We start from the raw sequence: 144,179 nt of genomic DNA on the forward strand, positions 1-144,179 counted from the left end.
AGGTGGTGGCCCCTTGCCTGCTCTTCCCTAATAGGAGACGCTGCCTGGTTGACAGTAGCCCATAAATAACCCAGTCGGCACGTCAGTGGAAAAGAACACACTCACCTGAGCACACACTCACTCAGCAGTATCACGAGGGAGAGGTGAGACGCAGGAATATAAGGCCTTGCAGTTATAGAATGGCAAAATAAATGTGAGTAAAGGAAGGTCACACAAGCACTTTTTAAAAAATTTTTATACATTGCTCTGTAGGCGAATCAGTAATATCATAGAGAACACTGTAATATTTTTCTATACACCTTTTTTACAGAAGACATTTTGACTTGTCATAGCAGGAAAAGCACAGGTGGAGCTGATAATGTTAACGAGGGCTCAGTTTCATTCAAGTGTCCAAAGAAGCCATACTGGTGAACCATTATGCATTATGTAAAAGATAAGCTCTGTGAATCTGATGATAATGAGGACTCTGATGATGATGAATGAATGTAGAGGATTCCTTTAGAACTTCTGTGACCGAGATGGCCGGCCAGAATACTTGGAAACAGACTGAGCTGGACAGCCAGACAGACAGCAAAGTCAAACTAAAGGGCACGGCTGACCTCTACTCTTTGTTCAGAATTCCTCTTGCAGCAGAGGGACCAATCAAAGAGGCACTTGTCCACACAGTGAAGACACCGTCTCAGACAGTCAGGTCCACCTTTGTTCTGTAAGCAGCAAATTGTACCTGCTGGCCAGTAGAAATAGTGATGTGTTGATCCATCACTCTAGTTTTGGACAAAATTACAGACACCAAATGGCAACATCACTATCCTACTCTAGGGGAAAATAAAGTCAAAAATTGCTAATCATTTTGCTCAGTTATTTATTTATTTAGCCTAATGTTGGATCTGCATCCTTTTTAGAGTATGCAGGAAGTTTTGTTGGATTGAAGGCAAATGTGAGTGCACCTTTAGAGCTCCTTTAAAGAACAATGTGTAATTCAAGAACAAAGCTCTATAATATGTAATATAAAGGTTTTTTAATAAGGTGGAAGTTGATGAAGTCAACTTTTATCCAATCAGCATTCTTCAGTATGAAAAAGATCAAGTTTTTATGTCTAGTATTAAATTATTTTTTGTAGAACTACATTTTAAATGTCCAGCTGGTCTTTAAAAGGCAGATAGATAGTGTAGCAAACCAAAAAAAGTAATCATTGATTTTATGAGGAAATTATTGCAAGCATTTACAAGAACCTCCACATAACAGAAACTTTTAATGTCTTTATCAATATATAGTCTACTATATATGACTTAATTGAAACAGGTATACAGCAAGTTTACAGCATATTGTGTATACAACTTGAGCCTACAATCACAAACATGCCAGGGGGTCTAAAGGTTGTAATAAAAAAGTTAAATAAATGAATCTTACATTGGGTATATGTTTTAACAGTTTGTACATTCAGATATTTAAGAAATGTATTGCTTGATATGGACAGTCAGCTCTGAAACGTTTGGCTTTTTGATGAAGAATTTGGATTTGTGAATATGAAATAGAACTGCGAACAGATTATATTATATATAACTCATATTCAGTGAATCCAAAAAATAAATTTTATCAAAATAATAAAAAGTGGGGGTAGATAAATCATGACAATTGACTTCACAGTTGTTTTGTATGTGGGCAAAGACCAAAATAAATGTAGCAGCGTTTCTCTGAGCTCCCCACAAAAGATGCAACTTACATTGATGTCTTTTATTGAGTTTCTGCTAATAATGATTAGTTGGATAAAACATGTGAAGCATTTTAAAGGTTATCTATTTGACTTTGTTAGTGAGACAAAAACGTTATCCTCTTTGCATTTATTTAACATACGTAGACTCTTTCAAGGTCACGAGACAAGCATGCGTCATGACGTCACGCGGAAGTAAGTCCTCCAAAATGGCAGCGTCCTTGATAGGCGTGTTTTGATTCGAGTGGAGTGTCAAACATGCTTAGCTGTCGCACAATTACCTGCATTACTGACAGAAGGAGATTTTGACAGCGGAACATGGAGAGTCGAGAGTTCGTGGCGTCTCTGGTGGTAAGGTACAGATAGTTTGATGCTGAACCAGCCTCCAATTTAACCGCAGATAAAGCTGCTAAAGCTGGAGTGATGGATATGTTTGGGTCATTTGCTGCAATTCACTAAGGAATTAATTTGCTTGCAAAATATAAAATTATTCAAGCTCAAGTTAAGCCGAGACAATAAGAAACGACACTGAAGTTAGCTTCCGGTTAAGAGAAACATAAATAATGATATCTAGCAGCTGATTCTCCGATTTTGCACCACTTATGAAAGAGTGTTAGACATCATAGCAAAAGCCTGTTTAAACCACTGAAAGGTTTATTCTATTTGTGAAAACAGAAAAGGGTGATTTCACTGCTTTTTCCCCATCCAGACCACGTTAGACCAGACCCAGATCAAAAACCATTGTACTTCAACATCAAATCTGGACAAAATTATTATTGTTCTATGTCTATGACTGGTTATAGTGGTTTTTATCTGGACCTGATCAAATGTGGTCTGGATGGAGAAATATCAGTGAAATCGTCCCTTTTTTTTACATTTTAATTTTTTTTTTTTTTTTTTTTTTTAATCAGTTTTCACAAGTAGAATAAGGGGTTCACAAATCTGAAACTATGTTTTAATGACTCTGGAATCTCCTTGGTAATCTGGTCCAGATCTGACAAGTCTAAATTTACTGGTTTTGTTCTGCATCTGATCTAATGTGGTCTGGGTGGATAAATATCAGTGAAATTGTTTGTGTTTACACAAATAGAATAAAGCTTTCACAAATCTGAAAATGTGTTTTAATGACTCTCTGGAGTCTCCTTGTTAATCTAGTCCAGATTTGACAAGTCTAAGTTTAGTGGTTTTTGATCTGGATCTGGTCTAAAGTGGTCTGGATGGAGAAATATCATTGAGTTTTTTTGGTGTTTTCACAAATAGAATGAAGCTTTCAATCTGAAAGTGGGTTTGAACAGTGTTAGGGCTTTTGTAACAATATGAAAACTTTTCATTAGTGGAAGCGGTGAAAAAGCTGTTTCCTTTAACTTCAGTGTCGTCTACAAGAACCCGTGTAACCTACTGCACTGGTTAATAACACCTTAATAAAACCTCATAGAGGACAAGTCTGCTCAGCTCAGCAAATATAAAGGTTCAAAAATACAAATCAACACAAAACAAAGAGTCTGACAACAGGGGAGCTAATTCAACCAATTTAGTTTTAAAGGCTTCCACAGATTAACTGAACTAGACAGAAAGTGCTACTGTAAAGAGTTTAAGGGGTGTTTGTTTTTGGTGTAGCTGGCAGAATCAGCTCCATTAAAGCAGTTATTGTGGAAAAAAGCATCTGTGTGTGTGCATGTGTGTGTGCACGCGCGCGTGCATGCATGTGTATGTGTGTGAGTGCACGAGTTAGGGGTGGGGCACCACAGTTCTCTCACAGAATTGGCCTTTTCAAAAGACAAATCATGAATTATTGTTCTTCTAAACTGTTTTATTTTCTTGCTGAAGGAGGATTGACTAAAATTATATCAGTAAAGCAAAAAATACACTAAAATAAAATAAGAGGAGGAATGAGTCACAGATAGGCTATATTCTGCCTCAGGGCTCTGTTTACAATAGACTTATTTTAGTTTTGTTGCCCCAGAAATTGTCTGTGACTGCTACTGCCACTGTGGGAAAATGAGAACCTTATAATTAAAATGCACTACAGTGAGACATAGAGAAGAGCAAAGAAATATGGAAGGGCTGGAACTAACAATTATTTTCATTATTGATTAATCTGCTGACTATTTTCTTGACTCTTCCTTTTTTCAATAAAATGTCAGAAAATAGTGAGAAATGCCTGTTTTAATCTCAAAGCCCATGGTGACGTCTTCAAATGTCTTGTTTTGTCTGATTAACAGTCAAAAATCTAAAGATATTCTGTTCATTGTTATGTATGATGCAGAAAACCTACAAATCCTCAAATCTGAAAAGTTGCAATGAGCAAATGTTTTGACATTTCTGCTTAAAAAATGACTAAAATCATTAGTCAATGATCAAAATAGTTGCAGATTAAATTTCTGTTGATCAATTAATCAAATAATTGTTGCACAGAATGTTTCTCGTCTCACCTAGCCTCTTTAATCAGGTGACAGGCCTCTAAAGGTGAAAGACAGGTATAATAGTGGCTGCAATAACCCTCTTTTAATGTGCAATGTGTAATTTATTATTGTGTTGACAGGGGTAGAAGGTAACTAAGTACATTTACTCAGGTACTGTACTTGAGTACCAATTTAAGTGTGCTTTACTTGAGTACTTCCATTTTTTGCTGTTTTATACTTCTACTTTACTATATTTCAGATGGAAATATTGTACTTCTTACTAGGGATGCACAATATTATCGGCACGTCATCGGTATCGGCCAATAAAAGCTCTTAAATGAAATATCGGCATCAGCAAATTATGCCGATTATTCACTCACGCTGCCCGTCAGACCCGCTGCTTCTGCCCACTTTAACCTGAATAAGAAACTGGGGCTCAGTGCTCTGGTTGGATCCACATGGAGAGCCGGGGCTAACATTAGCTGGGAGACTAACTGGCTGTGCCAAACAACAACAAAAAAACTTCTTCTTTTTGGTTTATAACGGCGGTTGGCAACCAGCGTATTTGGTGCATTACCGCCACCTTCTGCTCCAGAGTGTGGACCAGAGATTAAATCCTGCACATTAATCCTGTCTGTCTAATATACTCAGAGAAAACTCTACTGCTCCACCCATTTGGCAGGTTCATTAAAGTTTTAAAGCTGAGCTCCTGAACTCCAGTCTTCCTAAGTTCTTCCTTCATATATTGTCTTACATGCTTAGTACAATCTATGCTTACACACATAATAGTCTCCTGAGCCAGCTGGAAAAAAATATGCGCATATATCGGTATCGGCATGGGCAATCGGCCACAGTGAGTTGGAAATATCGGCATATCGGATATCGGCAAAAAATCCAATATCGTGCATCCCTACTTCTTACCTGTATTTGACACGTAGGTTCACAATTTTTCAAGTCTGTCTTAAAGCAAAAGTCAGGTGTCCATATGAACACCGAAAGATATTTTCCTCGCTGTAATTTTTCCTCCTGTTCATCCCCTTATTTTGTGCAAAAATACATTTAATAAGTTTATCTGAAGCTTATATGAGGCTTCAGCAGTCTGATTTAGTCATATCAAGTAGATATCTGCCACATTTACAGTCTTTTTAGCATCAAATTACCTCTTTGTGTTTCCCTGTTGAGCTGCAGTGGAAGTTTAGTAACTTTGGCACTAAAAAGATTGTAACATTAAAAGATATCTTTTATCTTTTGGATGACTGAAGCTTCATATTAGCTTCAGATAAACTTTTAAATACATTTTAAAGAAGGAGGCTTGTGGACTTTATCTGAAATCACTTACATTATAAATGCATTATGAAGGGATCTTCTAATGGTCAGTATAAACAGTAGGAATGATTATGGCAAGAAAAAACAATTTCAATGTTCATTTGAGCGGCTGACTGTTGTTTTAAGTCAGACTTAAAAATTGTGAACCCGTTGTTTAAGTACAGATTTAATTGTACTTTTATTTTATCCTGCTTATACTTCTGCTTTGCTACATTTCAGATGGAAATATTGTACTTCTACTACTCCATTACATGTATTTAACAGCTATAGTTACATGTTAATTTGCTGCTTTATGTGACAAAGACTTTAGATAAAAAACATAAAAGTATGAAAGAGGGCAATCTTCATAATGCGTGAATACATTTACTCTTGATTCTTAGGAAGCATATCATACAGTGGTTTTATCACAGCTGTCTGCCCACAGCTGTGCCTGAAAAGAGAACTCACTCTTCCAAAACGATCAAGTTGTAGGCTGTGAAACCAAGACGATGAGCTGAAAGATGCTAATACACTCCATAGAGCTGAGGGCATTAGGGAAGTCATTTTATCTCTTGTTAATATAGGAATACTGATCAGAGCTGCAGCTTTAGAGTAAATTAACACCAGGCTGAAAAGCAGCGGTGTGGTCAGATATATCTTACACCTGTCTTTGTTGCACATGTAAACACACCCAACAGTGATGTCACAGGGTCCTAGAATACACCTGAGTACATCACTGCAGCAAGGTGAGAGGTTAAACCACTAGAGGTCCGCAAAACCAAGACCTGAGAGGATGTTAAGTACTTCTTTAAATAAAGTTTTGAATGCAGGACTTTTACTTGTGATTTAGTATTTTTTTCATTGTGGTATTACTGATTATGTCTTTCACCACTGGTGTTATTGTGTGTATTGCAGTCTTATATCTTACAACTGACTGTGTCCCCCAGGCAGGAGGCTGTGCAGGGATGTGCGTGGATCTCACCCTCTTCCCCCTGGACACCATTAAGACCAGACTGCAGAGTCAGCAGGGCTTTTACAAGGCCGGGGGCTTCAGGGGCATTTACGCTGGGGTCCCATCTGCTGCCGTCGGATCCTTTCCCAATGGTAAGACAATCACTGTGATGGCAGGATATATGTTCTGATGAAGGTTCAAGGATAGCAGACTACCAATATTATTCTTTGTGTGGGGTTATACTGAAACCGCACCTTGCACTGAGTTGTTCATAATATGTCAAAGTTTGGTGATTACAACTTGTGTTGCACATGATGTCATTTTGTTTCATTTGTGGAGCTAAATGTCACAGCAAAGAAGATAATGAATTGGAGGCAACGCAGTAGACGCATGTACAGCGTTACCATCGTAAACGTTTTCAATATATGTGGTGTAAAATGTGCTGTTCCTACAAACTTTTCCAAATCCACCTGCCATTTCACCTACATTTCCAAGCAGGTCTTTGAATGGAAGAAATACTTTTTAAACTTTGGATTGAAGCAAATGCATTCAGTAGACTGTGCAAATAAAAGCCCCTCTCACACGCATTTCAGAGAGAGATGGGTGCAGACGAGATGTCGGACTCATGTTTTTCAATAGAACTCAATTGCTAATGAATTCAACTATTTTGTACGATGAATGTGTTTGACAAGCGGGAGTAAAGGCTGAACTTTTTCCACCTGAGACACACTTAACTCTTGTAGCTTTTACTTCTATTACACATGCAGACAGACACATGAGCACACACACACTCACACTCACACGCACAGGCTCACACCTCAGTTTCTCCCCTGTCAGTGGTAGTGAGGGATATTAATTGCTGTATGCTGGTTGACTAATGGGCCTTAAATGGCTGTGGTTCTGCTTGGTTTCAGCCGCTGCTTTCTTTGTCACCTACGAATACACAAAGTCCCTGCTCAGTGCTGGTGGAGCGATGGCAGCACCACACGTGGCACCTGTCACTCACATGCTGGCTGCCTCCTTGGGTGAAATAGTAAGTCTTCCTCTCACTAATTTTTCCAACTTTTGTTTCCTTCTCTTTTTTTTTTTTGGATTTTTACTCATCTTTCAGACTGCCAGCATACTTTCAAGTCATGTTTATTTGTGTTTGCCTGAATCATTCTCAGTCGTTTTATCCTTAGAAGGCCAGCTGCCTTACGTGCTTGTTATTGCTTTTCTACGCACTTGCTCTTCTCTCATTGTTTCTTTCCCACCACTGTAAGTCCCAGATGAACGCCACCGGCAGTCTCTTAATGTTATTGCCTTTAAGATTTCACAGACCACTGTGCAAGGGGGCAGAAGGGGAGGGAGGCATGGGGGGGAGGGGCGTGGGTATGTGGTTTTGGCTGTAGGCCCCAGGGTCCAGCTGGGTGAGTTATGGGGGCTTCCTCAGGACTGTCCCAGCATTTCCCCCCACCAGCTGGGTAAATAAGATCTCATTACTGCCTATTGAGTCATCTACTTTCCCAGCTCAGGCCCCTAGACTCTGCCAATTTAGTCTGGGGAATTCAGGCTTGAAACCAAGGAGAAGTAGTGCAATTTCCTCAGCACATCCTCTCCCTGTCACTCGCAGCAGACCACAGAATCCCATCCATATGGGGGCCACAGGTATTCATATTGGCGTTAAGGGGGGTAGAGGCATAGGGGTTATGGAAAGAAGGATGCACCCCCCCTCCCCCCCCCCCCCCCCCCTCTTCCCCAGCTATACCACCATGGCTCTCTGCAAAATACTAGGTTTTCAGTATTCATGGCTTTTGGATAGATGTAATTTACCCACGTTTTGCATGTTTATGAAATGGGATTATTCCACACAGGAACGTGTTCACCGTGGCTGAGTTTATCTGCGTCACGGTGTCTCACACTGTTGAGAAGAGGGTCCCATGTTACTCTAAGATTAGCACAATTTCAATAAGAGTTGCATTTTTTTTTTATGATTTGGTTGTCACAATCAGTATAGCAGTACATATACTGTAGAGTGTGTTTGTCTGTGGCACAGTCCAGATAAGTGTGAAAGGTGAGGCTGAGGTCGCGGCTACCTTTAACCCCTTTTCCCGCTGTTCTGGATTTGAGTACATCAAAGCAACAAATCCTCAGTGCGGAGCCGAGCAGAGAAGCGGCTGTATCCCACTGCATTCTGACAACTGGAGACGTCTTGTTCAAAGAGAGTAATCTGCTGGCTTAGCCATGAAAGGCCTATCATAGTACCGCGCTGAGTTGTATGCAAGGCCTAAACGCCTGCGCAATGATGCAATCGCTGCCACATCTGTGTCTCCTCCGTCATCGCTAATGATTTTTAATTAAAAGTTTGTGCACTGAGGGTCTAAGTGGTGGCAGCTCGACTAACTTAGGTTCAGCCAGGTGGGTGCCATACAATTGTTAAGACTAGAGATGAAACAATGAGTCAATTGATGGAGGAGTTGATGGAGAGAAAATTAGAAGAATCTGTTTTGATAATTGATTAATCGTTTATGTTGTTTATCAAGCAAAAATGTCAGATGTTTTGCAGGGGCCAACCTCTTGAAAGTGAGGATTTATGTGGATCTATAAAATGTCCCCAAGGTTTTCAGAGCCCAATGTGACATCCTCAGATGTCTTCTTTTGTCCTGACCAACAGTCCAAAGGTATTTAGTTGAATGTCACTGAAGACTAAACAAGCCAGAAAAATATTCACATTTGAGAAGCACGAAGTAGAGAATTTGGACATTTTTTCTTGTTTTATGTCACTGTCAATTTAGTACATTTAGGTTTGAAATGTTGGCTGAAAAATACCAAAAATTTGTCACCATGACAGCTGAGAAATTGTGATGGGCATTTCTTACTAATTTATTACACAACAGCTATCAAAATATAATAGAATAGAAAATCCTTAGTTGCAGTCTTAGTAATGTCATTTCTAAACCTTTTTTCTGTGTCCTTTGTTTCTGAGGATGCAAAATCATTTGACACATGCTTTGTGATGATCTTTTTTTCTGTTTTGCTGGTGTTATCAGTGGATCATTCACATAATTTCAGTGTTTTAAAGTGGAAACTCCACACTCCTATAAGTCGAGGGAAGATCAGACTCCAACTGTAAGGTGCCTTTTTTTTTTAGTTACCACCAGGTTTAAGCCACCATTTCTTCACTTAGTCCTTCTCATATTCTTAAGGAAAACAACAATTTCACCTTCTGCCTCTTTGTCATCTGCTTAGTGACTGAAATGGTTGTCTTCTTATTTCAGTGCAGAATGAAATCATGTTAGCAGCTGAAGCTCTTATTTTTGAACTGCACAGACATAAACACTCATGGTTCTTCTGCTGTCTTACCTCAGTCCTATTCTGAATTGTTAAACACAAATCATATTGATGTCAACATTAATGCATACTCAAGCAGATTTTCATTAGCATTATGTTTCTTCATCCACTTTGTATTATTTCCTCTGTTCTGCCAGCGTAAGACAGGGTCACTTGTTTTCATTGTGTTTTTCTGTTGCTCTTTCTCCCGCTTGTCTCTCTCTTGCTGGGAGCAGCTGGGTGCAGGCAGGCTTTGACACACAGAAACTTAAAGTAGAAGAAGAAGAATTAGCAGAAACTTATTTGGTCCTTGTGTGACTTCACCACTCCACCCCTTCATCAACCCATGATCTTTTCCGCAGTAGTCTATTTCATTGTGTTTTACCAACTCTTTCCACTCCGCAACATTCACAACAGAGGCTTTATGGGACTTATTGCCTTGCTAATCCTATCCCCAAGCCTCCCTCTACGGTTGATGTGCTCCACTTGGTACTAACTTACTAGATGTGGACTTCAGTCAAAGTATATTATGATCATACCGGAGGGAGTTGTGGCTTAGAATTTATTCTGTATAGAGAATGGGATGGGAATTTAAAGAAAGAAAAGAGAACACTTATAAACACTTAAATGAAACAACCAAGCCTTCGGTCCAACAGATGTTCATCGGGGGGGGGGGGTGGACGATAATATCTGACAGTCATCGACCACTGAGCCCTCTACCACTGTAGTAATTAATATCCAACATACATACATATAAAAAGATATCAACAACGATATCATCGTCCATCGCGATGTTTCACTGTGGACATTGTCATATGCCAATTCGGTAGACATCACCCAACCCTATTATGCATATGCTGCAACAACAAGCCTCATCACAGTTATCAAGGTGGAATATTTGTGAAAAATATAACTTAAAGGAATTATCATCTCATTATCAGTTCGAGACCTAACTAAGGTACTTCATCAGACTTAGGTGATGGAAGTATATAGATAATAGGCAGAAATTTACTAGAGCTGTTGGGTGATGGTTTTGAAATGTCATAACTAATGCCATTTGTATAATAACCTACTTAACGCCTGACTTAACTTGTAAACAAATGCAGGACAGAGAGAGACAGAGAAGAGGACAGTCGGAATAGTCGGAAGTTATAGAGAGGAAGAACTGGAGAGGGTCAAGACAATGAGAGAAATCCCCTCTGCCAGAAGTGTCCTGGTGTTTGTGTGACTGTGGTGGTGGGACGCTCCCATAAAGAATGTGTAAGCTGATGGCGTCTGTCAGGCTCTAGCAGGCTGTTATCCAGCCATTAGATCAGATTTATCTTAATTCCCATTCGCTCGACGTCTGCTCTGAAAGCTCATTTGTCAAGGCCAGGCGGCAGGCTCCTCTCGCGTCTATAACTCCCCCCCCCCCCCCTTACCACACGTCTGTGGGAGGATGTACTGGAAAATACAGTGTGACATGACAAGATAGGGGGACAGCGAGAAGGAGGGAGCAAGAGGGAGGAGTTTCTGGGGGAGAAACTGGCAGCCACTTAACTTGGCACTGAGAAATAATCCATGCATCGCCTTCGAGCAGCGCCACACGCTGTGATTTATTGGCTGTTGTTTCAAAGTTGGAGACACGCAGTGTCCTCATCTCTTTCCCTTTTTCTTCATGACCTTTCTCTTCCTTCTTCTTCTTTTCTGTTTTTTATTTTGGTCTTTCTTGGTACCACTACTATCCATTTCCAGGATTGGGCATATGATCAAAAACCTAGGAAAGTCATCGGAATTGGGTATTGGTATTTGTCTTTCAGAGGGAGCTTTAGAATTCATGGTCTACACAGGCTTTTTGTGTTGACATTGAGAGATTTTTTTTTTCCAAGTGGGAAGGCATTATACTTCCCCCATAGATGGAAACGTAATAGATCCGTTTAACAACATTGAGCATCTTTAGAACATCTTTAGGTCTTAGGAAGTTCTTATGGAAGTTTTTCTACTGAAATCAAGTTGTTTATTGGTTTGGGGATTGTTATAATATGGCTAAAGTTTGGGTCTGGAAAAAACAGAAAACAAAGTTACATTCTGTTTAGTTATCCTCTCAAGAAACACTTTCCTCTGCAGTTATATACCTGGTGTCAGCAGTTCTTTTTGTGCAAATTCTCTGTTTTGGTGGTGAAGGCAGTATATTTTAATGACAAATTCTGTAAATCCAAATAATTGAGTCTTTATGGGGTTTGTGGAGAAAGGCCCATAAGAGTTACCTGTTGTCTCTCCGCAGTGCCAATGGTAATCCTAGCGCTGATTGACTAACCACTGTGTCCTGACTGGCCATGAGCTGGAAAAGAAGGATGGAGCAAGGGAAGAGAAGACGGACGGATGTAATGGCTTAATCTGTGGATTGATTTGCTAGCAATGCCGATAATGTGCTGCGAGTCTCTGTTAATTTCCCATTCCTTACTGTGGTTCACCCATGATTGAACGCCGGGTTCTTACCTTGTTTTCTGGCGGCCAGCGCTGGAAATTGAAAACACGCTCTGTCATTTGGATTAACAACAACAGGCTAAGGGAAACTGAAAGGCTCCAATCACAGGCTGGGAGCCTCCTAATTAATGCCGCTTGAGGAATCCCACAGCATGTAAATAAAGATGAATGGTAGCAGGAATTTAAAAGACCGCCAATGGGTTTATAATAAGTTTACAAGCCAAAGGAAAGCATTGAGAATGAAGGGCAAGCAGAGTAGGTGAAGAAACAGACGTCTGTCATCCTGACAGCCTTCCACCTACAGCCCTCTCCTAGATGTGAGGTAACAAGCCTGACTTGTAATGAGGAACACCTACCTAAATCTATCTTTCTTTCTTTTTTTCCTTCTTTCTTTGTTTGGTTGGATCATTCTTTTGTTCCTTCTTTCTTTCTTTTGTACTTTTTGTTAGTTCTGTCTCTTTCAAAACCTCCCCAGACAGGATATGGCTCTATTATCCAGACTTTTTTGAGCCCCTGGCCCTACTTTATTGTGCCCTGATTCATCACCATTGTTTCCCCCATTTGCTGCTGTTTTCAGAGATCTGAAATGGCCTTGGAGGCTGCACACTTTATCTTCTATCCACTCAACATCATTCTCCCCACCCCTAGGCGTGCAAATTACTCCCACATAAACAATGTCCCTAATTTATTAGGTATAATCTCTGGCTCATTCTGCCTTCCCCTCTGCAGTGACAGGAGAGGAAAGGCCGTCTCAACTCCAGGCCCCCCATCCAATTACGTCAGTAATTACTTGTCATAGCCACTTTCTTTCTATTTAGCTGCCTTATTCTGGTCCTTTGGAGAATTGGTTTGGGGAAAACATGATGTACAATGTATTATAAATGGTAACTTGGACCAAAGGGAGGGTAAATGAGATCTCTGAGATGGCTGCAGCCAGCTTAGTTATCGTGAGGAGGTCATGCAGGTGTCTGTTTGGCCACTTGGTGGTACTGTTGCACTGTGGTTAGCATATGGTCATACACACCTGAAATACCAATAAGAATTGCACTGAATTCTTCACAGACGCTCATTTAAGGCTTTTGTTTTTGCTTTTATGTACAATCATCTAGTTCATGACAGAGAATAACATGTATCTGTATCATTGTATATGGAAAGAACGAGAGGCGTAAATGAAATATTGCAGCAACATGATACAATGAGGCTCAGAACTGTTGAAATAGAGACCAAATGATGATCAATAGACAGCTGGATTTTTAGTGACTAAGAACTATGCCTGCACAAGTTCACATGTTAAGTCTTCTTCAGCTCAGTCTGTGATTTCAATTGACCTTCAGCGCTGCTGACGTATCCTTTTCTCCTTTTTTGCTCCACACATATTCACGTTCATGCTCATAAGTTGTCCTTGGTGTCTGGCAGAGGAGACGACAGAGAGGATGAGTGGCTGACAAAAGTGAGCCCTCTAACAGCTGTCGGGCCTTCGCACAAAGTACAGCAAAAGAGCCTTATTGTATCCTCCAAGGCCCATCTCCTCTAAACAAAACTGTTAGGGCCTAAATGCTAAATCAGTATGGATAGCTGAATGAGGAAGGAGGAAAACAGGAAAGGGTTGCATTTCATCTTTATTGCAGTGCCTCCATTACTCTTTCTCTTTCCCCCTCTCCCTGATTCATGATGCTGTGGCAAGGGTGGCACCGGCAGACTGGCATCTGTATGACCGAGGGGAGTCGCAGCAGGGGGGCAGCTCACCAATCGCTTTGTAAGATTGCTTGCCGTTAGCCGGTATTTCCGCTCCGATGCAGGATAAATGGGAAATCAAGTCGCCAGGTGGGCAGCTTTGCCTGCCTGCCTGCCTGCCTTTAGGGCGATGGGAGTTATGAAGCATAAATATTCATGTCTATCTTCACTAGCTGTTGGCAGTCCACATTTTTGTTGACATATGGTGGATGGGTTAGATGTTGTTGTAGCTGGGAGTGTGGCTACTGAGGTGTTGCATGTGTGTCTGGATCTATCAGTGTGTTTGATGGAAGCCCATGTTCTTTGGACACAGATACACAGTCAGCCTGATGACCTTTTTACCTGTTGCTCAGGTGTCATGTCTGCTGTGTGTACTGGCTTGTTAATTGGCCAAATAGTACACCAACTAAAGCACTCGTTAGCCTGCCAGCTCACTGTAATTGCTCTCCTCAGGCCGTGCCATATCATGGCCACCTGCCATGTAGCAAAAACATACGCAGGCTAGTATCATGTACAACAGAAGGGCACCTGAGGGAGCAGTGGGGGGGTGAGGAGTCTTTACTCACACACCAACCTGCAGTTGAGTGCCATATGTATATTAAAAGCCCTTCAGATGGAAATACAGAACTGTAGATTGAGATTGTACATTTTCAGGAAATGCCTTCAGACAGTATCTGGCTTGTCTGTTTAACTCATGCTTTCTATTCTGTAGGTGGCGTGTCTGATCCGGGTGCCCACAGAGGTGGTCAAACAAAGGACCCAGGCTTCTCCTTCATCCACCACCTACCACATGCTCCTGTCTACACTCAAAGAAGAGGTACATGTCAATCAAAGGCACTTTCTGAAGGAATAATTCCAATTTAATACATGGATTTTATTTTCATAGTTCTGCCCATCATTCATAACTATTATTATAACATTGTACTCAAACCCCCAGATTGGAAAGTTATTTTGACCTGTAAAATAATTACCCAAATTGTCCGTTCTAAACATTCATCAGAGTTTATAGACCAATGTTCTGGTTCAACTTTGGCACACACATTTGTCCTGTGAAATGAGGGATTATTAGAAGCATTTCAGGTGCACTCACTTAAAAAAAGTCCAATCCAAATAAAGTGATTTAGATAAACAAGTTTAGGTTATGCTCTCACAGGTTAATTATAGAACCTTATTAACTGAACTTTGCTGGTATTTTTTTGTAATACATTATTGTCAATTTACAAGTCCTGAGAGATTATATATAATTTTATCTCGTATGCACAAAATATTTTCTAGTGTGCATTTCTTTATTTATGGAATCCAATCATATTATATTGACTCAAGTGTGTCTTCGTGTTTGTGGTAAGTGTATGTGTGTGAACATTTTCTTTTTTTCTCTGAAAAGGGTGTTCGAGGCTTGTACAGAGGATACGGGAGTACAGTTCTCAGAGAGGTAGGATTAATTCAGTTTCATGTTTTTAATGTTTTTCTCTCTCAGTCGCTCGCCCGCTCACTCACTCACTCACTCATTCTGTCTGCCATTCACCAGTGATGGTGATCACAACTAAACTGACAATGTAAAATGTAAAACACCTGTTCTAAAGATGATCACACACTTTGTATGTCTGTCTTTTGACAGAAACGTTTAATTTCAGGCGATTGCAAAGCACATCTTACAAATTCTATTGAAATCAATTTCAAGAGTTTATACTTAAGACAATTACTTGACTCCTTGAAGGCTGTGTTGTGAATTCTTTTTGATAGGCTAGACGAATATTGAGGCTTTCCACTCTTCTGACTGAACACATTTTAATTTCTCCTGGGCTTTATTGAGGTTGGAAATATTGATTTACAGTTTTTTTTTCCCCCTCACTTTCAACTCATTCAATTACTTGGGCAAGATGCTCTCCCTCCTATTGGAAGTACATCTGATTAATTAATGCAATTAGTTGCGTTATAAATGCAAAACAAAACGAGGATAAATGAGCATTGGGCCACTCTCCCTTGATGGTCGCTCACCTTTTTGTAATGAAAAAGCCGTTCTAGTTCCTTGATTCATGATCTTCTGTTTAATTGCACCTGCAGTGCATGATAACACAAAATAATTGTAGTGAAAGCTGTATAGATCTCTCTCTTTTCGCCCCCCCCCCCCCCCCCCCCCCCCCCTTCCGCCTGCTAAGTTTCAATGGAAGATAAAACGAGAGAGGAGGACAGAGAGGGAGAAAGAAGTATATGAAGGTGACACTTGTCGTTCCACTTTTTTTTGGGGAGGTGGGTGAGGGCGTAATCTAGTCCCCTCCGCTGTGCTAGCCTGTACTTATTTTCTGCCTCACTAAACTGATGTTATTCACGCAAATTCCATCTGGACAGCTGGGGAAAAAAGGACAACAAGACACTGTGATTTCTCCGAGGGGCTGTGAATAAATGAATACATTTGGAGGCTGGCGCACGGCCTGTGTGCATACTAACATTGGCAGATGAAACGCAATGGTGGCGGCAGGGATTTGGGGCGCGGGAACGGCAAAGGATCCTCGGCGGTGATTGGCTTTGACGTGTGTCAGGAAGGTAATTCATTTTCTCTCAGCCTCCTTCGCCATCCGCCTATCTCCCTCCTTTGGCCTAGCGACTCTGTCAAGATAAGTTTGTTTATGTGGTATGGCGTGGCACCTACCCCCCCTCGCTGGCCAACTAATTGGGGTCCTCTCTGTGCTATATATTCATTAGGCAGCCTTCAGAAGGCATCTCTGATGGGCATGATACCACATTAGGGAAGTATGTGAGAAGATCGACCAAGGAGGGAAGGTGGAGTGGAGGTGTAACTGATTTGGCAATCCAGTTCACATCGTAGCACTAAGTCACATCCAGATCATTATAACTACCAGCACAAGTTTTAAACAAGGCCCTAAGTTTATTTCAAAAACTATATGTACACTATTGACTAACGGGAATTAAATCCTTTTTGCTTTTGCACCACATTAATCTTTACTGTGATCTACCCTTAAAAGAAACTGTCAAGTTGTCCGCTGAGTCAGCACCTTTTGGATTTGCAGCTGAATAGAGCATGAAATCAATGAGATTTCTTTATTCAACTCTGAATAAACGAGGGTATATAATTAACATCAGCAAGACTTGTTCAGTGTTTTATGTTAGAGTAATTTTGTCCAATAGTTCCAGATAAAACCTGGTCATGTTGTCTGTGTGTTAATCTGAGCCTCCGTACAACATTCAGTCAATGATAAATGCATTACATAGAACATAGATTAATTTAGACTTAAGGTATATTTCATAATTTGGTGACGTTTGTCATTTTGACAGGGTCTTCGATTTCTTATTTTTTGGATAATACCCTCTTTCACCACTAGATGGCATGCTAAGATTAGTACTGCGCCAGACAGATGTCTGCGCCTGACATTCTCTCATTTCACTCCTCTCCCAACTCTTTCTCCACTTTTTCTCCTCTTCTCTCTCTGTATCCCCCTCACACAATCCTGCTTTATGACATTTATGAGCAGCAGTCACCGCAGTGAAAATTATGGCTTTTTTTTTTTTATTTTTATTGCGAGCCCTTTAGTTTTTTTGATCTAAAGCGCTGTGAGGTAATGTTGGATTTGATCTAAACTGCACCAATTTGAGTTTGAGTAATGAGCCTGAGATGGGTTATTAGATTGTCATTTAGTAATGTGGTGATATGAGGGCTGTGGAGGGATCGGTATAAGTGAAGCTGACAGCGTCTGACTCAGTCGACTGAGGCACCTTGAACATCGGCTGATTGACTACAGCATACGGTCTCGCTACATTCAGTATATCTCTCATACTTGTGCTCTTTCACCTACTCAGTCTGAACGCCACTTTATCTAAATCCCTTTTTTCACATTTTTAAGTGGGCAAGCACACAGACAAGGAAGGTAATCAAGCAAGTTAAGTGAGAGGGAACATTCCGCCAACAGGATGAAATATGTGTTCCTTGTCTTCCCTTTACTGCTGTTATATCTATTTTTCTTTGGCCAGCCTCAGAATCAGTCTCAAAGTTTCTCCACCCCGACAGCTGGGACCTGGCAACCTGAGGTACAGGATCTGGCGGCAGGGCTTATGAAACACCTCTCTATCCAGACTCCTCTCCACCACACCTCTGCTTCCTCTTCATCCCTCTCCTCTTCAATCCCCGGTTGATCCCCTCTCTGCTCCTTCCATCAGAGGGTTTGGCTGAAAGGAAAGACTTGTTGAATTAGGTTTTCACTAGTACCAACAGACCAAATCACATCGATCCAATTCTGGCATTTCTACAGCTGCACCTGCTTTTTAGATGTGATTTTTAGGGATTTTACTGACCAGTTTCAAATCATGTCTAGATCTGGCACTGGGTGATATTCTCATATTGTGAGTGGGAGCGTAGTCCCTCTGGCAGGGTTCTTCTGGCTGCTCCAAACTAATTTTAACGCTACAGAGCAAAATGATCAGTGGATAAATGGATAAGTCGATCAACAACAAAAAAAGAAACCTATTTTGATAATGGGTAATCATTTAAGCCATTTATCGGCAAAAATGCCAAACAGTCTCCGTTTCTAGCTTCACCTGTTTCATATATTGTAAGTTTAATATTTTTGGACTATGGGCTATCACATACAGTAAGATGTGTATAAGCGCCTGAGCAATGGAGCAAATGCATCCCCATTATTCAAGTAGGGGGAGCAAAGTTATGGTTTTGCTACCCCACTTTTTGTCTTTTTCAAAATAAACTTATCATCATACATTCCCTGCAATCAGGTGATTATATTTAAGCAGCCTATATCAATATGTCAGCAACTGACAAAAACAAGTAATAAAAAATTCTGTTGTAAAAAAAATGTTTTCAGACCACCCTGAAAGTTGGTTCAGTCCAATCCGTCATGAGAGGCAGACAGACAGACAGAGCGAAGCTTTTCCTCACAGCGCCAAAGTATCTGAATTAACAAACAGTCAAATGTGCCATGGAAAGTAATTTCTTTAGACTTAGACTTTAGTTTCAGTTTTTGTCAGACTTTGGATGGAAATATTTTAAAATATTGATGACGCATCACTCATCCAGCTCATAAAGGCTAAATAAGAGCTTCAAGTTTACTCTAAGGGGCAGTGAGGTCTAGTCCTCAACTAAAATGGTCCTTTTAAGTATTGAGGAGCAAAAATCACCTTCTGAGTTGTGCATTAAAATAGTCCTTGATATGAGATAATGTAGGTTAAAATAATCTGCTTTTGAAGTTATGATTATTCATTCCTGTATAACATTAAAATTACAATAGCTACCACTAGAACCTGTGTGTGGGATTGGAAGTAGATAGTTGTTGTGAGGCCATTTCATTCATCCAAATTCTTTGTACTTTGTTGCAATTGTTAGAATTTGAAGATGCCTTGTGAGTATTGAGAACAGTAGCCCTCAGGTTTAACATTGTTTAACCAGGTTTCATTATACAGATCATATTTGAAGATGTCCTAGTAGCCTGCAAACCTACTGACATTTTAGGCTAAATAATGATTTTATAAATATAATTTCAAATTTGAAATAGCCATCCTCTAATAATCACTTCCTGTCCTCATCCACCCAATTATAAACTGTACATTGATGTATTCTTGGTTTTCATAGCACCTTCAATCTAACTAATCTAGACTAGAGCAGGTGGCTGTTTCTTGACTTAATCCAAGAGGTTAGGTGGTGTAGAAATGCAGGAAATTTGTTTTAAATTACAATTTTTTTTCTGGGGGAAGACATCAGACCCCCCCACCAATTATGTATCTTTCCAAGTTTGCTCCCCCGCTTTAATACATAATCAGGCACCTATGAAGATGACTATGTAAACGGCAACATCTGTGTTTTAAAGACAGCCAAGGACCCTTTTTAGCCTCTCTCTCTCTTCACAAATTCCCTCCCTGATCCTTGACTTTACACTGTCAATTAAAGGACAAAAAAACATTATCTAAAAGTTTCAAAGTTTGGGGGGAAAATGATGAAGATGGCACTTTTGGATCTGGGGAATTTTGATAATAATTTTTCACAATTTTCTGATGTTTTATTAACTGAACAATTACTCATTTAATTGAACAATTAATCAACAAATCAATCAATGATTTAAAAAGTTGTTACTGAGCCACACAGGTCACAGGCTTTGGACTAACCTGCCTGAAGATCACAGATAAGCAGCATTTCATCCTTCTGTAACTGCCATTTTTTAATTTAATTTTTACACCTTTTTCAAATTTGTTCGGAGTCATGCCAATTGAAATGTCTCTTAAAAAGGGCTGCAGAAATTTGTTTGATTAGTATTTTGATTACTATTATTATCGAACAACACAACCCTCTAGCACATTCTCTCTCTCTCTCATTCTCTTCATCTTTGCTAAGCCATTTGGCCCCTGAGGGCCCTAGTCTAACATCCACACCAGTGTGTTTGATTTCCCTCGTTGTTTACCCTTTTGCTCAGCTTCAGTCACACTGGATTCCACTTTTCAAAGGTGGAACACTGTGTGTGAGTCCTCTTGTTTGCATTTATGGTACGTGCAATCACAACCGTGCAATGGCAGCCCAGTTGTTGGTGTGCGTGCAGCGCTTGTCCATACAGAGCAGTGAGGGGCTTCTGCTTCTTCTGCTGGGATGCTAAAACCATCTCAACAAGCACGCAGCAGAGCTGAACTGACCCCTCCATGGACCTTTTTTGGAAATGAGCCACTTTTCACTGTTTGTGACGCAGGTTCAAAAGGGAGAGGTGAGGGGAATCGCTCTCATATCCTGTCTCTGTGCGCACTGATCCACAGAGGCTCATGTTTATACACCCTCATATGACTAAGAAAGAGCAGAGGAGAGACAGAGCAGAAAGAAGGAAGAGAGGAAGGGCAGGGGAAGCAAAAAGTGTTTATTTTCCTCTATATACTGTATGTAAAGGCAGGATTTGTGGGACATGTGTGAAGGAATGGAAGCTTCCTCCTGCTTTGTGTTTAGAGTTGGACCTCGTCAGAGCAGCTGACATTAGTCTCTTGGAGCCAGACAGCAAACCGACTCTTTTGCTAAATGGCTTCAACACCTTAAAAAGCTTAAGAGGAATGGATTAAATGAAATGGAAAATGTCACAAGATCACACTGCAAGAGAAATTAAACCAAGGAAAATATTAAACCGTGGGTTGAAAATGAATTATAATACCTACCAGACTGTTTTCGATTACATTGTGCCTTTTCTTGTTTCATATTGGACCTTTTGTAAGAGCCATTTTCAATTTGTAGCTGTTTGCAATTACACACTTAGAGAATAAGATCGTTATCAGCCTCTGCAAGCCAGTAGAATAACTGCCTATGAAATGGAGTTTGGCTCTATTGGTTTCAAAGATGGAGGTGAATGTTTTAAAGAATGTGAGCTACTTGTGCTACCTTATCTGTTTACACTGTGATCAATGAGCAGCTTAAGAGGCCTGAGAAAACCTGTTGACCTCTGTAGATATGACCCTTGACATGACTTGACCTGTAGACGAGTGTTTGTGTGTGTGTGTGTTTGACTGTTTGTGTGATCTGCAGAAACAATAGAAGAGTGTCTGCCATCGAGGTGTGTCAATTGTCTGTTGGAGGATATATGTAGTTGGAGCTGGCATGAGATAAGCAGAGAACACATACAAACTGTACTCACATATTCGTGAGGAGACGGTAAAGATTGTTGTCTGATTTTCTTTCTGTGCCTCCAGCTTATTGATTCTTTAAGCATTCCTCTGGTTTCGATCTGGCACTTGAAGTTACAGCAGCCAAATTAATCAGTAGCCTGTCTACTGTACAAATACAGTTTCATACAGCGTTAGGTCATGCAGACACTTGCCTTCTTAAAACATATTGCTCTACTTTTGGAAGTTGCAAAACCCTCTTTCAAAACATGGTGTAAATCATGCGTCTACAGCTACTGCTTATTTTTTTGCAGAGCCGCAAGGGAGGCTGGATACATGCAGTTTGTACAAAGTAATGATCAGGTGTGAGATTTAAACCCCGGGACATTTTCTTAACTTTAAGGCAGCAGTGCTAACCATTAAAATCTGTGCCATCCTCATGAATCACAATAATAAGAAAACGTACTCTATGGTGCGAGAATGACTGGCAGTCTAGACGATAGTTATTCCCTTGAATAAATTGTGCATGGAAAGAAAATATGATAATTAAGGGAAAGAAATAGAAGCTAGCTCAAACGCTGTACACTGAAATTTTGTTGCTTTAGTCGGTTCTAAGAAAAACAATCTGTTATTCAGTTAGTTAGATTAGCTGTTCTCTGCAAGAAAAGCAAGTAGGAAAACAGGTGCAGGCTCTCTGTCAGTCCAACAGCAGCTCAACAAAACCACCTTAACTACCTACCATGCTGCTACTTTACATATTAACACTAATGCATCTGGTTAGTTAGTTAGTTTGTTAGTTTATTAGGTAGGTAGGTAGGAAGGTAGTTATTATGTCATGCACATACAAGTTCCCAGCCTGCATGGACTTACAAGACACCAAAATACAGTTGCAGTGGTGAAACATTTGTCAAACAGAGACAAGAACAAAACTTCTTACATTACATTGCAAACAAAGAGCTTTGTCTTCTGTACCGTGTTGTACAAATAAAATCAGCCAAGTTTTTTTATAATGATTCATCCAGAAAAATTCAACAGAAATGAAAGACATCTTACTAAATACTGTAGCCCTTAAATTATTATATAATGAGCAATAAATCATACAAAGGACTTTCTCTTCAGTCTCATCTAAATCACATAGTGAACAAAGTCTTTTCTCTTCAGGGAGAGCAGTAAACCTGCCTGGGTTTGTACCAAACATCAACAGATCATTTTTCATTGTAGATCAGGAGGAGTTTGCGCTGGGCAGCATGAATACTACATTGTATCTGTTTTGGAAAATAAAAATCTGGTCTTTGAGTTCACTGATAAGCATGCTCACTTCCAGCTAGCCAAAAGAAAGAGGGAAATTGATAATATTGGTCTAATACTACTTAACCTAACACTTTGGTAGGTGTGTTTCAAATGGTGTTAGAGGAATTCAAAGACAGCCAACCACAGCCGTATGGAAGCCTGATGTGTCTATTCACATTGTGAGTCGAAACAGTGTTCAATTCTTTGATGAATCTCCTTCTGTTTACCCGCTCCAGTTGTTGAATGTCATTTTTGAATGCCGCCCCTGGCTGATCAGACCCTTGTTAGAAGAGTGATGGCCTTCTTTACCTGCAGACGCTGATTCCTCTTCGTCACTGGATGATCTCTTATCACTTTACCACACGTGTCACTCCAGGGATTAATGGTTGACTCCCACCGCCACTCTGGATGACTGATAGATAGGCTTCTGTTCACGATGACTGGCTGCACCTGTCATTCACATTAGTATGGCTCTGTGCGCATGTGTGTGTGTGTGTGTACATTTATATCTTCTCATTTTTTTTCTTTTTCTGTGCCTCATCATTCGTCCACACTTGGCCCTGCACCCAGAGCACTGAGTCCCTTTTGGGGGTGCACATTGGCAAGGGTGGCTTTTGCTGCAAATCTGACTAAACCTCACTAAACTCCCTTAGATCAACATGCGGTCTTATTGATGAGTTCTACAGTCAGATGGGCTTAAGGATTTAGCTGCCATGCTGTCAGACCCCCACGCGTGCTTTCTGCTCGGTGCTGACTTGGCAGGGGAACAGTGCAGGGCTTTCTGCGCTTCCCTGCTGAGGATGATGCATTTGAAGGCTGTGCCACTGAGACCCATGGATCACACACTTATGTTAAATACGTTTGTCCCCACCGAGCACTTCAGTCCACTCAAAAATCCATCATTCGTGGATATAATTCGGAACGCAGGGATTCTTTGTGCATTTATGCATTTTCACGCGAAGACTTATTACCAATTTCTACTGCCAGACGTTTTTCCAGGAAAAAGAAGCAGTTTGTTTTTGACAGCTATAGTTGTTTTTGTGCCTCTCCCTTCCACTGTGTGTGTGTGTGTGTTTGTCTGTCTGTCTGTCTGTGTGTATGTGTGAGTGCTGTGGACATAACCATGGAGGCCATGCTAGTCAGTGTGTCTCTCCGGGTCTCGGGGCTATGTTTGCTTCCCACAACTTTATGCATGTTTGTCTCAATCGGAGCAGAAAAACCCTCGGTGCTCCACATGTGTTTCTAATAACATACAGCCCTGTCAGCCTGGCAAGGGACTGAGGGCGTGGGGCGGGAGGGTATTCAACGGGGGGTCGGGGGGGGGGGGGGGTAGGTCTAGAATGGAGGGAATAGGACAAGCAGTGGGTTGGATGTCATGTGGAAGGAAATAAGTGTCAAGAGTGCGCTCCCGTATGTTGGAATCTAGTGCCAATGCACAATATTGAGAGTGATGCATTATTCCCCTGACGGCAATATTTGCAATGCAGATTTTGTTTGAGTTGGACATCTGTTCCACTTGAGGTTACCATCTCAGTCAGGCAGCCCATTATAAAGCCACTGTATTTGAGAAAGAAACCTGTACATGTGTTAACCCTTCAGTCAAATCCACTATAACAGTAACATCTTATTCTCACTTGATTGTAGAGTGACAGGAGACAGTGGAAGGAGGATAAATCAGCGCTGTGCAATAGCCAGACATGGGGAAGCACCCGATAATTAGAGGTTAACCTAACTCTTTTTTTACAGCACCACTACTATTTCACCAGAAGCGAGGATGCAAATCCATCTCGCTCTCCTTTTCTCCCCTCCCAGATCCCTCCGTACACCTTCTCTTTCCCCCAAAACCAGACAGTCTAGTCTCTTCTTTCATTTTTGTGGATACACAGTAACCTTCAGTTCAGTGTAAAATATGACCTCTTGTTATTTCAATTGGCTTTTCAAATTTAAATCCTTTTAGACACTGAGTTGCATTTTTCAAACACATTACGATTTGACTGTTTTGTCGTTTACAAGGTTTTGCTGTTGCGTAAGTGCCCTTTTTTTTCCCAGACAGACAGTCATATGAGGTTCTCCAGAAGCAGCACCTGCTCCCCCCACACTCCCCAGCCATATGCCTGCCCCCGTTTCCCCCCCAGCCACAACCATTATCTTGCTAGCAGCAGTGCTTACGACCTGAAAGCATCTGGAACAAACCACCTGAGTGTCAAGGGTCAGGCTGTGATGTCACTGCTTAATGTCCAATGGAAAAAAGAAATATAAAGTGTCACTCGCACCACGGGCGTTTACCTCACTCAACCCCAACAGAGGTTAGGAGTTCAAACCAATTCATAATTCAACACTCATATACATTCACAGCAATGTAAGTTCAGGCTGTTTTTTTTATGAGTGTCAAGGGGTTACATGCGTAGTTTAATATTTGTTCTTGATATACCACAAGTAATTCACAGGGGTTAAAGTATATAAAAGTATATAAATATAACACTTAATTCAATACATTGTAAACATTTCTTCATGAACAACTTTTTCAGGCCCACAAAGCTTTTCTTGCTTTAATCCCTGATTTCAAACCATGTCAGATTAAGAGGGTATTTACCAGAAGTAAGGAACTCTCTTCTTTTTTCTTTTCTTCATGTAACATTGGTTAGTTGGTTGGTTTGTGGACCACTGTGGTCCAGACTGAAATATCTCAACAACTGCTGAGTGAATTGCCATTCAATTGTGTACAGACATTTATGATCCCAAGTGGATAAATTCTACTGACTTTGGTGATCCTGTAGCACCGTCATGGTTTTGAGTATAATATCTAGACAATCATTTGGTGGATTGCCAAGAAATTTGATGAAGATATTAAAGGTACCAAGAGGATGCATCTGAGTGACTTTGGTGATCCCCTGACATTCCCTCTACATGCATAAAGTTTTAGTCTTTTTCATATTCACTAATGATAGTGCAGCTGAGCATTATATTGTGCAGCCTTTTGTTCAGGCCTGTAATACATTAATCAGGTCCATACATGGTTTTGTTTGACTGACTCATCTGTCTGTGTGTGTGTGTGTGTGTGTGTGTGTTTGTGCGTGTTTGTGCGTGTTTGTGCGCGTGTGTGTGTGCGTGCTTTCAAACCTGTTGCGATACTGCCAGTATACACTTCTCTCACTGTGGGGATTCTGTTATTTCCAGCTGTGCTGCCGCTGTGCTTATCTGATTCCCAACCGATAAGATATGTTTGCATGTGTGTATCTGTGCGAGAAACATTTCAGTTGGCCCTTAGGCAGTGATTGGTTAGCTGGAATGACTCTGGTCTGTGTTTTATTGCTATGGGCACTGCTCCCAGAGAACATAGTGTGTGTATGTGTCTGCACCACTGCCATGTGTGTTCTCATAGGCTCACGTAGGTGTGCCATGCTGGAGAGATTAAAGCAAGCGGCCTTACTCTGGACCTTCCTGTCCGCTTTACTCTAGTTTGCCTTTAAAGGGAAACTCTTACATCATTACTGTGGATATATAACAGGATTGATTGAATGTTACCCTGCATTTATAGAAACAAATGTATTTTTTGCTTTCAGTCAATGTCAGGCTGTTGTCAGGTATTCTTAAAATACCTAGTATTCATTGTAAATGCTGCACTGGCATGACGCCACCCAGTTACAGTAAACCACAACCAGCATGCAAATGTTTTGCCTGACTGCACAAACACAATTTTGCATGTATAGTACAATTAAAATGCAAAACAACTGAAAAAGTATGACATTTATTTAACTAAAAACAATAAATGTATTAGCTCTGGTTACTGGCTGACAGCTAAGCTACGCTAACAATGTTAGCAGCCATATGAAATCATGCTTTCTACATTGTGGCCTGTAGACACTCGTTTGGGTTACACACTCAATCACTCACTATAGTTATGTGCTCTCTTGTCTCTGTAGATACCGGTTGTTTCTTGCAGTTTCTCTTTGTAAAAGCCTGTATTGTGTTGTGGTTTTTTTTTGCAAATTCAGAATTCCTTTGCGCTGCTGTCTGGTATAGAATCTCACAAAAATGAGTATCACAAGATTAAGTTCACCACACCATAATGAGCTGGTTTGTTCTGTTGATTAAGCTTTATGTTTCATTTTGGCCAAGTTATCCCTGCTAGGTTTGTGCTGCTGGCTGTGTCAGTTTTAATCTTTCAGGGTTAGCAGTGCTGGTGGCTTAATTAAGCACTTTTGGCCAAGGCTTCATATTGGTTCCCTGCTGCCTGTAACTTGTATAAATAACTTTATTTCTCCTGTTGTTCCTTTCAGTTTGTCTTAAAAGTGAGATTAAAGGGCCATTTTTGCACCCATCCAGAGGTCTGTCTGCCCTGGCGTCCACAGCAGAATTAAAAAATAAATCAACTACACTGAAACTCATTCTGTGCTGTTGGTTAGAATTGTTGCCATCACGTAGCTCAGTGTTTTTTCTCTAAAATCTCTCTAAATAGAGCTATTTGTAAGCATAATTGCAAAACGCAATGTCAACCCAACTGTGAGTAGCAGCTATCTTCATCTCAGCTGACTCAAAATGTTCGATAGAGATAATGCGTTTCCCTTTTAAGCTCCAGCCTCATTAATAAAACCAAACATTTTCATCAGCTGGTTAGAAACAAAGAAGTGTGCTGCTCAGTAACTTCTATAATTCTCAACTAGCTGTTTAGCGAGGCTAACTCTGTAGAACCACCATCATCCTCTCTCATGTTTAGGCCCCTCAGCATCAACACATTTACTCTCAGTCCACTCTCCCACGTCTCCCTCCCAGCCTCAGCCACTTCCTCAGGCAGCCATACATCTCTCTTCCTGTCAGCAGCTAATTGGTTGACCCTCCGGGCATCCTGTGTCACACCACACCACCATTCATTGGCTAATATGCACTCTGCCATTGACATCATCCGTCAGTGGCTGTGACAGATCCATACTGTCATGTTTTAACCGAATGAAAGAATACTAAGCCTTTTTGTTGGGTTGATATACAAGCAACATGTTATATTATACCACAGGATGTTTTTTTTCTCATGTGCGAATACCAACTGTGGATGCAGTTTGTCTATAACATTCCTAATAAATGCCGCGCAGTATAAAGTCCCAATAAAAACGTTCGGCATTTTATATGTTACAGGTTCCTGTTTCACTGCCGTGTTGCGTTCTCAGCAGGCTATACTTCAGCTCCTTTCGTTAAAGGCTGCGGAGAAAAAGAAGCATCAGGTGTCTGTTGATAAGTGAGTTTGTGTTCTTCCCTTTGTGCCTTTGCCTGTTCAGTAGTACCACACGTCCATTTTGAAGCAACAAACTACACAAAGCTGCACACAGGTGGGAGAAAGAAAAAAAAAAAAATCACCAGCACAACATAAATATTATTCAGAGTTTCTGGGAAGCATTTCTCTCATGTCGATGGAATTGCTCTCTTGAATCGTTGCCAACACACTGTTTCTCCACCACCACCACCACCACCTCTCCTCCCTCTTTTCCTTCGCTCCCTCTCGCTCTCTCTCTCTCTCTCTCTCTCTCTCTCTCCCACTCACCTCAGAACAAGTCTTAATTTGTCGGGAATATTACTGCCCTGTGCCGACATTCGCCGGGCTGCGACGGCTTATGGGAACCGTGGCCAGCTGCGATTTCATTGGCTCGCTTGAGATGTGCCGGCGCTCAAACCTCTCCCTAGTTTGGCTTGTTTAAACATACACACACACACACACACACACACACACACACACACTCCGTGCTGCCCTTGGCATTCAAAACTGTCAGGTGGAATTCTTCAGCAAGTGCAGTCAGACTCGTTCTAGTTTTTACAGCGCCGGGGAGCTGGAAAGGCTGGGATGAGTGATTGCTAGTCGCTTAAGGCTGAACACTCCTCATAGTTACACAGCATAGGCCTTAAAGGGACACGTGCTCATGCTGCAGGATGCAAAGAACTGCAACAGCCTCCAACACACCCTTATCTGTGACAAATTTAGGTTTTGGGGGAACTGCGCTGAGCACAAGGGGAGATATGCTTTGTATGTGTTACAGGTTTGTGTTTGGATAGGCATATGATTTGTGCGAAGTGTTTCTCAGGGGAGTGTACAAACAGGTGTGTGTGTGTATTATGTGTGTGTGTGTGTGTGTCTAAACTGAGTAAGCATATGGCGGTCTGTTTTCTGTAAAAGGTAGCGCAGGCCTTGGCTTTCACTGACCAGCGCTATACAACCACCAAGAGAGAAGTAATCCAACCTTCTCTCTCTGTTTCTTTCTCCCGCTCCTTTTCCCCAGCACTCTCAGTTTCCCCTCGCCCCCCCCCTTCCCCCCCCCCCCCCCCCCTCTCTCTGTCTCTCTCTCTCTCCCTCCCTCTCCGTGTCTCCCCCAGGCCTCTCTTATGAAGTGAGAGGCCAAACACAGGCCCAGAGTGCCGGATCAGGCTCCTTCTATCGATTGTCTTTATTTATGTGTTTGTTTATTTATTTAAAAGGCCTTGAACCCCTCTGTCCCAAAGGTGTACTTAGGTGCCACACACACACACACACACACACACACACACACACAGTCTCTCTGTCTCCCTTACTGGACTGTACACACACAAGTTCCCGCTGTGCTCCTATGTTTAGCTAGGGGTTTTTGCAGTGTCACTGCAGATACTAGGTGTGATATTAGCTCGTACGTGCACGCATGACTCCAGTGTTTATTAACATAACATAGAGATCCCTATAACAGGAAAATAATTAAAAGCCCATGTTCAGTTAAAACAGGGACGATGCTGGAAAATTCAATTGGATACTGAAGTGTAATTTAGATTCTGTTCTGTTAGTTTTGTTTTGAAGTCACATTGTTAAAGTAATTTACTGTTTGGAGTGTAATACAGCTGGACGGTAATGCAGTATTATCATTTATTCAACTTTCAGTGGAATTGTGTGGTGAAATGATTGTATAAAGTTATTCTTGAGTCCAAATCATCATTCAAAAGGTAAAAATAACAACTAACAGAATGTGTTTTTTATTGATCAAAATACATTTTCCATTTTTCATAACAAAAGTGTTAAACTGTGTAAATGGAGTTTACGATCAAAGTGTGTAAATGGTATTTGAAGACAAAAAGATGACAACAGAAAAAAAAATAAAAATAGAATAAAGACCATAAATTCTAGATGTTTTCAAAGAAGTGATCATAACATTTCATTGTCTGTATTTTTGTATAATTTTAGAAAGTAAACAGGTATTCTTTTAGAAAAAACTGCATTTGTGAACGAGGAGTTTTCCCATTACAGTCACAACATTTGCAATAAAATTAATTTTTGAGTCTTTACATTCAAAATGTAGAATAACATCTTTAACAGACAGCTCTAAATTATGTGTAGGTGTTGTGTCTTGTGACTCAAGACAGCTCATGTTCTCAATGTCTATTTTTTTTTTCCACTTTTTGTCTGAGAGTAACCTTTAAGAGCATGTTGTAATGATTATACACATTGGGGGAAAAAACAAAAAATTGAATTAATTTGTTATATTGCTCAACTCTACGTGATCAGCCTTCAAAATCTCAATATATATTGATATTAAAAACATTCTCCAAAATATATATTGATTTAATATCCTTGCAGAGCTAATGCTCAAAAACAGTCCAGCTGGAGTTATTTAGGGGAAATAATTGCTGCCCCTCACTCACCGTTCAGTCGGAGCTCAGGGTATTGCAACATGCATCCTTATCGCATATCTGTCATACTTCATTAGAATTGCACTAACCAGCTACGCGCCTGTGTTTGTGTGTATATGCTTGCAGGCAATTCTTGTGCAGTTTTTTCCAAATGTTTTTTTTTTTTTTGGTTTGCTTCTGTTTGTGTATGCGTGTGTGTGTGTGTGTGTGTGTGTGTATGTTTTGTCTTCATATATTCATCCAGATTGTCCATCAACTGACAGACAAACAGGTCTGGTTTCTTCCCACTCAGTGACTGTCTGTGATTGAGGTTGAACATTTGGCACAGTAACATACAGAGATGTCCAACACCACCTGCCTCTCTGACATGATTAATGACTTGATCAACGTTCAACATATTAAAATCTGATCTCTGTCTGTTTGTTATCAGTGTGTCACCACAGTCAGTCCCTCGTCATATTTTCGTGACACACAGCAGATGGAATGTGGGTGTGTCTGAATGTTTGTGTGAGATGTGTGTGTGTGTGTGTGTGTGTGTGTGTGAGTGCTTGTATGAATTTGGCAAGTAAATCCAGCTTGCAGCCCTGTTGCATTAGCAGGTAATAAATGTGGACTTAGACTCAGGGCTTTGCTCTGCCTGGCCAGTCCATATGATTTTTTTAAAGTGTGTAAATGTGTGTGTGTGTGTGTCTTGGTCTTCACATGGCCTATAGTGATTCTGCACTTTGACTAAGGCTGCTGCTGATCGCTTCACCATCTGAATCCCATCTGCTTTCTTTTAAAAGCTCTCCTCTGCTCTCCTCTCCTCTCCTCTCCTCTCCTCTCCTCCCCTCCCCTCACTTCCCCTCACCTCCCCTCCCTTCTCCTCTCAGAGGGCAAGTGAAATGCTGAGACCGAAGAACTATGACTGTAAAAGAGTTGAATAGAATAAAAGAACAAGAGGTTAACTGGACAGTAAAACTGTTGCTCTGATCTCTTTAGTGAATCAGGATTTCTTAAAAGTATAGTTAAACATTTCAAAGGAGCCATTGTTCATTTTATTTTGCGGATAAATTGAATTTGAGGGAGTACACATGGTCTTATTTGAAATGGTACATTTGGTATATTCAAAATCCACGGGTTTAGGAGGTTTTGCCAAATGGATTTGGAATGGTCATTCGGTATCAAGCACTAACAGAAGATCCAGCAGACATCTCTGGCTCATGAATCATTTGCTCTTTAGCTCATTTGCTCCACATCTGGTGGCAAGAACGGAGCAGAAGGAGTGCTTAAGTTGTCGGGTTCAAGATTGCACCACAGTGTCTTGACTGAGTTAAATTGTGAATATGGGCTTTTAGACTAGTTATTTGTGTCTAGGATTTCACACTACAGCCATAAAATGTGGGAGGGTGTCTTGTACTGTCATTGTAATGAGTGTAAACAGTGTCGTCCAAGGTGTACTGGCTTTTGCAAAACATATGAGTTTTTATAGAAACGTCTGCTTACATGAGTAAAATTTCTAGAGGGAAAAAAATTTTCAAAGTCTCTGCTTCCACAAGACTTGGCATCACAGCCAAGATAAGATTAATCAGAATGATTTCAGTGTGTCTTTGAGAATGCTTGTAAACTATCCACCGTGTAAAGTGATATGCTTTCAGTGCCACATGAAGAATTTGCATTTGTGTCCAGGACTTAGTTCACTTCAGTGCATGCCGTAAGTGATAATCCACAACAAGGTTTTGTGATATACAAAATGACTCCTCTGGATCTGTTTTTTTTTTCCTATGTCAGGACACATAATTGTTTATACACTTACCACAGTAAAATGGTAGGCTGTACTCAAATCATCATCCATTTTTAGCCATGGTGTGGCTGTAGGGACGGCGGTCAATTGGGTCAGTCAGTCCACCACTTTGCTTTAGACTGAAATATCTCAACAGCTGTTGAATGGATCGCCATGAAATTTGGTACAGATATCCATGGACCACAAGGATGAAGCCCACTGACTTTGGTGATTTCCTGACTTTTCCTCTTGCACCATCATGAGGCCAAATTTGTTGTCTTTTTTTTAAAAACCTCTATATATTCAGAGAAGTTTCAATGAGAGGAAGTCTCTCATTTGCAGGAAAGCCCTGAACATGTCCACACAGTTACACACATTCACACCTGGAAGCTGCCCAGTACAACCACATTCTGATCTGCCGGCCACTGAGCAGCTCCACTGGAGCAGTTAAGGTTATGAGCCTTGCTCATGGGGACCTTGGTGGTAGTAATGAGGGAGGGGTAAGCGCTGCTTTTTCACTTTCCCCACGCAGATTTATCCTGCAGGGCTGGAGATAGAACTGGTGGCCTGTTTTCACTTATCCAGTGAAGTATCTCAACATCTACAAGATGGATTGGCACAATATTTTGTACAGACATTCATGGTCCCAGACAATGAATCCTAATGACTTTAGGGATCCCCTGACCATTCCTCTGGCACCACCACTATGAGGTTGACATTTGTGGTTCACAGTGAAATGTCTAGACAACCACTGGGTGGATACAATGAAATTTGATACAGACATTTCCCTCTCAGGTTGAATTGTAATAATGTAGGTGTTCCCTTAACTTTCCCTCTAGCGCCACCATCAGGTCAAATTTTTAGTTTGTCCAATACTTTGGTTATGACCAAATACCTGCAGTAATAAAGTAATGGCACTCCAATCAGCGTCAGCTTTACTTTGTGTTTGTGCTAATGAGCAAATGTTAGTATGCTAACACGCTAAATGAAGATGATGACCATAGTAAACATAACAGCTGCTAAACAACATAATAACATTGTAAGAATATTAGCATGCGCAAAGTACCTCTGTGCCAAAGTGTGGCATCCCAGAGCCATGGATGTAAACCCTTAGCTTTGTTTGTTTGTAGTCAGTTTAATTTTTGATAAAAAAATGTCAAGTGAAAGTACTGTTAATCAGTAGCGTAGAGTTTAGAGCTGTGATTAAATGGTTGACTGGATTTTGTTTTAGTTGTCCAGTTGTTGCTGATTTTATCAGACACCTGCCAGCCAGCCAGTCAGTCATTTTTGTGGACATCGTCTAAAAGTCTCTTAAGCATTGTTAATGTTAATTGCACAGTACCATTAAAATGATATATTGCTATATCATCTCAGTGGTACTGTATTATGTTAAATATCAGACACACTGAGATCAATCAGAACATTTTGTTGGAAAGCATCTGAATTGTGGTTTTCTGTTAAGTTGGTTTTGGAGAGCCATTCCTCAGTAGCAGTAGGTAGATGTTTCAAAGTAGGAAATTTCCAAACATTTAGGAATGAGGTACTTTTTGGAAAGGAATCTGTTGGAAAAGATGAATAATGTCTCTCATCTGTTGGTTTGGCCATCTATACATTTGTCTACTTGTCTCTCTGTCTTAATATCTATCTCCCTTACTCTTTTTCTCTCCTTTTGGATACTCATCAGTATGCACAGGCTGCAGTATGACCTATTAAAAGTCATTTGTCAAATTGCAGCCAACTGGCTTGCCTGCAATCAGGCTCAATGTGAATATATTTTGACATGTGTTTTTCCTGCCCTCCGCTGAGTGCCTAAGGACCTGTGACAGCCCGAAGCCTCTCTGAATGCTAATAAAGTTAGCGCTTATACAGTTGGCAAGGACGCATATATACACACACACACACGCGCGCACACACAAACTGGAGAACTGTCAGCAGAATGACACAGCAGACATCTCCATATTCGTATAATATAGTACCTGACAGTCACAGCAAGTGGCACTGTCATCTTTGATCATTTATGAAATGTGTCAGCCAGCAAACATATAATGCCGCTCTTCAAGACACACAGGCGCACACACATACATCAGCTTAAATATGATTAAGCACATTGACATTTTCGTACAAAAATTGCAAGACACACACATATGCAGGATAGCAGGTCTGTGAGAGAGCCGGTCATGTGTTTCCCAGCAGTGGAATCCTGTCCCTGGAGGCCAGCTGGATGACACAGATGTTTGTGGGCTTTGGGAGCAGATGCTGCTGAGCTCTTGGAACAAAGTTCTCACTTAGTGGCCAAGTAGCAGAGCCAAGGTTTGGTATGATTTCCACAAAAAAAATATAGTATTGTGTTAGTGTCTGTTGTGATTCTTTGTATGTTAAGATTTTACTTTCAAGTGGAGCACGAGTAGAGCAAGAGAAGCGAGTGGTCAGTAGGGCGGAGAAGATGGTAGATGGAGAGAGCTGGATTGACGTCTGAAAGGACAGTGAAGAGGGAAGATGTTGAAATTATAGGATAGACAGTAGAAACATGAAAAAGAGAACACAAGGTGTGGCGGAGGATTTGTCTACGGCCTGCTGAATCATTTTAGGAAAACTTTAGTTCAGAAATAGAGTGATTCAGGGTAAAAAGAACTGAGCGCAGGGCCTCAGGGTCGAAGTGTTTTTCTTACTCAATAAATGTATTTTCTCTACAGTATTCTAGAAAGGGTCGGTCGAGGGCGTGTTGTTTATGTTACAGACAAGACATGGAGTATGTTCCAGGAAGTCCAGTTTGAGTAACAGATCTGTGAATTTGAAGGCTCATCATACGCCATAAACACTGCACAGCGGTTTATAATACCGAGTATTTTACAACTCTGGAAAGTTATCATGGCGGCAACGATTTTCTCTTTGGTCGCGACAATAGCGAGGTAAATGGTAGAAACGCTCTACTGACGTTACAAAGTAATCAACAGGAATGTGTGCTTGCATATATGTGATTGGTCAACGCAGCCCCTTGTTGGATGACATCACATTGCAGCAAAAGTTGAACCTGGCTCAACTTTTTCGCTGGACGAAGCTGCATTGTTCTGCCAGAGCCCTCTAGGTTGGCATTCCCACTGCGCTGCTGGGTAGTCAGACACATTGAAATGAATGAGAGGAATTCAGTTTTTCACACAGGGTTACAGTCGATGTCTTTAATGCGTTGGCATGCTAACATTAGCTTATTAGCGCTGAACACAAACTAAAGCTGAGGATGATAGGAATGCCATAAATACTGAATACTTTGGCTAGTATTCACTCTGAAACATAAATATTACTCTGCTGGTGGTGTCGCCAGAGAAAAAAATCAGGTGATGAGATGTTTTAGGGTAAACCAAATGGTTTGTGTGTATGTGTATTTAAATAAGCTTTTTATGTCACGTGACAGGTCACGCTCGAAGACATCAACAACGTGCTAAATGCACTGGATGTGTTGGTTTCTCTGGTTATCGTTATGATTTGGTTGCTGCTCACATGGCCATGGAAGCAGGCTGATTGGCTCAAGCTGGAGTGAGTGAGCTAGTAAAGTTTTGGCAGGCAGAGGAAAACCTCAGTTGTTTTCAATGGATATAAACATCACTGCTGCTCTGCCTTCAGGGTAGTGTTTTCTTCTGCTAACTGATCCCTTAAATAACAGCTACAGTACATGTTTAGTTTGTATAAAATGACAAAAACAAGATAAAAACATACTCGCCCTTATTTTCCTTGCAAGTGAACATTTTGATGATAGAATAGTGGGATCTTGTTCATGTCTTGACGACGCAGACAGACATCTCTATTCATCATCATCATTTTTAATGGGATTTATGAAGTCCTGTCTCTCTTTTTTTTTTCTTTTTAGAGTTAACATAACAACCCTGGATTGAGTGACCACCATCCAAACATGCTCACACACTCATACACACACATTGGGAGTTTGGCTTGGCTTCATGGTGCTGAATAGGCCATGGTAGCTGGGGCATTATACAAGGCAGGGGGATGAGACAGAGTCAGCATTTAGCACCGGAGAGCAGCGGGATTTTATGCTTCCTGGCTGCCTTCATGCTAGCCCAGCGTAGCATGGCCCTGGCTGTCTGGATGGCTGTGCGCAAGTCTACCATGACATAGCTGAGGTCTAAATGTGCCCTCAACACTTGTGGCAGACCTCTCTCGAACTAGAATATCCAAACCATGCAGATCGCCCACTGGCCCAGTCGTTGGACAAAGTGTCCCGTCTCTTGACTTCAGATTCAGCTCCCGTAACCAGTTATAACCAGTCGGCCCCTTCAAGTGTCCTTAAGCAATACACTGAGCTTCCAACCTGATCAGTCACAAGCTACACGGGATAACAGTGGAACTGCATGATGTATGTATTTTCATAATGCAGTCATTGATGGCTGAGTAATCTTTGCTGATTTTCATATTAAAGATACCCCGTGGAGTTTTTGATGACTGATAGCAATGTTTTTATGAGTGGATCCCTGTTTTCTGCATGACGATGCGCACAATGCACAAGAGCACACAGTCAGCGCGATCCACATCTTGCCATCGATTCGAGCAGTAACATGCAAAAAAGCACCAATATCTATATTATTTAAAAAATCGGATTTGCAAATGTGTTATGATAAAGTGTATTGGACATGTTTGTCAGGCTTCAATGATACATACAAAGCATTTTGGTGAGTAACACTGAGGGCCCTATTTTAATTGTGCAACAATCAGAGTGGTAGGTCTTGGACGCACAGACTGTGTGGGCTTCTCCATGCACACTTGCTATTTTGGTTCATGTATGTGCAGCAGTGCAACATGCAAAAGGTCTGGGTGGAATATAGATCAGAGGGTGTGGTGATCAATACATACTCAGCAGTCACATTACTGGTTTCATAGCTCTGAAAATACTTTGCCATTTGTTGAAGCCACTCATGTGATCACATCAAACGGGATACTGTTTCAGTTATAATTCTACTGAATCTCATGGTGTAAATGGTCACAACATATCGTAAAATGTGATCCCGCAGCCTTTGCAGTGCAATGCATTTGAAGAATACAACATGAAATTCTTCAAAAAACTTGCAAAGGACGTTATGATGCTCAGGATTTATGAGGCCTGGTAATCTGACGTCTTCCACACAAACAGGCTGAAAACTGAGTTATAACTGAGCAGTCTGTGTGTAGAGGTATGAGAGGCTATTTTGTAGGTGTAGGTGTAGGTTTACAGCGGACGCTAAGAATCACTCATATTCATTTATAGGAAAAGTGAGAAAAGTGTAGGCTGCTTCCCTCCTGCTTTAACTACATTAAATGATATTTTGATGCTGATTTAAATGCATCTACTGGTTGGAGAGTGTTTAACTAGTATATTTTATTTATTTATGAAGCATTATCCTGTTACTGTTGCATATTTGCTCCAAGTATTTAGTTTGTTTGTGTTGACACAATCACCAAATTGGCAGCGAAGTTCCGTTATGCCAGAAACAGACATAGTTCTGAGACGTCTGCTCAAATGTTTTCACAATGTATCATTTTTGATGTGATTTTTATATATCTTATTATATTTAGAAATAACATAATTAGTATTAATTCGCAAAAATGAACGTGCATTATATCTCTAAAATGTTTAAAACTTGTGTTATTGTAAAACATAGTGAAATGCGTTTTGTCCATCCAATCATACATTTTAACAAAAGAGCATGCTTTGGTCCATTTTACAACAAAAATAATAACGGCAAATTAAAAAATAATTGCATTCAGTTTAGGAATAACAGGTTTATCCACTATTGCTAAAGGTTTCATGTTTGAGTTGTTTCTGATGGATCGATGCACAGTTTCTGATTTTCCTGTCTGTGTGTCTCCTGAGTGAGAGGCCCACACTTAATGTGAAGTTAGATCATGTAAACCTAAGGTGGTCGGAAAATCATTCATGTTATTGTTTTTTTTGTAGATATTCAGTTATATTAATAATTATCTCAACCTTAGTTGTGCATTTTAATTTTTAGCAGCTTTGTGACTGCCCAAAATCAGCATAAACCCTAACCCTTAACCAGTCTTCCACCTTAAAGCACCTGCACAATTGATCCAATAGAAGAATAAATGTCACACACAGTTCCTTAAAAAGTGTAGTTTTAGATCTCTGATGTTGTGGCGAGATGTGTTTTGCCTGAGGAGTCAGACAGACATTTAACATTGTAATTCCCACAGTATCTCATATTGTATCTGTGCATTGGGTAAATAAGCTGAAGTTGGTGCGAAGGCTGCTTATGAAGGTATTTTGCATTATTTATATGTTGGTTTTTGGCATTTGACTTTCTCTTCTGATAAGTTCATGAGAACTTAAACATATTTTACAGAAAATATTTACAGGAATGGTAGATGGAATTAATTATACGGGAAGGATATAAGCATTGTTCTTTCTATCTGGTACAATGCTGATGCACATCTATCTATCTCCAAGGTTACCTCAACTCAAAAACAAAAGCGAAAACATTAGAAAAAAAACACACAAAAAAAAAACTTGCTCCCTTGGGCTGTTTTGGGAAATCTTGCCTATGTTTTTAGTGCAAGTCAGAGCAGTGACACAAGGATTGCAGTTGTGGTGAAAATTCATTCCGCAGCAGCCTGTCGCTGAGTAATGGGTAACACTCTGCATGCATTGCTCAGATACACAGAAAATGAATAGACTTCAGGTTTTTGATTTGGATGTTGATGCTGTGGTTGCAGTTGAGAATTGATGCTCTGGTCTGTGTGTGTGTGAGAGAGAGAGAGAGAGAGAGAGAGAGAGGGAGAGGAGGGTGGAAGTAGAAACAGATTACATGTCCAGTCCCCTTTATTCACCACTTCACTCTCTGTCTCTACCTATCTTCACATCTCATTCAGCTGAGAGATTTATTACACCTCACATCTCCCTCCATCACTACACCACCATTAAAGTATCTCCGCGGTATAGCTTGTTCGATATGTAACAAGCAGAACGCGCTTTAGTTTTGAAAAAAAATAACCACTAGAGTAATTAGCTCCCACACTGTATCCTCCACCCATTATATCTGATTTTAAAACTGAAATAAACAAGCGCACACAGCTGGATTGTCACACGCCACATCTAGTCAGGTTCATACATGTTTCAGGTGTGTGTATGTGTGTGTGTGTGTGCGCCCTAAATGGCTTATCAATTTTAATCAGACCACATGTGGTTTTCAGACGTTTCATCTCTGCCAGGCAACACGCACACATATACACACACACAGATATACACTGCATGCACAGTGTGCCAGGGGTGTCAAACCAAGTCATAAATCATTGGTGGATCACTCCTTCCAGATCCTCTGCAGAACCCATCTGGCTTTCTCTTTCTCGCTGTTTGCACTCGTTGCGGAGGTTCAAAGTCCTCTGCACACTTTTGTGCACATTAAATAAATATGTTTTTCTTTTTTTTTTTTTTTTTTTTAACTTACATTTTTGTAACCTTTGCTTTGCTGTATCTACGTAGCTCGATTGAAGCCAGTTCAATTTAAGAAAACATAAAAGTGAAACGACTACAGTGATTCAAATGTTTTATTTCAGCTGAAAAAACTCAATTTACATTTTATTTCAGTTTCAGTTGAAATGAGCTTATTTGAAATGAAATTACGTTTATAACTTTGTTTTATCTTTAAAATTGTCTGGACAAGTAGTATAACAGATAGTGGCTATTACCCCCCCCCCCCCCCTTCCATTCTCTCTCTCTCTCTTTCTCTCTGTCTGTCTCTCTCTCTCTCTCTCTGTCTGTCTCTCTCTCTCTCTCTCTGACCTGGAAAAAGGCAGAACTCATCAGGGTGGTAATAAAAGACAGGTGTACTTTTATTCCTTTTGAAAGCTCACTCTCATCTCTCCACAGTTGGAAAACAGGTGCACTCACTCCACATTCAGGGGGCTGGATACCAGACCTACATCAAATAAAATTTTTCGATCATCTCAAAGGACTGAGAAAATTTGCTTCTGTCTGCCCAGATAGACCAGATGGGCATGAAGAGTTTCCACTGGAACATTTCTGTTAGCTCCATATATCAGGACTGCTTTATCAAGCTACAAGTGTTTGATTGGGCTAAACTCAAAAATTTACCAGAAGAATTTCTATTCTGCTGTATTTTTAGATTGATGGTCAAAGCAAACTAATGGATGAGTTCTCTACAAGTCTGTTTAGTCTAGGAAGTACGCTTTTTTTTATTTTCTTGTCAAGAGTTACATAACAAGATCGATACCACTCTTATATTACTCTTTTCAATATGAAACTGAAAACAGCAGCTAGCTTATTTTAACTTAGCATAAAGGCTGATAACTGAGGGAAACAGCTAGCCTGTGTTCAAACGTATAAAAATCTGCCTACCAACACCTCTAAAGCTCACTAATTAATAGTTTTAATTATATTTGGTTTGTTTAATACAGAAGCTGCAGCCAGTCTAGCTATCTCCCTGTTTCCAGTGTTTATGCTAAGCTAGGCTAACGTCTGACTCAAGCTTCATATTTAACGGACAGATATGAGAGCGGTATCAATATTGTCATATAACTCTCTGCAGGACAATAAATAAGTGGATTTCCCAAAATGTCAAATCAATCCTTTAAATAGTTGCCAAAGAAAATACGTTTTTCACCAGACAGTGACTTTAACATAAGTACAGAAACATGTTTTTTTATTTGTGATCTATTCTATTTATGACCTACTTTAACTAACACAATGAGATAACAGGTCTTTTATTAAGCAATCTTCCTTTCCTATATAACATTTTAAGGAATGTAATTTGATGTGCTCAGTTGAATTTATATTTATTTTTCAGCTTTGTTTCTTTTGAAAACTCCCAAGTCATTATAAGGTTTTAATAAGTCTTACATTCAGGTCTTGGGGAGCAGACGCAGCAGATACCTTTTAAATTAATCGACTTCAGATCGAGTGTTTATATGAGGTCAGTTCATTTGAAATAATAGCTTAATAAACTCATTGAGAGGCATAAACACAGTTCTTGTATTATCTTTGCGCTCCAGCTTGCTCAGAGTTGGATCGGTGCTGTTTTTACTGATGTGCTAACGTAGAATGACGGAACACGCTGGAAGGAGGCGGCACAGATGGATGAATGATCCTCTTGTTGCTGTGATCAAAGACTGATGACACAACTCAGTGTCACTCTATTTATTTCCCTCTCCACTTTTGTTTTTGTTCCCTCTCTTCCTTCCTGTCCTGCTCTGCCATTCCTGCAGCGCAAGATGACAGGATACACGTGTGTGTGTGTGTGTGTGTGTGTGTCTGCAATGTGTCTCTGTGAAATATGTGTCTGTGCGAATTAGTGTTTTTGCGTGTCTTTCCGTACGTCTCTGTTTAAATAAAGTGTGCCCGTTCTTGCGCATGTGTCCGCATACTGCTGTGCGAGCGCGTGTGTGGTCTGACTGTGTGTGTCGTTTGCCCCTCGCCTTGGCACCGACATTGATTTCCTCCCGCTATAACTTCCTGTGTGAGCCGATTTAGCGTTTCCAGTGGCAACATTCACACTCCAACCATCACTCTAGTTCTCTCCCGCTATCCCGCTATTCCTTCTTCCAAGTTTGCTTCATCTATCCATCCATCCATCCATCTATCCATCCATTCAGGACTGCCAGACCACAGCCCTTCTCATTCATTAATCATCAGCAGTGAGAAGGAACAAGGGAGCAGTCAGACGAGAGAGAGGGAAACAGAGAAAGGTGGCAGGAATGACAAGTGCAGGAGATTGGAGGTTAAAGATGAAACTTGACACCCCCCCCCCCAAAAAAAAAAAAAAAAAATCAAAAACAAAATGCAGATATAATGCTGATAATGAAAACTCTGTGCGCTTGTTTTTCAGATCCCGTTCTCGCTGGTGCAGTTTCCACTTTGGGAATATTTAAAGGTACGTTTTATATCTTTTCATATATGTTTGTCTAGTTTACTTTATTCCCTCTCTGTATTTATTATCCATCTATTTTGTCCCGTCTCCACTCTCCCCAACTGTTCCACCATTGCTCAGTGCCATCATTTACAGTAATTACTCTCGGCGATAAATCCGTAGTAAAGTTATAATAGTGTGCTTACTCTCTGACACATTTACAGCAGGCTCACCCTCTGCATTCCCTTGTATCATTGTGGAAAATGGGAGTTTACGCCCCGGTTTAATGGGTTGTCACGACTACCATCAAACCAGCCTTCAATTTATCATGAGCTCTGAGCATATCCAGTCCTGTATATCTGTCTCTTACTTTTTTTTTTTTTTTTTTTTTTTTTAAATCTCTCTCTTTCTTAATGTGTTTCTCTCCCCCATGTCTCTTCCCTCTGTCTTTTCATTGTGTGGCCCTGAACACATAAAAAGCCGTTTCTCTTTGAAAAGACGGCGTTTTGTTGGAGTGACATCATGTCTCAAGGGCACGATAGGCGGACAGTCAAACATTCCATCAATGTTAGGAGCTAACGGCCGAGCTAAGACGAACAATACGCCGCGCAGCTGTGTGTGTGTGTGTGTGTGTGTGTGTGTGTGTACATGTATGTGTGCGTCTGTGCGTTTGCAAGAGTTAGATTTTGTCGTCCACAAGTGTCTCTTTGTCCCTCAGTCAAAGGGCCTCTCTCTCCAGGCCATCTGGACACATCCGTTGGCGGAGAGCTGAACTGCTGGAATCTGGACTCCTCTCCTCTCCTCTCCTCTCCTCTCCTCTCCTCTCCAATCATCTCTTCTTCTCTCCTCCTCCCAGATGTACAGTCCATTTATCCTCTATATTAACATGGTGCTCTGAATAGCTAATGAGCCGTTTCCTCTGTTACAATGGCTGAGGTGAGCTGACTTACCGAGGAAGGAGAAGAAAAAGCAACTACTTGCGAGCAAACATGTTTTTACTACCATTCCCTTAGAGTGACCACCGGGCTTTCACAAACAAGAATAAACGTGAAATGCCAGAGCGAAGGAATCTGAGAGAGTGTATGTGTGTGGCATGATCTCCCATCTGCTCTGCGGGATGGTAATGTGCTGCGTTATGGCCTTTTTCTTTTTGTTTCACACCGAGCCAACACAGCTGTCAGTGAGAGAAACAGAAAGAGGAAAAAGGGAGAAAACCAACCAACAGACGGCTGTAGGGCCTGTAGGAAGAGGTGCAAGCAGCTAAATCCTTTCATAAAGTGCATTAAGTTCAACTTGTCCTTGGATTTCTGGGATATCATGGAGAGTCATATTCCAGGCATAAATTCAGTAAGCAGGTCACAGGATATGTGAGAATCGTGCATGTCGGTCACTGCACAGAGATTTAAAGTGGTTTTCACACCAGGCTTCGATATCTATGGGGATCGCACGTTTCTTTCACACATTAATTTCACAATATTGTGGTTTTTTACTCAGTTGTTTTTTTTCCCCCAACCACAATCCCAACTGTTCTGACCTCAAAAACAACATTAGCAAAACAGGAGGGTGTAACACTTTTAGGTTATGATGGAACACCAAGAGAGAGCCGCAAGACATTCAAGGAATTCTGTCTCAGAGGCATGGTGGGAACTCCAATTAAACTGATGAGATGCTCTTACAAATGCAGCCTCCCCGCGCACAAATACACACATAACAAACACATACGTGATGTACTGACACTCACATGCAGACAGACCTACCAGCTCTTTCCTGTGGGAAGTCGCCCAGGTGCAGAGTCCGACCCTGACACCAAGGTTCAAAGGTCAAAAAGTTTGTTTTCCCAGGTTTTACCCCTTATTATTTATTCATGAAATAGAGAGGAAGGGAGGGACGGACTCTGAAAGAGAGGGAGAGAGGGAGAGAGAGGAATCCCCCAGCGTGAGACCTTTGATGTGGAAAACAAAATCTCCTTTTTAATCTGCCTTCTAATGGAATACACATGACACTTCCTGAGCTCGTACACACTGTACATCCTCACTTCTCTCTTCTGTCTTTTTGTGTGTGTGTTTACTTGTTTGTGTTTGCATGTGTTGTGCACGCACACATGGTTTTTGTGATGTCCACATGTGTGTGAGATGGGGGGGGAGAGAAAGAGATAACATGCAACAGATTAAAACTCACAGGGGGGGAATGGACAAAGAAAATATTAGTAATCGCTCCATGCTGTTGCTCAATTGCTCTCCCTGAGAAGTAATCATACCTTGCAGCGCCCGAGGCAGCCCAGCTGTCCACATGCATTTCATACAAAGACTAACCTTGCATAGTCAGTCTCCTCTTCGCTTTGCTGGAACTAGCGGCGGGGGGAGAAAAAGAGACAGCCTCCCTTCCCATCCTGTTCTCTCTGAAAACAAAAACATCAGGTGGTTTCACTCAGTAGCCAGTTGCGTTTGAACAAGCAAATCCTGTGATGTGAGGATTTTCAGACACAAAAAGTACTATGAAAAACATTTCATATCATTTTACATATTCATGATGTGCAATTAGCTTTGTTTTCAGTTAAATGTCTACACCGTAATCTCTTGGTCAACACATAAAGAAGTAATACATTTTCCAAACATCATAATTGTTGAGGAATTATTGTCAAATGTCAAAATAATTATGTCGTGCAATGACCACACACATACATAAAAGCGCTATCAAGTATTTTACTCCATATGTTAACAGTCAATTAAATGTTGTTTCATTAACTGTATATTTGTTTTTAAGCTGTGCTGCATAAATATTTGTCTTTCATCAAAGTGAGATGGCTCAATAATTAGTATTCTAGAGATGCTTTCACAGACTGCAGTCTGGATGAGATGATTAAGACTGCACTAGACCATGACAAAATCTACCATCTTGGCATATGTAATTTTATATTAATATTAAGATAATGTAACAGAGTACATTTTATCTACAAGTACGTTTGTGGATACATATTGGAAAGTATAGGTTGGTTTAGCCGAAAACAGACAAAACATTTTTTGACCTTTAAGAGATGCCTCATGGTACTGTACCAAGCTCATAACATTTTGGGAAATTGTACAGGTTTACCTAAAGAACTGGAAGGTCTGTGTATGGAATACATGCATATGATTTTTAATGATTCACTTGTTTATTTCAGTGCATCTGTACATGAATGCAGATTTTTTTTTTTTTTTTCTTTTTGGCCTTTATTTTATACTTGATGGTATCAGAATGAGACATGAAATTTGGGCTGAGAGAGAGAGAGAGAGAGAGAGAGAGAGAGAGAGAGAGAGAGAGAGAGATATAACATGCAACAGAAGTCCCCAGCTAGAGTCCAGCCGGGGATGATATGTTTATGTGCTATGCGACTTAACCATTAAGCTACCGGGACGCCCCAGTATGTGAATGTAAATAAATGAAAAATAAGTGTTAACTTAACCATCAAACTGGTTCTTACTCATAACTGGTAGTACAACTTTGATGATTTCTGACCTACTTCAACATGATGGTGTCCAGACAAAATGTGTAAAGATTTAGCTTGATACAGTGGGAGCGCTGCAGCATATTCTTTTACCTCCCTCTTGTCCTATCCCAGTTCTTGGGAAACAAGTAGCATGACATCACTGGGGATAAAATGAAACACAAAAATAGCCGGCCAGCCCGGTTCCCAGCCGTGGGCCTGGACCCCAGACCAGACCAAGGTTCACAATGTGTTTCCAATGTGTCTGATATCTACTAAGTAACAATCTTCTCTCTCTCTCCCTCTTTGTCTCCCTCCCTCTTTCTTCCTTTCTCTTGCTCTTTCATCATCCTCCTCTATCGTCAACACTCTCTCTCTCTCTCTTTCCCTCTCGACATTTCTCTCTCTTTCTCCCAGACTCTGTGGTCGTGGAGGCAAGGTCACACGCTCTACTCTTGGCAGGCTGCAGTGTGCGGAGCTTTTGCAGGTGCAGGGGATTATATGCTGCTTTGGGAAAGAGGCGGAGAGGGAGGAGGGGGTGGAAGGAGGAAGGGAGGAATGGATGGTTAGATGGACGGATGGATGGATAGGTGAATAGATGGCCGGGAGGGCAGGACGAGTTTACCCAAAGCCACATTCTTGCAGGATTCCACAAAGGTGAGCTCAGCTGCCAAATCACATCCTCACCTGCACAGCAGATCTGCGGAAGAAAAGAGAGCGATTTAGCAACGAATGGATGGAGGGAAATGAGGGCAAGCAATGCCATTCTTTATCCACAACATTGTTACCAAACAGTGTTACATTGGAAACCCTTAGTACAATGATTCAGCACTGTTTTCACGACAGAAAAGTTTCATTATTACAGTTCTCAAACATTTCAGCCAATGAAAATCATACCAGACTTTATGGTTCTGTCTTAGTCTGGATGAGTATCAGGGGAGAGACAACCAGGGGAGGAGAGAGGAGGGATGAGAGGGGCCGGTTACTGGGTATGGGCCCCTGCAGCTGTGCGACCTCTTGAGCACTGGGGCCTGAAGTGGTTTTAGAAAGAGGGAGAGGGAAAAAAGACACAGGAAAGGAGTTAAAGATGGGAAGGGAGTGGGCTAAAAACAAGAGGAATAGAGGAAAGAAAAAGACAACAACCAGTAGAGAGGCTTAATTCAGATTATGAAACATGAGAGATACATACTAGGTAGAGTGAAAAAGTGAATTAATTAGAGCATAAAGTTTGTGTTTTACTTTTCCATCTCAAGATAAAACCTCATGAAGGATATTGTTTTACCATTAGACATTTTGAAGTAATATTGTTGATCTTAAACTGTGTTCAGAGACGGAGTGTATTTGCAAGAAGGTCCAGCAGCACAAAAACTCTTGTTGTCATGTTTTAATGACTTTTTTTCTGAATCTGGCATGGTTGCCTAAACAAAGTAAACAAAGTACGTTGGAAAAGTAGGTCGCCAATCATCTTACTGCCGTTAAAATAATTTCAGAGGGACAAGCTAATGTTCAGGACACATCATCAAAATGCTAAATGCTAAAAAAGCCAGCAACTCTAGATGTATACAAATAAAAACACAGCACTCCTGAGTCTACTGTACATCAGTTATTATTCAAAGGCTCAACTCTGATTAAGCATATAAGAATATAGCACTTTATTCTACATGGCACCCTGCTAAAGTTTTTCTTGTTTTTAAAGCCTCTACATAATGACAAAGCCAGACAGGTGTTTTCACTTAATCCGCTTGATTTGATCTCTTCTCAGAACTGTGTAGGTGTGTGCAGACTGGATTTAATTGGCATCTCCCTCACTGTTGTTGCATCTGTTAGAGCAGAACAAGTTGCAGCATCTCTCTCTGATCATTCTTATTGGTTTAATGAGTGCAGTGACGTCACTTAATTCACATCATAGTTCCTCCCAACTTCAAGCAGAGTTCTAATCAGCTAGATAAATGAAAACACTCGTGCGGGTGTTTATTTGATCCAATTTTGCCTCTTTTTAGCTGGATTAGTTGTATATTTGGATACTTGATTTTGTTTTATAAGCAATTTTTGATGAGAACTTGTGTACGGATGCTGCTGTTTGTGCTCTGTGATCTTGTTTAATGCCTTCAGGCAAAATTAGGTTGTGCTGCATTAAGTTTAAAGTTAATGGAGAGGCAGTGGCAGGGGAAAAATGGTCAGATACTGACACAAAGTCATGCTGTAGACAGAGGAGTGAGGAAAAGGCAAAGAGCTGATTTACAAACAAACAGCATATACAAACAAACAAGTAAATATCTAGGTTTCCTTTCTAGTTTTTCTCACTACATTTATAGAGCTAAAAAAAACATCAAAACCCCAGTCATGGACATTTTGCTCTACAGTATCAGTGTAACCAGAGAGGATGATATACATCTAGACATATGTAGCAACATTGCATGTCACTTCAGTACTGTAGCTCTGAATAAAAAAATATGTCACATCATCTATCTTCCCACCCAATCTTCACTCTTTTCGTGATGAAAAAGCTGAACCACAATCAAAATACACATTACAGAAAAAAAAAAAAAAAAGAACAGTTCCACAGACCAGTCCGCGGAGCAGTTGTTGGACGGTTCCAGCTTTCAGTCCATAATTCTTACGACGCTACAATGCGCCAGACAGGCCAGGAAGATTGAGGTTAGCTGCTCTCGGGGCGGTGGAAGATGGAGGTGGAGGGAAGAGGGGAAGGCGGGCGGTGAGGACACAGCACCCCAAGGAGCTGAGACGTGGACCGGCGCCACCCCACCTGGACTCATTCCATGCTGGGAAAAAGTGAGAGGAAGGAATTAGAATAGGAGAAGAGAAAGAGGAGACAGGAGATGCGGATGAGTGCCTGGCAGAGTGAGACGTGCAGATTAAAAAGGCATAAAACACTTGTGAGATAAGGAATGGTGTGAATTGTGGGTCAGTTTGGGAAAGAAAAGAGTCCTGAAAACATGATTTACATTGTTAAATAAAGGCTGTTTCTTCTCAGATTAGCTAGGTTGAACTTTTTGTCACTTTTTAATGATAATATAATACCAATATAAATATGGGTATACACAGTATATAGATTTTTTTTGTATTTGGGTATACAGCTCAAAGCAATCAGAAAGGCTACAAATACAGTATATTAAGAGAACTGCAGATTGAGAAATAGATAGGGGAAAAAGATAGGAAAGTATGTAATTTTGATAATAAAGGACACAGAGTCAAAAGGAGGAGAGGGGGGTAAAAGGGGGCAAGGGGGTAGTAGGGGTAGCGTGGGGAGGGGGTGCGGAGTAGGAATCAAATTCACGTCCCTCCGCGACCGAGCTGCCGTCCAAGAGGGATCCTCAAGTTTCAGTCACTTCCCCTTACATTGCGCTTCACACTCTCTCTTTCACTCATACATAATCTTCTTGACACTGGAAATGCTCACACAGGCGCGTTTAATCATCCAAAATATCTCCACCAGTACCCTGCATTGACTTATGATAGACTTGCCCCCATTTGAACCTCTACAGAGAAAACGGCCTAGTCCGAGACGTAATTACATCACCGACTGATTTGCGTCTTAACCTTCATCACATCACATGGTTTCTCCGGCCAAATTTAGATCCTGAAATTCAGCGCTCCATGTGTAAGATTTATTGGGGATAATACGTCCTTTTAGTGCTCTCCAAGAATATTACAAAACAACCTACAGTAAAAGAGCTGTGTCTTTTTTATCCGCAGTGAAGTTTGAGTTCTATCCACCCAAGAATGTAAGGGGGAAAAAAAAAAAAAAAAAAAGTTTAAATCCACTCCTATAACCGGCCAGCATTTACTTGTAAAACATAACGGTGTGTTACACCAAACTGATCCTAATGTTTTCCTGTATCCTCAGCTCACTTACAGTCACATTGCTCCTCGGTGGCCCATGTGGATGTGTTTACCAAGAACAGTTGCTATGTTTGCGGCAGAGACACACACTCACACACCACATACACACACACGCACACACACGCACACACACACATTCTCACTTAAGCACATACACACACCATGCGGCTCAGCAGGGACACCTCTGGATAATGTGGCCCATCCAGCTTCCAACTTGGAGCGATGGAGGGAAGTTGGGGTGTAACTACTCAATAAAACTCACAGGAGGCTATGTGTGTGTGTGTGTGTGTGGGTGTGTACTTGTGGTTCCCGAACATGTATGTATTTGAGTGTGTTTATGAGCGTCTAGAATGTATCCAAATGTATCTTTCTTCATGATCGTGCATACAAGCGTGTGTGTGTGTGTATGTGTGTATGTGTGTGTGTGTGGGAAGGCGTGGGTTGGATGAGACAGGGAAAGGGGGGCGGTGGGAATAGAAGTGTGTCTGTCTGGTTTTTGTGGTCTAATAACGGGGAAGGTCCCGGATGGGGAATATTATCATTTTTATGAACTTAATGGAGCGGAGGGCCAAGAGTTCCACTGTTTATTGCTGAATTAATACGTTACTGTAACTGTGGTTAAGTAATTGGACATTTTTATGGGTTTATTTTTAATATTTAAAGACTCATCTGAGAGCTGAGAGAGGGCGTTTTATGTTCGGCACTTTGCTAAATGCGTGTATGTGTCTCTGTAGGTGCAGTGGCGGCATTTGTTACCACTCCTCTCGACGTGGCGAAGACCAGGATCATGCTCGCGAAGGTATACACACTCAAACACACACACACACACAAACACATAGAGCACACCACCTTCTCTGGCAGGGACTTCTAAACACTGCTGTCAGGTGATACCTCGCAGGCAGGGAGCTGAGCGGGCCCACAGCCTGAGCAAATTTCAACACTGTCAGCAGCACACAGGACAGAGCAGGGCCGAGGTAGCACCGGGACAGTGGTGAGACATACACACACATCTATCATCTGATCTGGACTATGGACAGTGTCGGGGAGACATGTTTGTGTGCATGGTTAGTGTTAGGGCGAGGACTCGTTCGCTGCTCCAGAAGAATTTCCATCTCAAGGCTGCTTGTCTCTGAGAGGTGAACCAGAAGACCAGTGTCCCTCCTGTTAACTCTTCTCCTCTGTCCGTTCTCTCCAGCAGTCCCCCCCTCTCTCTCTTTCTCTTTCTCTGTGCAGTGGTGTCCCTCCTCTTCCTCCCTCTCTCCACCTCCTCTTTCACTTTTGGCTCGCTTTGACTGTATGTCTGGCTTCCCTCACTACGTCCTGTGTCTGTGTGTGTGTGTGTGTGTGTGTGTGTGTGTGTGTAAAGGGTAGTAAGTTCAGAGTTACCCCAGTCAGCCCCCCCACAAACACACACACACACACACACACACACACACACACACTGACTGTCCTTGGAGAAGACACAGTGTTCCATTCCTCCTCACCCCCCATTCTAACTAATGAGATACTGGAATTAACAAAACACTCAGACAGTCTTGATCTCTTGCGAGAAGCCGTTGGCTGTAGGTGGAACAGCACGGTACAAAAGCTTCCTGTAAACATTATTTGAAATGCAGCTGCTGTAATTTACCACCAGCAAAGGACTTGGCTTGAGCTGAGCTTCGGTTATAACTTTATAAGGCCTGGTTTTTGATTCACATAACGCACCACAGGTGAGCTGGAAAAGGGGGCTTTATTTCATTAAATGAGAGTGAAACTTTAAGGCCTTTAGTTTGATGGCCAATAACACCCCGGTACTAGGTATTCAACAAAATATAACTATTGATATAGTTACATTAAAACAAGATGCAGAGTTTTTTTTCCCCCATTCCATTCTGTTGAATTAATAAGTAGTTATTGTGTTAGTAAGGGTTTTTAAACTTTTTGAACTTGAAATTGAATTATTTACAATCCAGGTGCTATTTTGTAAATGAAAATGACCATAAAATATGAAAAAATATAAAAAATTTAATGACAGTATAAATATGAAACATCATTTGTACACCATTGTTTTGCCTATTTTTGTTGTTATTGATAATAAGCAGCATGCCAACTTCAGCCATATTTGTTAAATTGAAAAGTATTTTTTACTGTGAAAGATTCCCTCTCCTGCCTTATTTGAGCCAGCTGGGATACAAATGTTGTAAATCATTTAGTGAGCACAGTCTAAATGTACTAAAAAATGTATCAAAATACATATTTTTTATGATTGTTTTGTGTAATTTATGGGACCACAGAAGATATTAAAGCAACATTACATCTCAAAATTTCCATTTTCACTTGTAATGTCTCACCTTAAAGGGTAATATGTGAAAGACTAAAGTTTAATTCTGCAAACTCCTCCAGCAGCAAAGGATGACAAGTCCAGGCAGGAGAGTGGAGGAGAGACAGACAGACAGACAGACAGACAGACAGACAGACAGACAGAGAGCAGGACTGCTGTTGATGGGTACGCACGGTTTGGATCAGACGTAGGGGAGGAACTGTGGGTGTTGGAACTTGTCACATTAGTTTCCTTCTCATAGCAGCAGAGGAGAGGGTTCTTTCTTTTCTGCTGCATGCAGAATGAAAGAGCGGTGTTGTCCAGTGGGCAGTCTGGCATGGGCGGATGTCCAGGGCACAGCTGGATGTGTAAAGCCCCTCCAGGGCAGGACTCCTGACACACCACCCTGACTGCAGCACTGGCAACATGCCTGGCACACCACATAGGGTGGCACACACTGCTTCTGCTGCTACTGTACAACACAGCTCTTCTCCTCAGGCTGGCATGATTCCTGCCAGAGCACCACACTGCTGCCATCAATGTCATGTTCACAACCCTCCCCTGGAGCCCACTGTGGCAAACACAGGAGTCACCAGGGTCGCACTGGGAACAAAATTCCGCCCTGGCAATTTTCATGTGGACTGGCCCCGTTATTCCCCAACATACACACTTATGAGCTACAAAAAGCAATATCAGGTCTATTTATCGTCAATCATCTGGCATTGTGTTTGAACTGCTGATCTGATGAAGTTTACATATCAGGCTTAACAGTCAGGATTTCATGCTACTGACACTATTTAAACATTCATTCACTGCTGTTGTCAGGGTGTGACAAGAAGCATGCATGTAGTGTGCCTACATCCTATTGGAGTGACTAATCAGCTGACATCATTTAAAAAAAAACATCCATCCTGTCGATTATTCCATCAGTGTCCAAAGCCATAAGAATGTCTTTTTCTGCAGCCATAAACATGATCACTTCAATATGCTCTTATGATGTAGTGCTCTGTAATCTATCCTCGATGAGTTTTAAAGTTGAAAGGCTTCGCTCAGTATGATGAATCCCCTCTGGCACTAATTTAAAGGAGCTAGCGGTGTCACCTGCTGGGAGGTTGTCATGCACTTTTCACTGGTCCTCGGCAGCGGCCTCCTCTTCTTGCTCCTGCTCTCCACTGGAATCAGCCTGCTGCTCATCTGTCCAGACTCTTTCCTCTTCTTCATTTGGCACCAGCGGACCGTCAATGTTATCACTGAAGCTAGCAGGATTTTGCGTAACAATAAATGTGTTACCCTATAACATTTTGCAGCATCAGCCTCAATTTTTTTTTCTTTTTCTCTCTGACCTTTTCTGCTCCACCTTTTTTGGACCTTAATCCATTTCATTTGTATTTTTGATTTGAACTCCACTCTTTCTGTCTTTATTTCATTTGATTATTTCCCGCTTGACCTCTGACACCTCTGACCACTTCCTGCACCTGCCTATTGACAGTTATGGGACCGTGCAACCCCCAATCAGTTGTGCTGTTCCAACATCAAGTGGGTCAGTGTTTTTCCCACATTGATGTCAGTGGCCTTGCAGCCACACTTGGTGGGCCGGCTCATCTGGCATTTTCCAGAATTTGCCCGACTGCCAGTCCGAGCCTGGGGGGTCACCATCAAATTTCAACTTCAGGCTGATGTTGTACATGTTGTTCTACAGTCATCACTATCATTGAGTTCACAGTATGAAAGGGCGTAGATGAAGAAGGTCGGTACGGAGCAGTTTTTTTTTTTATTTGCTGGCATAATTGTAAGAAATTCAGGTAACAAAGCAGCAAGCCAAGAGGACACGTAAGCCAGAGAAAACTGATAGATAGGTCTACACGGAGATATTTTTGTATGTCAGCATAAGTTACACAGGGACCATGTGTGTGTGTGCATGTGTGTGTTTTGGACACCCTGTTCCTCCATTCCCTCCTTCCACCATTCCACGGAGGTAAAGGAAAAGAAAACTTGTCAGACGAGGAGAAGGGAGAGTCATTTCTCAGCCACCTGTCTCCAACAGAAACAGAGGGAATAGGGGTGGGTTTTTTTCCTGTTTTTAGGGGTTTTTTTTCACCTCTCACATGAATAAAATACAGGAGTCTTCCTCTTGTTCCAGCAGATCTGGGAGTCAAAATTTACAGTGGACGCCGCAAACTGTTTCCTACATCCTCAGCATGGATTGCCATATGTGCACCTACACACATTCTCCTACTACCTATCCTCTTCTCCTCATTTTAGTCACTTTCTCCTTCTGTTTCTCTCTCCTCTGAGCTGCCGCCACCACCCACCCTCACTTAACTGGACTGGTTAGCTCTCATACCCCTCTGCCACTCCACCAGTGATGGATTAAAAACTTTCTGGCCAGCTAAGCTGTATTGTGTAAATAAAAAGCACTAGACTGACGGCTGTGGAGGGAGAAGCCAGGGGCAGAGAGAGAGAGAGGGGTCCAGTGTTTGAGGTGGGCAAATGGCTGGACGGGTTGCGGAGCGGGTGCTTGGGTGGGTGTTGGAAGTGTCACCTGCGCTGACACAGCTGTCCGTGAAGAGAAAACGGAGGGATGAGAGACGAAGGAATGAAGAGAGGGAGGTGGGGGAGAGAAGGAAGCTCAGCTGAGGAAGACTAAACAGGGTGTCTGTCCGAGTAGCAGGAAGCAAAGGAGACGATGCATCCATCATCACACCTCTATTTGCTCTCTCTTTCTCTCTCTCTCTCTCTCTGTCTCTAGGCCGGGACGACCACAGCGAGCGGCAACATCCCACTGGTGCTCTATGATGTGTGGAAGAGCCGGGGGCTTAGAGGGTGAGTGTGTATGTGTGTTTGTGTGTGTTATTAGTTCAGATTGTGGAGGACGTGTTCGAAGGCCATGGTGATTGTTTAAAACCAAAAACCGTTTTATCCCGGCCCATTTAAAAACCTCCTCTTTTACATGATTTGATTTAACTGGGCCTGATCCCTCACGTAATCAAGTTTGATGATAGAGGCGCTGCTCTAGAGGACGTGAATTTACAACCGCCGCTGAAAAATGAGATGTATAAAAGCTTTTCCTGCTGACTTTCTGTACTGTCGTATTGATTAAGGTGTTACAGAGGCCAACTGGAAGGGTTTATTTGAGTGTTTTGATGTGTTTATGATGCGCACCGGACAAAAGGCCAGGTCTAATGGGGCCACAGAGGACTGCCAGCACTAAAACAAACCCTCAGCCTCGGTGAATAATAGGCCTGCTTGTGTACAACCCAGAATCAATTAGTTAAGATGCACCTCAGCTTAATGATCATTGTAGATTTGATTTGGGATCGGGCCAGACACCAGTGGAACATCCCCCCCCACCACCACCACCACCACCACCACCACCAGGTCTCAGAAACATACACGCTTGCAAACACAAACTACAGTAACATCGTTTGCTTATGTAGGCTGCAGTGCTGGAATCTAATCAGAGAGAAATTAAATTTCTCTTTCAGCTTTGTGTTTAATAGCAGCCCAAGGTCATTCCCTATAAACTACTCTCAAACATAAGCAACAGCCCGGCCTTCAATCATAAAGATCATGTTTGAGACTACAGCACCATCTCAATGAGGTGATAGTTGGCGGGCCCCTATGGAAAAGCCTAAATCCTACTCTCCCAGCTGCAACAGTAACCAAGTGTTAATGTGCAGGAGAGCTCTTTGATGCCAGTCTCCACCTCTGCACCACACAGAAACCTTTGATGTTTTTTTTTTCTCTCTCTTTCTCTCCTTTGTTATCTTCTTCAGTTATCTTCCTCGGCCGTATCACTCTATCATAACGTAGGGCCCAGAGAACATGCACCATAAGCTCTCCAACATAATGAACCCCTGAAAATCCTCTTCTCCTCTGATATTAACGTAACCAAAGTAGAGTGTGAGAATAAAAAGAGCAAGTGAGACTGAGAGAATGAGATGTAGAGACAAAGGAGAGTGTGTAGAAAGTAGGGGGGCGGGGGCTTGTTGTTCCGCAGGGCCAAAGGCCTGGTGGTTGCGCTGGTGCATGCCTGATACAAATTGCTGGGGCTTTAAAGCTGTAATTATGGTAATAGGCCCAATTGCAGTGTAGTGAAGCTCTAAAGTGCTTCCATGTGTGTGCCATGCCCCAGAGACCCCGGGTTTAGGAGAGAGCGGTGCAGCTCACACCAGCCTCCCCTAGAAACCCGCAAAACAAAACCTGCAGTGGGAAACATCGAAACAAAGACTAATAAGCAACATGTCCTCAAGCATGTGTCTGCTTTGTGCCTTATGTAAACCAAATAGTAAAAAAAAAAGTGACATGTTTATACGGAATACACACAACAACGTAAAGACTGCATAGAAGTTTGTGTGAAAACTCAGATGTACCTTTTACAGTATCGACAAACTTGGTTCTTCAGCACAAAAAAACAAAAGAAGATTTGAGCACTTTTCATGTAACCTGCTCAATATACATCACACATAGTTAAGTTTTATAAAGCTTTGTGTAAGGTAATGAAGCCTTCTCTTACTAAGGGGAGAAAGGATAAAGAGCAACAGTTGTTGGAGGAGCACAGACATCCTGATTTCTCCTACAAACAATTTGAAGAAACAACAGCAAATATTAATTAATTAACAAATACACATTAAGAAAATTGATGGGAGTTAAATTACTTTGGCACATATTTTGGTTTAATTGCCCTACTACTACAGAGGAGCCATTATTCAATGGGGATTTCCTATTACTCATTTCCCAGCCTTCAGTCATATAACACAGATTTCAAACAAAAATGGGATTCATTATAACCATTCGTTTAATGGATTTGATGCTTCAGGCGCAAAGAAAAAACTGAATAACCTAAAGACAAAAATGGACCACAATGACTTCCCTTTAACGAGAAACTAAAAACAGATTTTCAGAGTTAGAAAACACTATTAAAGGATAAGACTGGCAATATTCTATATTTTTGTAACTGTCAAAAAACCCCATGAAAAGACCAAAAACAACAATGAGTCTGTCTGTCAATAGTTTCCGACCTCCCCAGCCTGCCTGTGGCACTCAAGCCCAAGCCCACTGGCTCCCATTGAAGACGTACATCTATAAAAAAAACTGTTCACAAATAAGTGTCGTCTTTTTTTAATGTTCAACTAATTCCCTCCAAAAAGCTAGACACTGTAGTTTTGAGTAAACGATACTCAAACAACAGAAAATAATGACTTTTTTTGTGGATTATTTTCAGCGCTGGATTCGATACGCTAGTGACTACGCACAGTATCAGGATGGCGTATGTGAGTTTGACTCAAATAAACTACGTTGCCCAGGTTCCTGCTAATGAAGGAACAGGTCATTGAGTTCGGCAGTGTGGCTCATTGATGTGTTTTCAAAAGGTTTTGGACAACAGTGGAGCTGTATGGCACAGAGGAATAAGTTATATCAGACTTTGGCTACACAGACAATACTTGCTAGTGTGATCAATTCATTGTTGGTTTCTCTATTTTCATTGGATTCGGTGACAATAAGAAGATTATAGAATATCACCAGACTTATCGTTTAAACAAATTATATTAAGCAAACTCAGCTGAGTTTTGATTTGGTGTTTTTTTTTCTTTTATTTCTCCTGTGAACAAACCCTACGACAAATAAAACCTACTTATTATAACCTCAGCACTGTTCCTGCTTCCACACACGACACCCTGACGTTCGCCTTCGCACATATTTGAAGATTTCCACCCATCTCATCTTCAGCAGCTCCAGCTTTTTTCCAAACTGCAGCTATTTTTTTTCTAAGCTTGCCACTATTCTTCTATACTCTTGTGTCAAAGCCATGAAACTATATTTAGTGAGATTCCTCAGGAGAGATGATTGGCCCACAATAGGGGAATGACAGATCTCAGCGGCTGGCCAGGCTGTGATGTCAGAGTGAGTCAGGGCACCCGCGGGAGCCGAGGGGAATATCTGAGCTCTGGCTCTGCTCTGACGTCTCAGAGTCCACAGGTGGGCCTGATCCCAGACAGGAAATGTAATGCTAGTGGAGAGCTGAGACAAAACAAGAGCTTTGAGTTTAAAATTAGTTCATTCCTCACACTACTGGCAATCAGGCTCTCACATGGGAAGACGGAGTGAAATATGTCACTGTGTGGTTGTTTAGCTGCTGAGTGTACAATTTTCCTTTCGTTGCTTTCCTCTCTTTGGATTTTGAATGTCCATGAATCATATTTAATATTGTTGTGTTAGTAATGCTTAGTGCTTGTCTAGAGCAGGCCTGTGGCTTGTGTTTCAGCAGATGGTGATAGCAGATAGCTGTGTCGAGATGGAAAGAGCACGCTGAAGGGCAGGGCAACGCACTATGACTAATGTCTCCTCATTTATTTGGGCCGGCTCAAGCATTTACACCAGTGTGTGCTTACACAAACACACTCGCATATTCTCTCTCTCTAACACACACACACGTGCACTGTCTTTGTGTGTCAAACAGTCAGTGAGCCCAACCGCAAACGGCTAACTCTTCACTGACCGTCTATTCAAATCACCCGATCTGGGTCGAGGCATTCTGAAACGCGGTGTCGTGTGAATGTTTGGGATGGCTGGGAGATCCCTGACATGCTTGGCACCTTGTACAATTTTGCAGTTGACAAAAGTAATAAAGAGGTATTAAGTCTGTTTGTGACCCAAATCTTAAATTTCCAAAGCGTCCAAAAATAGTATCTTAATGTAGGTCAGTAAAAAGAAACATTAGCATATGGACACTGCCTGCACAGAGACTGCCATAACAAAATATGTCAAGGAAACTTTTTATCTGTGTTGGCTTAAAAGTTTAGCGTGAAAGTTGACGGTGAAAACTTCAGGTCCACTAACTGAAGTTAAGGGGTCACCAAACGTATTCCAAATCATATACGTAATATAAAAACACATTTAATGGAGAAATAAGAACAGACTTTAGTCTCGTTGGCCCAGCAGGTGGTTTCATTTCATTGCACAACAACTGAAAAGAGGCTGGAGAGGGTCTATCAGGATTGTGTGACCAGTACTTTGCCCATCAGACGATTGACAGATGCATTTCTGAAACCTGAAAAATTTGAAGCTAAAGCACAAAATCAACCTGACGAGTTGTCAGGTCTTCAAAACTCTATCCATTCTCTTGTGAATGTTGAATCCAGTGTCTGAAATTAACTCACCTGCCAAGGGGACCGGTTGATTGGCCAAAATAATAAATTGCCTTTTTGTGTCACATATATACATTTGTTTCAGTACATTTCATTGAGATAATATGGTATTAATAGCTATTTAATCGACAGTAGCTAGCAGCAGACTGGAGGCAAGTGACGGTTTAGTGGAGAGTTGCGATGTCGAGTAGCTGATGTCCTGTACGGTAAACAGTGCCGCGAAACTAGGAGCGCTCAAGACGGTCTGTGGCTGGCGCTTCTTCGCCTCAGACCAGGTCAAGCACTCCTACAGTTTTGTGGCACTATTTAGACGCCCGTAAAAAACAAATGGTGCGTGTTAGTAATTTCCTCCGAGCCATCATGCCAGATATTTTATTACATGACTATTTTGGAACAAACATCAACCCGCCAGTGTGGCAGATAGCCTTCTGAGATTTACTCACCAAACGGAAAATCTATCCGCATTTGGCGCTTGGCGGGTGTTCATTTCAGACCCTGGTTGCATCAACATTCAAGAAGCTTCTTTATAGCCTCTGCTCAGCTGATGGAAACCAAACCAAAATTTGCGATATTTCAAAAGTTTTCAAGAAATTAAAATGGACAGAAACATAAGTACTAACACACACACACACACACATATGATGAATGCAGACAGACATTTTGTGTGCGTAGACAGTTTTACGCACTTTCTCATCTCTCTCTCTCTCTCTCACACACACACACACACACACAAGTACACAATACTCTTCATCCATTACATCTGGCTTGGATCTAGCCAGACCATGTGAGCGTGGGGGCGTATTTGGCAGATGGAAGGTGTTGGTAGGCAAATACACAGCGAGAGAAAGACAGACAGAGAGAAATGGGGAAATAAAAGCAAAGAGAGAGAGAGAGAGAGAGACAGAAAGAGACATGAGAAGGCAGATGAACTGAACGGACAGAGCGAGCACGTGTCTGAGAAGTGGATGACGCAGCAAGAAAAGGAGACGATGGAGAAATCCCCGAACAACTGAGCCAGCTGAGGGGGCCGTCTCTGGACGGAGAGACAGGGAGAAATGGATGGATGGATAGCAGAGGGACATGTGTGGATGTCATCTGGCTATCAGTCATGCACAGAGAGAGGGAAAGACGGGGGGTTGTGGGGTGGGGGTGGGGGCATTGGTGAGAGCTCCAGGGAGGCCCTAGGGCGGGGGCTTGAAGCCTAATCCCAAAAACAGCTGTGTGTAGCGGGGAGGGGGGGGAGGTTTTTTGGGAGACAGGTCTCTCTCATGGCCCATCACATCCTCTGACCCCCGCAACGTCAACAGCTTCTTGTTGGGCCTCCGTCGCTGTGACTCAGGCCCCTCTCGCTCTCCATAAGTGCCTCCACCAACAGGGCCTCACGTCTGACCTGCCCCCACGGACCCTCTGCACCCTTAACGCGAGGCCCGGCTTCCATTACCTTGCGAGGCAGCTGGATTTGAGAGATCACAAGATCACGCAAGAATCCATCTTGTCAGGCTACAAGTTATGCGCCTATGTCTTAACCATTGGTGGTTCGGACCAATCGGCGTCCTGTGAGGATTCTTGCATGGTCTGGTGAATCTGTCTTACCTTGCAAGGCAGTGATAGACAGATGGTTCATCCAATCACCTGCCAAGTATTTTTTGAAAGTGCCTGCCCTTTTCCAAACAGTTTCCAAGGACGACTTCTGAGATGGTTTGGTGTAACAAACCATCTGGCGCATCAGGTTACGGCTTCCACGAAGTCGCCGTAAATCACTCAGAGATACTGTCAATCAGTGGAGTGATACATGATCTAGTCTGTTCACAGGAGATAGTTAAAGCCGCAGCAGGCAAACTTTGGCTTTGGCTAGCTAATACTAGTTGTTGCTAATACATATTCAGCAGAATGGTTTAACATACTGTATGTTAGCCAGCAGAGCTGCAAAGCTTTAGCTGCCAAGTTCTCTTTCATGTGACTGAGGTGTGGGGAAAAAAAACTAGCTTTCCACATCCAATTTTATTCCAGTCCCAGTAGTCATTTTCTTTCATGTCACCTCCTCTGTGGACACATTTGTTTTGTCTTTGCAAAGTAAGGGCTGTACTGTGTTGTATATGTGATATTTATTAGCAGCACAGACTTCTGCTAGACTCCTCACAGACTTTTTATACGGTTGCCAACATGACTGTTCCCTGATGTGTCTTAAAACCGTGCTTCAAGCTACGAGCCACAAGAGGCCCTGCATTACTGTTTGAGTTGTTCTGAAATCACAAAAACTCACAACAAAATCCAATTTGTAGTTTATTCAATGATAATACTGATTTGATAAAACCATAATTTATTACAGCTCTGTTCACCCTTCATTAATCAAGTTTGCACTCTACCGGACAGTGTGTCAATCATAATACTCACTATACAGTGAGCAATAACAGGATTTTAAATAACCAGTTGAATTTTCTTATAACAGATATTATCATGTAATTACTTTTTAATTATTTAACAAAAACAGGCATAAGCCTGCATATGAAACACTTTATTCATTTATTTATTAGATTTTTAGCATAGACCATGATTTTCCACAGTTGTAATATAAATGGCATTAAATCTACAATAATGAAGCACAGGAATGACTGCGTTAAATTAAAATAATCCAATAAAACTGATTTTGGTTCCTATTTATGTGCACATACTGTAGTCAGTCCTGGATCATAAACCACAGTCTACTGCTGTGAAGTGCACACAGACGAATACGGTTTGAGTGTTTGATGATTTAAATGTGTTCAGTTCAACTTAAAAAAAAAAATATTTAAGGCAGACTGTCTGTCTCTGGATCAGTTTAAAGTAGACTTGAAGGTGTGCTGATTGTTCCACCTCTAAATACTCGGCCTGTGTTTGTATTTGAGTTATAATTGTCTAACATGTGTTGCTCTTTCCCCTCTTCTTCTGCAGCCTGTTTGCAGGCAGCATACCGAGGGTCACCTTCATAAGTATGGGCGGCTTCATTTTCCTTGGAGCCTACGAGAAGGTCCGCCGCACCTTGCTGTAACAACACAACCTCTCTGACTGTCCGGAGCTCCGACTTGGTCGAGAAACAGCAGGGAATGCATCTCTAGAGGTAGCACTCTCGTCCCACGGAGGGCCCCCCCATGCGCCTCCACGCCGCTGGGCCCCAAGAAGCAAAGAACAGTTTGAGGAAAGAGTCGTCCACGGGGGCTGATCACGTTACCCAGGGCGCTGCATTCCTGCTCATCAGTGCCCTGCGGATTGAGTTTAACAGCCACTTCTGTAACAGCCCTAAGAGGTTTGGTGAAATGAAGCCACACCCTCACACAGACTATCAATGCAGCATCTTTACTGTTCAATATATGTGTGTGTGAATGAGTTATGGTATTAAAGTCTATGTTTTTATGCTCTTGAATGAGGTTTGGTGATTACTTTGGTTCTTTGTAGGTTTCATGATCATTTTAGTGTTTTATCCATATTTTTCTCTCTGCTAAGTCAAACCACCTGTGTTAAAGAGCCAGTGGGGAGAAGCACTTTAATATCTCACCATTGTTACATTCCCACTGGAGCACAACTGAGCTCATCCACCTGCAAGAGCTTTCATTTTATACTTAAGATGCCTGCAACAATAGAACACTTTGTTAAATTAACAAGGCTTTAATTTTATAAAGAGCCCCGTGTGTCCCGCACAAGCTGTTGTAATACAGCTTGGAGTGTATCTATCATGTGTTTATTGTTAAATATTTTTATTGGGTGACTGTAAAAGGTTATCTACAATGGTACGTATGAGGCTGAATTTTTTCTTACATGTCTATCCAATTCTGTTTGACTGCTTTATAAAACCTTGACTGTCTTTGTCATACATGAATGATTGATTTAGCTTGATTGGATGGTTGCTGATTTGACTTTCGCATGGATTTTTTAGTTCTGAAGTGGACGGATTATGTGCTGTAATTAAGCTCTTGTTGAAAGGAGTCTGAAAGTCGAAGTTCTTATTCTCAAACCTGGGAAACTGCAGTCTTATCCAAACTTAGTTTGATCCAAACCAACCTTTTTAAAGTTTGCTTATTTTCACATACTTTAGTTCCTTTCCTTACAGGCACCAACAGTCCACTGATGTTACACTCGGTACTTAGCTGTGTTTTGAGAGAACATCCATCCAAATCAAAGATATTTTAGTGTTGAGGACACACATTTATTTTCACAGTGAAGTTATATATGGGTAAAATAAAGTTAATAAAACAAAAAATATATAAATATATGATATTTTGATAGATATTTGTCACTTAGATTCTACTAAAATGGACAAAAATGTAGTTTCATTATTAGTACAAATTGCATACACTTAGATTCATTCATTTGTATTGCATTTGAGACCATTTCTTGAACTGAAGTCAGACAGGTCATTCAGTTTATTGATACTTGCTAATATACGGTAAAAGAGGCGTGTAATCCACTTATTACTAGTAGAATCTATTCATACAGATACCTAGCTAGGGATATGTAGAGAAAATATGTTTGTTTTAATGACCTCTGTATCAGTAATTATGGTGTACAGTTAATTACGATGACACAACATGAAGTACAGACGCAATTGTGACTGGCCTTGCTTTTAAATCTGTCTTTGAGTTTCATTTTAATAGTTAATATGTTTAAAATAAGATGTATTCTCTTGTGGGCCCTCTGCTTCAGCAAATTGTACAAGTACTGATGGTCTCACCAAAATGAGAGCATACAATTATCAGTTATGATAACCTCGTACAAAATTTTAACGAATCTGATTGAAGACTTGATTTAGCTGAATTATTACAATAATTTGAACTGGAACAGAACATACAAAGAAAAATGACATGAAGTACAGTTCCCATATAACTTAGCCACTGCCTCAGTGTGTTTTTCTTAGTTTTCAGTGAATTACCTCAGTGTTGTCCTTCAGCAGCCAGTACAGAGGTAAGCTAAAGACTGATCAGGGGCAGAGGGAGACGAATGGTCTCACAGGTGGGAGTGTTTGTCATGCTGCTTGTCACTAGGCTGTAGGACAACAATGGTCGGCGTGTGATTGGTGGAGGCCATGGCCAGGGGGACGTCAATCATCCAGTGACAAACATCCATCTGGAATGCACATTCTGGCCAGCCACTGACCCTCAGTCAGCCCCAACTCAATAGCAAATATTTTAAACAGCCCGCAGAAGGAAAAAATATGCCTGCTGTCTTTGGAGCTTCAGGGAGCCAGGAGACATTCCTGGTTGGAAGATTAGCTTTGTGTGTGTGTCCAAGGCACAAGATACTTCACTGCTTTGAAGATCAAGGTCTCTGCATTTCATGTCTTTGTGCATGCTCCATTTGCATTGATGGCTTCTCCATAACTACTGTGACATGTGAGCGGTGCTAAATGCTAACTCAGCTGTTTGTGAGACTACCGTCACAAAAAAAAGCATCCTTTCATTCTGTTAATACGAGCAGGAAAAGCACACAAAACACTTCAAATAATAACAAATGTGATTTTTATTAGACACTTCAATGCCATGTTAGACACTTCACTGTTTTAGCTTTGACATTGGTACAACGGTTTGAGACAGTTTGTTTCAATAAATTACTCAGAACATGAACTGCACCTCTCTCTCCCTCTCGTCCCTTTTACCTGCTACACTGGGATTAGTTTTCCAACAGGGAGATCTGATCGGTCTTGCTGGTAAAAATCATCTCTGATAGGTGCTACCAGGTGTAACCAGAGGAACGTGTCCTCTGGTTTACCTTGATAAGGCCACAGTTCAGACAAGGGCACACCTGGGAACACATGCATACATTGGATGATGTAACTACTTTGAAAAGCCGCTTATTTCTGACCCAGCGTATCAGGGACTGTGACAGAACATCATGACTGCATTAATCCTCCAAGTTTGGTTAGAGCACATTTCACAATCTTTCTAACTGTTTACAGCATGAGGCTGCATCTGTAGTTACCTCAAACATGATTATTCAACTGTAGTGATGATGAGAAAGTTACTGAACTATTGTTACAACGTGGTTATCTGACTGAGGTGGTATACTGGCCTTTTGCTTGTGATGCACAACGGTGGATGTTGAGGCACATTACAGCAGTAACACAATGACACAATACAAAGACATCACTCTCCCTGATTCACCGTCTTTCTTCAATTCAAAGCATTTGAATTGTATATTTGAGCATTCGGCCAATTAAATGTCAGTGCTGTAGTGCACATAATTGTACGTTTCATTGTGAATGGGATGAAAAACACATGACAGTTGTCCTGTGTCCATACTGAGAGATCATTACTGGCTTTTACAGCTTTATATGATACCACTACAGCTCCAAATAACTGATGTTTGACCACATTTGGTTATGAACTCATTTTCTTGGACAAATAAAGAAACTAACTGCAGTCAAAGCACAGAGAGGAATCTTTTCTCCCACATAGATCAGAGCAGCTTTGTAGGAACTTGTAGTGTAGTGAAACAGGTGGAAGAGCCTTAATGGTACAGAATATACTGTCGACTTTTCTGACAAAATATGTGGAATGTCTCCTGCATTCCTATTGGCAGATATCACGTGCGCTATCCGCATGTTTATGAAGTGAGTATAAAAAGTGCTTCAACTGACCGCCCCACCTTGAACCATCTGACGTACCAGAACAACTGACATAAAAGCTCTTCCTTCATATAATAACTATGGATGTGAATTGTGTTTCTGTAAGGCCATGGTTGGCAGCATTTGTCCAAAAAAAAAAAAAAAAAAGAAAACAAACATTCAAGTGCAATCAAGTGTTTTGTTTGCTATAAAGAGTGTACCAGTATCTCTCACGGAAAAGTCTCTTGATATATGCTATTACAAGTTGAGTTTTCTTTGATCATGCAATAAGGCACCGCAGCTGAACGTTGGTAAAAGCTGAAAAAGGCTGTTTTTTTGAAGAAAAATAAAAATACCATCACTCCTTTCTTTGTCATGCACAAAAATTCAAATACTCTTCTGTAAAAGTTATATAATATATAATATAAGAAAACTCTTATGTACAGTCAAATGTCCAAAGGTATATTTCTTTTTTCCCCCTGCGCATACATATACTGTACAAGATTCCCTACATTTACATGCTTCAAATGCAAGTCACATTTTTTGGAGCTAGAATTTTTTTTATTGGTCACCTCCCAAGGAAAGGTTTTAACTATGTACAGCTGATACGCTCAGATGGGACGCCACCCACACAAGCTCCACCTTCAAACTCCGGATGCCCCCTGCCTTTTCCCCTCCCGGCGCTCCCTTTTCAGTCCACATCCAGGAGGCTCAGGATCGTTCGCCTCGATATGAGGTAGCAGTTTATTTCCCAGTGCAAAAAAAAAAAAGAAGTCCACTCAGCTAATGCGAGTCCACGATTTGGGCTGGACGGAGCGCCTGCTAGTCGCTGGCTCTCCTTAGGGGGGCGCTCTCATGCTGAGAGGCTCTGAGGGTGTGTCCATTGGACAGCAGAGTCTGCCTGAGCTCAGGCTCACAGTCACTGTCAAGGTGGTTCGTCAGCTTCACCGGCTTGTGGAAGGATTCCTCCTGTGATGGAGAGCACGCCGGCGTTTGTCCCGCTCTGCTCACTGATGAACATGACAGACAAAGAGGAGGGGGGGGGGAACAAGTCAATGATGTGACATGTATGTAGACAAATATGTATTCAGCTTTAGGATACAGAGGCAATGGAATGTGTGTATAGGGCTGCATTGACATGTAAAGGTGAGAATTGGTATTTGAGGGCCAATTCCGCTGGTATTACTCCTCCTGAAGAGGCTGAATCCCAGGACAGGCCTGGGCGTGCAGCTGCAGGAGTTTGGCAGCAGCAAGAACTCAGTGTTTCTTTTCAGTGTTTTTACAGAGATATCCTGAGCGGCTCTGGGCATGCAACTTTGATACACTGTCAGATGCTGGTAGGAGCCAATCTATCAACAATCATGTTCAAAGGCATCTGCCCTGACAAGGACTCGTAAACGCTGATAGTTTCTCATGGTATCACCTCGTATAAATGATATTCCAAGACAAACAGTGATAGTTTGGGACTTTAAGAAGCCTATTGCATTTATGACTTTAGTGTTTCTGTTTATGGGATAATAAGAGGAATTTGTCAGCAGTTGTAATGCAGGTCCTGAGAGCGACAAACTTCTGTGCATTTTAAATAAGTCAATACACTTTCATTTTCATCCTCTTACCTTTTCTATCATGTTGGTTCAGTTGTAACACATTGTGGCTGTTTGGAAACGTGGATCCTTGAATGTCCTTCCGGATCCCGTTGGGCGTCCCGTTGCACAGCAGGGTTGTGTGTGGCCCTGTGTCGTGCTGCTCTGCTGGGTGACAGTGAGAGTAGGGTGGGGGAATAGAGTGTTGTTGGTACTCCATGCCCCCGGCAGGGCCAAAGCCGTGGGTCAGGTAGTCGGGATCTTTGGAGTAGCTGTTGCCATTCTCCATGCAGTCTGTACAGACTACTGCACCATCGAAACCTGCAGGCAAGCAGGCGGGGAGAGGGAAAATAAATGATTTGGAGGCAGAAAAATCAACAACTGTATGTCAACACTGTGGTTAAAATGTCTGCAGTAATTATTTCTGATGCTGAGCAGACAGTAGTGCACCTTTCATCGTTATGCAATGCACCAGCTTTGCTCGTGGGAAGTGGGAGAACCTGCAGGGGAGCACAAACATTTGGAAGACCAAGCGGAGACTAAACTGTCGGGTACCTGTGGTGTCTACGATGTGTCCGTTGGGCTGAGGTCCACCGCCGGCCTCCACACGGATACACACATCCTGCCGCTCGGACAGAGTGCCCTGAGAAGAGAGGTAGCTGGGCACATCTGGAGGAACGATTGTCTCATCTGAGAGAAACGAAAGCCAAACACAAGACATTTGAGGCAGGGTTGTGGATTGACAGATCCCTCCAGCTTCCTTTTTCCTCCCACATAATGGGACAGAATAGATCCAAGTAAAGCAGAAATGATTACTCCATTAACCAATTAGTCAAGCAACAGAAAATGTGCTGCTTTTCTTTTCTTATGTGATAGTAAACTGATTATTTTGGGGTTTGTAGACTTTTGGTTGCAGCTCTTAATCCAAGCTCACCTGTGTTGGTGACGCTGCACTCCTCGCTCTTTTTCCTAGTCTGGTAGATGATGCACACCCACACCAGTGAGGTCACCACAATACTCGTGACCACGGCGATGACGATGATCCCTATAGTGACTGTGCTCAGCCCTGCCGGTGGGGTGCAGGGGCTGCGTCGCTGAGTCACCACCAGCTGGCTGTGAGCGCGCTCCGTGCCCAGAGTGTTAGACATGAGGCAGGTGTAGCGGCCGGCGTCCTCCAGCGAAGCGGAGCCGATGACCAGCAGCTGGTTCCCCGGGGTGAAGTGGTGTCTGTCGGAGGGGCGGAGCGGCTGGTCGTTGCGCAGCCAGGTGATGCGGGGTGGCGGGCTGCCAAGGGCTTTGCACTGCAAGGCCACCGTGTCCCCTACAGCCACGTTGCGATCCTCCAGGTCCTGGGCCAGGTGGGGTGTTTCTGTGGAGGAGAGGGGTGATCAAAAGCTTCAAGACTGCAGGATTGCTGAGGTCAGTGTTTTCTATTCTTCTATTATTATTCTATGACATCAAAGTTTTAGGTTTTTGTGCTCAGGTTTCTCCTTTAGCTCTGTTTGTTCGCAGTATCTATTACAGCCTGTGTCATCCTGATGAGTCAGCTGGATCGACTGAGCACAAAGTGTGATGAGTGTGATATCCTGCCACTTACAGTCTCATCTGACAATCTTATTTATACATCTGAGGTCAAATCTAAAAGTTGACAAATTCTGGCATCAGTTAAGTTCATCAAATATCTCAAACACGCATTTTCATTACAACACACACACACACAAACAAGATTTCTCTCGGGACAGAATCCTCTTCAGAACAATGTTTTCAATGTCTCCCCAGCAACTTCACATTCTGCTGAATGGAGCACATTGAGCTGAGTGTGTGTGTGTGTGTGTGTGTGTGTGAGTGTGTGTGTGTTAAGGTAGGCCTCTCCTCTCAGGCTGAGCACTTCCCCTCACAGTGGGACATACACAGATTAAGAGATCTCACTTAACCCACTTCAGTCGCCCCTCTCTCTCCTCTATCAATACTTTCTCCCTCTCCATCAATCCCCCTCTCTCCACTACCCTCCCCGCTTGCTTTCCTCTAAAATCCCACTTGCCTACCTTCCCCCACACACTCCACCATTCCAGCTCTTCTTTGGCTCCCATTTTTCTCCCCGCCACTCTTTTCCAGACAGGGGCCCCTTGACTGCGGCCTAACCCAGCCCCCCCCCCCCCCCCCCCCCCCCCCCCACTCTCCTTCCCCTCCGTCTCTCAAACCCAAACACCACAGATTCAGTCTAGAGGCATGGTCGCTTGCTTCAATATTTTACATTGTTGAGTGGATTAGCACCCAGCTTGAACTGCTGTGATGTCTAACAGGTCTTTCTCAAGCCGCACAATATGCAAATATGTCACTGAAACAACCACTCTACCAGTCTAAAACTAGAAACTGTTGCTCATGAGCTCTTTAAGGGAAATTTAAGACTTGTTACTTGTGTGATAGCACAGAAACCCCCTGACTCTTTTTTTTTTTTTTTTTTTTTAGCTCTGTTCAACAAGGGACTGCTTTGCTCAGTTCAAAGACAAAGGACAAAGATGATCTTAGTGCTGAGAGGGTTATAGGAGAGCAGCTCTGTTTTGTTTGATTTAACAGTGTAAAACAGCCAATAAACTGGGAGCACTGAGGCCTGCAGTGAAGCAGCCATGACTGTCCCTCCCACCGAGAAGAGAGGAGGGGGGTGGGAATGCCTAACAAACACCCCTCTGTGAGTCGCCCTCGCTCCCCCACCATCCCCCTTTGACCCCCAACTGTGACCTTTGGACCCTGACCTGCAGCAAGGCCACAGCTGCTGAGAAAAAGAAAAATATAAAGCCTCTCATTCTGCAGCCTCGGCACTGACCAATTCCCAACTGAGCGCCGAGCTATTTACAAACGCTCATTTTTGGGAAATGTGGGAAAATTATCGACACTGAACACGAGTCCAATATTAGCCGAAACTGAATCACAACAAAGATACATCACAGAAATAAAGCTCTTACCCAGTACGGTGAGGGTGGCGTTGGCAGAGACAGTCCCCGCTGTGTTTTTGGCGGTGCAGCTGTACACGCCCATATCCTCTGGCTTGACGTCCATGATGAAGAACACATCGTCATCGGGCATGACGTGCATTCGGCGCTCACGGGCGGCGGGGAAATCTGTGCCTCCGTCCTTCTGCCAGGCGATCTGCGGTGCCGGGTGGCCCTCGGCGGCGCACTCCAACCTGGCCGTGTTGCCCGTCCTGATGGTGCTGTCCCTGGGAGTCTTCACGAAGGATGGGAGAACTGTGGACAAACAGACGCTGTTTCTGTCAGTGTGGGTTGAGCAGTCTCTCTGTAGTGAGGGGGAGTAGAATCCCCTCTGCTGTTCCAACTTCTTTACATGCATGGGTGTGCTGAGACAACAGGCAGCGAAATAATTGTCATAATGAAAAAAAGAAGAAGCTAAAAGGTCTGAGGTAGAGTTGGCCAAGGCACCCAACTCTAAATAAATACTCTCCATTTGCAGAAAATCAGAGTGACAGAGCGCAGAAGAGATGGACCCTGTTAGCGCTGACATGCAGTTAAATCAATTTGTTCCGAATACCATCCTGGCAGAGATAGAGGCAGAGTGAGAGAGAGAAGACTTTATTCAAGTGGGAGAGAGGAACTGAGCGTTACCACTAAACTCAATCCCTCCTCTGTCAAATGGGACGATTGAAACTCAGATAAGTAGAACATAAACAAGCATTTAATTTGGTGGAAACGATTTAATCACACACATATTAACAGAGATATTTGAGTGGCATGTTTTTAGTTTTCTGTCTTGGTTTGTGTTGAAAAAGTCCAACCTGAATTTATAAAGTATGCAACTATGCAAACCTACAAACCGAGAAATAAGAATCTGTTTGTCTCGTAACAGACATGCTTAGTCACTGGACACTTATAGTCTTCTTTTTATTGTACTCATTTTTAGTGCCATCATTTTTTTTTATGGACACAAGAATCCAACTCTCCCCTTGAATAACAATAACAGTCCACCTTCAAAAGCAGGCTAATAAATCATTCCTTTACTCAGCAACAGGCGGAGAGTTTAAGCCTAAAATCTCTTTAATCTTCCTGGCCTAACTCTTCAACCTACCGTTGACGATGAGGCGGGCCTTGCCAGAGTAGGTGGAGCCAAAGTGGTTGGTGATGATGCACTGGTAACGTCCCTCGTGGGCAAAGGTGACATGCCGCAGGTGCAGGATCGTGGTGTACTCCATCACGCCTCCACCTCCACTTCCACTTGTCGTATCAGATGTGCTGCCGTGGTGGTGAGCGCGCACATGGGCGTAGTTCTCTGTCTCGGCGTGGCGAAGCAGTTCCTGGTCCTTGCGCCACGCAAATGTCATTGGGGAGGAGCTGCTGCTCGCCGCCGTACAGGTGAGACGTACGTCACTGCCGAGGACTGTCACTGTGGTTTCTGGCTGCACCGTGATCTGGGGCTTGGGAAGGTCGTCTAAAGGTGGAGACGAATGTAGGAATGAAGAGAAAAATATAAAAGGCAGGACATAGTATGTTATTGAAGGATTGAGATAAAAAAAAGAGGTTAAAAACCAAAGCATAAATCATGTGGTCCAATCTGGACACAAATGTTACTCAGTAGGTGTCAGCTTGTGCTGCTCTGTGTATTAATGGATGTGAAAAAGGCAAATAAAACACACATAAGCATCCATTAGCATGTCTAAGTGCAAATGCAAAGCTAAACAACAAAAAAACCCACCAAAACAAATATGTGCAACTATGTAAATAACACAACAGTGCCGAGCTGTCATTGTGGCCCGTTTGTGCCTCAACCGCTGCTTGCTCAACACAGCCACCCACATAAACACAGACACTCACCACACACAAAGCTGTTGGATGGAGCCTGGAAGATGCTGATGCCCTTCAGGCTCTCCGGGTGGGCACAGGTGGCATTGACACCAGCTTGCAAACCACGTGTCTCCAACCACTCCGGCAACCAGTGGAGCTGGCAGTCACACAGGAAGCTGTCGCTCTGAATGACACTGTGGAGGAGATGAGAGGTGAGTACATGTGGTATATATCACATCTGTAACTGAATATGTGTTTCGTAGAGTGGATGCCAAAAGCACTGGGGGAGTGTGTTTCGATGTGATTCAAGGCGTGTGTGGGTCTGTGCACATAAATCATGTGTGTTTGTGTGAATATAACTCACAGGGTTTTGAGGTTCTTCATCTTACTGAAGGCATCAGGCTGGATGGAACGAATCGCATTCTCTCCCAAGTTCCTGTTGGGACACAATATCTCATCAACAGTAATACACACATACATACTCTGCATTACGGTCATACCCACACTCAGGCTTACGCTAGTAAGGATCTGACTTTTAAACAAGGTGGAAAGATCCAGGCGTTTATGTCTGAGGATACATGCCAGCTTTTCCGTCACTCCCTGCCCTCCCATTTGTCAAAGGCCTGTGAAAGAGCTTATAGGAATTCCATTTCTTCTACGGAACTCACCATATGCTCAATAACTTTGTTCCTGCGTAGCGGCAGGAAAAAAAGGCCAAAGTTGAGATTGTGCTAGGCTAATGAGAGAGAAGCAGCTGGGCGCTCGCAAAAGCCCCTGTCTTCTCCTTTTACAAAGACACTATTAAATTGCTAGCCGCCTCCTCTCTGCCAGCTACTTTTGGCAATTGCACACCACCCTCTCTCTCTCTCTTTCTCTCTCTCTCTCTCTCTCTCTGGCTTGGAGGAGGGGCAGCCAAGCATTGTGGGATACTCACAGGTGTTCCAGGGTCTCCAGGCCAGAGAAGGCTTTCTTGGCCACCGACTTGATCTTGTTTCCAAACAGAGTCCTGCCGTTTCCAAACATGAAGGGTGTCGATAGATGAAGAGAGAGAGACAGAGAGAGGGAGCGGGGACAGGGGGAAGAAGGGGGTGAAAACAGAGAGCAAGACAGGGAGAGAGGCACAATTAGCGAGGCTGAATCTGATAAGAGTTAGGGGATTGAGGTATTGGAAATCTGAACTGTGTGGAGATTAGCCAGGAGGAAGGGTGAGGGAGACTGGATGGGGTTGAGTGCGGGGGGGGCACCTGGGCTCTGCGCTGCTCTTCAAAGACCACTTTTATCTTTATTAGAATTTAACAGCAATGACCAGGCGGGCCTGTGTGTGTGTGTGTGTGTGTGGTTCTTTTCCCTGCAGGGCTTGTAGTGACATACATGCAACCATGTAAGTGTGTGTGTGTGTGTGTGTGTATGTGTGTGTGTGTGTGTGTCTGTGGCAGTCAAGCCTGGTTTGAGCCAAGAAGTGAGTTGCTGTTCCCTCTGATTTGGGGTCCTAATCCCTTCTTCCACCCTCACCCCGCTGCCACTGCCCCTCCCTTGTTTCTCTCCTCTTGTAGCCCTCACTTCACAGGAAGAGGAGACACGGCTGGCTGGTTCATAATGAAGACCCCAGTGTTGGAACTCATCCACATGTACACACAAACAAACGGCTGTCTCTTCACAGGGACGACAAGCAGGCTACTTTGTCAATTTTGCAACTCTGATTTTGAAGGAATTACAAACGATCAAAACGTAGTAAAATAAAAGCAGAATTACATCCGCAATCTACTCATCGTTTACTTACTTAAAACTGTTCGACTCACTTCTCTCCCATGTGGCGCCATTCACAAGCTGCTTTTGGGGAAACCCTGTGTGTGTGTGTGTGGTGGACACTTTGATGTCTCAGCCCTTCTTTCTCTTTTCTGCATCTTTTTTTTTTTTTCCCATGGCTTGCTTTGCCAGCGTTTGGGATGCAGCGGGCCGCTTCCGCCAACGCCATGACAAAAGGGGCAGGGTCAGAGGGTGGGGCGTGTGAGGCGTTTGATGTTGATGACTGAATGCAGCCCTCAATTTCACCCTCTCTCAGTTCCTAACAACAGGGACTGGGAAAGAGGGAACGAGAGGAGCGCAGGCATGGAGGAGAAATAGAAATAAGCCTATTGGGGAGTGAACCCCTGCCAGCTCGAAGAAAAGCCCTTTCTCTCCCTCTTTCTCTCGTTCTTTCTCTTTCAGCAGTGCTCACACTGGGAACCATCTTGGCTGGACATCATCTTTTCATCCTGCAGGTTGATGATTGCGCACGGCCGTTCAATGCCAGCAACTCTACGCCCGCAGTGATTTCTCAACTCGCCAGTTTTGACATTCAACTTTTTTAATAGCTGTCTCGATGAAAACATGAGTAATCATGATGAGTAATCATGAAAAACAGATTAAAAAATGATTCACTGTATCTCCTTCCTGACCCGTGAGTAGCAAACAAACCCAATTTGGCCATAAAGCTAAAGTGAAACAGTGAAATCATAAGATGAAAGACAGATTGGATTGGAGAGAAGTTGGCGTGGGTTTCCACAGAATGACTGGAGTAAAAAATTACCAAGTTTCATGAACAAGCCTTGTAAAAAAAGGAAGAGGGGCCCTATAAGTCATTGCTCAGTGTGAACACTTCCCTTCCAAGTGAAGTGTAGGGTCCTGAGGGGAGCGATATCTCAAACGGCTGAACTCTATGTCTATATTGGACTGGCTAAACTTAGCTGGCAGTGAAGGGTGAGTTGGGACTGGGAGGGAAACTTCTGGATGCAAGAAAAATGAGAAAGCTCGCTTCTGTTTCTCTTGATTGTCTGTTTCTGAAGAACACCAGGACAGAGGGATGAAAAGGAGGAGCTGATAGCAAAAAAAGGAGAGGAGGAGGGAATTAAAAAGAAAGAATGAGGGGAGACACTCACAGCTTGTTGAGGCTGTCCAATCCAGAGAAGGCCCCGTTGGTGTCCTCTATTGTGCCCGAGATGTCGTTATGGTCCAGCTCCCTGCGGAGAATGAGAGAAAAGAGGGTTAGGGTAAGAAAGATGGAAGGAGGGAGGAAGAGAGCAGGGACGGGGTCTGCCAGCAATGAAGCGTTTCACAGCCCTGGCAGAGGCTGGTCTGGAAGTCACAGGTTACCCCCTCGTCCACGCTCCCTCCCCCATCGTCCTCCCCCCTCTGCACCTGGCCTTAAGAGCCCCTCTGCTGCTCTGCTCTGCCAACCAAGCGCATTCTTTCCTTAGAGGGGTGGAGGAGGAGTGTGCATGTGAGTATGAGTGCGTTCATGTATTGAGGCAAACCCAGCGCAGGGAAACACATGTATAATTCATGACGGCATGGAGGGATTGGCGGGAACACAATGCCTTGCGAGAAGCCAGACAGTTGGGTCTGTTTGTCCGATGGTGACAGGTATGGCGCAGCCAAAACCAAAACCAAGAGTCTTGATGAGGTTAGGGGCCAAGCTTAACCATGGTTGGGCAAAGAAATAACGGATTCAATGAAAGAGAGAAAAGAGAAAAGGGTTTCTTTTAGTGTATTGGAGGGTTTCCAAACACTTGTTGAATGCACCTCATTTGCTTCCCTTCACAATATTGAAAGAACTACCTCTGAAGGTGAAGTCATAGCTGCAGAGCCACCACTCCACCCCTCTGCATGGTAATCAAAAAGAAAAACAAGTTGCAGAGTTGGAGGAGTTCTACACTCCTCCGAAGCATTAAAAGACTTTCTTTCAAACTTGAGAAAAGGCCTTTGAGGTTGATGGTCAGCCACACCCTCCAATACCTCCACAATAGCACGACTCTGCTCCTCCTCCCTTTGCCTTCCAAACATCTCTTATCCCCCTCTGGTTCTTTTCAGTCTCTACTGGCCGCTGTCTTAGTTGAATTGGACTGGGGCTGCCAATTTCCTACTCTTTCTGGCTGGCTGGATGTGAATGGCTGTTGCCTTGTTAAAGCAAGGCCAGTGGTGGGGGCTGTGGAGCAGGGGACCAGGCACAGAGAAGGAGGGGGGGAGGGGGGGGGGGGAGCCAACGACCCCCGTGGCCGAATTAGAGGGCAGGCTGGCTCGTTTGGAGCTTTCACACCCCGATGCAGGCTCCAGCCCCATGCCAGCACGACCAGCAGCGCAGGCCCAATTAAAGCTCCCCCAGCTCCTTTTCAGGACCCGGCCTATGCCTGTCCTCCCCTCCACTGATTAGATTAGGCCTGCCTCAAAGACACACAGAGCAGGGGTGACAGAAGAGAAGGAAGGAAACGATAATGTGAAATCAAGAGACAAGAGATAGTGTGTGTGTTTTGGGGGATAACATGATGAGATGACAGAAAACAGCTTAGGACAACAGAGGGGAAGAAATGGGCATTAAGTGTGCTTTGAAAGGGTAAAGCCAAAAGAAATAAAGTGAGCGAATTAAAGAAAGAAAAACATGAGAAAAAAGCTGATATATGGTGGTCAGAGGCTCTTCTCCCATCGTTTACTTCCCTCTGTAGCCAGTTATCTAGCACCCAGTGTGCCAGCAGAGAGGCCTCATGCGCCTTGGCTTGTCACCCCGCTGCGAGAGAGAGCTCGTCTAGCGAGCTCTGGCAAAACTCTCCTCCTCCCTGGCTCTCTCACCAGGAAGAGACACAGCCAAGAGGACCTTGGTTAGGAACCAAGACCCCCAAGTCTTTCTCCTGGATTTATCCCCTGACTTTCTCTCTTTCATTCCCTCCTTTTCTTTCTTTTGGCCTGTTTGGGCTTTTTGTGCAAAAGGTGGATCAGAGGGAAAAGAAACCTCTGTCTTTTTTCATGGCTTCTGAAAGCGGGAGAGGGATCTCGAGGGAGGTGAGCAACACAGAACACTTTTACATCCAAGTCTATTGGGAACCAGTGTTTGAGACAAAACAAAAACCCCAAAAACAAAACCAGGCAAAAGGAACAAAGTGAGAAAAGAGATGAAAAATAAGAAGTTGCCACAGAAACCATGGCAATAGTGATGCATGAACACCTTGTAAAAGTTAAAAAAAACCAAAACAAAAACAAAACTCAGACATGATTGCAAATGAGATCAAACTCTAGAAAAGCAGCCATCTTAAAAAGTAAACAATCCCCGCTTTCTAAAGTCAACTGGATGAATTACGTAAGCCTAAATATCAAATATCACAGAGGCAAAACCAATATTAAAACATTTCAGCTTTCACTGCTCCCGAGAGGCACATAGTAGCCTTATCGTCAGCAGGGGCAAAACCTCTTTCGTGGGGGATGTTTAGAGTCATTTGGGCTTGGTAATGGTAGTTGTGAGGGTGTACTTACAGGACGCGTACAGCCTTGAGCCCTCTGAAGGCTCCCTCGGTGATGTGGCTGATGGAGTTGTGCCCCAGACGGAGGGTGTGGAGATCCCCCAGCACAGCCAGACTGCCTTCATCCAGACGAGTCAAGTTGTTGTACGACAGATTCCTGGAGAGAGACGGAGAGCGCGAGACAGAGTGATACAGACAGAAAGGCAGACAAAGAGAAGGAGAGAGAGAGGGAGAGAGAGAGACAGAGAGAGAGAGAGAGGGGGGAAAAAAAGGGGGAAGAAAGAGAAATGTTCTGTGTGAGGTCTGGAAGGAGATGACAGGTTGGCAGAAAACTGAAGCAGCTCGCGACATCATTATACTTAAATTTCATGGCTGATTCAATGTCTATTTGCCACTCTGTGGTGTGTTTTTCCATTGTGACTTTTTCCTCACCACAAGATGTTAACAGAGAATGGGCTTAGCAGACCTTAGAGCTCAACAGAGATCCTAATGATTTAACAGGGAGGAAAAGAAAGTCTTGGTTGGAACTTTACATGTCTACAACCTCCATTTATAAGTGCTCTTGAGCATGTGGTAAACCCCAGGGGATACACTGTCACTCATGTGCACTGCAGCCCTCAAAATGTTACATATCAATATATCATATCATTTTTTTTTTCTTAACAAGCTGGAGAAAATATAAATTGGATGAGAACACTACATGGACTTCCAAGTAGTTTCACTTGTTTTAGGAATTTGGAAAGAAAGAATACTCCACTACATGACACCTGACTTCAATAAAAGTCTGGTACAAGTTCATTTCCTTGAGAAACAAATGAAAATAAAGACGAAATACTTATTTAAGATCCTTTTGCAGAACAGTCATACTGTATATATACCACCTCTTGATAATTTCTGTTTATAAATGAAGATAAATCCCATAACAGTATCTTTCAAACAGTGGTCAAAGGCAGTATTGTGCATTTTATTGCCCTCTCTGTGGCCCTCGCTGTCTGTCTCTGTGGCCAGGCCTCAGGTTTGCTTGACCAGTCATGTGTGCAGAGATTCTCCCTGATGACCAGCTCAGCCTGGCCCATTGGGAATGCAATAACAGGCTCCTCATAAAGACGAGTCACTCTCTTCTATCATAACTCTAGATAATAAAATCATATAACCGATGACTGGTGCAGCGCCAGGAGGATGATACAGGGACAGCGCAGGGAGCAATCGGTCATTCGTAGATGTCCGTACAGGAAACGGCATTGAGATACACAAAGCAAACTAACATGAACGTCATCTACCTCTTTATCCTTTGTGACTTTTACATATAAACAAACATAGTCGGCACGGACACCCCCGGCTACCTCGCAGTTAGCAACGCCTCAGCTGAGCAAAGCACTTTATAGCAGCGATACGACAGTCATGTCAACAGGACAGGAAAGGCTCTCAGATTCGGCAGACAAAGGCCGTGAAGGCGATCCTTCAGTGTAATTACCAAGGCACGACCGGCAGAGGATTACACGCCGCTTTGACAAACCCCCACGCTTCAGAACTGAGAACAAAAACTCTTGTCGAAGGGCTTGAGTGTTGTTGAGCCCAGCTCTAATTATGGGATAAACAGGCTTATCCTGAGAATAGCGTAGTGTATTGAGTGTTAAAGCACAATGTCATTTAACCCTGTGTAAGGTAGGTGGGTGATATGGGTAGGGGTGGGGTGTGTTGGGTTTTCAAGCTATAGGACAACGTGTTAAGATCCTCAGAGACAGATGAAAAAGCAAAAAATTCACAGCGTTTCCAATATGCAACTATTGTTTTTTTTAATTGAACTAAGATGAACTTATGTTCTTCTGCTGCTCCTAAAAATCTTCCCCTGCAGTTATCATTCCAGGTTTAGGAGCTTTTAACCACTGTCTGCTGAATGGTTTTTGTAAGAGGACATCTGGCATGAAAGTTTGGGTGTTCAGGCTAATTTAAATGCTGGTACTCACAGTTCCCTCAGTTTCTGGCAGAACTTCCATCCGTCAGGATTGATGCGGCCTATGGTGTTGTTACTGAGGAAAAGCTGTTGAAGGGAAGACAGGCCATACAGGGAGCCGCTGTTCACCTCCGTCAGGCTGTTGTAGTCCAGGTGACTGCATGACACAAAATTGAACAGTGTAAGAATTATCATATTGAGAATTCACAGTTCTTGACACGGTGGTTCGCTGGCAACAGGATGTGAGTTTAGTGGTAATTCTTGCACCCAGAAATGACTAAATTTGTAGCAGCGTTTCTGTAAAATTGCATTGTAATTTGTGACCATTACTTTGTTATTTTGCATGTAATTGTAGTAATATGTAAAAAATAGCATGTCAGCAGGAGAAAAGTGTGATTGTTGTGATTGTTGTGAGAAAGTTCCAGTAAGGCTACAAAAAGATCTTATTCTTATTATGTTGGATTGGTGTGAATTCCTGTAATAGTCAGTACAAACAACATTAGCCTTTAAGTAGTGCTTGCTCCAAGGCTATGTGCTGCACTCATACTTATAAATCAGATGGCTAGTTTCCGGTATTGGGTTAGATATTAAATGTTTTATGATGCTGATGTCATAAATTTTATGCAAAGGAACTTTGTGAAATAAATTTGTTGGATGACCAATCAGTCACATGCTCTATCATCCTTGGCATATTTCTGATTGTGTTAGTGTATTACTATGTTTATGTATTGATACAGTTTCAGTTTTTTTGTTTTTAAATACATACAGGACTTTCATCTTGGCAAGGTCCCAGAAAGCCCCGTCTGTCAGCTTGCTGATGCTGTTTCTTTGCAGCTTGAGCACCTCCAGGCTGGACAGACCCTGGAAGGTTAAACCCTCCACCTGACGAATACGGTTCCTGTTCAACTCACTGCAGGGTGGAAAAAAATATGAGAGGGAGAAAAAAAAACACTTAATCATACTTTGTATACTTTTTCAAAATATTCCCCATATTTCAGTGCAGGAAACCAAACTTTTTTTCTTTTGACTGATGAATATTTTGCCCTCATTCTACATGAGCATCCATCACACTGAAGTCAAAACCAAAGAATCCTGCAGTCTGCATGCCTCAGTTGGAGCATTTTGTTATTAACAAACCCCTCAGGTTAGCAGGCATTCCTCTGTGGTGTCCTTTCCACCTGTGGCCAGAGCTGTATACCCACAGGCTATAGCTTACAAACAGGAGCCAAGCTACGGCCCTGTGAATTAACAGTGAATTGAAGTATAACATTTTAAAAGATTTTAAAAGAACACAATCTTTATTCTGCATATGAAGCCAGAGTTGTCTTTGCATGTAACAGTGAATGAGTACATCTGGTGTATGTGTGTGTGTCTAAAGGTTGTAAAAGCCCTCAGGTTGGCAAAGATAAACATCCTCACAGGTTCTTTTGTGCCTAATGTGCATCACCGCTAGCATGTGCAGATACAGTGTCACCGGGGCCACCTGTCCAACAATAGGCACCTGGGGAAACTGCTGGAGCCACAATGAGGGAGACTCCCATTATGTGAGTCCCTTCATTCGCCAGAATGGAGGTGTTGAGCTACAGATGTGTCGACCTCGCTGAGACACTGGAGGGAAGTTTGACGAAGATAATGAAGCACGGTGTGGGGAATGAACTAACCACATTGGGGATATGGAAGAAAGCAATAAATCACTGATAATATGGCTCTGGTGTTTACCTAGTCAGACCTTATCCACCCCTAGAGGTATAGCTCACACTAATAGCGTTCCAAATGTTAAAAGCTCGATCAACAGACACTACAAACTCCTCTTCCTTCAAACTCTTAATTCTTTTCTTTCTGTCATGTCTCCAAAGGCTACAACTGGGAAACCTATTCATTTTCAGCCCAAACACAAATGTCAAAAATATATTGTTTTTGCAGGGCGAACAGTTCTGACAGATCATAACAGGACCTTGTCAGCACACTAACTACGTTGTTAAACTGATGAAATCCAGTGGTACTCACAGCTGGGTGAGCCTCGGGAGCTGGAAGGCTCTCACGGGGATCTGGCTGATGCGGTTTCGGCTCAGTCTCAGGACCTGTAGAGTGGAGCCCAGATGGTCCAGAGCACCGAGCTCCAAAACGTTGATCTTGTTGTTGCTCAGGTACCTGAACACAGACACAGCACGTTGTGACATTACAGGTTTATACCAAACCTCAAACATGTGAACATTAATAGCACCATTTCTGTGTCTCTTCAGTTAGTTTACATACTTCTTGTATGCTGTAATCACGCTGTTACCACATGTTGTTATCAATACACTCTATGTTTCTTTTGTATTGATATTTTGGATACAGATGTTAGGGATATCCAATGGCAACACTACTGTGTGCACTGTTTTCTGCTTTTTTAATTTTTCGATTTATATTAACTGCTGCAAGAACTGAATGTCCCCACAGAGACCATTAAAGAGTCTGCTCTTTTTTGAATAGCCACATTGTTAGTGATGAATGTGTTATGTGCCACAGTAAACTTACAGGTCTCTGATTTGGAGGCCTGCAGGAAAGCAGTGCCCTCGTAGCTCAGTGATGTCATTATTGCCCAGGTCCAGGGTTTCCACGGAAACAAGTTCTCTGGTCCGTTTGCCGTCGATACTGCGGATCTTGTTATGATGTCTGGAAAATAATAAAAAACAGACATGAAGACATTAGGTGTGGTTGACAATCCTACTCACAGACATACAGCTTGACCCGGCGTGTCCAAACCAACCGAAAAAATATTACACTGCTCGAGTTCAGTGTCCCTTTCTCATCACCCATGGAAGACACTCCAAATCCTTTATCTTCTCTAAGCCCACTCAGGCACAAAGAAAGAAGAGTACACAGAACAAAGTGGTCTTCGTCCACCACAAAATGTGTACTTTAAGAGCTTCCAAACAGAGGCTGGCCTTCTTTAAACAATTCCAAAGACACCTGTGCTTCTCGCAAAATCTATTAGATAGATGGAGTCTCGGTGATCAACCAGAGCCACTTGAAGGGGGATTTCGGAGTACTTCAGTGTGTGATGGAATGGAGATGGCTGTGTGATTCTCATGAAGGTCTAGCCATTATCACGGTCCTAATCTACCTAAGACAAAGGAGCAGGAGCAACTGAGTAGATAACAGAAAAAAACAAAACTTCAACCATCATGAAAAGATGCAAAAAAACAAAACAATGAATACTCTGAAAAAAATGGGCTGCTGCTGTGCCTGAAGACAGAGAAAAGCAGTAGTGTGCCCCCCCCCCCCCTTTCTAGTTCAACATTTCCTAAACTGACTAGAAAAACAGAACCATCATACTTTCAAGACTCTCTACACAAGGAAACACTCTATAAAGATGCCTCCGCTCTATTTTGTGAGGCCTTGTTAACTTGGATGAGCCTGCACAGATTTCGGGAGGGGAGGGGTTGAACAAAGTCCATTTCACGTAGACATGAGGAGAAAGATTGAAGAAGATTAAGATACAGAAGAGAAAGTAAAAGACACCATCCCAGTCACTACCCTCAATACAGAAGGGAAGGGGATTGTGAGAAACATGAGTGACAGACACAAACTCACAAGCACAAACTCACGTGTCAGCAGAGAACATGGGAGGCCACACAGGGCACGCAAGAAACACAAACACAGCTCTACTCTACTGAAAACACACACATCGACAAATGTACACAGAAGGTATATTATATGCAAAACAGACAGACACACATCTATCTTGTTGGATCAGTGGTCTCTGTGTGTATATGTGTGTGTGTGTGTGTGTCCGAAGGCCAGTGTTATATGAGCATACATGAAAGCTAGTGACAAATATGACACATGCCTGGGTGCTAACTAGGGACGGGAATGTCATTTAATATCACTGTCATTCACCTGACTAGTCTAAAAGAAGAGAGACAAGTGAGAGCGAGTCAACAAGAGAGATTAAATTAAGTACTTTAATTTGATACCTGTTTAATTTATGAAGCGTCGAATCACATATCTTAAGATCAACTCACTTGACCCATGAAGAGTTTGGTAATGTTTGAATGCAAAACCAACAGCAGAGACAATAAACAACTAAACAAAAGACTTAACTCGATACTTAATGAAAGCTCAGCATTATTATTCTGACTGGTTAACTTCCCAGGATTGTGCGTGTTTGACAGAACGAACAAGAGAGAGAGAGAGAGAGAGCAGGTGTTCCACCAGTCAAACTCCATCATAACAAGGTCAGTCCCTCCTTCCTTTCTAGCCTTCAGCAAGCAGACTGACACACACACACACACACACACACACGCACACACACAGTCATTTATTGGTGTCTGAGAGGAGGAGGGGTCGCACCACAGTGCCCACCTGAATAAACAGTGGCAGAAATGGTTAAGGATGAGCCATGCAAGCACACATGTGCAAACACCCACACACACACGCACACACACACACACACACACAACACAAATAACAAATGCACACATGGGACAGACCGACAGACAGTGGCTACAGTGAGCAGAGGAGGGAGGGAGGGAAGGAATGGGGGAGGAGAAAAGGAGGGGGAGAATGAAGGGGTGAGGTGGGGTCAACAGCTGGTGACCTCTGCTGGGAAAAACAGATCAGTCTCAAACTGGTGGGAGAGGTTGACCTCTCTCACTCTTTCTCTCGCCCAGTTCTGCTTCCACCACTCAAACCAAATTCCCTCTCTCTCTCTCTCTCTCCCTCTCTCTCTCTCCCTCCCACAGTCAAGAGCCCAGCTGTGTGTGTGAAAGACAGATAAAGCGTCGGCGCTCAGTGTGTTTGAAGTCCGGACATACAATAGTAGCGTTTATAAAAACTGATTATCATACGGCCAGTGACATTTCTGATAAAGAGGAGCTCCGTTTGCTCTTGTTCCCTTTGAAGTCCAGGGGCTTTATTCGCTCTTGATTCCACTTAATTCCAAATCTCATTACCCTGCCCCATTGACCATCTGATTACCATGAGCCCGGCTCATTTTGACACTTCTTTTGATGTATGGAAAGTGCATCAGCGGTTTACACTAGTATTCCCATTCTCCTGTTTCCAGTGTCATCTTTGGGGGCGATTGTTTGGCCCGTCCCTTCTCGTTTGAAGCTGGCGGTCGGGACAAAAGGAGAATTATTTCAAAATCAGACCATCCAGCGGGCCATATGATTTCTATCCCGAGCTGTTTTAAAGGCCCTCTTTGATGTTGACTGAGCAGGCGATGAGCACAATGGGAAAGTTTGTGCTGCTCTGCTGTCACTTTGACACTGTGTTTTTAAAACGTTTTTGTTGCTTCTTTTTTTGGCCATCCTGCTGTGGCATTCTGGGAGTCTGCGGGGTATCACTGGTCTCGCCAAGTGCATTGTGGCACTGTGAGAGCCTGGCATATGGTCTTTGGTTGGTTCACCAGAAGCTTCAACATGCTTTACATTTACAAGACATTCTCGGTAAGACGCTTCTCTGAGTTCTCTGCTAATACAAACTCCAGTGATTGGCCCGAAGAAACGTTTAAACTGTAACGATACAACACACAGTCAGGCTTATCTGTGCCTAATGAATTCCACAAGAGCGCCAGAGATCAAAAGAAGCTGCCAGACAAGTGTAAAAGAGGAAGGAGGTGAAAAGGAATCACCGCTCAACCAAGCAAGAGATGAAGAAGAAAGAAAAAAGAGCGGACGCAAAGAAATCCAACCCACTCACCTATCCCTTCTTAGTTCACCCATTCTCAAATTTTTCTACTTCTCACTTTTTTCATAACATTCAGCATTTAGAAAACCAAAAATGTTCATCATTGATCATTGACTTTGTCATTTCCATTAGTCAGTGCAAACATGAACCATCATTAGCAACTAGCCAGATGATACACTTGAAGACTCAGTAGCAGTCAGACTGTCAAGACAGTGGTAACCGCATATAATGAGATCTCAGCCTTTTGGAGAGGTCACTGTTGGATAAAGGGGCTGAAGACAGATTCTCTATCCATTTGCTCCATATGTGTGTATGTAGGTAGGTGTGTGTGTGTGTGATTATGTGCGTGTGTTTGTGCAAACCACTGTCTCACACAAACTTGTAGTCAGACGGCATTCCAGACCATCTTCAACCTGCTGCTTCTGCCAGAGCAGATACACAGAAACTGTCTGACTCTAGAGGGCTTGTTGGTTGTGGAGTGGAGACAGAGTGCATTGGCTTTACTTTTGGGAATAACCCTGTGTGGGCGTTCATCTCTTGCTTCCCTTTTTCCTTAAATTCACCTCTCCTTACCCTCCAACTGCCTCCTCCACAACTTCTTCAGAACCGTTCCTCTTTCGACACGTTGTGATGTCACCCTGATCTGACGCTATTTCACATCCCCTATCCCTCCCTCCCTCCCTGCTTTCTCATCCTTCCTCCCCTGCCCACTGTTACCCATTTTACTGTAAGCCATGTGACTGACAGCTGCAGCTGCAAGTGCTTCAGCAGGCCTTCGCTTCAGCTGTGTGGCTTTGTAAATATCCGACCCTCCCTCTAGCCTCCACTCCCATCAGGCCTAGAGGCCTTCCCCTAGCAACAGGCTTCGAGTAAGGCCAAAAAAAGACACCCCGATCATTTGGAGGGGCTGCGACTCACACAGTTTGAGCAAGTAAAGGTGAACTTCTGCTCCAATCTATTATGTATCAAAAGTAAACAGGAGTTTGTGCTGGACCCTACAGATAATAATTTCAAATGAACAACTTTAATAGCTCAAATGTTTTGGAAACTTATAACAGATAAATGTCAGAGTTGTTTCATAAATCCTAGAACTCCCCCTTACTAACTGTAGCAGAAGTATTCTGACCACATAACTGCGTAATGATCAATTCTGAGAAGCAGGCAGATGACATACAGGGAGAGGCGAAGGTATGACTCCCACAAAGCTCACCACTGAAAATGATATGACGATGACCAGTGTTACAGGAACCAGCAGCTGCATACTTTACTACCAGGCAATCAGCAGGCATGCTAGCAAGGTGTGAAAGAAAATACACAGAGTGAAGCTAATGGTTAGCGCTAGACTAGCTGAGGGGGGTCAGACTTTCTTGTTTCAGGATGATTGAGATGTAAGAATGTTCCCCAGTCACACCAGGGGAAAAAAACTATGGCACGCTGGAAAACAACAGTCCACCCAACAGATGATACAGCTGGAAAACTATCAGGATTGTACATATGCCTTTGTGTGTGTGTGTGTGTGTGTGTGTTTGTGTAGAATCTAAAACATACTAAGAACAACTGTGAATTATCTTGCTATAAGAACTGTAACAAGCTCTCATATCAGCTTCGACATTTTGATTTTTATCTCAGAGACTATATTTTGGTCTAACCTTGGAAAGCCTCTCTGTTTTTTTGTGGCTTACATTCCTTTCAACATTCTTGAGCATCATAGTAACACACAAAATTGTTGGTATAGAGATAAGATTAAAGACTTAAATAAAAGTGTTGAATGGATAATGAGCTCTGGCTCATGTAAGTACGGTGTTTGCCATTTCTTTAAGTACCACTACCACAACTATTATTAGTTTATTTTCTGAAATTTAACTTCCAACCAATAACAGTAATATGAACTTCACATGTATTACCATAATCATAATATTTCCCTGAAACTTTGCATTTACTGTCTTCCAAACTGCAGCTTGAATCAAGTTAACAAACTCTCATCATGATTTTCCTTCAACAGAGTAAAAATTAAGGCTGTTGATGGACTACCGAGCTCAGGTTTGTGACATACACAAGCGCACACACGCCTTTCCCAAATAGGGCAGTAAATCTCCAGTGAGATGCCAATGCAGGCAGCCCCTAAAGGCAAAGTTTCACAACTGGGAGCAACCAAGTTGGAACTATATACGAGCTGACACTCCAAGCAGCCAGCACTGCTAACTGTAGACAAGACCACATGGCCAGCTAATACGACTAGTCAGTTACTTGACCACATACTAATGGCTCCAGACAGAACTCCATATTGATGCCAACAGAGCTCAAGTGGAAAGATTTTTGTTCTAGTTTTATGTAATCAAGTCACATTCATACCTTACGTTTATACATACTAATGCAGTATTACCTCTGACATGTAAAAGCATTTGCATCCTCGACAGATGTCAAGAGACTATTTCAAGAGCATTTCAAAGAGGCCACTGACCTAAGAATACAGTAACAGAGAGCCAGATAATTCTGGTACCATGTTAAGCAGTAAGTGGGGCGGTACTCACAGGTAGAGCGATACAATCTTGGAAGCAGCCGGTCCTAAATCTGGTATGGAGGTCAGCTCATTGTGGTCCAGCCGCCTGAAAGTGACAAACACACACAGTGGTAGGTTAGAGAACAAAACTGTTTATGGAGGAAAACAAAAAAATGCACATGGATGTTGTGTTATAAGGTTAGAGGACTTCACAAAGACATTTTTTTCTCCACGTAGACCAGACATTTCTAAAGTGGGAAAATCAGGAGCAGAATTAGTAGTCTTACTGGTGAAATTAAACAAAAATACAAATCCTTATTTTGAATCCCCAAAAATCCACACAATGAAATGCAAAGGTGTCTGAATGCAGTTGATGTTTAAACGGAGACTGTATCAGACTAAAGCCACACTCAATGTTCTTGTCGTTTCTACACAAATTGTACATGCTAGTTGAGATGTCACAGTGTTGTTGGGAATATCCCACATGCTCAATCACGAGGCTAAGTTCAATCTAACCGTGTGTAAATCAAAAGATTTAAAACACTACTTGTCACGTCTGCCACACAGCAAGTAGCAAGTCATCCTTTTAAAAACCAAAAATAACATGAGAGTAAAACAGATGTCAAGGAGCGTATGACTGACTGACCGGCCTGCCAAAGATGTCACCAGTGTGTGTATCACCGGTTAGCTTGTGTATGAGTGTGTATGTGTCTTGTGTACTGGTGCTGAGTGACACAGAGCCAAGTCCTCTCCTCACCATATAAAATATTTACAAGGCCAGCGTTGGCCACAGTATCAGGTGGTGGAGGGGAGGCTTAATATAGAAAACCACCACTTTATTCTCAATTGAACTTAGTTCAAGGCAACACATACAAGGATGCTGCTAGGAAGTAGAGTGGCAACCATGGACATTACACAATGTCTACACAGGCTGCTTAGCGAAAGCAGCACTTAAGCCGAGCAGCAGCGGCTTCATTCCTATTTCTGTGTCTGTGTACGATGCGTTCGGGCACAGAATTGTGTAGGTCACATGTGTTTTTGACAGCACTTGGAGCGCAAACATGGGACAAAACAAATCCTGAGGGCTGTACATTAGAAAGCATTCATAGTTTTGCTTCCAATTTTCTCATTCTACATTTCCAATCGATGTAGTACTACACTAAGTCCAGTCAACAAAGATACACACATCCTAGCTAAATGTCTGGTGTAAAGTGACACACATGATTTCACAACAGTTTTCCCTGCATGTGTGCGTGTGCTCTAAATATTCAGGTGTGTGTATCCTGTAGGTGAATACTTACAGCTCTCGTAAGTTGGGAAGGTTGGCAAAGGATTCTACATTGATGGCGGTCAGCTTGTTGTGGCCAAAATTTCTGAAAAATAGAAAGGAAGATGTTAATATAAGAGGTAGTTAACTTTCCTTTTATTCTTAATAGCAATCAGGGAAGAACAATTAACTGCAAAACACATCAGCAGCACAACAATATTTTTCATTACTTTTATTATACTTGTCATGGGCATTTTTCAGTTTTTCAGATTTTAATCAATATCAACAATTATTTCTCCCATTTGACAAACAGCCTCATCCATCCACATTAAGTATGCCTGAAAACACTGCAGTACATCCATTCAGCTGGCCTTCAAGGGGGGCCAGATCAATACTATTGATACAGAGTGTCTCACGCTCCTGGCTCACTTTCCAACATAACCCACAGGCCATTCATCTGCAGCAGTCAATTTGCACTTTAGGCTAACAGTGTATTTAATAGCTGGCACTTGACTTGTACAGAGGCTTATTAGAGAGTGATTTGTCCAGTGATATAGCATTACCTCTGTCAGAGAGCGAGTGAGTGAGGAGGGGGTATGCGTGCGCACCTAACACACATCTGCATTTCAGATTGAGCTTCCCACGACATATGAAACAAATTTATTTTCACGCATAAACAAGTGCTATCTCTGTCTCTCTCATACACACACACATACACACACACACACAGACACACACACACACGCACACACACCTCCTGCCTGCCTGGCTGGCGCGCAGCCTGTTGGCAGAGAGGAGGCTGCAGTGAGAGCGCTGTTTGTGTTTGTGTGGTGGGGTTAGGCTAGGCAAGACAAAGGGAGCCCACAGCTCAGAGCCGCCTGCCTCCCGCCCCTCCATCCCTCTGTCCAGACGTGAGAGACGGCCCAGGAATGTTTCACAGGCCTGCAGAGAGATGGCTGCTTGTTCCCAGAGACTGGGGACACTTTTACCTGATGCAACACATTCCTCATCCTCTCATCCCATAGTGGCCTTGAAAGACCCCTTTGGGGAGGGGAAAAAAGGGGGTTGGGGGGGGGCTGAACTCTGTGGCTAGATACGGTTAGCATTAAATTTTAAGTCATGTAATACAACAAGAGCTGTGACTTCATGTCACTGATTCCTCATTATAGAGAAAGTAGGAATGGATATTGGATATTGGAATGGATAAGAAAGCTAATGCGAGGAGGCTGGGTCAGTACCACTTCATACACGCTCCACTTCTTAATACTATTTATGCCTATCAATCTCAATCTCCGTCTCACTTGACAGATTTCCCTTTCTTGTCTTCTGTGCTTGATTGCAGATAATGACAGTTTCCCTCCCCTGTTCTTTCTCCCTGTGTGTGTGTATCTGTGTGTGTGTGTGACGAGATAATAGCAGAGCATGTGTCTGCCCTCCAGGCACAGGCTTGACAGGGAGGTGTGCATGTGTGTCTATGTAATGATCATTTACTGGGGCACCTCCCATTGTGGCCCAGATCACTAAATTGTCGTCCCCTGCAACAGGAGGCAATTACCTCGTTATGGTGAAGCTAAGTGAAAAATGACACAGCTTTCCTATGGGCCACCTCTGCCCGGAGGTATGTATATTCAGCCAACACACACACACACACACACACACACAGCACAAACAGGATGAACTTGGGAGAGCACTGTCATCTAACAGAGCAATCAGAAGTTTCTACACAACCTGCATTTGGCGCCTAACAGATCAAGGAATTCTACTAGTGAATCTTGCTTAACAAGCAAATTAAGATTTATGCAGGAATATCACCTCCAAAGTGATATCATGTGAAGGTGGGGGAGGTTGGTTATGCTCATACAGTATTCACAGGCATGAAACTCAAAGCTTAAAATAAAGAACAGGACAAAACAGAACAAAGGGATGACTAAGAAAAAAAAGTAAATCCCGTTTGAGAGCCAAACCTGCTGTACTGGTGCTAAAGGCCACAGCAACAAACAAAACTGGTCCTTTGTGTGTGTGTACGCAAGCATGCATGTGCCTCTTTCTCAGTCACCTATAGTGTTTACACAACTCCACTTCATTCAGTCAGATTTATTTTCTTGCCTATCAGATAAGTTTCACAGCGTTTTAACACCTACTGTATGAGGCCATGGTGATAACGCTGGTTTCCCTCCCTCCTCACCCGCTTCCTTCCCCCGATTCTCATGTGGATGGGGGAGGGAGGGGGGGGGGGGGGGGACTCCAGCGCTAAGTGTGGTTAATGCTTTCCAGAAAGTGACCTTACAATCATGCCGTTTCTAGAGGAATTTGCCGAGTTGGGATCAGAGGCCTAGAAGTCATTAGAGTTTCTAACTGCTTCACAGAAAAGAAAACCCAGCAGAAACAAGCCTGCTGAGAAGAATGAGAACCTTCCGAAAGAACCCGTCCAACACGTCGCTACGTGCAGAGAACAAACCAGCGATGGCACAACACGTCTTCCATAAATGTACCTCATATAATCCAACCAGGCAGAAAAGGATGTATGGTTGAGACAGGAACAGACGCTGTGATTAAACATGGCAAACACTACAAAGTGATTTGGTTCTTTAGTGCCTCAAACATTGCATTCCATTGTATGGTACAAATAGTTTATACAAATGGGCAGGGCTGTTTGACATTAGTCAGCGGGAGCAAAATCAAAAGCACTCTTAGCCAAGTACTTAACCAAAGAAAAGTGTGTGATAATTTAAGGCCGCATGTTGAGCCAAACACCAATTTTCCCACTGAATTCAAGCTGTTCTGACTGGTGCGCTGCAGCCAGGTGGGCAGTTTGTACATTCATTAAATCTTTTAAAAGGGCAATAAATAAACAGGATTATCAAATAGCATATCTAATAATCCTGTTACCACCCTTTCACTAACAGTTGTTTTTCAGGCATCATTTAAATGTCATTTAAATCGCTTCATAAATGTTCTAAAAAAAATAATAAAAAAAAAAAACGATACATTTATTTCACAATTCTAATACAATTCTATGACTCCATTCAACATGGTTCCTCTTTCAACTGTAAACATATTCAAATTAAAAATAAATATAAAAAATAAACAAGTATAAAAACACGTAACACTAACCATCTGTTCTAAACTGCACCAGTCGACATTTGACTGTGTTCTAGCAAACTGCTGCCAATCAGCGAACACATCGGTCAGCATAACCTCTTTTCTGTCAGCAGGACTGGAGAGACACGGAACGAGAGGGCAGCTGGAGTGAGGGCTGGGATGAAGAGATGTAGTTAGACTTCCACTTCCAACCCCACCCAGCCACCACAACCCGAACACCTCCCCGCACATTACAAACAATAACCACAAACACTGAGGAGTGAGAAGCTTCTCGATTGATCCTGAGACTACGTTCAGACTGAAAACTGCCCTGCGTTAAAACTGTACGAGGGGCTGTGGTGGTGGTGGTGGTGGGGGTGTGTTGTTTGAAGTACCGCTGAGACAATGAAACATGAACCAGGAAGTCAAGTTGAAGTTACAGATTAATTCATTTACAGATTTACCGGAAGCCAAAACACTTTGTAAAACTCACAGACGGGATTTTACAACTGCCCCCATTCAAATGAGCGGGAGGGCTGCGTTTTTTCACACAGAGCTTATATTGGTCTGAACTCCCCCCGAAGTCAGCCAATTGCAGGAAGGATACATGGGCAATATGAAACATTAACTTCAATCTTGGCCTGCCTAGCAAAGATATCTTCACAAAACAAAGTGATAAATTCATAATAGGCCGCCTGACTACGCAAGAGGTCTTAGGAAAAAAAAAAAAAGTAGGGCTCAGCGCCTGCAGTAGACCGTCATTGCTGGACCATGTAGCTGATTTGACATATAAAACTCATTAAAAGGCTTTAAAAAATAGCTGTGTTATGGGTGCTGTGGGAGTAGAGGAAAGCTGGGAGTACAACAGTGATGTTATAGCGTATGACACTATGCTTGTAAGTCAGCGCGCAGTCTGTGTGTGGGAGAGGGGAGATATGGGGAGGGAGGAATAGAGCAGGGACTTACACACACAGAAATACATCATCATTATCTTTCCCATTTCTATCATAGATAAATGCGGCGTGAACTTTGCTCGTTGTAAGTGTGAAGTGATGTCAGTGATGAGCCTTCTGTAGTCCAGCTGGGAGACAAAGGCCCTTTAATGTGGTCGATTTCAAAGCATCATAAAACTAGTCAAATAATAACCTGCGTGTCAGAGAGCCAGACGCACACATACACACACCAGTCTTCCCGTCATTAAGGGCCGGTTTATAGCCAGCCAACTGCAGTGAGAGTGTACACAAAGCTAACACCAGCTCCAGGCCACCATTTTACACACCAGTCAAACAGAGGAAGGAGACCGGCAGAGAAAAAAAGCCAGTATCTTATCAACTTTGACAAGGTTAAAAGCATAAGCCGACGTACAAGATTTGCTATAATAATGATGAATGGGATATGCTAAAACCTGAGTTAGAACAGTAGGTGTAACGTCTTGAGAGGGTGAGGAGAACTTAGGTGCAACATCAGAGAAAAAGTAGCACTGATGGGGTCAGCATATTTCACCATTTGCATTGCAGATTCCCACCGCCCCCACACACACACACACACACACACACACACACACACACAACTCAACAAAGGAGTTGCTCCGGCTTTTGAAATCAGTCAGACTAGGAGCGTGACTCAGTTTCTGAAGTTTTCCGTGGCAGGAAGGCGGGCCACATCTTGGGGCCATGTGCACTGCCGATCTCCGCGCTGCTGGTTTCGGGGCTGAAAGCAGGAGATGGAGCCGGGCACTCCAAACAAACAGGGAGAAGGTTGGGAAAAAGGTCTACGCTTGCCCGAGGCACTGCATGAACCCATGGCCAGGCCTAACGACGCCAGCCTGGACACTCCAGATGAGAACCCCCAAAACACTCAAGATGTCCACGCTGCATGTGCACACATTGTCCACACACACACACACACACACATACATGCACATGCTCCTGCATTAAATACTGGATTCTAGTGTGATAACATTGTAATTTCTTACAAATGGCGCCAGACTATTTCATTATGAGTAAAAGGAAATGAGTGTCCCCAATTAATCTGAAAGAATAACATAAATACGGTGTTTCTTCAGTGGGGCTATTGTTTTAGTACTGTGCAGACGGCTGACCTTATGCTCTCAACTTCAAAGTGAACAAAAAGACAAATTGTTAGTCCTTTTTTTCCTACTTATTGTTTATTATGCTAGGAGAGCAACATTCTGCAATAATTACTGTAGCCAGTGGAGAAAGAAAAGTGTCTAAATAGTGGACCATGCTATCTTCACAATCAGAGTCCATGTGAATGTGTGTCTGTCTAGACAGTGGAGCTCTGATGCTCCTTTGGTCTCTACAGTATCAGAAAGTACAGAGGTTTGACAAAAAAAAATGTTTGGCCCAACTAAGCAGTCACAGCTCCACTCACTTCTCAAAGGACTGCTTGTTTTCTGGGGAGAAGCTGCTTCACTTGCACAGTACCTCCAGCTTTCTGTCCAAGTCACGCTTTTTTTCTAACATCTTCTCCAGATTTCCAAACTCTTACCAGATGTAGAGAATTCACAGATGATTCATCGATCAAACCCACTTTGTAGACACCGACTTCGGGGGAGAGGGAAAGGGGAAAAAAACTTGGCGCCCTCAAGTGTCTTCACAAAAGGGCCATCTATTCTACTGACTGGATTCCTGTAGAATGACTTGTGGCAGCAGCTGTTTGATTGTCATCAAAGCCAGTGCAAGGCCATGAGCTCATTCCGTATCTTCATGTTAATGTCAGCCTTTATCTGTTGTTATTAGAGTCGGGGGCTAAACCTTAGCTGTTCCTTCCTAATTCCTCATAACAGCTTATGTTCTGCGCGAATCATCGTAATTGGTTAAAAGAGGATCATTTACAATAAAAGAAATAGATTGCTGCTTTAAATTTCCACATAGCAACGCTCTGTACTTTTACTGTCTGACACCAAACAGCCTGATAAGGGAGGAAAAAGTGAAGAGCAGCTGATAAAAATCAGTGCCAATGATAATATCATCCTAAACCCTTCCAAACGCTCGAGTTGTGACTTTAAAATATCTGCCAGAGGACATGTGAGTCAGGGAAACTATGACAATAAACAAACTTGGTATAATCACTCCCAATACCACAAGATTAGAGGGCTGCGTAGAGAGAAATGCCCTTGAAACCACAAGGGGCTAAACCCTGCTGAGTGCTGCTGCTGCTGCGTCTCTTTCCATGTGCCCAAAGGTTCATCTGATCAAGCAAGAGTAAGAAGCATTTCTGCAGTTACATCTGTCAGTCTTCACAGTATATAAAGCTCAAACATACTAACAGTAACAATGGTAGAAACACTAAACCAAGGGCAGGGATAGTGTTACTGTGGCAAATTATTTTGCATGCTTATTAATAGGTTAGATGAAGACAAAACACTCCCTAAAAATAAAGTTGTTTCTGACAATATGTGACATTCAAGCAGACTGTCGTGTTAACTTTTATTTTCATCTGGGTTTCTTCAGTGTGTTACAACATGTGTGACGGCGGTTGAGGTTTCTGACCACTGACAGGACTTTCACCAACTAGTGGAACCAGCTTGAAGGCAGCAGCGGCAGACCGTGACATTGACAAAACACTTCCATGCAGTGGGCGGAAAATGTCCCCCCACCCCCACCTCCCCTCATATTCCCCCCAGGCCAGGTGATCTGCAACCCCACCCTCTGCCGACCAGTCCACAACCAGCCAGCTGAGCTCCCGGCCCCTTTCAGGAAACCACCAACACAAACCCATTTCCTGAGGGCAGAAGCCAAAACCAACTATTGGGGGTGGTGTTTACCAATAAGGCTGTACTGTGAGGTTTAAGGCTAAGGCTTGGGGTTGAGTAGCAGCAGAACGTTTGGTGTACACCGAGCATTGTGGCCAGTACATTAGGACACTTTGGAAACCACTTGGAAAATGCTGGGTTACAAAGGGGATCATTCAGCTTTTGGCTTTTTTCTTGCTTTAGACCAGAGTTCTTTAAGTTGGTGATACAAGGAATCAACTCTGACAAACATAAATAAAGTCAAACACCATAAAAGCTTTCTGTAATCCTACAATGAAAAAAAAAACCCATCAAAATTACAATCTCACATGAGAAACGACGGACAGAGGCTGGCAAACAGAGACCATGTATCTGCTTTATCTCTATCCACCCACAGCGATTGCAGCCAAAATTAGTAATGCTCATGCTTTTATTTACTTGCAAAATCCCATTATGCCGGTGGCACTGTGGGCAAAAGTGCCTTTTATACACATTACTGTGGCTGCAAATAAGATAAGGCACCACTCCTGAGAGGGAATATGTGACTGTGTGAGAGTAAACTTGATTTGAATGTTGTTAGGCTATTCATCAATCAGAAACAATGGATAAACATCTGAGACTGGTGGTCAGTTTGTTAAATGTTACAGGCACTGATGTAAAACAGCAAAAGATATCTTTGACAAAGAGAGTGTTTAGAATATACAGCTTGGAAATTCATGACTAGACAAGTTTCAAAGAAGTGAAAAGAACAGTGCGGTCACAGCAACATACACTGTAGTAAATTATTGTTTTTTTCTTCTTTAAGGGTTTGTTCCACACTTAGTCAATCACACATCTTCCCCACAACCATCTCTCCTTATTAGGCCAGTCTGCTCTGCCAGGATGTGCCAACATGTTTGTTCTCTAGAATACTCATCAAGGCCACTTTCTCACAGAGGACCATTAAAATCAGGGTCCTGAAGGGTGATTATTTGGACAACTGGAAAGCATTATGGATTTTTTTTCTCCACCTAGAGCTGTGGCTGTGTTTGTTCATCAGAGGACCTCGGGCTGCTACTGATGGATAAACTGCAGGCAACACATCTCCCACAATCACCCACCTCCTCTGGGCCTGTATTCATCAAACGATATCAGATTAACTGAATGACCAGAAATGACTAAAAACAGTCCTAACCGAGACTAGGGGGCGAAAGGGCATTATAGAGCTTCCTACACCCACTTCATTCCACTTATATATACAGTTGTCAAAAATTTGATGCAGGAAAAACAACAAAAAGAAAAGATATGGAGGACAGTGTCACTTTGGGGGCATGAGAAGCTACTTGTGCACAGCTAAAAACTAGCAATACATTTATACAATTCATTTCCCAAAAGTTTTTACCAGCTGAGTTTGATCTAACACTGTACATTATACTGTTTGGTCAGAACACCTTGGTTGTTCATAAGAGTGTACATCCATTAAATGTGCCTTCCACAAAGTGTGATCATATACTGCTGTCTGTTATCATTTGCCATCAGCTCAAAACTCCTACCAGCCCTCCAACTCTCCTACATCCAGGTTAAGACCTTTTTCCCCACCATGAGATGCTGGATAAATGCAGGTCCTGAGCTACGACTGCAGTCTTCATTACTGTAATACCGGTTAACTTTACGAGCCTGTATAAAGATAATTGCAACATTTGCGTGACAGCGCAGTCGCTCTTCACCCACACAAAAGGATGGAAAATGTATCTGAAGCTGGACTTACCCTCTCTGCTTGAAACCACCTTAATTCTAAAGATAACAAAGCGGAACACAGAGGTACTTTTTAAGTCTTCATGTAGTCGTAGAAAGCACTCGTATATGTAAAACTAATTGGAGAGCTGCTTATTGGTTAACAACTGCGGTCACAAATGCTTTAGACATTTATGTAACAGTCAAAATCCTACAGGTGTTTCAGATTATTTAGACTTTCATCTGCATTATGTAGGAGTGACGGAGAGGCAAAGTGGCCTGGGTGACTTGTGTTTATTGACACCCACCAATGCTGTCCTCCCTCCCTACCACTACTACTGCTGCTGCTCCCTCCCTGGGGTAAACATAACAGAGACTGTTGATTCCACACTGATTTCACTTGGCTCAGATGCCAAAATGTAGAGATGGACAAACGCACTAAAACCAAGACATTGTGCAAATAGACACTCGGTCAGCTCTACTGACGGGATAAAACTGTAATTGTTGCACATTATATCCCTTGCTATATCGACTTGTCTTTTGCAACAATACTATTGACTAATATACACCCACAGCCAGCACATTCTTGTGCACAGGCAGCACTCAAAACTAATATAACAACTTTCAACTCACTACACAAAAAGTAATTTCATCCACTCAAGTGGACAGGACTTGCTGCAAGGTACCTTATAATGGGATCACATTCGGCCACAAGTGAAATTGTTCATACTTGTCTCTTTGGGTTTACAGTAATCATTCACTAATCTGGCTCATTCACAGACCCCGGAGGAATAAAGCTGGTTCCCTTTGAGTTACCTGCCAACACAATGTGACTATCTCAAAGTGGTGTGGAAATATGCAACCTAGGTGTTTTAAACGATAATTCAAAGCCATAAAGCCATTCCCTTTGAAAACAAGATTGTGGGTCCTTAAATCTTGACAGATAAGGTTTGGCTAAGATAATAGAAGTAGACTTGGAGAGAGAGACACAGCTCACTAAGTACCCTGGTGTTATGCAAACCAAAAGGTTGAGGGCAGCTGTTTCAGATGGGACACTTGTTCCACAGTTAGTTGTGCATTGTCCATGAGGACAGGAGGAGTAGTGTGTGTCTGCGTACATGCATGATAAACAGCAACTGCACTTGAACTTGGATAAATGGTGCTTCAGGGCAACGAGGCTACCCGGGCACAAGTGCCGTTATTCATGTTTTTAGAGGACTTTTTAAAAGTTGCATTCCTCACTTCCCAGGGGAAGACAAACTGCCTAACACAGGAACCTGGGAGCCAGAGGAGTCTTTGGTCTTTAACCCCATGTTCCCAGTAACACACATACACACTCACACACATAAACAGATGCTGAAAATCCTGTAACAAGACGCCTAATTGTCACTGAGGACTCACAATTGCCACTGGACATGATGCGGTGAGAGCCAAAATGTTGATTGGAAGGACAGAGAGTAGTGTTGTCTGTAAATAAATTGTGTCATTCAGCGTGATGAAGTGCTGAGGTTCCCTAAACATTGGAGGATGTTCCATAAAAATGCCTCAAATTGGCTCATTTCCTAAATGAACTGGCAGACAGGGGCTCAACTGTTGTCGGTCTTGCTTAATTTACAAGAAATCCAATTTGTAAACTATGGACAATGAGCTAGCAATATAGCAACAGGAATTAGGATAATACCTGCCACAAATCTCACTGAATAAAGCAGAGGTTTATTTGTTGTGACATGTTCAGGTCTATTTGTTTACTCACCCTGCAGGAACTGTTCATTTACATAGAAAACAGATTACATTTTTAGATACACAAATTAGAACGCACATGTCAAGCATCCATGTGCCAGAAACTATGAAAGATATGAAAATTCATCAACCAATGGACTGAGAGTAAATACATTTTAAATGAGAGGAAATGTAAATTAAGATACTTTTTTAAGACACTAGAATTAGATAAATACAGAAAAAAAAACATCTTATATGGCAATTTAAACCTAAAAATTGTTTTTCTAGCTGGCAGGACAGTTAGAAGGCAAATACAAAGCTCTTTTTATTATTCACAATAACTCAATGAGCCCGAGAACAAAGCATTTCACCAGCTACTAATTGAAGTTCACTAGCAGAGTGCCCTTCCATAAATGTTGTATGTGCCTCTTCTTGCAGTTATCATTAGACCTGTTAAGTCTCTGTCAGTAAAAGTCATCATCCCTGATTAAATAAGCACAAATGCAAAACAACATCAGAGAATGTTGGAATACACAGTAAGTCCTACAATATTAATTAGGCCTTACGTTAAGCTCAATTAAGAAACTATTTTTTTTACCTGAGTTGCCCTCTTGCTAAAGATAAGGTGAATACTTCATTCATGAATTGCATAAACAATCCTAATCAAGTTACAACATGGTAACGACTGTTAAAACAGTGCTGCTGGTGGGTTGTTCCACTGGTTTCCAGAGTGGGGTGCAGGGACCTCCGGGGGACTTTAATAAGGCAACAAGGGGTCCCCAACATAATGAGGAGCAACGGTTTAATTTTACTCTTAACTTACTCTAAGTTACTGTTGTTGAGAAGGAATAAAGATTGTTATTCTGACAATTGGTATCATTCTCCCTGCTACAATTCATAGACAATTATGCAACTCAAAGCAAAATCACAAAAATCTTCTCAGACAGGATTCCTTGAGAGAAAACCGTGTCAACTGAGGTCCACTGCCTAGTGGCGATTTTGTTGGTGTGTTTGACAAAACGTTTAACGTCTCTTTGCTATTATACACTTTACCTTTCTTTACAAACATTGTTATCCCGTTTTGGGCTGGTCAATAAATAGGTTACAGCAACTAAGCGCTTTACTTACAAGGAAACAGTCCGGACTGGAAGGTCCACAGGCGTAGCTGTCAGCTCCAGGTTACTACAGTCCACTGAATCTCCGTTGCAGGTACAGTTCTGGGCACACGGCACATCTGAACTCAATCCATAACTGATAAACAGTTCGACCGACAAAATTAAATAAAAAACACAACGAGAAACATATCCAAATCGTCCCGGGGACGCCGCCATTTTGTATCCAGTTTTAATAGCGCGGCCGCTGAGCTCTCTCCTCGTACCCACAAACTGGAATATTAATGGAGCTTCGGGAAGACTTGAATGCCTTTTATAGCACATTAATTGTCTTCTTGTAATGCAGAGGCTAACACAAACAACTGGGTTGCAGTAAAACGTTTTCCATCCCAGTAACAGTCATTTAGGACACAAGTTCGCAGTCCAACTTTCTCCTCTGGTGTCCGACGCGGGCTAAAATCAAAGGTGGTTCATAGATTAACCAGCATAAGTACATTTATACGTCGCCCTGGGTTTAAATTTAAGTTGCAGGAGTGTGTCCATAAAAGGCTAAACACTACTTTCTCGAAAGGACCACTACTTTTGATGACATGTTTGAAAACATGCAACAACAAGCAAGAAAAAAAAAACTGTTAAAGGACACAGTGCGTCCGAAGAACTCTCACAATAATCGTTGATAGACGGAACAGCAGCAAAACTGTTAAAAACTTGGCAAGACAGTGAATTCTGAGAGGTAATAAATGTCCACCACAAAGTTGAAGTTGAGCAAATAAGTTTTAGACCCGCAGTGCCAAAAAAACCTCCAGCGCTGGTCTCTCAAGCCGAGCGCTGTATATCGTCCAAATCTCACCAGCGCTTCGCCGCTGTTAGCTGCGTAAATCCAACTTTGAAATACACACTCAGTCTTCTCCAGAAGAGCTCAACCAACAGTTTATCAGGTGCAGTCTGTGGTCACAAAATCTCGACGATCCGATTAATAGCAAAATAGACTCCCCCCTCCTTCAGACCATGTACCACCACCATGAGTTTTTTCCTTTCTTGAGTTACTTTTCCTTTTTTTCTGGGTGATCGGCGTAGTCCCACGTTGGATGCACAACAGCGATTCCAGGATCCTCCCACAGCTCGTCGCGATTGGCTGTCGTGAGTTGACGGGCGGGTCAAGTCCTAACCTCATTGGTCGTTTCGGGTTCTCGGTGTATTGCGGAGTTGGAGAGCCTTTGAACGGCTGTCACTCAGCGGTTGCTGGCCCCGCCTGTGTTTCCCACCCCGGGGTGTGAAACCGCACCACCTCCTCACACTCTCACTGCTTCTTAAAGAGACAATCACCAAGATCAAGCTCTGTAATCGCATTATAACAAGCCGTAATAACATAATTGGTTTGAACACCATAACAATTTAATTTGAAGTGTTTGTAAAACCAAGATTCAGATGTAAAAAAGAAGAAAGTTAGAGGGGAGGTAAAGGACAGTTAGCTATGTTTTACCATAAAATGTTCACACAAGGAATTTAAGCCTAATTCTACTAATTAGACGTCTACTAGTACAGTCAATGGCTATTGTGTTAATAGGTGTGCCTCCACCAGTTTATCTTAACCTCACCCAACATCTCTGTAAACCACCAGTTACTGCAAGCATTTATAACATCCAATTAACTTGATGTGCCCACGTGCCCACAAACTGTTCTGTTTACCACATTGTGAAGCATTTTCTCCCTTAGTTCACTTGAGGTAAACATGAAGAGTTTAACAGCCATGTGTGTGTCTGTGCGTACTTGGGTCTGGTAAATAAGATACAATTCCAACTAGAGATGTGAGTCCAACTGAGTAATGTGCATTTGCTTGTATTTGGCACTGTTTGAGTTTTTGTGCATCTATGGGCAGTGGTGGACATATAAGTACATTGTCCTTATGTACAGTTTTATATAGGTGTACTTTACCCGAGTATTACCATTTTATAACAGTTCATACTTCAACTGCACTAAAGTTCAGAGACAAATATTATACTTTTTATTCCACTTCAGTCATTTGGCTGCAATAGATAGTACACTATTGATTAAACTAGCTAGCAATATATGAAGTTAAAAATGGCTCTATATTGGCTATTTAAATGATGCTTACGAGGTAATATAAGCAACATTTAATACTGTGGATAATCCAATAATATAAGACATATGGTAATTTAAGAAACTTTGTATACCTTTATTTAAATACTTTAATACATTTTTCTGATTATACCTCTGTATTTTACTCAGCATACGTTGATGCTTTTGCACAGGTGTCCAAGCATCTGTGTACATGATTGTGTTCAAACTAGTTGCGTATATGTGTGTGTGCGGGCACACTAATGCACGTATGTGTCTGTGTGTTTTGCACATCCAGACTGATCTTTTCACCATTTGAGTGTGCCCTATAATGGCCACATGATAGCGCAAAATTCCTCCCAAATGTTGAAGTCATGTTCGCCCGTTGTCTCAAAAATGCACATCTGTGATAAATCAGTGGTCCTGTCAGCCTCCTGGCCCCATGAACACTTTTTCTCATCACATTGTTTTCCTGGCACTGACAGAGCGTATTGATTGACTTTGTCAGAGCTATTGTGATTGCTTCGTGTTGGGAGAAGTCCCAGATTTCATTGCTATTAATCACGGTTGCAGGGACACAGATATTCACACCTGCAGCACTGCAGGCAGTTTAGTGGCATAGTTCCTCGTTCCTTTTCCAATGAATAGGCGAAGGTTTCACATTGCATCGTGTGTGTGTGAGGGAGCACGGTAGCCCACAGGTGAGGCCTCCAACGCTCAGAAACAAGGAAAATATCTGAGAAATGAGACTCTGTTAAAACATGACTTCACTGGTGATGAAAAACTGAGTAATAGAGGACAACCAATTTCTATAGTTTGACCTGAAATCCTATCACTTTTTAGAGTTGAGACTTGTTTGGAGTGATAAAATGCGTTTAAAGGAATACATGATTTATGGTTCTAGACAATAAAAAACATCAACAGCCAAATGTTTTAAATTTCTTAACCTCATAAGCATGGAAGAAGCTGCACAATTTCTGTTATATCTGGATAGGGGAGGGAATGTCTTATGGGACACAATAAGGTCATTTCTGGACTCACAACATCTTGCCCTCTTCTCTCATGTATGCATATGTTCCCATGGATGCACTATGTGTTAAATAGAAACACATGCATAAAATATTTGAACACTGTAACCCTCCCCCTCCCTCCCTCCCTCCACTGGTTTATCTTGTCTGTGCAACAGCCATGTCCTTGTGTTGTCATACTGTCTATCTTGTGTGTTTGTCTGTCAAAATCTATAATAATCTATAATCTATAATAAAATCTAAATGAAAAAAAAAACATCAACAGCAAAGTATAACTTGATTGAGCATGATTTGATTAATGTACAGTAGCTTTATTGAATCGGAGATAATCAACTCACTTGCTTTGATATAAAGTTTTGGTGTGATATGTTTCATATCACATCAATATCTGATAAATTAAGCCGCAGTTTACCTGACGAGCAAATTTTTCTGCAACATGTGGTGTGATACTGTATTTCATATTATTCTTATCCTTTTATTTTGGGCCCTTTTGTGTCAAGTTCATATCTTCAGTACAATTTACAAGTGACAGGAGGTCTACAATCTACAATCACAGCAATCCCAAGTATGCTCAACTCTGTATTTTGATGTTCCTTCGACAGATAGGGTATGTGGACCAGGTACTTTGGGGGTCTATTTTGAGGGGACTGTTGACACGTCTTTTAATGTGATTTATTTGGTGGATGACCTGCTCCGAATGACCTGAAACACAAATAACTTCACTAATACAGCAGGCTACCAGGTTAAAATTTTGACCAATACACCCAGCTCAGGTTAACACAAGAGATCTCTCCATATTAATGTGGAGGTTTGTGACCTGTTGTCTTTGTAAAGTCAACCTCATTAAAGGATAGGTTCACAATTTTTCAAGTCTGTCTTAAAATAACAGTCATTTACGGTCTTTTTAGCATAAAATTTCCTCTTTGTGTGTCCTCGGACAGTGTTTCCCTGTTGAGCTGTGATGGAAGTATAATATCAAAAAGATGGACTTGGCACTAAAAAGACTGTAATGTTGAAAGATATACTTGATTTTTTCTATTTTGGATGGCTGGAGGTTCATATTAGCTTCAAATAAACTTTTAAATACATTTTTGCACAGATGGAGGCTTGTGGATTTTGGCTCACATCACTTACATTGTAAGTGCATCATGAAGGGATCTTCTAATGGTCAGTATGAGCAGTAGGGATGATTATGGCAAGAAAAACCTATTTCAATATTCATTTGGGCACCTGACTGTCGTTTTAAGAAAAATTGTGAACTCGTCCTTTTAAGATAAACCAGTGTCTGCTGGCAAAATTTGATGAACTTGATGAATAAAATGTAACCAAAATAATAGCAGAGAAAAACAATTTTTAACTTGATGGGTTCTTCTGTGTTTTACTTTACTGAGCAAATACATTTTTTTCTCTGTCACTGAGCTCATGTTATACTGTATTTGTCATGGATTTATGGCAGTCAGCAGCACCCGCTTCACAGACACTGGTTTCGTTCCTTGAGGGTTCAGACATTTCACATGGCACCACCCTGAGGTGATATTTCTACCTGGGTAGGGATTGATTTATAATCTGCGAAACAGAAAGCTATACAAAGAATTCACATTGTAAGGAAAGCATTAACAGCTTTTGCTACCATAACTGGTCTGCTCTTCATACTCATTCCAAGCCCATTCTCCTGTGTGCTGCTGTGTGAAGTTGTGACTGATGAGAAGAGAGTACGTGAGTCTGTCATGATGAGCGTGCATTGTAAAGAGGATAATGACTGTACCAGATGAGCCCATGTCTTTTTTCTGTATGGGATGTTTTTAACACCAACCATATTGGTGTTTACACAGCTGGAATAATATCTCTATGTAGAAATTTGTAAAGATTTTGGGGCTGATATGAGAAAAAGTAAAAGCACTAGCTTCTTAGGTGTGCTTGATGAGTCAAATACATATTTTTCATTTTTGTCTTTTTTTTTTTGGTGCCAGAGGGGTAACGTGATGTGGCAGCAGAGGTGGTGATGGTGAGAGGGTGGATGGATGTGTAAGGCCTGGAGCGATTCATCACGCTCGTCTTTCTGGAATCTTCAAAGATAACAAACCATCTGCTGCAGCTATTCATCAACTATAAAATGGAGAAGCGTGAAACCCGGCCAACTCATCATACTGCGACTGGATGGCTAACTGGTGTTGCAGGAGCGTGGAGATGCCTTGCTAATAGAAAGCAGAAACAGTTTGGGCATTTCTGTCGATGCCCGGCTTCCTGCTAAGTGGCGTGATGCGTGGCCTGTGAAGGGGAGAACGTGAGTGAAGAAGGGGAAAAGCAAAGGAAGACAGATGTTGAGAAAGAGAAAATGTAATAGGACAACAGGCAGCATGATAGTGCTCATGGGCAAGAGGCTAAATTTTACATGAGTTGTCCTGTTTAACACACACTTGACTAAAGGCTTTGTCTCACCTCTCCATTTATGGCTTCAGGGTGTACAGATTATTTTCTGGTAGCATAAACTTACCGTAGAATTAGAAAATGTCAACGATTAAGCATTTGACAACAGTCAGAAAGTGCATTGAGGTTTTAGTGAAGTTTGGTTGCATCATTAGATTGTGCCTCTCTCTCTTAAATGAGATTGAGTTACATGTTCTCATCAAGTAAGCAGTTGGTGTGGATGAGTCATTCAACATGAAGTAAGCTGTTGTCTGGTAGCTGTCTGGTTTAGCTAGCTGTCCAGAGGCTAATGTGAATGGCAAACTACCTGCTAAGGGCTCCTCAATCACCGCTGGCCAGGGAGCTGTTGGTCAGACAGTGGAGAGCACCGTTTGCATTACAGAGCTAACAACAACAACATCTAAACAAAAATCATGAACTTACTAAGTGTCATCCCACCAGTCTTTTGCTGTAAAACCATTTAGTGGTGCAAGTAAAATATGTAAAGATTCCCTTGGCTGATGAAGTTGGCCAAACAGTATTTCCCACCTGGGTGGGACCCAGGTGTTTTCAGCATCTAGACTAGATACTGCTTAGTAAGACTATCTGTTGTACAGAAAGATCTGTGTAACATATTTTATGTTTACAGAGTAACAACTATTTGCTTTTAAAGTCTATAAATCCCCTTTTTGTTGATACAAGAAAATTGGTTTTAAACCTGCAGTGCAGAACTTTGACATACAAATGAATGTCCATTACATTCAAGCCCTTGTCAAACATGTTCACACAATGCTGACTAAGCCTATCACCACCAGATAAATCAATCTGTACTTCACAGTATACAGAGCTTTTAAATCTCATGTCGGGCGTGACATTCCCGCGCTGGCTGTTTGGCTGTTATTTGTTAGCCTCTTCTAGACTTTACAAATGTTATCGGACCAAATGGATCAAATTCTGATTTTTGGGGGGTTTCGCGGGGGTTGTATGACATTCAAAATAATAATTATCCACTGTTTCACAGCCGCAATAGTAGGTTACAGCTAGTGGTGTACTGGCCATTGGGTATACTGGGACAAATCGCGGTGGGCAGTGGACCATTAAAAAATATGTTTTTTATAAATACATTTGCATTGTGTTTTGTTGTTGTTTGTCTGAATGGTTATTGGATTTATTGCTTAAATACCAATTGTACTTGGATTTTGTGGCAATTATAGGTCACAAAGTGCTGTGATTGTATAAAAACATGCACATTGTGTTGTGTCATTTTTAAATGATTAATCGGCTGTTGATTGTTAATATGTCCAATAGTTGATGGAAGAAATTCCTTAATATTTTCATTCCTAATCAGAATTAATATGATAAAAGATACTGGCCACCAGCTCATAAGTTACAGATATTTCACCCAGGTCATGAACTAAACAATTGTTAATAAAGGAGGTCAAAACAAAGAAGGCTCAACTGTGGTGTGGCTGTTAGTATTCAACACCACCACATGATCTGCAGGTGTCCAAACACCACGGCTCTGGCTTGTCTTCTCCCGGTATTATTATTTTTTTATCTGTATTGAAAGTGTGTGCTAACATTTACACTTCTCATCAATGTTTGTCTAATGAGGAGAGTGAATCAGGCTGCGCTGTGCCAAGTTCCTGTCAGTGGGTAAGGCTCGCAGCTTGGCGTCCCGATGGCAAGCGATGAGAGACAAACCATACCACCTCCCTAACCTGTTCCATCACGAGGAAGGCGTGGTTAGAGGTGCTCGCCCTGTCTGTTATGCTAACACTTCAAGCCACAGTGTCAGCTGCAATGAAGGTATGCATTGTTGAAAGTAGGGCCAAAATGGCGGTTAGTTTCCACCTCTTTTCAACAGGTGTTTACTTGTGTCTACATTGCTCACATCCTCACCCTGCAAACACAAAGTTGAAGCTGTGGCTTGTTGGTTTACAGCTTCTTTGACAGGCAGGGTGGGGAAGGGTGACTCTCTTGTGTATTTGGCTATGGTTGTTTTAATAAGCTTTGTCAATAGAAAATTTCATAAAAGAAGCGATGGCCTGGAACAGTTTTTGTTCTATGCAAGGAGAGGAATGTGCTTATTTCACTCTTTGAAAGGTGACTTCTGTGTTGTAAGTCTGCAGCAGCCAAACAGCTTTTTGTCTGCCAGCACTCTTTGTTTCTGTGTTTTTAGTGTGAATGCATTTGGACGAAGAAGCGGTCTTATTCTCTCTTTCTTTTGTTTTTGTCTCATTCTTTCTCTCTCCTCAATCTGTTGTTAAGAAGGGGTTTAACACAGTTTGTTGTATAGAATATAATTATCAACTTTAGAATGGTTGAACCCAGTGCCCTCAAACATGAACGTTTTAATCTTACGTTAGAAAACCAATTTCTTATAGTAGTGTTTCACATGGAACTCTTAAGATTATTTTATTTAAAACCGTAAAATATAAAATCACTAGACCTACCTTTGACCTGTCACATTTCACGGTTGGTTACCCATAGGACCAGCATTTCGACATCGACTGAGTGGTTTAATTAGCCAGCTAAATCAGAACGGTCCACCAGTCTAAATTCAATTAGGTCTTCAAACACATTCAATGGCACCACAGGCCAGAGGTGGAAAATTCAATTTATTTGAAGTAACTGGATACCCATTTACTGCATGCTGGACCATATGGCCGCTCCCTTGGTGTGCGTTATATATGTTTACGAGCAATTCATTCAGCATCATTACATTATCTTAAGTGTATCATTAACTGTGGAGAAATGGCAATTAGATGGTATGTTAACTGATGCCACAAAGTGTGTGTTTGTGTGTGTGTGTGTGTGTGTGTGTGTGTGTGTGTGTGTGTGTGTGTTTACCAGTCACCGGGAAAGGTTGAAAGAACAGGTTTATTCAAAAACTGCTGTTACTTTTCTGAACTGCTACTTTTTCATCTGAACCACATAAAATACACTGATTGGACAAAACCACGGTTCACTGCATTTGCACTTGTACGTTTAATAAAAACTTTAATTGCTAAGCTCTTCCTCTGAATATTCTAAAGCAGGCATACACAACACAAAACCACCCAGTAGGCCAATGAACACAAGACTGGCGTTCCATCAGTGAGGAGAATAGGCCCATATTAATCAAACCTTTTTTCTTTCACAAACCTGCTTCTCTCTCCGCGGAGGCCAACTCATTAGCGGAGGCTTTGGGAGCACTTGTATAGCTATGTGGAGTACAAAGAGAGAAAAGGGTGATCCCTCCTTTTTTCTCTGTGTTCCCTTGCTCCTGACAAAGTAGGGCCTTGGTGAATAGCGGAGGCAAAAGCGGGGCTGAATGGAGCTGGAGGAGTGGGGCTCGCTCATGCAGAGAGCTCCCAGCCCCTCTATACCTGCCCTGGAGAAAAGAGTGGCCAGCTGCTGCTGCTGAGCCTTTTTCCCTGGATTCAATAGAGACCTTGTGAAAGGAGCCTGGACAAGGTAGCTGAATACGGGGAGAGAAAGTGAGGAATGAAAGTTAGGGAGGGAAGGAAGGTAGAAAAGGGAGGAGGGGGAGATGGGGGGAGTAATTGGGAGGAGAGAGGGTACAGAGTGTACATATGCCTATCGTTATGCCCCCCACCCCCTGTGCACAGAGCTCTTAGGGTTGGTCTGTGACACAGAAGAAGAGCAGTTTGGTTTAATCAATCATAATGGAAATTAGCATGTTGTAATGACGCGGTTGGATGAGTCCATTATTTGGGCAGTTCAAAGGGGAGATTGACTTAGGAGCTGGGATCTGCGGATGCTGGCCAAATCAAGCTTGGCAGGGCCTCTGCTGAAGCTCAAAGAGAAAATAATAGCTTTAAAGAGCTTTTTAATGCATGCCTAGTACAGTAGTAATGATATACACTCAGCAGGTCCCCCAGTGCTTTTATATCGTGGTTGTGGTGCTATTTTTGGAGTAATCTTTAAATGTCATCTCTGTCTTTTTTCTTACACAGTTGGTTCTTCAAGTTTCCACAATTCTACTGTTATTGTTATATGGCTGTAGCCACAGCTGCTAAGCTTATGTCAGCTTGTTTTCCTCCCTTGTGCTCTCCTCATTCCTTCCTCTCTTCCTCCCTCATCAATATCTGGTCCCTCCCTCCTCTTTGCTTGGGCTGCTGCCTCACCTCCTTCCGTTGACTGTACCTCCCTTTTTTGATGCCAGTTTCTTCACTCCTTTCTTCGCTCCTTCCCCCCGCTTGTCTGCCCCCAGGCCTCTGCTGCTGCTAATAGGATAATGGCTGCCATGTTATGCACACTTAAGACCCACAGAGCAGCGCTGAGGGCTGTGTGCATGTGCTTGTGTGAATGTGTGTGTGTGTATGTGTGTGTGTGTGTGTATGTGCTTGCCTTCTCCATTGGGGAGTGTTTAAATGCAGGACGTGTTTAAAAGTATGTAAAATTCTTTGCAGGGATTGCACAGGGAGTGAATTTCTATATCTCCTCCAAAGTAGAAATTGAGAAAATTCCTCACACTCAGCTTTTACGTTCAGGATTTCACAGGCTATTAAACATGTTAGAGATCACAGAGCAGAGACAAAGTTCTCTTTTTTTTTTGTACTTAGGCTTCACTAGAAGCTCCTCTAAGGTCACTTCACACACACCCTTAAAGACATTATAATAAAAGCTCTCATCTACAGATGTTTCAGTCCCCACCTTTCACAGTGGCTACCTCAGCCCTGGGCCTGTGGGCTGAAAGGAAAGGAGCCTTTCAAACTTTTTTTCAAATGAAAAATGTAAATAAACTAGACTTCTATTCATTTTTTAAAATAAAATATGTCAAGAAGTTAGTCAGGTTTTCAAGTTGTTAAAAATGCTGCTATTATATAGCCTAAAACAATGTCTAGGAATCTTTTAAAAGTAACCTAAGAGGTTGGATGACAAATTGATGACACTTTTACAGACTGGATTTTCCAGATATTAAATGGTGAAATAGGTGCGATATAGAATGATTTATAGTGTATTGAAAGTACACTCCATTTATCTGCATCTGTTTATTGGAATAAAAGCAGACAATAACAAAAGGCCGTTTGAGCTTTCCAGAGTTTCAGCCAGATTTTGAAGGTGCTGTTTAAACTACCTAGCAGATGTTTGCTGCTTCTGATGTACATCCAGTTCCTTTACAGCACAGGAGAACTCTTGCCACAAAAGTGAGCTTTGAAGCCCACAAGCTCTGCATCTTCTTCCCTGAAACACTGTTAAAGTTAAGGCACGGGTATAGGAGAGGGAGTGAGTGAAAGGGAAAGTGAGATTTCCCTCCGCTAATGTTTTCTCCCCCATAAAGGAGCAAGCACTGGAGATAAAGTGGAGTGAAAGCAGAGCCAGAAACTGTCAGGGTTTCTGCATCCAGCTGGAAAAGTTCTAGATGGATACTCATAACATTTTAGCATGCACCTCCACTTTATTATTTGGAGCTGGCGCTGGAAGAATGCTGGAGTTCAAGAAATCAAACACGGTGAACTGAACTCACATCGAGACCTTTATGATGGAGAGCCAAAATACATACGCGCGCTCACTAAAACATACAACAAGGTATGAGCATGTGCATGGATGAGCATACTCTCTCTCTCTCTCTTGCACACACACACACACACACACACACACACACACACAAACACACAAACACATGCAAGTCGCTAAACATGTCACATTCAAGAATAGGGAAATCTCATTAGGGTGAACAATAAAACTATCATCCAAAGACCCAAAATAAGAATCAACCATATGGTGTAAATTAACATTCCTCAGCACCTTGACAAATTTTAAATGCTATGCAAAACAAGGTTGCAAAATCAAATTTGCCATGCCGTTAAATGTGATAATTTAACATCTAGCCTCACACAAGATCTTGACAATGTCTTCCACATGCCAGATGCAAAAACAGAATCCTCTACTGGCTGGTAGCATTTGGCATGATTCAAAAGCCACAAAACACCCATGAATTAGAAGTTTTTTTGGTGGCTTTGGGGTTGCTCAATATGTACTGCAAATGTGAACACACAGCAGATGTCTGGATTTGTTGAGGGAGGAGAGGCATTAAATTCAACTTAATAATGAGACATAGACATCTGAGATCTGTGTTGTAAACATCACTTTATTTCACAGCTGAAGTCACTCAACAGGTTGCATTTATTCCTCATTAGCTCATTACAGCCACTGACAGCTATGTATTGTCATTCACACTTACTTGGATCTTTTCCATCTTGACTTAATTCCTGCGGATCAGTTTAACCTTTTGCACTCCAGACATGACGAGGTGATTTGTTTTGCCGGCAAGGTACTGCTATGTGTCAAACCTGCCTGATGTTCCCCATTCCTGTTCATATACACACACACACACACACACGCACCCGCCTCCTCCTGTGCTGAATTTGTTGTGCTTATTTAGCGTGGGTACCTCAGGCGGTTTGAGGCCAGGAGCGTGACAAGGCAGATGCACCACAGTTCCGCATGTCTAACTCCATCCAGACACTCACAATTTCTCTCTGTCTCTCTCTCTCTATCTCTTGTTTTATATTCTGCTTTCTGTCTTTGACGGACTGATAGTGAAGGTCAACAATAGGCCTGAAATACACTATGATATTACAAACAACAACACTATTTTATAATGATTACTATATCAATATGATAAGGATGAAATTAAAACCAAGACAGAAGAACAATGGCTCAACACACCTGCATTTCATTCTTTTTAAAAGACAAGTCCTGTGAAATAATCGCACATTTCAAGCATTGCTGGATATTTCGCCTCATGCAGGGAGAAATCAGACCTCCAAATAATCCATTTCTTGACACCTGTGAGAAGCCTCCAAACCAAACACACCAAGGTTGATTAAATCATGACCATAACAGGAAATTTGCAGTGGAAATCAACCTTGGGGCTGAGGTGAGATGCAGAGCGCTGAAGTCTGGCAGTCATTGAGGGGAGAAGATTGATTGTCTTGGATAAAACACACATCTCAGATTTCATCTTGGACCTGTTCTGAACAGGGCCTCCTCTACTTGGATTGTCATATTTAGCTTTCATGAATTAGATGGAATTCTAATGAATTAAAATAGGCATTTATTTATGGCTTATATAATATTGTTTAAAAGTATGATTCCAAAGTAAGCGTACACTATATTTACTTTTGCTGCTTTTCAGGTTTCTATGGACATGCATGCTTGCCATATTGTGTTTCTCCACACGCCCTGTCTGTTATGTGTGTATATATGTCAACATGCATGAATGCATACATGCAGGCATGTGAGCAAACACTTGGTCTGAGCATTACTGACCCATATGCAGGTGTGAATATGTGTGTGCGTGCCTGCAGACACGCACAGTCCACCGCAGTAATGACACCAACGTTTCCTGTAGGCCCCCCCCGCCTGGTCGGTGGCTTTTCATCCTCCTCTTCTTTCTCTTCCCTCTTTTTCTCTTTCAGCAGATCGGACAGGAAATGCCTGCCTGATTGGAAAGATTAACGAAAGCTTCTGCCAGCTGTTGAAGAAACGTGTGAAGATGCAAGAAGGTAAGGAGAAACGCTCCCCTGCTGTGTTGGCAATGTGTGTCCTAGATTTTTAAGGACTTTATAAAACATGCTTTAGGTATCCACTGCTGCCTGTTAGGTAATCAGTGTAAGTGTCGGTTCTCCCAAATTACAAAAACAAGACTAAGAGTCTGTAGCCACGCTAGCGGCTCTGTAAAGCTTAAGGCTTAGGCACTTAGTGTTTTCAGCCAAATGCTAACATCAGCATGCAAACATGCTTAATATGACAATGCTAATACTGATGTTTAGCATGTTTAGTCTAACATTGACTAATTAGCACTATACACAAAGTACAGCTGAAGCTCATGGGAATGACATTAGTTTTGCAAGTATTTGGTCATAACAGGGACATTGATTTTTTGACCTGATGATGGCCCTAAGAGGAAAATTCAGGGGATCAACAAAGTTATTAAAATTCCTCCTGAGGGGGACATGCATGTCTGTACCAAATTTCATGGTGATTTATGCAATAATTTTGGAGACATTCACTCAAAAACACTAATGTCAACCTCATCATCACTTTCATCATCTGGGAAACATTAATGTCTGTACAAAATTTTGTGCCGCTCCATCGGGAAGATGTGGAGATATTTATAGATATAAACTGGCCTGCTGGTGACAAAATTCAGAGGATCACCAAAGTGATTGGGATTCATCCTCTGGGTACCATGAATGTCTGTACCAAACTTCATGACAATCTATCCAATAGTTGTTGAGACATTTCAGTCTGGACAGCATGACATTGTCATCCATGTAGCCCCGCCACTAGGCATGGCTAAAACATATCATCTCACCTCTAGTTCTCTGTATCCATGCAGACAGTTTTAGTATTATTTGCCCATTTTATGGGATATCCATCTCAGACTTCTGTCACTGATCCTTTAATGCTGTATATAAAATACATGTGGCAGGTAGTTGGTCAGATCAAGCCATGAAAAAAATTTGCTTCACAGGTGAATTAATGAGAAATTTTGCCGTTGATGTCCTTGTTGAATTGTTGAGTTATACCTCCATAGTGCCAGTTTGTCATCATAACTCCACAGGGTTTAATGAAAACTCAGCTTCTGGTGACAGTTATATGAGCTCATTTCAAGACACTGTCAGATAGGAGCCAGTGTGTCTATGTCAACTTTGTGTCTTCGATCTAATTCCTCTTTAGATGATTATCAATCACACTGTGGTCTGCTCTTTTGAATGCAAGTCAGGCTCTGCAGGAAAAAAAAACTGCCTTTCATACTCTGTGCAACAGTTTTTATATCATATTTCACTTTTTTTAGCCTAAATGCAAATTTTGTCTGCTTTCCAATTGCATGCTCCATGTAATGGAAGGTTTTGATTTGTTGAAGCCTCCGCCAAAAACAGCGGGTGAGAACAGGCTTCACTCGAACTGAGGTGAACTGAAAAAAGCAAGTAACTGTTTTTCATTCTTTTTTCCAAACAGATTTTACAGCCAGCTTAACCTTGTCAAGAAATCTTTGAAGTCTCTGTATCATATGACATAAACAACAGATGTATCAAATGTTCAAATCTCCATTTCAGTGCCTGACTTTTCAAACAATTAGAGTGAAACAGAAGGTTAATAATGTATTGGAATGTGGAAATGCAATGCAGCGTTTGTCATAGCAGAAACATTCGATCTGCACCTGGGATAAGTTGCTTACACAACCTTCACACCTTCATGCCCTTGACTTGTTTGGTGTGAGTGCTTATATTTGTGTGTGTGTGTGTGTGTGTGTGTGTGTGTGTGTGTGTGAGAGAGAGAGAGAGTGCTTGTGTGCATAAGAAGAAAAGAAAGAGAGGGGAAGAAGAAACAGAAAAGGGAAAGGGAGGGGAAAAAATATTTGGAGGAAATAGACAATAAAAGAGATGAAACAAACAAAAAAAGAATAAAGTATCGACACAGGTGGCGGAGACTACAGGCGGCCATTTTCTCTCTCGCCCTCTCTGGGAGAAGCTGTAAAGTTTCTTTTAGAGTGCGTGCAGGATGTTTTTCAGGTCCTCCCTCCCTGTGTCCGAGACCTTCTTTTATTTTCCCTCTGCACAGTTGCTTTTTCAATCACCCAACAACACACTCCTGCATGTCAATGGTCTGGTTTCAATCAACCTGCAAAGCATTAAGTCCTCCTGAAACACTCTTCTCTCACTATCTGGTTTACAGGCCCATGAGTCAGAACCAGGAAGACTGTTGTGTTAACAAAGAGCAACAAGTCCATCCTTTCTGTTTTTCATTCGTATTTGCTCCATGCTATTTGAAATAATTTCTCCAAGGTGAGATTTTTCTAACAATAACAGGGGTTTTGTGGGTGCGACACAGCCGCTGAATGGCTGCGTGCCTGATATTACATACATGTTACATGGGTGAGATAAACTGCGTCTCTGAACTAGTTCTGTGCATGTAGAACACTGATGTTCATTCACAGAGCTCAGCTGCAGAGCGATGCACAGACAGATGGGAAATAAGCCATCATTACTTACTATTGCTCATTTATCTTTAAACGGCTGCATTTAAACATAATTATCTCTATTGCAGAGCCCATCAAGACGGGATGACACAGGACATCTGTGTATGTGTGCTTACTTGGGCCTGTGGACTGCTGGAAAATTGAGATGATGATGTTCCATGTATTTTTCTTGGTCTGAAATTGCTAAATTTTTCACTCTCTCACCCTCTCTCTCTCTCAGACACACACAACAGATGTTTTCATGTGTACCGCCTTGTTTTTACAGCTTTGAAATAGTCACGGCCCCTTCTGATAATTCATCTAATGCTCTGTCGTGTTCAGCTTCGGACCATAACTTCATGCTTGTTAGTAGACTGATCTGCCATCTGAAAGAACAGGCTAAGTCAAGTTAGCCATTAAGCAGCCTGTATGATGTCTTTTCATGTATATTCACAGCTGGTAGACAGTGGCCAAAGAACCTTTATTTAAATAAAAGTAGCAATAGTAAAATGTAAAAATACTCTATCAAAAGTAAAAGTCCAGCTTTTAAAATTTTACGTAGGTAAAAAATAAAGTAGAGCTTGATGGTTCATTCTTGACCTTGAAAACAGCAGTTGACAAGCTCCACTTACACTACTTTTCTTAAGCTTTTGACCATATCACACAGTCTTCATCAGCAGTTGTCATGGAATTGTAGGGGTTTAAACTTTCCGAACACTTTCAGGACTTGTTGAAGCCTGTGTGATCTAGTCGAAAGCACAAGTAAGTAAACGGACCTTGAATGGAGTTTTTTTCAGGGAAGTGGTTTTGGGGCAATGCAACATTCTGTAAATGCAACATCAAACTAATAGTGTTAATATTGCAAATGTGTTAGCAAATAGTTAATTTAGCAAATAGTTGCTGATTTACACATCCAGCACATATGGAGCAACATCATCATTCACTGGAGTCAGGTTTCTGGCCTCCTGATGAATGTAAGTCCAATAGCCACTCTCTGTTTTAACTCTATTTTGGTTGTTACCAACTCCTGAGGGAAATATATAGCTGTTTAGCTGCTAAATGCCCCCACAATGTTTTGCAGGTTCACAGCTTTAATATCAAAGGTAATTGTAATCATTAGGCATTATGCATCAATATTAACAAATTAACACAGAAGCAGCAATTTAATGTAGTAGCTGCTTTAGGGGGTTTAGTTTTGAACTACTTTATATACTACTGAGTTGTTCTATCAAAAATGCATCATATTTATTTACTGATCCAAAATTTTTTGCAGTGCTTAAGTAAGTTGAGTAAGGAAGTTAGCTGCTTTCCATTATCACTGGTAGTTTAAGACAAGAAATGATGTGCTGACTGCTAACTCAGAAAGAGTGTATAATTTATGTAGTCTACTTGTTAAACACATTGTTTGCCCAATTTTGTACTTTAACTTGGACACTGCAATCATTCACACAAACTCATTTATCTATAAATGTAGGACATCATTTAAAATTACCTTTAAGTGCCTTGTTGCCAACAGGCAATCAGGCTTCATTGTAAAGATATTGAAGCTGTATAAATGAGCTATGCGGCATCTATAGAAAATGCTTAACTGGCCACACAGTTCATACAATAGACTAAAAGGGAGGAGGAATGTGTGCAGCAACATGTTCAATGTGATGATTAGTCTGCTGTGGCCCAAACTCGGAGGCAGGATCCTACACAAAACAACCCAGCTAGAGGGTAGCTACCAGTTCTGAGGCCCTTGTAGCACAGGTGCAGCTCTGGCGTCTCCCTCAAGAAGAAGGAAAAAAAACTCGACCCTGTGACATTCAAACAAAAACAAACACTGAGCTGTGCGCTGATGGTGGCCATGGTTGTTCTTTCCATTTTTTCTTCTTCTCTCTGCTTCAGCATTTTTTCGGGGCAGCCTTCCCTCACAAAGCTACAAAGCAAACAGAATAGTGTGAACACAGGGTGAAATACGGGTAAACACAGGTTGTTGTGACGTGTGTGTGGTGAGTGAGTGACCGTGTGTGGTGGACATTCCTGATATTGAGCCTCTGGTGCTATTTTTTTTCTTGCCGGGTGAGATGTTTTCAGAAGCCTGGTCCCCCACCCAGGGCTCACCTGTTGAGCCATGACAACCAAACAAATGGCTTCCATCGCTGCTCAAAATGACCTTTGACCCCTGAGCTTTGAGTTGCCCTGCAGAGAGGGACTGTTTAAGAAGCCTTCCTGGTTCAATAACATCTTTTCCCCTGGAGCAGCTAAAGTGCTTAGCTGTTTAACACCTGTGGCTCCATCCCCTGAGCTCCAACACAACTGCTCATATCTTCCATATATCCCCACACAATAGGCAGTCGTTTGTCACAGCTTGTTCTTTGGACACATGAATGCAGCAACAATTTTTTAAATATTTGTGAGACTTACAGAAGCTCTTGCAACTTTTTCAGGATAATCAGATTTCCAAAAAAAACAAGTACATCAATAAAACACATGCATTATATGTATATGTATACATGTATACAAACAAACCTTATTATGAAATGATGAATTATGTTTGTTTTCCAGTGTATTCATCAAGCCAATTAATGTAACTGTGGCATCTCCTGCAGGGTGCCAAGAATGTCTGCAGACGCAAATAGCAAACATAACATGTCACCAGTGAAGCCATTTAAATTTCCATGATGACCTCCATTTAAAATTAGAGCACATTAAATCATGCAATGATGCTTTTTACATGCCAAGTACACTAGTAACATCTACCTAACACTTGCGTATACCATTAAATTGTAAGATCTAAACCCTGCCTCACAAATATTTAAATAAAAGGTGTGAACAGAGGCAATGTTAATGTGTGGAATGACAATCCTTCACGAAAAAATATACAATTTAGAGAGCTGATAAAAAATATTAAAGATATACAGAGGTATGTCCCCAGAGGTTTATTGAGGTGGGCTTGTGTTTGTGAACAGGAAACACCTGGATTAAGTCTTCTCTCTTCTCTCCTCTCCTTTTGCTCTTATGCCATACCCTGGCACTACACCAGGTGTGTCATTATGGACATATCCAACACAAGTCCACGCCTCTAGTCAAATATGCGCAACTCAGCCTCTGAACGTGAGAAAATTATTCTTCACCCGTGCATGAGTACACTCATTCTGAGGCGGATATTTACTTACCCACTGCATGACAAACAATCCCTGTTTTACCTCATGAATAAAATAAATAATCAACTTTGTAATCTTCAAAAGGAAGTTCCCATGAGCAGACTATAACTGTTAAACATATGCACACACTATTACCCTAGTTACACACTTAAGTGCATCAGCGTTCTCTCCATGACCCAGCTCCCTCATTTTGGTTTGTTAAAGTGTGATATGCAGTTTTATAAGCTTCCACATCTCGAAGCAGCGGCAGAGCCTCAAAATGGAGCTGTGTGGCTTGTTCTTGGAAACCCTGAAGAAACACACACACACACACACACACACACACACACACACACACACACACACACACACACACTTCCTTCACACCTTGGTGATGAAGTATAAGCACATAAATGTCCACACGCACTGTATGTACACTCACATGAGCCCATGAAAATATCGAATGCAGTTAAATAACTACGATGTCATGTGCAAACACTCATTCTCTAAGAGCCGTAAAACATTGATAGACTCCTCATTCAGATTGAGAAATCTTGTACTGGAACAGTTGGGCCCTGTGAGTAAGGTCTGCAGCATACCACTAAGAACACGTAATTGCTCGTATCAAGCTGATACAGATGCACCAAAATGCTGCAATCCAGGACTGTGCTGCCAAATGCTCCGACAAACAACAGCAGCACCTGCCTGAAATCTTGGAGTGAGTGGAGCGTAATGCCTTGGCTTCAGAGAGGGGATGTGTATTTCAGTGTGTGTGTGTGTGTGTGTGTGTGTGTGTATGTGTGTGTGTGTTCCTTCAGGAGTGATCATGATGAAGCAGGACTAGCATTAGGTCATCAGTTCTGCTGGCGTCTCTACAGCTGCTGGGCTTGACTGGTGGAGACATGTCCACATATGGAGGTTCTTTCTGCTCACAGAATATTTCATATGAACAGCACTTTGCTCTGAATTGGAACCAGAAATGTGACTTTGTGGGGTGTAATAGATCATTGACGATGATTGGCTACAGCTCTTTAGAGGGCTGTTATACTTTCAGGAATAAATGTTAAGTGAGAGGTTAATGAGGAAGTTGGTATATGTGCTATGGACTGCTGAATGTATTTAAAAGATTTTCAAGGAAAATTTTGGTGATTTGTCGAGTTAAGTGTTATTCTTATATATATAAACTATATTTTATATCTTTTAATTACTTTGTTGATATTCTTATGTGTTCTGTAAAATTGAGTATCATTTTTGTTGCTAGATCTTGAGATGGTCTTTTAGCCTACTTCTTGATGACATCATGGTCAATAGCTCCCAGTTGGAGTTCATTATTATGTGGAGCAAGACAGTTTTGAACAAGACAATAAGAATGTATATTATCAATGTTTAAGTTTATTTTTTCATAGTGGAGTTGCTGCAGTCACTTGTTTAAGATGATTTTACTTTAAACCCTTGAGTGATTTTTTGGCCAGCACACACAAGCTCTAAACACAACATGGACATATCACTTTTTTAAGTTGCCACAGTGAACTCGTTAGCAAACAGTTGCTTGTAGCATTAGCATTCATTTGGAATCATCACCACCTGACACAAGTCCAGTATTCACTCTCCTTCTGTCTGCGCTAACTTCTGAGGTGATATCTTGCTCTTTCACAGCTTAATGCTCTACAGTATTCATCAGCTAGCTGCTAACTTTGTCTTTTTGAATTTGGTGCTGGGCAGTTAGCATACGATGGAGAGCTTTTTTGCTGAAAACATCTGCTGGCTGCAGCATTGATGAGAGCATTGAGATTGAGACAAAGCAGTAAAGTTGCTAAAAAAAAACAAACAATTACCTAGAAGACGTGTTAACCTTCCCATAGCCTACATGTACCCATTTGATCCATTGTTAATGTAAAAATATATAGGTTATAGCAGCTGAAACCCTTTAGTAGAAAATTGGAGAGCAGAAATCACATATTTTTGTCCAAGCTATCGGTTATTTTACTCACTTTCTCTGGCAAGAATGACATCAATTGGGACAAGGAGCATGGACCTCCAACAGCTTTCCCCAAAACTTCAATTGAACAATAATCATCTCTGACACTTGTCATTAAGACTTCATGAAATTAGCTTACTTTCTGTAGCTACTGTAGTGAAGCGCATAGAAGTTGTAGCTACAGCAGTTAGCCACAACTATAGTCTCTCTTTATTGTACTGTACTGTGACAGTAAATTAAGACTGCAGAGTAATTTGTCATTTTATGTTTGCAATTTAGAAACTTGCAGATGTGAACCTTCTCCTCACATTTGCTGCTACCTCTCTAGAGTGCACACAAGCTAAATCAAAAGCAAGGCCACCCCCTCACACTAGGAAACAAACCAGTACGATTACCTGGAGGTGGATCCAGCTTGTTACAACAGCTGCTGGGATTTCGAGGGAACTAGTGTTTGACAAAATTTCTCATGAATTGCAGTTTACATGGAAAGCTGGAAGAAGTTCCGTCTCCTTTATTGACGCTGGTATACGCTGCTCCCAAATCTTTACTACAGAGGCAGTGAGTAAATTTTTATAACTAATAGTTATAATGGACAAAAATATGTACTTAAGAGCTAGGTTAACAAATACGGAAATATCTGTTTAAGTATGTGCAGTTTTATTTATGGTATTACTTATTACTGATTACCTATTACTGATTGCAGAACATACTGGAATAACAGCATTGTAATGTTGAGTGTTGGCACATTCAGCGAAGTTTGCCATCTGGTCATACCATTAAAACAGGATAACACTAACTGCTATCAGCAGTTACATCTGTTGACTGACTGCTAATCCATATACGCTTAAAGCAAAACAACACAAACAAACACACATACACACACATCTACTCCCTTGCATCCCACTTCCACAACCATCAACCCCCAATGCCGTTGCTATTCTGTTGAAGCTGCTGGGTGCGAATCTGTGCTGTGTTTAGCGAAGGAGATTGTGTATTTTGAGAGTGTATTGGGAGTACAGCAGGTCAATAAATATTTGATGACAGTGCCACCTCTCCTCAGCGCCCAAGCCCAAGCAGATGATCTCCTGACCTTCAGACACGCAGGGCCAGATGAATTATTAAGAGCAGAGCTGTCAGTCACGAGTGTTGGGCCAGCTCCAGGTGGAATAGAGAGGGAGGGCTATCTGTGATCACATCTCACTCAGATGTCAATCGCTAGGCCACCACCTGCTGATTGGACATTTCGACAGAGAGGAAAAGGAGGTTCTGTAAGCTCAGCAGAATTATCTTTGTAATAAAGGCACAATATAAGCACTAAAGTTCCGATATGGATGGATGGATGCATGAAAGAATCTAGATAAAATAGAATGCGTCCTTTTCATCTTTTGGAAAGCTGAATGGTGATGAATGATGCATATGAGCTGACATTCATGATTAATGTGATACTTTTATCCTTGTAGCATTAGGAATGCTTCCTGTATCATACAGAAAGCCTATCTTATGATATGCCAAATGTTTTCATTGTCTTCTAAGAGACTTCTGCTCTATATTATCTTATTATTTCCTGCTTAAATATTTGCCATCACATGAGTGTCTAATGTCTGTTTTGATGGGATTACAAATGATTGTTCAAGATTTTGCACATATTGCAGAGTTCCTGTGGTGCCAAGGCTCTGCGGGGGACAGCAGACTATTGAACTGATTGTGACCTGCTAAGCTTTGTTTGGGTGGAGCCCTCCAATTTCACCACTCAGCTGTTAAAAGCTGCTGTGTTTGTGCTAGCCCATATGGATTAATCAATGAGTGTGTGCGATGGCAAATAGGACTTTTGCTGAGAATGTGATTCAGTGCCTTCTGCCATCTTTGACTATTTGTGTGTGTGAATGTGAGCAGAGAGTGTTTATCTGTGTGTGTTTGTGTGCATGTGTGTGTATTTGCCGAAGCGGACTTGTCTATGTGTATCCGTCAGCGTTTCCTGAGGTCTGTGGTCCAAGAGGCTGCCTCAGCCCGGAGTAACCTTCTCGCATGAATGTATCGCATATGATACTTCCTCAGGCCTTGGCCAAACATCACCCGATCCCTCATCCAACACTCCTGGCTGATCCCCTCCATCCCCCGTATTCCCTTTCTGCACTCCCACTGCCGCCGCCACCTTACCGCCGCCCTTCCCTTCTCCCTGCACTGGACATTTAGTCGCCACCCCACCCTACACTTTGCTCCACGTCTCCCAGCCCCAGCAACAGCTGGGCTCAACTTGCAGCTGATCGGCACTTTTGCTTTGTTTGGCTGTGGTTGGATGTTGTAGCTGGGTGACACAAGACCATGGCCAGCTGCTCTGAACAGTGAAAGTTACGTCTCAAACGGAGATGTGACACAAGTATGCAAGTGCTGATATTTAAAGTTATATTTTAATAGAAAGATTAAAGAGTTTTCATTGTGCATTTTAAGGATTGGTAGTGCAGGGTTGGTAACCCTGAAGCTTGGACCAATTTAAAGAATTGCTGAAACAAACTTCAGCGGGACACATATTTGCTGAATTGAAGGACATAAGTCCACCTTGCTGCACTTTCATAAGTTTGTTACTATTCTTCAAATTGGAAAACTCACAAGAAACAAGAATAGGAATATTACTCAAGAGTCATCAGAGAACATGTTATATTACCAGTGAGTAAATTGCTTTTTGATCGCTACTGATCCATTCTGAGAACTTACTGCACATTTTTAGAAAACGACATACATTTCAAAATTAATCTATACATCCATGAAACCTACATATCAGACCGCATCTCTACATGAGACGGCCCATCCATCTTGCACCTCTGGCCAACTTCTGTGTGCTGTTGACAGCGGGTTTCAACCACAATAAGCAGGGACAACAGCAGGGCATTTCATTTTCTTAGTGAGTTAAATGATGGCAGGCCCACCTAATCAGATCTCCTGGGGACCTGATTGGTTTAATGGTGCTCATGAGTGACAGGTGACATTGCCGTTCCTCAAAGGCAGATGCCTGTGAGAAGAAGTGGGTTGGTATGGTTGATACACAGCAGATTGCCCCCAGCTGTCATTGTGTGGTAAGCAATGAAAGGCTAAGGATGTTCCTTTGCTTGGATCTGACAAACAACATTAGAATGAAGTGTGCTGACCCTTATGGATAGGACTTCAAAAGAAGCAGAAGCAGATTGGTATGACAATCAAAAAATGAATGGAGGATTTTCCTTTTTATGGTCTCAAGCTATGAGATGGTTGGAGGAAGGGAATCATATTGATATGTTGTGTCCTTCAACAAGATGTGCACTTTGATTTGCATAAAACTTTTTTTTATAACACACGCAGAACTGACATACACACTTGTTTGCAATGTTAAAAGAGTATTCTCATGTTGCCATGTGTGTGATTTAGCCAGCATCATTCTTATTGTGCCCAGTGGACGCAGGTTCTGTGTTTATTTCAAACACAGTGCCGTCTTTGCTATCTCAAATATGGGCGTCAGGGGAGACATTCTGCTCAGGGCTTGGATTCTTATGGGTTTCCTAAGTGAAAAGACAGCCCCTGCCAGGATTACTCACTTTACTGCAATGGCTTTTCCAGTGACTGGACATTCACATACAGTAAAGCTTTTTCATGGCAGGGACTGTTTCTCTGTTGTCAGCGATTTTTTGGACAATGCCTCCACAAAAGCTCTAGCTCAACTCTTCGTCTGTGTTCTAGATCTCTTGTATCTGGCAGAGAAAACCAAGTCATATTTCATGTAGCTCGCTATCAGCTGGGACTACAGTATAATTTTTCAGTGGCTGTGTATCTGTCTGATGTCTCGAGCAGTGCGTTGCTTTATGTACGGGATCAGCAAAAAATAATCAGCCTTATCATTTTACCCCCATCAACACCCAGCCAGTGAAATATTATCAAGTAAACACACAGGTGCTGAATATGACTGATATTCATAATGTGTGTCCAGTTTCATAACCTGTGAGGGAGACATACAGCTGGTATCAGTCTCTTTGGCAAATGATCACCCCTACTCCATTTCTTGCTTGATTTCAATTTCATACATCTCACTCTCTTGGTGTCTCTTTAACATGTATTGCTATCCATCACTTTTCCCCCTTTCACCTTTACCATTTCTCATCTCCTCCTGTTGCTTCAATTTTTTCTCTTCCCTCATCTGTCTCAGTAGAAAATGTACCTCTATATCCTCTCTATGTTGCAGTGAGGCTCGTCATCACTTCATGACCTAACTGTGTGTGTGCTGGTGTGTCTCGCGGTCAGTCCCACCTATGGGGTTTCAGATTCCTGCCTGTGCATGGAGAAACACTTATTTCATAATTAACCTGAGCACTACTTATTAGCACATAACCCCATGGGCACAGCTAAGAGGAGGCGGTGACAAATTGCTATTTGAATGGAGGAGGCCCCATTAAGAACATCGAGAATGTTTGTTTGTGCGACAGTGGTCAAGGGACAAGCATATACAGACTTTCCCTTAAATACATTGCTGAGAGAATTCTCTATACACTGGTTGAAAGACAAGAGACTGAATATCTCCAACTACCTAAGGCATTAATAATAAGAATTTCACCAAGCATCAAGCATTGATCTCATCTCTGCTCATTTCATCAACCGATTAACAATGTCTTACTCTTGATAAATCAGAAATTTCTCTGTTCCAAAGGCCCTCTAAGGTGTATTTCCTATCAGGATAGTCATGAGAATACCAGATAATTACAGTAGACGAACCCAAGGAACATACTTCATCTTGTATTTCCGTGGGAGGCTCTAAGAGAGAAACAGAGACGGAGAGAGAGCGAGTGAAAAGGAGTTTGGCGGCTGTGATTGTGAACTTTTCCCCAGTTCCACCTGGCCGCGGTGGAGGGCTTTTCAGCCACGACGGGCCCCTGGGATCTGGTGCTCAGCGGAGCGGACCGTGCATATGGGCTGTGATCCTGAGTGTGTGTGTTTATATGTGTGTCTGGAGAGACAGCTGTCCAGCTCATCTTCCCCCCTCGCGGCCTGCCTCATTTATAATTAACCCAGATGACCAGGTGGCTATGTCCCTCTGTCCCTGCCAAGGCATGCTTCTTTCTGACCTCTGAACTTCTATCAGACATTCCCCAGCTCATGTTTACCGCTCATGTACTGCTTGGTTGACTAGACATCTCAGCCCTGGTTTTGGAACGGTACACTGTGGATACATGATGAAAAGTTATACAAGACACAGTTAAGGTGTCAGTATACTTCACCCAAAGTGCTTTTTGGATGCTCATCAGTGTCTGAAACCCTGTCCTCCCACACCTTTCTGACAATAGAATTGGCTGACAATTTCTGTAACTTTCCGAGACTGACCATCAGACAATCAATACCACTTCATGTAGCAATTGCCCGGATGTGCAAAGGCAAAACTAGACAAGGTTTGAACCTCAAGCTCTCTTTTTTCATTCTTCACACATCTACTTCAGTAACTTGGCATATGTACAAATGACTGGAACATTATGAATTCCTTTGTGGAAAGATTGTCTAAAAGTGTGCTATCACAATAGGCCTTTCAGTGTGGCTGATCGGAAGAGCTATGAACATTTGGCCTACATGTATTCAGCCAACACTTCATACAAGCTAGTTTGTTTTGAGCATATGCCAACAATTAAATGTGAGAATAAAGGGTGAGATGTGAGGGAAGGAAAGGGAGGCAATAAGAAAGACAGATACTGTGAGGAAGGACAAGAGAGCAAGACAAAAGATGGGTCAAAATGACAGAAAAGTTTATTTAGTTTTACTGGACTGGAAGGCTCCATTAGGCCTAAAGCTCACTCAAGGCCAGGTTGAGGCAACAGGAAGTTAGCACCGACAAAACCCAATGACAATAGCACAGACTTCTAGATGTGCCTGATCAAAATTACAGACTGCATAGTAACCTTTGGCTCCTCTAGTGCTCTTGCCCCCCCCCAAACCCTACGCCCCATTCCCCTGCTTGTTGTTGCCATGGTAACATAAAAGACTTTTCCAGATGTGTCTAGGACCTTTGGCTAGCTTTACAAACTCTACCCAACCTTCATGCAACCTTTCATTCACAAACACATCCTCATTGCCTGTGGAGCTGCCCACCAGTGTTTGGTCCAGAATAGGTTGAAGCTAACACATTCTCTGTGCCCTTCTTTCGTCGCCCTCATAATGGTGCGAGGGGGGCTGAGGGCAGGACAGGGACCCAAGGTTAGCGAACAAGGCGTATCCAGTTTCTGTTGTGTAACAGCAATACCTTCAGGCCTCCTGTGCACATGTTCTTTGTAATGCTCATGTCCTGGTGATTGGGTGGGCCATTAGAGGACATGAGGCAAGTGAAACTCTACCTGATTCATACTTCCTCCTGCTGCTGCTGCTGCAAGTTGGAGCTGGACTTCAAAGTAAGTACGAGTAGCTGAAAAGTTGATTGCCATTCAAACACGGCCTCTTTGTTTGGCTGAGAAATGAAAGCTGACTTGGACATTTGTCATTTTTTTTGCATTATTTCATACTGAACTTTATTCTGAGGTCATTCATTCAGCAGCTTGCTTGGAAACACAGAGGCATGATGCAGCAGAATGTGACCCTGTGTCCTGACACCTCTCTTTTTCACTTGCCACTCCTCTCCCTCCCCTTCTCGTTTCTCTAAAGGGCAGGGCCTCGCACACTAATCTCTCCATACCCGCTTTACCCTTCTGACTGCCCCACCCTGACCCCACCTCGCCTCCCTGTGTTTGCTTTGGCACTCCATGGGACATCCGTCACAGCACCTGCCACTGCGGCCCGCAGCCTGCCTTCACCAATACCCCCTCAAGCGTGCTAAAGGGTGAGCCACGTGTCCCTGGCACCCTCTAAATGGGTGACAATACCACTGTCCTCGCCCGTCTGGATTAAGTACCGGTACAATCCACTCTCCATGTCCCAATGGCTGTTCCGGGGGACGGGCAGGGGTGGGGAAGGCATTAAAAGGGGGAAACAGGTGTGTGTTGTTTTTTCTTAGCTGTACCCTAGGCCCCCCACACATGTCAAAAACATTTCTCTCTGTTGCAGCAAAGTAGCACTGGGATTACTGGGAGGGGAAAAAACTAAAGGTCTGGTTCAATCAAGAATCAAGGCTTAAGTAAATTTTAATGTTCCATTTTTTCACATGCTGTCCACTACTTGTAAAAAAACACACTCTAGCAGTCATTTTTTCACTTGCTACAGGAAATGCTGAATGCAAATGCTGACTAACATGTAGGATGGTCTACTTAAATGGTCTTTCTTTTGACTTTCTAAGGTAGAAGAAGGCTTTTTGGGGACTCTCCTTCTTTGTTCCTGCGTAGAAATAACCTAAAACAGGGGTTAAACCCAGCACAGAGACCAGTCAAAATGACTGGCACCTCCTGACACCTGCATCAAGGCCTCTTTGTCCAGGTGTCCATATGTGGAGCGCAGGGAAATGGCCCTGCATTGGCCACAACTAGGCCAGACTGAAAGGGAGAGAAGCTGCTTTTGTCCTCTGGGGTCTGTAATGGACTGATAGCATCGTGCTGACCTCCCTCCTTCCCCACCTGCTTCTTTTCCTCTCTTTAGTCTGCTGGCTGTTAGGCCCCATTTAGGGCTGCTGATACTCTCAACCTTTGGCTATCAGCAAGCAAGGGCCAGCGAGAGGTACAGATTGTGTGCCGTGATAGATGAGGCGAGGTAATGGGGAGAATACACAGAGAGCTCTTGTTCTGCGTGAGCACTGTCTTTAACTGGTATTAAACATTCTGTAACATAATATGGTATGCCTACACCCTCACTGATACCAGCTCATAAATAAAGCTTTAAGGGTGCACATTTTTAATGACACTCTGAAGGTGATATCTGCAGGTTGAGCCAAACTGAAAACAAGCTCCTGTTCAATTTGTCGAAACATACCAACATTAATGGCTCTGCAATCTGTTTAGACTTCATAACATCATCACCTTAGAGGCTGTCGCCTCTTCCCCCAACATGGAAGGAGATGACAGAGGCCGGGATCACCCCGATGTTAGACCTCCCGCGGGGGTGATTAGGTCCCCAGACTGGTCTGACAGCCAACATCATATCCTGCTTCTTTCACCGTGTGAGAAGACCTCTGTCGTAGCAAACCAGAATGAAAGAGACCATTTTTTTCTCCCGTCGTTGGGCCATCTGACAATCCAATCTACCAGTCCAGCAGTAACATAATACCCCTCATCTGATAGGGGCTCTCTCTCCCACTCTCTTCACCTCGCTGGCTTTTCTCTGCCTTGTTTTTTCTCTGTCTTTTTCTCCCTGTTGTTGTGGCAGGGATCTGCAGAGAGGGGCGAAGGTTGGCAGGGCAGGTGTCTGATTTTCATTAGAATTGCAAATTGGAGTGAGTGGATGCCCGATCAGATAAGAAGGAGATGCGAGAACAATGGGGGAGAGGAGAGGAGAGGAGAGGAGAGAGGGTGGTGTTTGGATCTACCTGAGCTGCTTTTGATCCCTGTAGGGTACAACCAGGGCTCATCTAGCTCACCACCACACCCAGGGGACAGGACCCCACTTCCTCCATTCATCCATTGTAGTCCCATAGGTTGCAGCAAGGGGAGCAAGGGTAGATGAAAAGGGAACATGGTTAGAAAAGGTTGGATAAATCTTCAAAATCTTACTGGGTGAATCAAATATTCATAATTACATTGTTCCTATATTATATTCTGCAAAGTAATAGTTCTTTCCCAGTGGTGCTTAGGTGATGATGAATTTCATACAGTAATTTTATATCTCCATCTCAATATTTCACACCTCATCACATCTCTGTTAAGTCTTTCTTAGCCTTGCACATATCATTTCAAAGACATAATTAATTGGTGAACATCATATTTCATTACGTCAGCTATTAACAATTTCGCAAAATTAAAGTAAATGGACTTAACGGATATGAGCCACTGGGTAAGTAATGTACACTTGTACGTGCATATCAGCCCCACCCACCCACACACACACACACACAGAAACACACACAGAAACACACACACACACACACACACACACACACACACACACAAACAGACCAAGACCAGCTGTGCCCTAAAGCTGTCAAACCCAACAGCTGGACTTTACAATTCTCCCCTCTCAGTGAAATATCACACCACATTTCTGGCACCAAAACCCAAATTAACAAAAAAGGATTTGCTCAGCATGTCTGAATACCAAGTTTTGGGGGAACAAGCAAGGGTTGTGTGAAAATTCCTACATTCACTGGAACATTTAAGAAAATTCAATGATAACCCAGTATTTAATCTTAATTTTATGTGTTGTAGTCTTAGTCTTTGACATAGACACACCTAGCAGTCCCCATAGTCAGCAATCTCCACACTCCCTGAGGGTGAAGTGTTGAAAATGATCAATTCCACTGGGCTTGTTGCCGTGGTGAAGGCTTGCAACGACAAGGTTGGCTGGCTGCTGCACTCCCAACATGCACCTGGGTGTGTTTGTGAAAGGACAGGACAGGCCGGAACGAAGGAACAGCTATGTCAATACCGCCAAAATGGGAAAAACAAACATTTCTGGGTGAAGTGTCGTTTCAGTTATTTTTCCCCCTGAATAGTTTTCCCTCTGCAAATTTCCCCCTAGTATGCAGAGTATGTAGCCAGACAAAACTATTTTCCTAAGTATTTTTCCTCTACATGTTCCACATTTCCTACAAAAATTGGACATTACACATTTCCTTGTTTGCTTTGGCATAAGAGAAATAATCATTGGGTTTACACTGAATGCCTTCAACATTGTGCTTCACATCAACAGTGGTTGTTGTGACAGACAGGGATATGTAGGAGTTAGAAGAAGCTTGGTGAGCAACCAGAGTCTCTTCTTCGCGTTGAAACTCATGCAGCAACATTAGCCTGCGTGGGCGAGCTGGCCTTGTGTTAAACTCTTCTCCGTCCTGGATCAAGTTTACAATTCTGCTTGGTTTAATAAAGCGGATTCCCCCCACGGATGAACGCGGCCATGGAGCACCTGGCCTTGCCCTGCTCCCAGCGGATTCTGTGTTCTCACGACATTGTGCCGCTCTGTGGCACCTGTTAGTCAGACCTCAGGCAGCAGATGTTCCAGCTACATTCCATCCAAAAAAGCATGACTATTGATTTGGAGGAAATCCCTGCCAGAATCCATCATGTTGTTTGCTTTGAATTGTGAAAGTACCCTGCTTCAATTTGTCCTGCTCCTAAATGGCGGGAAGCAGGCGTACTTTTTTACGAAGCGCTGGAAAAACTGTTTCCTAGTTGTCATAAAATGTAAATGCTTTAAAGAGACAGACAGACAAGTTAGCACACAGCTACAAACGCCCCTTTTTTCTGCTCTACTGTATAATTTGTCTCTGTCTATTACATGCAAATCAACAATTTACTGCTATCTGATATCTGTCTTGAGGCATAAATCATATTGTCTTGTTTCTAACAATCACAATACAGGTATTTACCATGAAAAGGTTGTGTTTTTCCTGTCACTGTGTTGATACAAAATGGGCTCAGTGTGGCTCAGGAGATATGGATCGCAGAGCTTGTTTGCTGACGGATAGGAGTGTCCAAACGAAGCAGATCCGACAGCCTAACAAGTGGCTGACTTATGGAGCAAATCGTCTGTACAGCGCATAGTTATCTCTTCACATGCAGAGGTACCTGACAGAGAGAGAGAGAGAGAGAGAGAGAGAGAGAGAGAGAGAGAGAGAGAGAGAGAGGGGAGTGAGGAACACAGGAGGAGTGAATGACAGAATGAGTGAAAAGAGTAAAGCCGGCGTGCGGCAGAAGTGGTGACAAACTGAGGGATGAGGTGGGAAAGTGAGTGAACGGCTGAAACAAACCGAAGAAATTAGGAAGTAGGTGCAGAGACAGAAGAGGACAAAAGGAGAGAAAAGTTGCACAACTCTTGATACCTCTGAAAGACAGAAAGAGTGGGAGGCCCCCATCAACACACATACACACACACACACACACACACACACACACACACACACACACACACAACCTACCCCCTGCCCCAACTCCTTCTCCTTGCCATTATCACCAATGGCCAAAACAGGGCTCTTTTAGAGAAGAGCCTGTGCAGCTGCAAGCTCTAAAGTACTAACAGACAATTACAGGCTCTGGTTGCCTTGGCAATATGTTGCTTTCTTCTAAGCCATGCTACTTACCATAATGTTCAATAATGTGAACAAAGAGAAGGAAAGGCCAAACAATAGACCTTTGGCCAATGCCTTTCTCTCTCCCCCTTTTCCCAAAAATGATGCATTCTCCCTCAATGACTTCAAACGTCCCAGTTACAAAAACATTATTGAATGTTCTGTGTGTTTCAGACCCATGGATTCAGGAGTGCATGGCCTCCTCGCAGGGGCCGAGGGCTCCTCCAACTCCTTCTCAATTCAATTCAGTTCAATTCAATTCAGTGGGCTTTATTGGCATGAAAGTTTCGAAAACAGTGTTGCCAAAGCATCAAAATACAATTTGTCCAAGTATTTGGACAGTACAAAATAATATTATGAACATTAACACAGCATTAAGATTGATATATATTGAATATATATACATATCCTTTGCGTTTATCCTTTGCGTGTGTGTGTATTTTTAATTTTGAGAGGTCATTAGGCTCTTTGAAATCTGAAATTTCAACTTGTAAATGTAAAGTAAAGTAAATGTTCATTATTTCATTGGATGTTTCACATTATAGGAGGAAGTGCATCTCTGTCTCAACCTCACCTGTCAAACAGTGACCACATATTCTGTTTCCCTTTGGTTGCCATGATTTTTTTGTGTCGTCCTTTTATCGATTGCCAATTTGTGGTCACTGAGCTTGTACTTGGTAAGGATCTGTCTCTGCTTTCTGTCTCTGACAGTAGAGAGATATTCTGCCAATTCATAATCTCTTTTTAGGGCCAGATAACATTCTAATCTACTTTGGCTTTTAGGCCTTCTCTTGTTATTGTGCTGCAATTTTTTTATTAATGGGGCATGAGAAGGGTCTGGCATGAGTGTGTGACATGTCCCGTGGACACACTGTGTGTATGTGTGTGTGTGGATGTTTGCAAGGCTGCATGTGTGTGTGTGTGTGTCCTCTGCATACAGACCCCATCTGTTTGGTGGCCGGACACAGTCTGGGAAAGTGTGTGCAGGCGAAGAATTCACACACAGCACAAAGGTCCAATTATGAGCCCCCACTCAGAGAAGGAGGAGGGAGGTGGACGAGGGGATAATAGGGGCTTGTCCATCTCGGAAGGGGGTATGATGGTTTCCTTGCCTCTCACCTCGCCCTCCTCTCTCCTCCCTGTCCCACCACAAACAAATGTGTGTCAACAAGAACAGAGCACGGAGGAAATTCCTATGGAAAAAAAACAAGCCTGTTGTTTAAGCGTTTTAAGCTGTGAATCAACAGCTGTTAGAAAAGAGGGACCTTTTGGGGAAAAAATAGATGATATAAGTAATAACTCAAAGCTGATATGCAAAATAAATAAAATCCCAATATATATCTTATTCAAATAGGTTTAATCTCTGATTTTTGTGCAATGAGAGCGCCGCTTTAATATTCCAACCTACTGTCTCCAGTCTCGTCTGAGGTGTGTTTAATCTCTGGAGTGTTGGACTTCTGGCGTCTATACAGCTTCACCTCCAGTCTGTCTTTACTGTAATACAACTGATTAGATTAGCCTGTACTTGGAGAAAGTGATAGTAGCTCTGCTAGAGTCACCTTTCAAGCCCCACTGGTGGCTCAACTGGTGCCAGCTCAACTTTGATTCCTTATCTTCAACTTCAGCCACACACTTTTGGCAAATTGCTGTTTGATTCTGGATCATGACATGCCTGTTTTATCTCGACAAAATGTCAGGTGACTCCATACTTTACTCTGACAGCATAGTAGTTATGAGTCTAGACAGTCTTTGATCTTACATGTCTTGTTTGAAGTGGTCAGGACAATGTGTGAATTCCCTCAATGTGCTATCAGTGGGAGGCTGTGTGTACGGGTACAAACCTTGTGGTCTGCTTCTTGGCTGGGACAAAGTAAACAGCCAGAGGAACATGATCGAGTTAAGAATTACAAAAGCTGAGCTGTGGATAATTCACAATGTCAAAGACACCATTAAGGTGTACCTACTGTTACTGAGTCAGAGAATTAAATTATTTCACATTGGGCCTATTAATCTTTGGCAAAACCCCCTGAATACATATTTGCAACAGGTACATTCAACAGGGGAATAGTCTAGAAAACACATTAAACCAAATGGGGAGGTTTACTGGTTTACAGTATACATTACCTCTATAATAATAGATTATGTTTAATATGATTAAGTAGATTTCAGTATTTTATGATAGTATGGGTGTTAAGACAAGTCATTCAGTATTTGTGTAAAGGTACATTATAGCAACATACTGTATGCAGGTGTATACGTATGCAAGTGTTGACATCAGTGTCCACAAATTTTCCAGTTAGTGAGTTTCTGTATTACTCTTTATAACAAAATGAATAAGGAATATATGAATCACTTTTAAAATACACTAAGATTAAGATTATACAGATATGCCAGCAGCTTTGTGAGTCTGTACTTATTGTAAAAGTAGTGGGAAAAATAAAATTTTGACCTGTTGGTAGTACTAGATGAAAAGTGTTCCCCCACTTAAGGAATTACTTAAGTTGTTGTTGTCTGTTCTACATTTCATGGCAATGCATCCAATGGTTGTCAGGACATTTTACTCAAAACCACAAATGTGAACCTCATGGTGTCACTAGAGAAAAACACAGGGGATCATTTAAGTCATTAAAATACATTGTCTGGGATCCATGAATGTCTGTACAAAGGTTTGTGGCAATCCATCCCATAGTTGTCGAGACATTTAACTAATAAACAAGAATGCCAACCTCATGGTAGCGCTAGAGGAAAAGTCAGGAGATCACCAAAGTCAGTAAGATTCATTCTCTTGAGACCTTGAATGTCTGTATGGCAATTGATCCAAAAGGTGTTAAGATGAGTTTCAACCAAACTGGTGGAAAAGAAAATCAAGAGTTTGTGTCGATAGCGTTGAAGGTGATGAATTTCGTCATTGCATGATTATATGAATACTAAGTGATATTCACTGTTTGTGTATACAGGTTTGTAGGTACAGTATGTACGTATGTAGCTGTATGTATGCCATATGTATATATATATGCATGCGCATACATTCACTAATTTGCCAATTTGTATATTTCTCTATATTTAATATTCATTGACGTATTTAATATATTGCTTTTAAAATACACTAAAAGAGTTTTAAAAGCATCTTTTTACAGAATTCAGCTGCATCCTGTTTGAATGTATTTTCAGGTTGTGTCCCAAGAGTATCAGCATTCAATATCTCAATGCAATGCCTGTCACTCTTTGTTGCACTTGTGAATATAGAAATATGCATTCATGCATTATGGGCAGTGCGTGACACGAAGGAGCATATGTCAATGCAAGGCTGTATGTATACATGCACACATGTGTAAGGAATGGAATGAACCAATATACAGTTGCGTGCATACATACAGTATGTGTATGTATATGTGTGTGTATGTGTGTGTGTCTGCATCTGACACTCAAGCATCAGCAGCTGGTGAACTGCTCTCACACACCAGGTGCGACCTGTAGCTCTAGGCGCTGTGTCAGCACATAGCGTGGCAATATGACACTCACTCACACACACACACACACACACATACACACAAAGACACACACACACATACATTTACCATATGTACACTCAGTATAGGCTATGTACACAGAAATACATATATAGGCATACAGTAGAGATGATGTATGCAGATATGCATGCAGGCTGCATGTTTAAATATGAAATCATAAATCACTGATAGTATCACAGCATTCATTTTGATCTGATAGGCTGAGGGCCCAAGGAGCTTTGAGATAGAGAGAGAGAGAGAGAGAGAGAGAGAGAGAGAGAGAGAGAGAGAGAGAGAGAGAGAGAGAGAGAGAGAGAGAGAGCTTCATGTCATGTAGTCCCTGCAGTGTTCATGACTGATGTGATCGGGACACACAAGTGGTAAAGGCAGGCAATAAAAGGCATTTGGTTGCCATCTGTCTCTGTGGCCTCAGTGTCAAACAGTTGGCTGTCAGGCTCATGCCATAGACACACAACCAGGATAACCATTAGTCCATAAACAGGCGCCCTTCTATAGACAAATGGTAAGGGATTTCTATGGTCATGTCTGTGGTGAGATAATGGCCATAAAGCTATGACATACAGCTGTTCACGTGAAATACAGGCTAAATGTAACTAGAATCAAGAAAAAAAAATGCCTTGAAAGACAGTGGTTTGTTTATGTGTCAAAGAATAACTGGGTGACTTATTGGGGATCATAGGGGATAAGATGGTGTGGCTTCCTCTTTCTGCCAACAGCACAGGCTTTTGTGGTGATTTTCCCTCACCAGAAATCCCTGGAATATTTTCATTGTCTTCTCTCTAGGGATATCTGCAAGATTATATTTGATTTAATTTTGCAGTAACATTTAGGAGGAGTCAGAGCAAGTAGTTGAATATTCTTCCTCTATCTGGAAGAACTATATGACACGTTTGGGAAGCCATTTTCCAGGGAACTGGGTGGTCAACAGCATTCAAACCTATAAAAAATAGGATGTTGCTTGTTACTCAGGCAATAGCAAATACATGAATTGTCCAAAAAGTGATCCAAACATTATCTTTTGTACATTCCAACTTCCTTATCATATCAATATTACTTATTTTACACAGTTTTTTTTCTTGCAAAAAGATTTGATTAACTATAAATTGGATGGCAGTTCTAAGAAATCCACAGGTCTCATGGTGCTTGGACCCCACAAGTTGCAGCTATTTCAGCTAACTGCTGAACTTGACATTTGGATACATTCCTTCCTTGGTCTGATGGTCACTACATTTGTTTTATGGCTCTACATGTAATTTCCCTTTGTCTTCTCTCTCAGATACCGCATGCTTTTGTGTTTGCTAGTGTAATATAGTATGCTTTGCAAATTTATCAAAGGTGTATTGGTGTCCTTTAACTCTGTTTGACCGCCCATTGTGCACGTCTGGACAAGGCATCAACTTCTCCCAATTACTGGTTAACAGAAAGTACTTTATTGAAGCTTGATAATCTGCAGAATTAATCTTTTTCTTATGAGGAAAACAGAGTGGGTGATAGGAGCGGCGCTGACAGACACACTGAGGACACAGACACCGCCGGCTCCCACATCTATCCTTCTCAACAGCAGACTTCCCAATCGTCTCCGGCTTCACATAAGCCAGTGGTTGGGATTTAGAGGTTATTACTTTGTATTCCCTTCTTTGTCTAAGGGGGTCATCTTTCGGCGCTGAGGTGAGATCGGGGTGAACACAAGAGAAACGCAGTGTAACCGGGTAATGCAGCATTGATGCTAAACACACACTCCAATGGAAATAATCTTCAATGACAAACATGGGAGTGTGGGGTTACTTAATATTTGGTGCCTAATATTTGGGAGAAGGAGAGATGATGAGGGGAGAAATGGTAAAGTAGCTTCTGAGGAGACCAGCCCCCCCTTGAAGCGCCCCTGATTGTGAGGCCTGTAGTGTTTGAACACTGAAGGTCATGGGTGACACCTGTTTCCCGTCTCATCTCCCAACATCAAGTTGACTCGCCGGGAGGGGTGGGGGGTCTCAACCCCCACAACAGCGGAGGACAAAACCTCCTGTGTTCGTTTCCTGCCTGGAGCAAAAAAAAAAAAAATCACTGAAAAGGGGATGAAATGGCCAAGTTTGTATATCAGGGTGGGACATTAATTTCTGAGGTGAAAGGAAAGGCACGCATGCCTTTGAAGAAAAAAAGGTGCTGCTCTGCTGTAAAGCCTTGTTTGAATAATAGACTCAACTGCAGGCTGCACTCAAACTCAAATACTTGAGCCAAACAATTATGCCACTTTTGTCATACTTAAAAGAGCTTGTTGTCTGAGTAACTGCAAAGTGCTGCATATCCATGACTCCAGTTACAGCAGGTCCACATGGACACACATGCAAATATTGGAGAGAGTTTGCCCCCTTGTGGAGGAAAACGGAACTTCACATGCCTCATGAGCGAACCACGCCAGAATGTCTGCAAAATCAGACAGAATAATAATCACTTGTGCAATGTAAAATCTATTTAATATGACATGAATTTCCTCAGATAATCTCAAAACAGTCACAACAAGTAATGTTTGCCAAAGGCTGTCTGCTTTTATTGGACCTTTCAGGTTGGAAGAGCTGTACCTGTCTGTGCTGTGCTGCTGGCTGACAGAGAGACATCTGTTTTCTGTTGTCATGGTCAGGATCAGGCTCTTGTCTTTTGCCATATGGTCTTGTATAATGTGTTGTGTGTGCTGAAAAACACATAGGCAGCCACACACATTGAGAATACACAGATTCATACAATACATACAGACACACACCAGCACCCTTAAAGCAGGCTTGTGTTGGGAACAAGCTCTGCGAAAGAAATTCATCTGCCCCCAGTCCCTTTATTAGCCCCTTGTTTCCCAGTTGACTTCTCTGCAGCTGAGGCGTGAAACTGCTCCATGTTTAGGCCTGGCCTGGCCTAAGCCTCCATACACGCCACTGTGCTTGCAGCTGTATCCTGACTCGAGGTACAACCCCAGCTGGTTCTTCTCTCCCAACCCTCCCTTTTCCTCCTCTTATTCTATTTCTCTTCTCTCAGTTGCTGCTTTGCACCTCCCTCCATCCACATGTCAAACCACCTATATCTTGGCGGTTTAATAGCCTCTCCACTGCAAAATGATTATATGGTTTTCAGAATGCAGTCATATGTATGCCACGCTTACTGACCGAAAGGTTTGACTAGCACTTCCAAGAACTCGCAAAGACTGAATGAGTTAGAGAAAGTTATTTTAACAACACAAAACCATGATTGGTGAAGCATCATACAAAACCTGAAACTGTTGAAAAGCAGTTTTTAAACCAATATCCATCTAGATATAGTTGCCCATACATCGTGTGGACAGACAACACTTGCTTACCAATGCAGACTTTTTATCAGTATTTGTTGTCATGTTTGAAAATGTGAGAATACCCAACATTGCATTGACTAAACGAAATGAATATTGCTTGTAATGTTTCATTAAAATCCAGTTTTATGGTCACAGACAGTAGATGGCATCAGTGTGCCAGACTTCTGAGTGTGTTTTCAGCTGACCAGTAGACCTTTTGCTCAGGTTGTTCAGAGAAGGGCATTAGGTGCTGAATGTATAACTAATTGTGACCTCTGTCTGCCCTCTGGTGGATTCTAACCTAAACACTAATTATCATAATATGATAATTAGCATGAGATGAGCAAGTCAGTGCAGTGTCAGCAAAAAAAAAAAAAAAAAAAAAAAAAAAAAATTGGGGCTGACACTGCACTCTCAAAACTGAGCAATATGGGACGTGTATCCCACGGAGTGCACTCAACAGAGATAAACAGCGTCATCAAGGGAAGGGAGTCAACCACTGTTAATATTATAATTCACAAATTAACAACACTAATCAAAAATGATCACTGCACAAGCACTGTAACCCAATTTTCTAATCTTGTGATGATCATTTCAGCTTCCTTCACTCCTCCACCCAGTGTATCCAGGTGTTGTCATGGGAACATACCGTAGATTGGAGCTGACAGCTGTTTGGGTCCAGTGAAAATTATTCAGCCAATCTGGCAACTCCTCCTCCTGGACAGATGGAGAGGTTGGCAAGGTAGTGAGCACATTTAGCAACGTCACACATCACTCTGGATTTGCTATCAGCCAAACTCATGTCATGTTTTTTTTTTAATCTACAAAGAGGAGGATTGGCAGTGTTTCATATATAGAATGGAAAAGAAGACAAATGAGCAGACAGAGGATGGGATTCAATCAAAGACCAACAAGATGGACTGACTAAATCTCTTTGCCTCTCTCTGGCTCAAAAATGATTTATTTCATAGATGTGGTTGAGTATAGATTTCTAAATTCATTGCTGTAATTTAGTCATTGCAAAAATCAACAGCAGCTAATCTGCCTGCAACTTATTGGTTGAGTTTACCAATCGGTATAATGTCTCATTTTTCACTGAATAACTGATGCATCAATACAGTAGGGATTGACCCAAGCGAGCTGTCTCTCAATTTCTCAATCCATATATTATGTATCCTGCAGTCAGAAACAGCTACACAGGATGTTCTCTGGAAAAGTCTTACACCGGGATGTTGGAGGATTACTTCAGAGTGGAGCAGCACTCTCTAAATTTGGCTCATCAGAGGAACTTATCGATTTGGCCGCCAAAGACCTCGTTTGTCTCCCACTTGGTGAAGTCTCAGATGACAGAGCACTTGCATTTTACCCCCCGCAAGTGGCAGCCAACCTTAGACAGAGAGACAGAGTATTAATCAGTTCTCTCCTCTGCCACTGCCACTCCACACCACACCCTCCTCCCCTCTCACCCTCACCTCACTGGATGCTCCCACAGAATGAGCATCTGTGGCCAACACTGGAAATGAGCCTTGAAAGTGTAATTAATGAGTGCAATGGTGAGATAATTACAGAGAACAAAATTATTGATCAGGCCAGCAAACTCCTGAGTCTTAAAAACGTCTGACCTGAAAAGTCTTACCTCATACTGGTGTCAGGAAATATGGTGAGTGAGGTAATGCAATACAGTGGACGATATCTGGTCCTTTTTCATCAGTTCTGGGAGATTAGTGAGATGCATACAAATATCTTGATGTGAACAAGGTTGTTGAAATCTGACTTTATTTGTTTAATCAGGAATGGTTACCTGTCCTAGGTAGAATCATTGCTGTTTTCAGTGAAGGAATAAGTATTATTATTAATACAAAAAAATGCCAAAGGTTATCTAGAAATTATTTGTGGTGTTGGTCCAGTGCAGTAATAATTCATAATAAAATTGATTGCTTATGGAAAAGTATATGATTAAATCATTCAGTAATTGTCCATAATATGTGCTTGGTGTATTAATAGATGAGTAATGAAACACTATCCAAGCAGAATGTAAATAAGTATGACTTTAAGAACATGTCTGCATAACATCTCCAGGCTTCAGCTTATCAACAGTTCACTGGTGTCTGGCATCCAAACTGAGTGAAGTGTTGTGGTTCTGGTTCTGGTTGTAAACTGGTGATTGGTCACTGGGTTGGTCCACCACTTTGGTCTAAACTGAAATATCTCAGCGACCATTGGATAGATTGCCGTGAAATTTTATACAGACATTCATAGTTCCCAGACCATTTATCCTATTGACTTTGGCAATCCCCTGACAATTCCTCTAGAGCTGCCATGGGGTTGACATTTGTGGTTTTTAGTAAAATATTGGAGCGATTGCCATGAAATTTCATATAAACATTCATGTCCCCCTAAAGAAGTAATGTAATCACTTTGGTGATTCCTTAACCAGGTCAAAATTTTATACTTTTTCCAATACTTATGGTTTATGATCAAATACCCGCAAAACTAATGACATGTGCACCAGCCTCAGTTGTACTTTGTGTTTAGTAGGCTAATTAGCAAATGCTAGCAGGCCAACATTTTTCACCATTCTTCATATATATTATAAATCCTTTTAATTTTGTTATCCTGTTGCATGCTGTATTTCTATAATTTGTCTTTCTTGTTCTATTCTGTACACAGAACATCTGTTGCACATCTGTCCATCCTGGGAGAGGGATCCCTCCTCTGTTTCTCTTCCTGAGGTTTCTTCCTTTTTTCCCCATTAAAGGGTTTTTCTAGGGAGTTTTTTTTAAATCCGAATTGAGGGTCTAAGGATAGAAGATGTTGTAGTGCTGTACAGATTGTAAAGCCCCCTGAGGCAAATTTGTGATTTGTGATATTGGGCTGTACAAATAAAATTGACTTGACTTGACTAACACACAAAACCAAGATGGTGAACATGGTTATACCTGCTATGCATCACCATGTCAGCTTTTTTTTTAGACTATTTGTCTTGTTTGGTATTTAAACCTGTTGCTTTAAACATTGAGGCACTTGGGGAGCTGCTTGTTGAGGAATTTGACAGCATTTTCTTTCACTCACCTCAAGCATGAAAAGGATAGATTAGTGAGTATATGATGCTTGTCAATGCTTGCTCTTCTTCTCATTGATTTAATTAATTTGATATATCTTTTTGATTTAGCAGTCAGTACGATCAGGAGGCCAACATTCCCCCTACGAGTATGTAAAGTTGAATTTTTAACCAAAGTTACTATAATGTAAATCTAACCATGAAACATCATGTTGTGATGTTGAGTTTGGCTCAGCACTTTTACCCCAGTATTATATTATGGAACATAATTCAGGTGACGCTGTCTCAGTCTCATGGCATGTTCACTTACATAAAACATCTGTTCCTATGATGTTGCACGGTGGGCTGTCATCTCACAAACATGCATACCAGCGATTTACAGGAATGACTGGGAGAACCTGTAACACAGAGAAGATATAAGAATGGTTTAAGAATGCACATCCAAAATCGTCAATGCTCATATCAGTTAACGGTCATAAATTAACCAAACAAACCACTATCTTCACTGTATTACAAAACTCTTTGCAATTTTTTTCATGACTGCTCTTTGAAAGTGGGACCAAAAATGAAACTGAAATATTGATTACAGGACAGAGGGAAGATGATGATATTGCCTGAAATGAGATCAAATGATTGTCTGACATATTGCTGCAGACCCTTTACTTAGTGTCTTGGTGTGTGTGTGTGTGTGTGAAAGCATATATACTGTATATATCACAGCCATATATGAGTGTGCACCTCTTTTTCCTTTCCTTCCCTCCTCTCCCTTCACCTGTGTTGTGTAGCTAATGAGGCTGCAAGCTGATGGCCAGATGAAAGATGGACAGTGGGAGTGACGGGTTTATTTTGGTCTTCTGAAACAGCACCAGGCATGAAAAATGACGTGCCAGCTTGAATAATTAAACAGCGTCGGAGCTCCACTGATCCACCTGTCCACAGATCAATAGACAACATTCAGATGGAGCGTGCCATATGTTCCAAAGCGGCCCACACCACCAGAGTGGATGTCCATTTTATTTCTGGCAAGGAGAAAGAAACTGTTATGAAATGCTTTATAGATAGTTTAACAAATTCGAGGCCTGTTATTTCTGACTAGTATCATCTTGTTTGACCAGCCGAGGTTATGGATGTCATGGTATAAACACAGTATCATATCTAATAATTCCATAATGCCCTTCCTCCCTGTTCACTCATGAGCTAATACCTAATGAATACTCTTACTGTCATTGCTCTGTTCTCGGGGCTCAATTTTCTATTCTATTTCTGTGTATTGAACATCAAATGCTGTGCAGGGCCCTGGTGTGGGATTAGAGGGCTTGTTCCTTCCTAATAGATCCTTGACCTTCGCAGCTCCCTGACAGGGCTCTGGCATTAGCCCTTTGCGGTAGCGTCCGCTGCCTGGGCTCCCATGATGCAAATTTCATGTCACAACATCAAACGGCGCGTTGATCAAAGGTCAGCCCTCCTTTGTGTAGGTGTTTGATATCAAAATTTCTATTTCATCTCCAGCTGTCATGGGCTGTTAGAGCTGAAGAGCAAAGGATGGAGGGAGGGGAAAGGAGAGCAGGAGAGGTAGTCGGAGCTGATAAAAAAAAAGAATGGAAAAAAGGTGATAAAGCTTGCTGGTAGTTTTATGTTTGAGATGTAACATACATTTACATACACCTGTTTGGATTAGTCTTGAATAGTTTTACCTTCTCTGTTTCAAATATCTACTTTGCAGATTTATATCACAGCAGAAATGATTGCGAGTTTTGCACACTGGTGTAATCAAATGCTACATCTGAAATACTCTTATTCTGAGGAGTTTCTCTGCTTTGATTGTGTTTCTATTTCCTCATGCATTCCTCATAAGCCCTTGAAAATTGCGGAGGAAAGGGAAGAAGGAAGTTGGAATCGATGCATCATTCCGATTAATTAGGGGCATGATTTGCTGAGGCGTCTCAGAAATAAACCAATCTGAATGCGGAATTAGGATTCAGGGGAGAACAGTCGGGCTGCGGAGCATCCAGATCTGTGACATTATGCATGAAATTATGGTTAAGGAAGAAGCCATCTTTCTCAATCATGATGACATACTCCTGTGGCACTCACTGAGTGCATTTCTGAGCGTGTGCAACCCTGGATGCACATTATATGTTTGCATGTGTGCTAATAAAAAGAAAGGTCATGCATCATGCTCTCTGGTGTCACCGCTGCTGCTATCCCAGCAACAGAGCAAACACACTGCCGCGTCAGTCCCGTGTTTAATCACCCGCACCACCTTCACTTGTAATCTCTCACACAGACAGGCGGGCCACTCGATAAACACTCTTCACTAAATTAGGCAGGAGAAATTAAATCACATTCACACAAGGCACCGTTGGGACTTTTTGACCGGCTGGATTATCATTTGACAATGTGGCAGCATCACCGCATCCCATGCAAATACACTACCTGAGCGCAGGCCCAAGGAATAAATCTCAGGGTGACAGTGGAGTATTCCCATCCAAGGCCATACTGGCAGCACTGTATGCATGAGGAATGTCAGTCAGTAGGCCCTCAGGATGAAAGTCAGGGCAGAGCAGTGAGGGAGGGATCATGTTTAGCTTGCTTAGGATCAACTTTCAAAATCCTTGTGATTTGGGCTAATCTATGACTAATAACCTGCTTGCTCTTACTGGGTTACTGGTTGACTCAAATTGTCTAAATAAAGAAATTCAAACTTTTTTGCTAGTGTATCATGTACAGTTTTAGTAA

The 144,179-nt window shown here is 42.1% G+C and overlaps 2 protein-coding genes and 1 long non-coding RNA gene across 4 annotated transcripts; 1 reads left to right on the forward strand and 2 right to left on the reverse strand.

Moving 5' to 3' along the window:
* The first annotated feature begins 1,894 nt into the window (after nt 1-1,894).
* Nucleotides 1,895-62,199, forward strand: slc25a26 (solute carrier family 25 member 26). Of its 2 annotated transcripts, none has more exons than XM_044348485.1 (10): nt 1,895-2,067; nt 6,366-6,522; nt 7,285-7,403; nt 14,592-14,696; nt 15,264-15,311; nt 42,002-42,046; nt 45,903-45,972; nt 50,084-50,148; nt 54,401-54,474; nt 61,731-62,199. In XM_044348485.1, exons 2-10 carry the CDS (start codon nt 6,384-6,386, stop codon nt 61,825-61,827), a joined length of 762 nt encoding a protein of 253 aa, XP_044204420.1. In that variant the 5' UTR covers nt 1,895-2,067; nt 6,366-6,383; the 3' UTR covers nt 61,828-62,199. The 2 variants fall into 2 exon arrangements, with proteins under 2 accessions (XP_044204420.1, XP_044204419.1); XM_044348484.1 differs by having other exon boundaries at nt 1,895-2,062.
* Nucleotides 45,981-48,459, reverse strand: LOC122980453. Its single transcript, XR_006403043.1, has 3 exons — nt 48,054-48,459; nt 46,383-46,516; nt 45,981-46,185 (listed from the first exon to the last, which is right to left on the reverse strand). It is a non-coding gene; the product is annotated as an uncharacterized LOC122980453 (long non-coding RNA).
* A 2,072-nt stretch (nt 62,200-64,271) lies between the features above and the next one.
* lrig1 (leucine-rich repeats and immunoglobulin-like domains 1) lies at nt 64,272-100,889 on the reverse strand. The gene is made up of 18 exons (XM_044348483.1): nt 99,815-100,889; nt 88,451-88,522; nt 87,181-87,255; nt 81,491-81,628; nt 80,978-81,121; nt 79,737-79,880; nt 78,984-79,127; nt 77,030-77,173; nt 74,668-74,748; nt 72,684-72,755; nt 72,114-72,185; nt 71,780-71,943; nt 71,037-71,396; nt 69,920-70,201; nt 67,891-68,325; nt 67,512-67,646; nt 66,990-67,277; nt 64,272-66,383 (listed from the first exon to the last, which is right to left on the reverse strand). Exons 1-18 carry the CDS (start codon nt 100,120-100,122, stop codon nt 66,196-66,198), a joined length of 3,246 nt encoding a protein of 1,081 aa, XP_044204418.1. The 5' UTR covers nt 100,123-100,889; the 3' UTR covers nt 64,272-66,195.
* Between the last annotated feature and the right edge of the window lie 43,290 nt (nt 100,890-144,179).

This window comes from Thunnus albacares, chromosome 4, assembly GCF_914725855.1.
Source record: "Thunnus albacares chromosome 4, fThuAlb1.1, whole genome shotgun sequence".
NCBI classification, from domain to species: domain Eukaryota; kingdom Metazoa; phylum Chordata; class Actinopteri; order Scombriformes; family Scombridae; genus Thunnus; species Thunnus albacares.

Bases quoted from the DNA above. Each gene is read 5' to 3' on its own strand.
- lrig1 (XM_044348483.1), bottom strand. From the start codon at position 100,122: ATGTGCTATAAAAGGCATTCAAGTCTTCCCGAAGCTCCATTAATATTC. The intron at 81,629-87,180 runs GTGAGTACCGCC...ATTATTTTCCAG, and splicing joins AAGATTGTATCGCTCTACCT to ACATCATAACAAGATCCGCA. The intron at 81,122-81,490 runs GTAAGTTTACTG...GTCTGTGTTCAG, and splicing joins GGCCTCCAAATCAGAGACCT to GTACCTGAGCAACAACAAGA.
- slc25a26 (XM_044348484.1), top strand. From the start codon at position 2,030: ATGGAGAGTCGAGAGTTCGTGGCGTCTCTGGTG. The intron at 2,063-6,365 runs GTAAGGTACAGA...TGTGTCCCCCAG, and splicing joins AGTTCGTGGCGTCTCTGGTG to GCAGGAGGCTGTGCAGGGAT. The intron at 6,523-7,284 runs GTAAGACAATCA...GCTTGGTTTCAG, and splicing joins CGTCGGATCCTTTCCCAATG to CCGCTGCTTTCTTTGTCACC.